The sequence below is a fragment of the Pieris rapae genome, chromosome 10 (assembly GCF_905147795.1).
Source record: "Pieris rapae chromosome 10, ilPieRapa1.1, whole genome shotgun sequence".
Classification (NCBI taxonomy): Eukaryota; Metazoa; Arthropoda; class Insecta; order Lepidoptera; family Pieridae; genus Pieris; species Pieris rapae.
This window is the reverse complement of record NC_059518.1, coordinates 1,359,809-1,503,987: the sequence shown is the minus strand read 5'-3', so window position 1 is coordinate 1,503,987 and position 144,179 is coordinate 1,359,809. Positions and strand designations below refer to the sequence as shown.

The following is a 144,179-nucleotide window of genomic DNA, read 5'->3' as shown; positions in this document are numbered from 1 at the left end:
TGTTGATTCTTTAATTTTTAATAAGTTTATGCAATTCTTGCATTTTACGTATTTTTACATGTTTTATTACTAGGGTTGCCTGGAAAAGATGACTGTTTTCAGTGATAAGGCTTAATTTTATTTGTTTCTTTATAAATGTAACGAAGTGTAAATAAAAAAAGTAATTATAATAAAACCTATCTACTATTGTAATAAATATTTACCTATTAACTATAAAACAATAAACTTATATAAACTCCTGCAATACATCCATTTATTATTTTATGAGGGTTAAGTTTCAAGACTTAGTTACTTTGGGTACCGTTCAATACACGTTCCTAGTGCTATAAAATTTTACGAGGAATCTTCCTAACCTCTGATATGAGCAGGTAAATAAACGGTATAGACTTACGTGCCCAAATGCAATAGAAAATTGTTTAAGACTTAGTAAATTTCAGGTAGATCCAGCAGTGTTGGCTTCAGCGTGCGATTCTCATACCCGAGATCGTAGGTTCGATCCCCGGCTGTGTACCAGTGGACATTCTTTCTATGTACGCATTTAACATTCGCTCCAACAGTAAAGGAAAACTTTGTTAGGAAACCGACATGTCTTAGATCCAAAACGTCAACAGCGTGAAGCACAGGGATCAACTACTTGCCTATTAGATTGAAAATTATTTTGAAACAGATTCAGAAATTTGAGGCCTAGGCCTAAGCAGGTTGTAGGGACACTGATTTTATTTTTTTTAAACATGGGGCAGACAGAGGCTATTTTGATGATAAGTGATTTCACACTTGGCCATTCTCAATGGTGAAACGCAAGTCGCGAGTGCGTTGCCAGTCTTTTAAGTAAAGTTTTAATATATATTAAGAGATAAATCACAATATTTTTTTTAACTGGTCTATTAATAAGAATTTGACAAGTCAAGTAGACTTCATTACTATAAAACCAGTTTTTGACAGTTCAAAGGTAGCCATTTTCTTATTTATACGTCTTACGAACTCAATTTGAACAATACAGGTTCGTGCTTCCGTTTAGTTTCAAGATACACAGATAGCTTATTAAGCATATTTCATACAAAACGTTTCCATACATACTTCAACACAAAACGTTACTTTTAAAACATGAGTACTATTCGATTTTATATATTGTATACAGTTTGTAATAATTAAATCATGTAAAACTATAAGTTTATTTAGAATCGAATTCGAATCCTACTACATTGAGCCTATGCAGGCAAGAATGCATTTGAATGAATGATGAATTTGAACTGGGAGTGGTTTGAAGGTATTGAATATTGTAATGAACTTTATGTCTCACTTAGTTTGTGTTTTATTTGTGAATGAATTTTTAAATTTAGAAAATGTGTATTTAAAATTACTGGAGTAGATAATAGCAAAAGCATAGCGAGACATCAGCGATGGTTGTCTGAATATGGTCTGGTGCTAATGTATTTTATTACATTTATTATAGTACAGCACATAATAAATAATGTGTTTCATACAGTATATGTTACAAGTTATCTATTCTAAACCATTACGGTGAACATAAATGTTATAAAAAATTACAATTTTACATTTTACTAGTAATTTCTTGCCTTTTGATAAGCAATACTTATACTAGCAAAACAACGGGTTAGGTAATAGACAGGCAAATAACGACGCTTTTTTTATGGATCAGTCACAGATGTTTTACCAATTATTTCCAACTACTACTAATCCTACAGCAGTACTTGAATGGATGATCTGATTCCGATCTTCGATTCTTTTCTATATTCCATTTATTTGTATGATTATTATGAACGTTGTTTCGCGTAAACATTCTCGATAAATTCTTCAAGTTGATCCAGGGATGAGCCTTTGCGACGTATGAAAATACGTTCGTGAGGCATTTCGAGAAAGATCCGTGATTCATTGTAACCCGCGCCGTAACCGCTGCATCGCTCACGTTCACTATAAATCACTCGTTCGCTCAATTAATGGATATAGCTTGTCACTACGGAAACCTTCGGCTTAATGCCGTTCCACGCATTTACTATAGTTTTACCATTTTCTGAGAGATAGATGTACGAGTAGCGGAATGGAGATTGATTTTGCTCTATTGAACGAGATTTTACGAGTTAAACTATAACAGTATTGTTTTTATACAGTATCCTGTTGATTTTTGTTCCAAAAGTTATTACTGCATTTTTCATACAAAAATCAACAAACTAAAGTTATTTAAAAATGTATTGTAACGATAATAGAATATCTGGAATAGTATTTGTTAAAATATGATTATTATGGAACATAAGATAGACAGGTATCACTTATTCCACGGCATTAAATTCGAACCTGTAGGCATCCCTACTCATCGGCAAAGAAGACAGAGGGTGTAGGCCGAGAGAAAAGGTAGGCGTAAAAAACTCTCGGCACTCTTTTAAAGAAGCAAATAATGAATGTTTCACCAGTATAATACGCGTAAAGTAACAAATTTTAGTGTGTGACCAACCAGGCTCCAGAAGATAAACCACTCCTTATATGGAAATTGTATTCGTTTTAATTCTTTTTTTTTTTATAGAACAGGGGGCAAACCGGCAGGAGGCTCACCTGATGTTAAGTGGTACCGCGCGCCCATGGACACCCTCAATGCCAGAGGGCTAAGTGCTAAGGGCCAAGTGCGTTGCCGGCCTTTTTTTTTGATTTGATTTGTTTATATCTATTATCCATATTTGCCTTGCACGAGTAATAGTAGAATCACATCATAAAATCACGTACCTTTGCAACTGGGTATGGGGCAAATATATTTTTTTTAACTAGTACTAGTGCTTGAAGAACTAACACATATATCTTCAAATTTTAGAATATGGCTTAAAGTAAGTATGTTCTTTATAATATCAGGCATATATGGAAAATGGTAGCTAACAGCTACAACTCACATATTAAAACTATGTCCATAGCATACCACAATATAAAACTTTATTTTAAAACTTATTTTTTTGTGTTTTTTTTTTGGTCCAGTTTATGCCAGATTCATTATTTTCCCCTCCACAGTAAGCCAAGTCCTTCTAGCGAATGTAGAAAAAAACTTTACGCAGCGCAGACAAAACCGCGGATGCCGATAAAGTAATAATATAAAACCAGTCCTCATACACAAATAAAATTAAAAAGCAAACTTATACTTTATTATTTAACTCCTATTAAAGGCGGCAGAGGCAATTTTGGTAAAATTCATCAAAACTTTTGATTGTATTACGTGGAGTCTACGCCTTGAGTGGTTGTTAATCTTTGCACAAAGTTTTTGTTATATTATATATACGTTATTGAATGTGTCAGCGAAAACGTGTGTTATTCATAATAACCACTTAAATTCCATACAAGTTAAAAATTACACATCAAATGATTTTCTGTTCTGCCGTATGGATATTATGCCTCTTCCTGAAGTTTCCATTTGGATCTATTCTTAGCTTCCTCCATCCACTTCTCACCAGAAATGTCGTCATCGCTTTTGCGGTCTTAGGGGAGGCCCTACCAGCTTTAGCGATTCGTTTTTTTTCTCTCATACAATATTAAATTTATATCAACTATAGTGTCTCACGCAAATAATCATTATTTTGAATAATATTTTTTTTTCAAAAAGTAATACACCAAGTTGATTTTAAAGACTCTAGTCGGAAGATTTTTTAATGCTTTGGATAAATTATTGTTAACCCTTATTGTCTCCTTCTTGGTTCTGCAATTACAATTATTTTTTTTATTTTTTTTTTTTTTTTTTTTTATAGAACAGGGGGCAAACGGGCAGGAGGCTCACCTGATGTTAAGTGATACCGCCGCCCATGGACACCCTCAATGCCAGAGGGCTCGCGAGTGCGTTGCCGGCCTTTTAAGAATTGGTACGCTCTTTTCTTGAAGGACCCTAAGTCGAATTGGCCAATATTAATATTTGCCAATTTGGCGAAAATTTTCTGATGTTCCATTTTCAAATCGAATGGAAATCAACTGTCCTTATGACATAAGACAAATAATCAAATACACGATATAATAAAACAATAAAAAAATATTCAAACTCCCCTTTTGAAATTTTTGTTCTCATCCCGCAAGCATTGAGAGATTTGGTAAACTATTTGTATTTCGAAACAAATCCTATTCCACTTTCTGACATGAATCCCAGCGTAAGCTGCGTAAACGAAAGTGTATGAATTAATACATCGCAAATTCTCTGAACCTTCCTGACACAATTGTGTGTATATGTATTCTATTTGTTTGTGTTTTTTAATCCAGTAGATGAAAGTTTGGAATTACAAATTCTGGTTGCAAGCACCTAGAACTAAATAGCGTGGTTTGAAAGTTCACCTGTGAGGCAAAATGTGTTCATAAACTAATATATGATAAATATAAAACCCATAAATTATCAAGCGAGTGGTTGCATGGAAGAAATCGCTCGAAAGCGATAAGGCTGCCAGTGGCCCACCTTTTCATTTATTTATGTTAAATTTTTATAATGCACTGTAACGAAGTGTTAGTAAATAATAAATAAATGAAATGTATAAAATCTTATTTCTGAAATAAGCCTATAAGAAGCGCATTAATCTAATTTTCAATATTTATGTGATACGTTTTTTTTAAATTTATTAATACGCTAGGTTACTAGTACTACTTAGTTAACTCATAAATAAGCACTATTTAAGCAGGTCTCCTGTACCACGCTTGGGCACCCAGCGCAGTATCCAAAGCTTCAGGTGTGTAAAAGATTGCGGAACGATGTATGATAGGGAAGAAAAGAATAGGCAACAACAAAGGCAAAAGTGGAGCGAAAAAGTACTAAACTGGTGCCCAAGGTACTCCCAAAGACAAAGAGAGAGTCAACTTATAGGGTGGATAGACCAAATAAAGAAACAGCAGGTGGTATATGACAAAGAAGATTGGCGGGATTTGGAAGAGGTCTTTGCCATAAAAGGGCACACAGATACCTAAAAGAAGATAGAAATAGAAACATCTTTAAATATAAAAGTATCTGAATTAAATGCTATTACTATTATTTAAGAAGCTATTTAGAGACTTACACATAGTTCTCCAACGATTATTAGGTCAGCCACTAACTTTAAGCATCTAATAAAACCTAACCAAACAGTTGCTTACACACAAAAACTTTTGTAGCACTCATAATCTTATAACAAAGTATTACGTTCACAAAGCCAATCTTCTAATGTTATGACCGTGTGTACGTATATAGATGCCGGGATCGTGGTCGGCTCGAGTTTAATTAATCTGGATTTGATGAGGGATTAAGTTTGTGCGACGCGTGACGGATCGAGAGATCTACTCCCGACCCGTCTACTGTGGTTTAAAACAGATTTACCTCTCATTTCACTTCTACTCAATTTGTACACACGTTCAAGGCGTAATTAGGGCGTGGTTATTACGACCATCGCAAAATATGAATAATACCATGTTTATGACATGCGTTTTGGAATGCTGGTGAGAAATATAAATAAAAAGTTTTTTTACAATAAATTTTTCAAATATAAGAGTCGTTCAACTTCGAATTTGTTCCTGTAGTAGAGTCCTGTCCTTGTAGTAGAGTCTTGGGCCGTGGGTTTCACGTGTTTAGGTGCTAATTAAACATTTATGTTAGCGCCTGGTAGATAGTACCGGTGATAACTAGAGCTGTTATTTTCCTCGCTCAACGACTAAGTATCGCTATACGGGGAGGAAATGCTGCCAGGGTTAAAGGTACACGCCGCAGGACCAAACTTTTTAATATTCTATTTATTAATTTTTAATTATTATTATTATTTAGGTTAAGAAAATTCAAAATATCTTATGTAAATTGATTTGTGTTAAGTGGTTGTCCGGAAGAAATCGCTCTTAAGTGATAAGGCCGCCAGTTGCTTTTCATTAAATTATGTTTAATATTTTTTTTCCTTTTATGTAATGCAACGAAGTGTTAATAAATAAATTTAAGTATCTGTTTTTGGCATATATGAATAACGATCGTTAGAAAAATCGCTTGCCCCATATCTCAAATTATATATAGCACTTGAACTATTCCCTAAGTTGGCATTTACTTTTTTGGTTCAGAAACAAATAATTTCTATAGCAATACTGTAAAGTTCAAGGTTGGTAAGTATAAAATACTTTTAGAAAATATACTTTCCATTCATTTCAAAGTTATTTTATGATTTACTCAATAAATCGAGTCTGCAGCAATTTAAAACCAACGAGCTATATATTTTAAATGAAAAAGTCTTAAAAGTCATTTTATAACCTACGTGGAAATGGTGCCAAAGATTTCTACAAAATACTACGATTTTCTCTGCGATTTTTATTCCGTAACATCTTAAGTAAGACGAGATTCTACGTTAATTAAACTATAACTTTCAATAATAATGTTCTCATAAATTAATTCTACAACTTGTAGAATTGGGGGGAAAATAGCTTAGGGCACGCCCAAAAAGGCAGTTATCGCATCCCATAGACCCATATTATGTATACTCTTAACACAATTGGAGGGAGTAGATTCGGCAGTTCGTCAGTTCCCAAAAGTAAATGTCCAGTGAAGCAAACTTTCTTTTAAATATTATGATGGCCTCTTATAACATGTTTAAAACATTTAATTGAAGCTATCTCGATTCAAACCATCAGTAATAATTACTTCCATACTAATGAAGCCGTGGGCAATTAACAAGGGAAAACCATCATCGAAGTTATCAATTAAGTAGTTGGTTACAGTTTGTATATAAATAATTTAAAAGTCATTAACAAAAAAAAACGATTATTTATTAATATTCAGAAATAATCAAAATTAATTTAAATTTCAAAACATGACATTCGTTAAATGAAAATCATAGTCCACCTTACCACATCCAAACGAATGCAACTAAAAGGCTCGAATAATTTTATATATTTTCTGTTGAGTTCCTTTCGCAAAACGTCAAGAAAGTTGTAGCAAAATACAAGCACTAAAGACGTAATCAATAAAACTTGCTAACGAGCAGTTGATTTTACTGCAACATTCATTGAATTGAAAATAATAATTGCTATCGAACTGCCACTTCAGTTTTTACGATGCCGTAATACTTGTTAATTGTAGAAATTGACTGTGAACTGCACTTCTATTTGCTAATAAATTGTTTTTGTTCAGTAATGCTGTCTAGACGAAAAAGATTGGGTGTAATCAGTATTGAAGAGTATGTATTCAGTGTATACGTAGCTTAAAGACGTTTTTGTAAAGAAGCAGACTAATGCACAATAAAACACTTTTCAGTTAGATAGACTCGTAGCGCCCTCGTAGTCCCCGTAGAAGGAATCTCTACCGCGTGGCTACGAGCCTGGCTTCTAAGAATGGGAAGAAGCACAACCCAGCAGCGTAGCTCAGTTTACCATGCGTTAAAGCTTGCAAGGAGAGGTTCAGAATGATGCCGTCTGGCCCGTGCTGGCTCCATCCCTTGCCCATTGCGCAAGTTCTTTGATTAGCCAAAAAATTCACCAAACTCCAACTCCGATGGTCACAAATCGCTGCAGACCATCCAAAATACCATTTTCAGCCTTAAACACGCTAGTCAAAGCGACTTCTAAGCTTAAACAGAATTAATCACAAAATAATGATAAGGCATATTTACGGATGACTATCTCCTTTATATAGATCTCTTTGTCCTAAACGTGATAGGCAGTCCCTTGTGCAGAGGCTTTATCAGCGCAAAGGAATCAGTTACCCACGTAACCCTGAAATGCGTGGCTATGGCATTCCAACGAACAGAAATCTTTTGAGCGATGAGATGGCTCCATGTAGCTAGCCCAGAAATTTTTTGAAATTCTGGAAGGAGCCATGCTGTTTTAATTCGTCAGGAACCCATGACGGACCAAATGAGCGTAGAAGTGCGAAAATTGAGTCCTCCACTATAAACATACCAAGCATTAAGTCTCATCAAGCCACAGAGTTATTACCACAGTTATTGAAATTTGAAAGGGCCTTATGTCGATTTAAACACTTTATTAGCACGTATACAATATTACCGAATCACGGCACACTGTATGTATGGCTTGCGGTGCTTACACCAACTTTAAAACGTTGTTTATTCTGTGGTAATCACGTACGTCTAGCAATGAAACTCATGCAGAAATGTATATGCCACAGACACTCGAACGAATCTTATAAGTTGAGAAATTTAAAAGCGTAATCTTTTGTGAGATACAAGTACTGTTATCTAGTAACGGATACTCATCAGAATACGAACGATCAGTATTTTATTAATGCACTGGAATCGAACTCATCAACAGTCTTACCTTGTTCAGTACACCTAGTTACTTCAACGCCATTATTACCAACTATGTTAGAAACATCAGTATGGGATTTAGAACTCTGTTTCTACAAATTTTAAAACATCTGAATTGAATCCTCAAATATTCTTGGGAAAATTCTATTAAATGAATGTTAAAGAATCTCAACGATGCGTCACTGTCAGTGTGGGAGATAGGGAAGTGATTTTAGCGGAATGCCCATAACGTGCCGTGACTTTTGATGTCCTCACGTCACCCGCATTAATATTATGAATTAGACCTTTCTATTTGTCCTCTTAAATAACTTACCAGCTTTCGTCCCCAGCTTCGTAGATTGCGTGTATTTTTACTTGATATTTTTATACAACAGGGATAAAACATGCGAAGGCTCACCTGATATCAGGTTCAGAGACATTTACTCTCATAATAAACTTATATGCTAAAGATACAATTTATGACGTGGGTCATTCAAGAGTCAAGTAGAACTTGGTTGCACTTTCATTTTCGTAGATAAGTGGAATCACTCCAAAGATGGTCTTTTAATGATAATTTAAATATTGCTCGGCTGTCTGCACTTTTTATATATTGTGGAAGTCCATTATACCGCAGCACTCCCCAACGCTCAATTTTTTTGAAACTATAATTGGTTCTATACTTAGGTAAAATTAGATAATAGTCGTCGTGAACTGCGCTTCTGAATTTGATTTTTTATACTTTTTTCGGTTTATTACGTTCAAACAGACTTCATTTCGTCTGATAATGTAAGGATATCGTGATATCTAATACATTTTGTTTTTTATATAACTTCTGGTTATGCACTTCTTGCACTCATCATTTTTTATTTATTGTTTTCTTTTCTTACTAGGGTTGCCTGGAAGAGATCGCTTATTAGCGATAAGGCCGCCCGTTGCATCCCTTGTAATTTATATATATTGTGTTATTTGTGTTTCTTTCTAGCAACGAAGTATGAATAAATAAATAAATAATACCCTTTTTTAACTAAGACTTAAATACGCGCTTAAAAAGTTTATTAAAATTTGTCGCTTTGTTTCGACCTGTAGATTAAAATATTATTTTACTGTTGAATATTACGATCGTATGACTACAGAGAAATGGCGATTAAGAACTGCTTTACAATGCAATATGAATTAGTAAATTGTAAAAAGAATTTTCTAATCTCATTTTATTTTCTCATACATTAGAAGGAAGTTAACGCTTTGAAAATGCATTTGGCAAAGAACATTGCTTAAGAATCACGAGAATATGTTCTTTAAAAGTACGATTTACCGCCTTTCCCTAAATCTTTCTCTCGAAATGACGGGGGACGTGAATAACAAACCCATTAAAGTTGCCCCGTTGGGTAATGTTACAATATCAAGGAAAAATGGACATAAAGGAATGTTTTTTGTACAGTTTCATGGACATAATATTAGGATAAATTGGTTAATTTTTGAGAAAATTCTTTCTATAAGACGCATCAGTCAACGAGATCAGATTGATATTGCCTTTTTCTATCTTCATACGCCGCTTCAACGACATGCTGTTTTTGATATGTCATTTTAAATTTCTCTTTTTTCTTTGATTATTGTTATTCTGTGTGTAAGTTTTGTTTGTAATAAATGTTATGTCCGTATGTCTGTAAATATAATAGTTGCTCTTCTTTGCTAGTTTATAGTTTATTTTTTTTTTCTTAAACAGCCTTCTGTGCCCGTCACACGAGCCATTCTAGTTTACTCGCGACAATTTTATTTCACCGTACGAGCCATTATTTTACATATAAAATTAATTATACATATAATGAAAATTTAATTAGTACACTGCCGTGGTTCGAATACAACAATGTTAAGAAGGATGTATGTACCTGTAATAGTCCCAACATAAAACATTAAATATAATTTGCAGTTACGAGTGGCAGCCCTAAGCCTCCAGGCTGTTAGGGCTGTACGTGCCGAAGAATAATTACTCAGGTTATACGCTGGGAACTCTGGTGATCTCCGCAAGGTTTGTGTACTTATTAAGTAATAGAATTACGAACTTCATCCTTTAAACGTCTTTATTCACCTCTATTTATCCTTGAGTTATTTAAACACTAAGAACGAAGGAATTCTTCAATGTTTGGCTCCTTAAAATATAAGCTTTATTTTGCAAGAAATATATGAGAATTTATCTCAAATTTTTCTTAAAAAACTAAGCTAAGCTAAACTAACTAATAAGCTGACGGAAATAATCTTTATCATCCCGCTTATATCGCAAATACGTTTTAATAAGATTCAGGGCGTGTTTTCCATAATTTATTTATAACTCGTTACATTTATGGAAAAACAAATAACATAATAAATAAAATTATAAGATTCGGGCAGCGTTATTGTTAACAAGCGATCTCTTCCAGGCAACTCTAGTAAGGGAAAAACTTTACCAACCTTAATTTAAAATAATACAATTTTTTTACTGAAAACTAAAAAGCTAATCTCTAGGATTCATGAATGCAATACAACACAGTTCAGTCAGGTTTCCGCAGAATAGGTATAATGTAGAAGAGTTTTAAAAGATGTTATTTAGATCCAATATTTAAATACTTAATCGTGTAATTTTAATGATTTGACTCATATTTGACACACGCTAAAATACAATGTTAATGGTTTTTTCAATTATTATGTATGCTATTATTAAAAAGACATTTATTTCAAATAAATACACTTTTGTTAAATCTATTTAATTTCGTTTATCCTTCTATGAAAAAGTAACAACACTAACTGATTGTTTATATGTGATTGTATATTGTTTAAAGGGGTCACATTACAAATATTAGAAACGCTTAATTCTTCCTCTTAAATCTAAAGGAGAAGCATATATTGAAAACTTTTAATTAAATTTATAGTTTACCTCACACTTACCGTTGTTATTAAAGCCATTGTATTTATATGAAGTTAATTAAGTTGCTTGTCACCAACGCAGCTTACGAGCTTTTATAAAACGTTAATTTCAACACTTTGCTACATCTCCTTTGAGCTTTTTGGAAGCGTCCACCAAAATTCGTTAGCGATCGAGTTAATACAACGCTCAAATATTTTGTTAAGGGATCTGCAAAAGGGAAACTTTTTTTATTTTATTTCAGACAACTTTACCATATTTTACGTGAAGTTTGAATGGTTTTTGATTCGCCGTCGTTCATTCACGTTCCAACGCCTAGTCTGGGCCACAGATAAAAAAATTTCTTAATAGGTAAGTGTAGCTTCTTCTGTACCTCACACGCTGCCGACTTCTTGAATTTTAGGCATTCCGAAATACTAACGATGTTTTCTTTTACCCTACGAGCAAGTGTTAAGAGAGCACATAGATAAGTCCCTTGCACTGTTAATTCACCGGAACCACTCATTTACAAATGACGTCATTGACGTCTAACGTAAAAAATTATACGATTCTTTCAGTGATTATTTTCGAAAAAGTCTAATTTAATATTTGAATTTTTTAAAATAATAATTATTTATTTATAATAATTTATACAAAATGTTATTTATTTAATTATAAGTAATCTAACAGATTATACTTATACATACTATAATACAAAATACTAAGACAATACAGAAAGCCAAAACAGATAACATAGATAAACAATTTATGTTTATTATAGCGGTAATAGTATATTCACATGTCACACATCATCACATAATTGAAATATATAATATCGATTTTTAAAAACTCTATTTAGAAGATCTTTGAATGCTTCCAACAATTTGCATTGTGTGTTCGTTTGCTTGTTTAAATTGTTAACGCGTCTTCATTTATTAGGAAACATAGTATGAACATATAAGATCGTTCACTCTATTATGTCAACTGAGTTAGTGACTCCTTTACAAAAGGTGTTGTTAAACGTAGAGTTAAATTGCATATTGCGCGAAGCCCAAAAATATCGTAAGCCTGCTAGTGGCATTGCCGACATAAATATTCGTAAGTTATGCGCATTGTGGCCCGCCGCAACCCCGCTACACAAAAACACCTCTGAAACTGAAATTTTGATTTTAAATTCTAATTTTATGATTCTTCGTATTTACATATCAGAGAGACGATGTGTTTTGGAAGCACTTATGTGTCAAGTTGTGTTATATCATAATTTTGAAATGGTTTTGAATTGCATTTATGATAAAGATTTATATGAATAATGGTATCCTAGTGTTTAGTTTCGAAACCCGACTGTGCACTGGTTTTTTGTAAATCTGTGTTAGTTGTTTTGTAAGAGACAATTTTTTTTAATAGAATAATTTGACAACGCCCATTGACACTCTCAAAGCCAGATATATACAGATATATACAATAAAAAATTGCAACGCTATTTAATATAGAAAGATAATCTAATATTATTTGTTGCTTTTTTTAATTTTATTCTTTTGTTTTTCTTTTAAATGTAACTTTGTCTTTTAATGCTTGTTTTCTGTTTTTTATATATAATTTGTTAATCTGTGTAATCTGTTTTGGCTTTGTGTATTGTTTTAGTATTTTGTATAATAATATGTATTAAGTAAGCTGTTAGATTACTTATGATTAAATAAATAATATAATATAAAAATTTCTCGTGCCACAATGTTCGTTCCCATACTCCTCCGAAACGGCTAGACCGATTCTTATGAATTTTTTATGCATAAGTAAGTCTGATAATCGGCTACTATCTTTCAACCCCCTAAATGATAAGTAACACCGAAAAAAAATTATTTTTTATTTTCATGATATAGCATAAAAAAGAACAAAACATACAACCGTTAATTTACATTTACCCTCTACGATCCCACTATTTTTTATTTGTTCGCTGAGTTTGCGCTAGAGAAAAATCACAGAAAATAAGTCTTTGGGGTAGCATAGCAAAATGTTCCATGTTGGTATGTACTAAAAGGTAGGCTAAGAAGTAGCAGTAAGTAGTTCGCGGGGGTAGCTACCCCTAGCTAATATAATAATATAATTATGAAGTCATATATGTTTTACCTCAATTCAGACCCTAAATAGATTCGCTCTAGCATCTAATGGGGACAAAATTAGAATGCTAGAGCTAACTCTGAGACTCTATGCGGCCTTCTAGGAACTACTTGAGTTTTAGTGACTCGTATTCACGCAGTCTCTGTATAACGGAGATTCTGTTGTTGGATAAAGGAGCCCCACATACTCCTACGTTCTGGTGCAGCGGTGCGTAAATGAATTCTGCATCGGTAAGAAAATCTCTTATGAAACTATATTATCCTTTTTTTTAAATCTATTTATTACTTATTGGTAGGATAAACAGTATTTTTGCGTTTCACGACTGTCAGTGCGCTATTCGTCATGAAATGCCAAATGCCTTATTCGGAACTTTTATCTTTCGAATAATTTATGTGTTGCATAGCTGTTTGGTACTTTATCCATACTTTGTGAAACAGGCCATTAGTGTTCTATAATGTGTGTCCGAGATAAATTCAATATAAAAAAAATAATTTAAAATGTATATTATATGTACATTATGTGTACATTATGTGTATATGTATAACCAGGTTAGTATTTCCATTTGCGTAGAAATACGCGAAAGAATACAGGCATTGCATTATTCGAAAGAAGAGAAAAACACAGAATAATTCATATAATCCGTGTCTTACGTAATTCCAGCAGATTACTTTCAGCGAGCTGCGTAACTAATGAAGTAACTTGTGACACGGGTCCGACCCTGAGATCGACGTAATCAAATTAATGAGAAAACTTCACTTCAATTTAGACTTCCTGTCCCAATCTTTCAGGCAACAGTCAAAAGTATGCTACGAACAGTGAGGTGACTCTAATCTGACACTGGCTAGGGAACATCGAAAGGAATCGCAAATCGTATACAGAAAATTGAACATATGAAGTGAAGAAATTTGTCTGGCCTAATTATGATTATGGGTGGAGATTTTATATTTCTTTAATTATTATATTTATAATAATTTGATAACGTATTATATGATATGTATGAAACAAATAATATAGGAATTTAATAATAATGTAAAATTCCTTTTAAGACAAATTTGGTAGAAAAATGAATTATTTTAAAAATTGCATATAAATAATCATAATACAAATAAGAGTGATATGTATATTTGTAAAAGTACTTGGCTACTAATTGTTATATATAGCTGCAACATCTCTTTAATTCAAATCAAATCAATTATATTAGTAACAACCGGCATGTATCAAAAACAATAATCGTTGACATGTGTCAGACAGAAGGCTAATCTACTTGTCTATGGAATAAAAATTATCAAAGAAATGGATGTAATGGCTCTTTTATCTCTGCCTTTTAATAAATTTAAGAAATGTATTAAAGAAAAGCTGTGTAAAAAGGCTTACTATAAAGTTATTGATTATCTAGTTGATAAAAGGGCCTGGGACTAGTGCTGGGCAGGCTGCCTCTAATTAATTTGATATATTTGTTTTAAATATTGTTTGATGATTTGCTTTTTTAAAAGAGTACCGAGAGTTTTTTACGCCGGCTTTTTCTCTCGGCCTACACCCTCTGTCTTTGCCGATGTGTAGGGATGCCTACAAGTTCGAATTGATTGACGTGGAATAAGTGATACCTAGAAGATCTTATGTTCCAAAATAAACGTATTTTATTTTTTTTTATAATCTGTTGTCCGACTATTAAGTGTTTAATCACTCGATTTTCGCAAAATCGATAGTGAATTTAAATACTGAATTTTAAAAACTAAACGATATCAATCGATGAATATGGAATCTTGCATCAATGGACATTTGCGTGCTGATACATTCCTGCTAGGACTTCAGTATTAAATCCCTAGAATGTAAACGTAAACAATTTTACAGACTTTTACACATTATTTGCATCGCTTTAGTTGACAGTACTGACTTATTGTCGCCTTTACTATTTCACACCCCTTCTTCATACAGTACAAGGAAACCCCAACTAATTCAAATTTCTCGGTCAAATACAAACTATTTACGAAAACGAAATACCCACAAATTTAGTTTACTGAAAAATGCTTAAAAATAATACAAAATCTCTTGTATCTTTTATTAATTATGTATTTGTTATTCCTAACAAATATATTGAATTTATCAATGTAAGATGCATTGATAATTTCAATATATTATTATATACATTTTTTTGTTTTTGTATAAGTAGGTAATAATTTTTTTAACTGAGTTTTATGTTTATGTTTCAATGTGTATTCCAATTTTCAAATTTGTGTATAATGTAATTGTTTTAATATTGTAAAATAAGTAGAGGTAGAAAAATTGCTAAATAAATAAATCATCACCTTTCTTTTTAATTTATTCGCTCTTTCATTTTTTATAATTTTTTTTTATGTTCCAGAAGGCAGACGAGCCCCGTCAGCCACCGCCCATAGACACTCGCACTGCCAGAAGGCTCACAAACGCGCTGCCTTTAAGAATCGGTCCGCTCTTTTTTTGAAGAACCTTAAGTCGAAGTGGTTCGGATTACTTCAGTGGGCAGCTGGTTCCACATAGTGGTGGTGCGTGGCAGAAATTGCCTTAAGAATCACTTAGTTGTGGAACGACGGACGTCAAGGTAATACGGATGGTATTTTGTATACTGCCTTAACGTCTGATGATAAAAATGATTATTAAATTCCCTTCTAATGACAAGAGTATGTTATGAAAATCAAGTAAGAAATATAAATGAGCTTTAAATATACGATAAGTATCGAAAGGTTTTAAAAGTACTTACTCGATATGACCAGCTGGAAGTAATTGAATTGTAAAGTATGAAACTCGAGCACAACTTTTTAACATAAATTCCTGAGCTTATGATACTTATAACAAAATTATAAAGTATAATATTTTCTTTTATTTCTTTTCGTTTCAGAGGAACTGTAACTTGGCTCGTTTTTTTTTGATATTATCGTACGAATAAGCGATGCAGTTCAGTTGTAGGTCGAGCTCTTATTGCTCGCTATAAGAGCTCGTAGTAGGCCCCCAGGTTGGCATCTAAAACCGTAGATGCACGACGAACCTTTTGATTGTGTGCTGACAAACGCATGATGCGTTGTATTATGTTGAATGTTAGCGCGTATTGAGCTAATGAACATGCCATAGTAGAACACAGAATCGTTTCAACTTTTTGTAGTCTAAAAATGTAATTGGAAAACACTCATACACGATATATAAAGTAAGTTGCATACATGTCAGTAAATCTTTTTAAATCATTAAGAAAATGTTAAATAAAAATAACATAAATAATTCGTTTGTATCAAAAGCGCGAGATTTATTAATTGATCGGTTCAGATGTACAGATTTCAGCATTAATAGTTTTTAAGCTTTCGCTTTCCAATGTTGTTACTTACTTTTTTACATGTTATCTAGTTACGGTAACAGTTTAATTTTAAATATAAACTCTGATGTTTACCTCGTAAGTTAATTTCCGTCGCTCGGTAACACCACGACACGTTCAATATCATAGGTAACTTTTGTCGTCAATAGCTAGTCTAAACGACATAAGTTATCAAGTGAATATGGTACTAGAAATATGTACATGCATGTAGGTACATATATATGTATATAATAAACTTACACTTATGTGAAGTACGGAAGACGCTGCTGCTCCTTCAACCTGAAGGGAGGATCCTCAACCACTTTAATCGGCCAGCCCGAAGGCCTAAGGTCAAGTATAAATCCTTTTGTCGAAATAACATTGTAAGCTTTTTCCAGGGCTTTCATAGAATTGTCAGAAGTGTAGGAACATCTACAGTCTACGTAGATGTTTCCTACAAAAAAAACTATTTATTTGAAAAGTCTAGAATTTTATTTTAAGGACACCTGATCTCTAAATATATAGAGAAATGGTGTCGTAAAGTGTAAAATAAATAATATTTTGATTAACATATTGAAAACACCATAAAAGTTTTTCTGCTGATTTGAATCTATATTTCTAAAATGTAAAGAGAAAATCCTAAAGAAGCCTAGATAGATTTAAAGTCTTTGAGCTCTCTGTTTAACAAAAGAAGTTTCTTCAATGTAAGTGAATAGAATTGTTAAAACTGTACATTTTTCTTTTATAGTGGTGTCTATTTTGGACACATTCAATAACTGTTTTCCGGCTCGAAGGACCATTGTACAGCTTGGATTGTGAAATGTAGAGTAAAATTTATATGTTTTAAATCAAGAGTATCTGTATAGCAAACTGCACTATATAACTAAATATATGAAAGGGTGGTACGGATCCCTAAGCCGTACAGACGTACCCTAACACATAAATGGTGAATATATAAATGAGTACGAGATGTCTGCATCAAGGGAGCTAAGGTGACAGACTTAACCCTACGGGTTGGATCAAAGGTTCAAGGTGGGATTATCTCAAAGCTATCAGCCAGGTCCAACGCGATAATAAAGGGCTTGAAGGAGTCGCCACATTAAGAGGATGCAAGAAATTTGAGAAAATGACACAGCAATATTCAAATCTGATTACTTGTCTTTAAATAAATATCTTAAATACTACTTACACCTATTCACACATATTAATAATACTCCTGGAAGCTGTTGAAGTATCGCTCACCTTCAACTGTTAAAATTTAGAAACACAACGTGAGCCGTGTCAGCAGTTGGTCAATGTTGTTGTCAGAATGTTGGTCAGGCTGAGTTCAGATTGACACATGACATAAATGTTATGTTCTATGCTGACCTATTACTTGCATTAAAGCTTATCTTCACAATTAGTAGAGCATGAGGGAAAATAAATGGCACTACAAAAAGTTATTTTATGCCATTTCATCGCTTTTTAGTCCATAATTCTGATTTCAGATTTCTTATGAATCCTAATGCATTATACAATTAATTCCCTAAGAGCTATCTATCATTTTCTAGATCTTTATAATGGTTTAAGTCATGTCTTGATAATGTTTGTTGAGTTATGCAAAGAAAGTACATAGAAAGTAGATACATTTTTACATGATAAGTTAAAACAACATCAGTCGGATTTTACTTTTTCGTCTCTATCTGTCAAATCTTGTTTACACTAATAAGAGACAGATAACTTTTGTTTAAATCATGTTATCGGCCCATTTTAATGGTTTACCTGGATATTTAATTTAAGGCTATTTACTATATAGATTATACTCATTTACAAATTCATTTTCATATTTCTGTTTAGGAAAATATAGTTCTACATGATGATTGTATATGTAATCTCTTTTATTTGGGATTAATGAATCAGGGACAAAAAGAAAACAGTAATAAAAAGTCGTATAAATTATTATTATATTTCACTTATAAACAGAAGTTCATACGCAAACTTTATGCTGCTTAGTCCTCCTGAAATTAAAATAAGAAATACAATTAATTTTATTTGTCATTAAAAGATGAGGCAGGGATCATCATATTATAGAGGCGTTAAAACTAGCCCCCTTATTCATAAAATCTTAATCAGCTAATGGGGTACATGAATTAACTACCATTTTTAAATTAATTAATTTAATTTTAAGTTTTATAACAATTCACGTATAATATAAAGTCGATAAAACAAATGTGAATCACATAACAAGGTTCAAAGCGCACTGACTACGTAGTACGTACCAGCCGGTTATCTGCGTTCACGTTCACGTTCGCTAACATTCGCGCGAATCATGCAAGACCGGTTTTTCTGTAGGTACGTATGAGTGTCGATGAAGTGATATCGATGTAAGTGTCGATAAAAATACAGTACATGTACAACAATGCTACAAGTTTTATTGCACTATTTTAAGTACATTATTTATAGTTTCGTCCAATTGCGATAAAAGACACGAGTACGTTATGTAAAACAGTACAATTTTTATTATAGTATTAGTATACAGTAATCCCTCCTAAACGCGTTCTCGTATAACGCGATTTCCGTCCCCAATATAACGCGTTACTTCCCCCTATAACACGGATATTTCGAAGGTATATCTCTGTAGTGTTCAATTTATTATGATTTGTCAAGTCCATAATTAGTTTAGTCATATTTAGTTTTGCGTACCATTGCACCTGTTTCAATTGTGTCGTTAATGAGGTTTTGCGACAATACTCCTACAACAAGATTTCCTATAACGTGGACCGGGTAACATTTGATTGTACATTCTGATTTTTGTTTTAGAATAAGGGGTTACTAAATAGTGCTAAGCTAATATATATTGTTTGTAATAAATAACTCACAAATTTCTTGCATGGTGTGCTGTTCTTGACGTATTTGAAGAGAGACTCCGCCATGTTGCTGGGAGTGGGAGAGGAGCAATTTTCCAAAGAACTCACAGTACATGAGGTGAAGGCTGTGAGTCTGTTACAGAAGGACTGAAAAGAAAAACAATTTCTTTTAAATTTGTAGTCCTTCAAGTATGGTGAGCAGGTGAAATATTAACAATTACTTAATAATTACAGTTTTTTTTCTTTTTTTAAAAGAGTACTGAGAGTTTTTTACCCCGGCTTTTTCTCTCGGCCTACACCTTCTGTCTTCTTTGCCGATGAGTAGGGATGCCAACATGTTCGACTTTAATGACGTGGAATAAGTGACACCATGATGATCTTATGTTCCATATAAACGTGTTTCATTTCATTTTTTTATGTTACACTTGATGCCAAAAAGAGCCATTTATTTCTTTCGAAACTTATAACTAAACACCATTTTTTTTATATAGTACAGGGGGCTAACGGGCAGAAGGCTCACTAGGTTTTACTTTTATGACTTTGTTCTTCAGGGCAAGCCATATATTTGAACATATTTACAACAATCACCACCGAACTAAACTCTAGATGATTTTATATTTGTTTAAATCAACTTAGGAAAGGATTCAAGTGATCGATGTCACTTGGACACAGTTTATTGTGCGTTACTTGTTAACTAAAGCTGTAGTTAACAAGTAACGATAGTATTTTTGTCTATACATACATCGATAGACATATGTCTGACTTCTTCTTCGGCATCAATATTTTTGCGAAGGTTCCCGACGCATGCTATGATTTCGTCTTCCTTTTCGTTGAAACAGCCGACTCCGTCCTCAGCAATGAATACTGAAATATAAGTTAATGTTGTTTAACAATTTTATTTGTTAAATTGTTTCGTACGTCTAATATCCCAACTTCATATTTACTTGACTTCTTTTTCTACTATTTCCCAATAAAATAATTATTCGGTATGTTTGAAAATTGAAAGATTACTTACAAGCAATTCTCTCTCCATCATTGTGGCAGATGAAGTCCAGGAAGCGGTCGGTAGCATTATTATCAGAATCAAGATGACCACGAACATCGGCGCTCAAGCATGGGTAGACTCCATTAAATAAGCCAGTCATGCAGGATTTGAATGCGGGTTTCTTGTCACAGTACCTGGATATTAGTAATATCTAATAGAAAATAAAAGGAGATAAAATTTATTTATTACAAATTAAAAGTTTATTTATTATTATTTCGTAACATTTATATTAAGATTATTATTTCTTAACATCAAGCAAGATGAAAAATGTAAGTTGTCCGATTCGCACACATAACCGATATGCAAACAAAAATTCACGATAATCGGTCGAGTTTCGGAGTTAAAATTCGTTTTACGGTGTTTGTTATTGAGTTAAATAACAAAGTTGAAATTATTGTTATATGTGTAAAACGAATTTTATATATAACAATAATTTCAACACCAACAAACATGAAAAAATCGATTTCTCTAGTTGTATCACATAAAAATAAAAGTTTGGTAAGAAAGTTTATGTTGTAATTGTGTATCGTGCATTGTTTCATGTTCCTCACCTTAATACTAATTATGCTAAAAACTCAGTTTTGTATCGCGCTGCCCGGACATACAATGACCACTATTTAGGCCTTGACTTGTTTAGGTTATCGCGGAATGTGGTTAAAAAGTGTATTAAGAATATCCATAGCGCAAAATCACCTACATCATGAGCACACCCCACATACACACCATCACTTACATACCCACACTTTTACACACACAACCAATTTAGGCTTAGTTAAAGAAATTAAATCAGAATTAGTTAAATGTATTAAATACTTTTTGTTTTTTTGTTCCCTTTTATAAACCTTTTTGTTGAAAAATGAATCATGTATACCTTTACGTACATTTATGTATCTTTATGTACATGTATCTTTGGCATATATAATTTATGTTAGCTGTAGGAGTACTAAATAAATAAATAAATTTAAAAATTAGCTTACTTCTTGAATACCTCATCTACAGCTCCATTGGGTCTGGCTGCTTCGATTTCGCTCTTCACCGTGTCAGGGTCGATTTGAGCCTTGATGCAGTCCACAAAAGTGTCTAAAGCAGCCTGTAATAACAAAAAAACATTATCATATCATAATTCACACAGTTTTTAAGTGGATAATACAAAAATTAAAAGTTATTAGAAACATTCATGTCCCTCACCAACTGCTGCAGTAGTTAATAGTTATTAATTTATTAATAAAAGATATTCCACCGGACACAAATAATAACATAAATCAATAGCACCTAGATATTTAGGTCTGGGCCTGAAATTTCTGTATCTGTTTCATGGTTTTTTGTCAATCAAATAGGCATGTAGGTGATCCTGTGCCGAAACAGGGGCACAAATAATATAAAAGTAAAGTAATTGCAATCCATTTAAATATAGATTAATTATTTCACTGCATGGGTTAGATCTGCCTGGACTTACCTCAGCCTCAGGAGCTTTGTCTTCTGCGCCATTTCTAACGCAGGTTCTTCTAAATGCATTCTTAAACCGGTTGCGGTCCTCCTCGTTAAAGGTGTGGCGTCCAAAGACGGCTGTAATGTTTACAAACCTACTCATAATAACATTAGACCAACCATTTACGAGTTTGCTTATCTTGCCGAAGCGTACAAAATATTTGTATGAGGGTGTGCAATTATTATTGAATCAATTACCAACTAAAATTCGTAATATTGGTGCGTTTAGTCAATTCAAAAAAGGCGTTAAAGATGCATGTTAAAGAGAAAATAGTTAACTGAAATTGAGACGGCTAATGGCAACGTGTATCTCGCGCGTATATAAACATATTAATATTAAGTTTCTCATGTTTCCAAAATTTTTTTTTATCAGAAATATATTTCTTGAAACATTAAACATCAGTTAGCATATCGTAAGAATTAATAAATACATATATAAAAAAATTATGTTTAATTTTCTAATAAAAATTTCTGTTGTTAAATTCCTTAATTATTATTTTTTTATATTGACGTGACTACAATTTTTTTAATGAGCTTTACTCTTTACTACTTAATAATATAAGATATTTATATAATCAAACGAATACAAAAGGTTAAGCTACTTACCAACAGTCAAACAGGCAACGATAAACAATTTCATAAACATTTTGTGGTAGTCAAATCACAAACACTGAAGCAAAGAACCGAATGGCCACACATTTATATTATCCGTTATCATAAAGTCACTTGAACTCTATTCTTGTAACTCCATGAAATATCACTGGGAAATACTGTTCAATAATTATTTGTTATCACTTCTCGCAAATATTGTATTTTTTGAGTCTGCTAGTTTTAAGATATTAACTTACAAGAAATATTAAAAAAAAACTTACGTCCGTCTTAGATTTCTGTATCCGTTCCATGATCATATTTTTCAAACAGGCAAGTTGGTGATCAGCGTTCTGGGCCTGACACACGTCATAGACCTTTTTCGGGTCTACCCTAAGTATAAGCGTACATAAAAAGTACATCGTTGCACAGCGGGGTTTGAACCGTCTCAGAGATGAAACACATAGATGAGAACACATAGGCCACTAGGCCGAATCTACTCCTTAATAGTGTATATTTATATAGTGTACTAGCAGTTATATTACATAGTAGTAAGCTATTCATGGAAAACTGTAGGAGAACTGATCTGAAAGGCAAAGCTTATGTGAAACGTTGGTACTTTTAACACAGCTCCATCTGTAAGAATTGTAACAAATAATAAACAAATAATTTGCAATAAAATAAAATTGCGACTATAATTAAAGATCTAAGCTATCCTATCTCTTAAGTTGGGCCAGATTGCAAACGGTGTGCAAATTTGATGGATATCGGTTCGGTAGTTTACGAGTCCATCGCGGACAAACATCGTGACAGGAGATTTATATATATTAAGATTGAAATATAATATTGCTTAGAAAGAGTCAGAATTAACTAATGCAGGCATGGTGTATGTTTAATTAATTGACTTAAACTGTTCAGAAATTTAAGTAAACTAATATGTGGTTACAGTCATATTTGTATCTGTAATATTATAATTACGGATAAAAAAAAATTCTTTGAGTTAAAAAATATTGTAAGATGCTAATTCGACCGGTAACAATATAACGGAATATGTGCAAAGATAACGTTATCTACTCGTAAGATGATTGACCATGACCCCTAAACAATTTGCGAAACATTATGAGTAACTGGGTCTTCTTATATTTCTCTAAAACAGGTAACACTGAAATATAGTCAGTTGTCTTCAAAAGCTAACATTTTCAAGATAAATCGAAATTGTCTATGGCATGTGCGCCTCAAGCTCATATAAAACACTTTAATGTTATTTAAAAAAAGTGGATGAAAAGTTGTATAATTTTAAATGTATTATTATCCCATTATTTGTATTTATGAACGCTAAGATGTATATAAAATAACATGCGAACCAAAAACTTTGTAAAATCAAAGGAAATAAATAAAATGATAATACATACTAAAGTATAACAAAACACTGTTAAATCATTCTTTATTTAAAACGTCCAATAATATTAATATAGTAAAGACGCTAATTGTCACGATAACATTATGTAAGATCAATTTGAATACAACTGTTTTTCGATTGGTTGTACATAAGTTAATTTAATGTAAGAAACGATCTTTCAGAAGTATAATTACCTGCATTTAGCTAAACTGTCTACACACTACACCTAAATTGTGTTATTAATAAAGACGTTTACTTAATCTACGTTATAGAAAAATCGGTTCTTACAATTACAAATATAAGCATTTACTCTACGTCATATTCACAGTACAAAACTCCTTAGCAAACCTTTAAAAGGCCATGAAAAGTGTGACTATTGAACTCCAGGTATTATTTATAGCAGGGTTGTCACAAAATCTTTATATTTTGTCATGTTCGATGCTTGATTTTTAAACACATATTCATTTATAGTTTCTCTGTGTCTCAAAGTGAACTAAAACTCTATATAACAAAAAAGTAATACAATGTGTTAGGAAAAATAAATTTGTGTCTAGGACAAGAAACACGTTATAAAATCTAAATAAAACTACTACACTTGTCTTACAAGGGATTTTATAATAAATCACAGCTAATCACTTATTTCTAAGCTCAAATAATACGCAGGAAAATGTTACCTCTGTGAGGTAATTATAAATGAATATTAGGAAGGAATTATATACATATTTAAGAAACAAGTCCTCGCCCTAAATCACACGATTGTTTGCTGGCTTTCGTTGCAGGCGTGTAGATCAGCTACGAAATCTCGTAGCATTTTGTCGAAAGTGTGCTACGGTAAAAAATACTTCACCCATTATTATCGCGAACGAAGTATTCATTGTTATTTTTTATTTGCTACAAAGACAATAAGAACCGTTGGTATTGTAAAGACATCTATCATTTTCAAATAATACTGTTAAGCAAGGCCTATTTTTCCAAAAAAATCTGAATACATATTATAATATTGTTGTCGACTATTGCATTCATTAGTTTTTCTTTCAGATAGGTATACCAAATCTCATCTTAGACACAGACAATATGGCGCCGTCGTCTCATCGTAAAATTTACAAGATTTAATATAAAAATAAAAATAACAAAATTTAAAAACAGAAAATTACCTTTTAGTTTATTTTCTTGCTTTTAATAAAATAAATAAATAGTATTTTTAATTCATTATATACTTTGTTATCCAAAGTATTTAATTTATAACTTTTGCCTGTTATGTCACTATCATTAGAAGTTTGCTAGAATGATAAGGAAAGTATGGTGTGTCATTATCATAATAGGTTATCGAAAATTCAACTAAAACATCTAGCTATGAAGCAAAGATAAACTCTGATCTCTAATTGACTACAACTATTACTTTTTACATCGTGTTAGATAGACAATATAACAAACTTAAAAAATACTATTTTAATACAAGTGCCTCTAACAAAAATAACCATGAATATAGCTTACAAAATATGCAGTTTGCTTAATAATGAAACGCAAGAGAACCTATGAGAAAGGTAATTTTTTGTATGACCTGCATTATTGCGAATAAAAATAGAACATATAAAGTGGTCCAAGATCGCCCCACCGGACCGACCCGGTGCCATTTTGAACAACGCATATTGAACAATTACTAGGTAATAGTTAATTTCATCAGGGTTTACGTAAAATAATAATACGTCCGGTTTATAAACATTAACGTAAAAAATGCGTGACAAAAAATGGGCACGTCCCACGTTGTATAATCAATATAAATATAAATAAAAATCTGACGCAAAATATGTCGCTATGCGCAAAAACTGATTACGGTTGGACCAATCAGAGTATTTTCTTTATTTATTCATTAACCTCTGAGTTTTATAATGGAGAGAAACATTGAAATAAAATAAAAATTAAGTTTGATTTGGTAGTTAGGTTTTAGCAACCACAAGCAATGCCAAAACTTTCCATATGCTACTGAAAAAGTAAGTCAAAAACATATTCAGGTGAAACGACATCGCGAGGGCTAATAGTTAACATAATGTTGTCAAATTTGAAAAAATATTAATGCTTACGAAATTTTACAATTCCGTTAGTCCGATTACTATCCATGATTTGTATTTACTTATAACTGAGCTGATAAAAACTGGGCACTTCCCAGCCACGTTGTTTGTCAGTTTTCAATTTTTTATATAACCTCTCGGCTTAGTTATAAGACGTGGACCTAAGATTCCGTTACCATAGAAACATTCCCTTCAGTTCACGTTTTATAAGGCCGTATAACTATAACATTATTAAAACGTGGCTTTTTCTAATATTTACCTAAACATCAGGTTTAATCGCGCGCATTTTCCATTGCTTAGAAATATTTACAATACTTTTTAGTGTTACGATTTGTTTAATAGGGCAATATTTTCTGTGAATCGTTTTTATATAACGAATAGCTTTATTTTATAAAGATGTAGACAACAAACTAAAATTACATAATTTATGAAAATATTAAATAAATAGGCGATATTATTTTCTTCGTTAATATATTGCCTTATTTAAGGAATTTAGCTTTATTTGTTAGCTCTCCGTCGCAAATATAGTTCTCAAAGATTGTTTTTTATTGATAAATTACTATTTTATTTGGGGTGTATGTTTACACACATATCCAGAATGAAGGTCACGTTAGTTTTTTATTACTTATAATATAAATTAGTATGAAATACCATATCTCTAAGGGTTACTAGAAGGTACATTAATTGTACAAACAAAATTTTTACTATATTACTATTTGGAACTGTCTAGTTATATTATGTGATAAATTAAGATTTAACCAGTAAATCATAACAGTACAACGTCAACGATTAAGACGATTTCATAGACTATAACGCACCTGAAAGACGTTTCAGATCAGATGTGTATACTACGGGAAAACATAAAACTGGTTTTACGGTAAGGTAATTTGATATCAATCACATCTTACTTGATCAAAGTAAGTATGAATAGAGTTAGTGAAAACGGAACTGTTATATCAAAAAAATTATAGAATTTTCACCTTTATATTATGACAGCATAGATTATTACAATGTGTTATTTGCTAGAAATAAGTTGTCGCTTGATTGTACAATCGACTATGTATTACGTAATTAACGTTGGCGAGATATAGAATATTCATTAATATCAATTTATTTTACGGGCCACGTCAAGAATGATTAATGTACATAAACAAATGTAATAATTCGGCTGAAATAATGTTTATGATGCTAAATTCAAATGGTAATTAACCTACTCCTATTTCATAGAAGATTATTGTTAAGCTTGAAACTGAAGTTTTACAAGCTATTTATGCCATAGGTACTTATTTACAAATTGACAAATAAAACATTATAGTTATAAGAACATACGATATTTTGTCGTGTGGCACTTATTCTACAAATATATTTTGATATCTCAAATTTACTTCAAGACATTAAGTTCCGATATTCATTGTAATGTTAAAAGCATAAAACTACTTAAAAGTGAAAAATAAGTAATTAATAAAAATCGTATTAGATACTGTCTTAGTCACCTGAAAATTAGGTCAGGTGTAGCAATTGATTAAATATATTCTGTGTTCATTTTTACAGAGATAACAGTTGACACATGACATTTATTGTCATTGGTTACAAATAATTCTCTAGGCATAGCATGTTGCCGAAAATACAGAAAAAAGTTGGCAGATATGTGATTTGACACGTGTCATTTATAGCCACTTGATTTGAAATCGCTGTCTACTGAAACTATGACAGATATGACGATTAGAAAATAATTTGAATTTCATACAAAGCTCCTGACAATCGACTCACATTCAGTATTCGGGAAATTATATTGACAATTGTATATTGAATCTTTACCAATGATTCTACTAACAAAGAATTTTTGCTATAAAAACGTCGATATTTACATTATTTAAAATTGTTGTAGAGCTTTCTGCTTATTAATAAGTGCATTTAATAATTTAATACGCGCCTTTATTGCTTTATATCGTTGATAGTCTTCCTCTCTTCCCTTCTTGTCATCTCTTTGCACTTTTCTGCTGTTCTGCACCTCGAAGTTGAACTCATATTCTTTTATCGTTCGACGTAGGACCTGCAAGTTTACAAAAATTTGATGCATCAACATCATGTTATGTTTAGCAGGCTGTTTAAGTTACGAGGAAGTTCCAGTGGACGCAAAGGAAGCCCAAAGAAATGTGGTATGTTCAATGTTCATGCTTGGCTCCTAAAGGTGTGATGTTGAATTAAAGCCCTTATAGAATCCTTGGTATATGCGATCCAAATATTTGAATCACTAACCAGGAGTGTCTATTAGCGAGTTAAATCAAACAAATTAGTTAAAAACTTACGCATTTCTGCGTTTTAGCTTCACTTAGAGCTCGTGCCAGGTCTTCTAGTCCGAGGAAATGGAGTCCCTCATTGGAGGGAGTCTCCTCACTCGTGGCCGACTTCGCTGAAGAAGTGGAGGAAGGCATCTCCTCCATTATGTCTCGACTGGGGGGTGACTGAAGGGGTGTTTCAGTCGTTTCCTATAATTTCAATACATATATTTATAAAAAAAAATATAAAAAAAATAATAATACATATATTTATTTTCGGCTTAGAAACCAAATGAAGTATAATATACAGTAACCATTTTGGGAAAATAAAATCATGAAAAATATAAATAAAAGAAAAATATAATCATTTTTGAAATCGTTACAAATATGTACCAAATCAATGGTATTTACATTATTAGTGAACATGTATACCTGTGAAGAATCAGATGGTTTCTCCTGGGAATCACTGGAACTGTCAACACTCGTAAACAGCATTGTTTCATGTTCGTGAATTGTCGCTAATTCACCATTTGTTCCCATCTGAAAGAATTGAACAGTTTTATTAGTTTATGACAATTAAATTCTTTGCATAAATCATTGCTCTTAAACCTGCCTGGAAAATATTCTCAGTCGTCCCTGTTCAATGTTTATTTGAATTGTACAATCAAGTGTTTAATAACTATAATAACTTACATTATCAGATCTAGTTTGCAGGTTTCGTTTGACAGCTCTGTATCGTTCATATAAATGTCTGGCGGCACCGCGTTCCGCAGTGTTGGCTGCCGGCCTGCCTCTAGCCGCCTCTAGGCGTAATAAGGCTCTTTGAACACACGCCTTTTCTGCTGCAAGCTGTGCTGACGTCCAAGACGACTCGGGTATGGCTGCTCTACCCGCTGCTTGGCGACAGCCTTCGATCCACTGGAATTGATCAAAATGAACCAAAATGAACTACAACTGCGTCTGTGTTTCATAATCATTTGTACTAATAAGCAAGTAGATGATCAGTCATCTGTATCTGACGATCGACTTTTGGTACAACAGCGTGCCAGTTTCCTCGCGATGTATTCCTCGAATTAAACTATTCCCACAGCGAGAAAAGTCCATACATGCACAGCTGAGATTCGAACGCATAATCATTATACTGCGTTAAATAATCTTATAAAATAAAACAAACTATAAATGTAATAAATAACAATATGCCTTATAAATAAATGACTAATATATACCACAGTGATGTAGATGGTCCGAAATTATTTCACCGCAAAGTTGGCGTCTTGCCATCAGCAAGTTGAAATTATTATGTACGTACATGCATTGCGCAAGAAACATCTTGACCTATCCTACATTTATTTATAGTTAAAATAAGGCGATGTTAAAACAAATAAAACTTTAGATGATATCTTTCTCTCTCTTGTAATTTTATATTTATGGAAAATAAATAAATCACATCTGAATTTGTTGCGGAAATCGCGTTCTATATATGCCAAGGTGACTTCAGTGAAAGTCAATAAGATGCTATTTGGCATAAGTTAAATAAATTAACCTTCATACAAAACATTATTGTGCCAAAACGTGAATTTAATGTTAAACTGAATGACGCTAAAATGTTTAAGTTTCCTCTATGAGAATATATTATAGGAATAATGAATTATGAAAAATGAACTATGAATTTAAAACGAAACATAAATTCATTGTATTATTTTTTTGTCCCTGGATTGTTCCTTTTTATAATTAAGGTGTCCCCGAAATGAACTGTGGGATGCAATATTGTCCCGTTTTCAGAAACTGCGCGAAATTTCACTAGTAGAAAATAAAAAAAACGTGAAAAAGACTTTCATTCTTATTTGAAACCGTCACCAGCTATTTTCAAACAAATTTGTTCTACTGATAAATCAAAAATATAAATATTTTGGGTATAGTTTGTGATTTGTAACTTTAAAGTAATATACTAAGTATTTCTAAACAAATAACTTTAAAAAATAAATTTTTCCCTCCCATTTATATGTATAATTATATTATTATATAGATATTTATATTAGATTGGTTTAAATAGAATTATGATTTATAACTAATATTATTATTGATGTAAAACTTTTAATATTTAAAATCTTTATTAGCGATATCTTTATTAGCCTATGCTTAAGTGCGTCTTAAATGCGTATATATAATGAAAACTCCGTCGCCTCTAAGGGATTAAATATCCTGACGATACAAGTCAGAAAGCCAAAACTGCGCATAACCTTAATAAAACACAAATCTGCCAAAACTTACCTCTTCAATGTCCCTAACAATATCCCCCATTGGCTTATCGCTTCTTAGCGCTGCGTCCAGCTTCTCATCTCTTTCCTTTTGCAATTTAGCTGCTTGAACTTTCAGCGCGTACTCTACGGGATCCGATTTGATGCAGCGCTTTTCTGCTTGCAGGCGTCGAAGCGTCTCCAGCATTCGATTGTATTGAACATCGGTCATTCGTTCGCCGGGAGATATTGCACGTCCATTTTGTGTTTCGAAGTCGTTTTCGTATTTGAAAATTGTCTTTTTTAAAACGGCGATCTAGAAAAATCGTTTTACCAATTTATTACCATAACGTCAGCGTTTTGGATCTTATGTTCAAGATAATAACTTTACCTAAATGACAAGTAAAAACCATAGCACCAGCGTGAATTTATGTGTTCTCTTTTTGTATATATTATTGTTTTGTACTGGAATATGATCAAGAAACAAAATCTAATCGTTACTAACATAGTGCTATTATTATTTAATTACATGTAGTAGGTTGCTGGAGTGTTTATATGAATAAATTCACTATAAACATAATATATTATCGTGTAATTATTCGGCGCTCTCTTCTACATTTAATCTTTATCTATAAAGTTCCATACTGAAAATAGATAGGTACTCATTTATATAATAAAAACCATATTACCTTTTTGTTAATCTTCTCCAGCCGTCTGTCAGGGCTGGCTTGCGTGCGACGAGGTGGGACGCTCCGTTCGTCGCGCCTACTAAACCCAGGTTCCTCACAATAGTAAGTCTGTGTTTGGGATGCCGGTAGGATTTCTTCATACACTTTAAACACGTTATAGCATATTTAAATATTTATTAATAAACATAAAATGTTTAAGTCAGGCATCCATTTTTAATAAACTAAACAATATGTAGTTAAGCTTTAAGAAGTACTTTGCGTTTAGAAGATGAACGAGCTATCCTTTGGGCTTTGCTATTTAACTACAGTTACTGTTTGCAGTTGGAATATTTAACAGTACATACATTCTGGTTTCTGTTGGACAACGTATTCAAAATGTGGGGGTGTTCCGCTGCGAGTGTCGTCTGGGTGATCATTTTCTTTGGGCTGCCGCGGGAGACGGGGCGCGCGCCGTCTTTTGCCGAACTGTGGTCTGCGTGCGCGAGACAGCCTTTCTGCACGGCGTTCGGACTGGAAGTGAACGAAGATCTTTAGAAAGCCAGTTTTGTTAATATACCATAACTATTAAATCCTTGGCTGTCTTGCTAACAGTTCGTAGCCAGCTTGAATATTATTTTATAAGAAATGAATTTGATTTTCATCTCAATAAAATCCAGTTATGCTTATCTGAAGACCCAACGTAGGCAGATGAAAGTAAACGATCTTTTTAAAATCATTAAATACTGAAATTATAAGGTTTTCAATTGATCCATTAAAATTAAATTAATGGAAGTTTTTTTTTTATTTTACTTCTTTTTCTGCGGGGTATTTGCGATTGGCCCTATGACTATGAGCGAATCTGTTCTGTGGTGCTGTCATGTGGAGTCGTTTCCCGTTGGAAACTCATCTTCTGTCTAGATCTTCTGCCTGTCTTCTAGCTCTGGAATATGGTGACGCTTTAGTCATCCCACATACTGTTCTATGGTGAGTTGGCGAGACAGTTCGTTCAGGTGACACTAACCGCTCTTTGTATTTAGCTGCCAGTCTTCGGATTTCCTCTTTGATTGGTCTACTAAACTAACTAAATTAGTAAAACCGCGAATGTAGCAAATTCCAACTGTAAATAATTCAAACCTACTCAAACTTCGTACAAACTTAGGGAAGTCCGCGCAAATAATGTATACGGCGAAGAGATCAACCTCATATATTGTTCCCAGAATTAATTATTTACCCGCAAATCTTAATATGACACCCCAAAATTACGAGGGTACCTTTAAAATGACTTAGAAAATTAACGAGACATTTGCATGCCCATTTTCTGTGTGGCTGCTTGCGGAGTTCTATTTTTGATCGATATAAATGTACCACTTTTAAATAAATGATTTATTATTATTATTAACCTGGAATAAGATTGCTTGGCTTCTATAGATATAATATTATATATATGGTATTAAAAATTCTCTCAGTTTGTTGTAATGTTTCAATTCATTTATAGATTATTTTTTAATTTTAAGTTTATAAGGAAGTCAAAATTTGTACTATGACGTAGGCACGTATGACTTTAGGCACCAAGGTTAAAATCTTTAATGTTTTCTGTACGTATAGTTTGTTTATAATATTTGAAGCAATAATAAACAAAAGAACAAACCCAAAAAAAAAATATTATCTGTAACTTATTCAAAAAGAAATATGCGCTGATGGACATTCTAGTATACCTCGAGTCGATTGTAATCATGAAGAGGTGGCGGCGGCGGCGGTGGTGGGAGCCGCTCTTCGCTGTGTGGTCTTCTTTCTTTGCGCTCGTGAGCACATCCAGAGTCCCGGCGCTCGCGTCGCTTGCGGGCCTCTCTTTCACACTCGGGGGCAGCCATATCCTCCCTCTCTCTCCCCTCGTGATCCTGTTCACAGCACTGCGCACGCCACCCGTTTGATATAACAATGCGACGGTCGCTCGAACGATCGGATGCTTGGCCGAAACCCTACATATGTTGATGTTGGTGTTAGTGATTCGTGACAAGCTTGACATATGCTTTATGTAATGAGAGTCTGTGGCATGATCGTTAGGTGTATAGCGTAGTACATAAACGTGTATTCAGTTGTTTGGCCTAAAGCGCGTTCTAAGTGTACTAAGCTAACCTTTACATCGCGATATTTTATAGATTAATGAAAAATAACTCTAATAAACCGTTTTAGCCAAAGCGAATATAAGCTAAATGTTGATCAAAGATGTCGTGTAAAAACTACTAATACAAAAAATACCCCAGCCTACTTAGTACCTGAATTTCCAACAGTACCATCTTGTTCTACCCTCGAAACTAAATCCCCAATTTCCAAAAGTAATCGGCCGAAATGTGTTTCTGAAAAATGATACCCAAAACTAATGTATATTGTATGGACGTGTATCGGCACTGTATGAAGCCAATTGAGTTTACCTAACTCATGCGTAATACTTACAATGCAGTATCTGGCAGCGCCCACTATGGAGTTGAGAATTCTGGAAATGTTGTCCCGGTGTCGGCTTGCCACGACTATTAAGCCCGGGCGCGGGCCAGCCGTATGATCCACAACCAATCACTACACAACCAGCCTATGATTTATCCTTTAATGTAAAACAAAATGAAAGAAACAAAACGAAACGGTAGCCCGGAAACGAACGCCGTTTTGACGGGTATACTATTTACTAATACAGATACTGTCAACCACAGCAGTCTATTTAATAATTTCACAACTCTGCCTCGTCATATCTCGGTCCCGACACATACTGGTACGACTCTTGCAGTCGATAAAGTTCGCACGGTCTCAACAAACTATGGCTGCTTCAAGAAGTGCGTTGAGACAAGCCTGTAATTTAGCATTGATAGTTCAGGAGGGTTGTAAAGAGCCTTCTAGCTCCTAATGCCTCAAGAAAATCGCTTTGGACATTCTTGATGTACGGTACTTGCTTCTAGTATAAGCTTTTCAATTCTCATCTATTGTGGTAGACATCGCGGTACTGTTTTCACTTATGGAATCTGAAACAACATTATATACATCTATGACACCAATTATCAGGATATTAATATTTTCCACCTCACCAAAAAAGATGTGATAGGTATAAGATGTTTTATCTCTCTCTGATTTTGTTTAAGTAGTAATTTGAAATGTTAAGTACTATTTGTTTCAAAATTTAAAATTCAGTTTTCTAAAGTTTTTAAATGTATTTTGTCGATTAATGTATAGTAATTTTGTTTCATATAATTATATTAATCAATAAATATATGTAATCTGTTTTGGCTTTATGTATTGTCTTAGCGTTTTGTTTTATAATATGTATATAAGCTGTAAGATTGCTTATAATTAAATTATATTTATAGTCTGTGGTTTAAAGGAATGTTTTGTAATGATTCGATATATATGTTGACAAAACAATTGTTTTATATATAAACGTCGCAAAAATGTAATTGTGTTGTTGCGACATAATAGCGTAGAAGATAAATGAGGCCGCCACAGAGAGGTAGTTTTTGCCGCGCACCACCACTTTGTGGAACCATCTGACCACTGAAGTAATTCCGAACCGACTTAGGGCGCTTTAAGATAAAAAAACCGATTCTTTAAAGGCCGACAACGCAGTGCGGCAGTATCACTTAACATCTCTGATGAGCCTCCTGCCCGTTTGCCTACTATTACATTTAAAAACAATCATATATAAAACTTATAAAGTTATTAAAAAAACGTTATTTACTGTCAAGCTTAGAAAGACTTTTTTAAATAATTTAAACTCTAATAATCTGTGGAAATCAAATCAACCTTCATAAAACCCAATAGACGTCCATAGAAAGTCTGACGGAAATAATTGTCAATACTGAACGTTGACAATTCTTTCAGAATTCTTCGTATAAATGTTGCAATAGTTTTAAGACAGAATTAATTCCATATTTAAAGAATATCTCCAATTTCTTTTGATGCACGTCGAACCACAAAATCCCATTGAATTTCTAATACCCCATTTATGAATAGTATATTGGATTTGTGTCCTGTCCTGTTACCATAGTTGTACTGTATATGGCATATGATTTTGACTTTGCTTTCATTATAATTTTTGTGAAAATATATTCAACTCATGGAAAATAACATTTAATGGAAATGCAGAATAAAATGCATATGGTTAAAAAAGTCTAAATATGATAATGATATCACAAATTGTATATATTTTGTAGTCAGAAGTTCATTTAATTAAATCGTCTACTACTTTAAAGAGGGGCTAATAATAACTTCAACATCGTGCAAATATTGAAGAAACTAATAATAATATGTTATGTAAACAGGGTGAAGATGCATTTGACCCGATTTCCCTGAGTTCGCTGATCGCTGTGGGCGTGTCTTTAGCGGAAAATCTCATACCGGAGAAAACTCTTAATTTAATTAAATATTACTATATCTCTAATGAAAAAACCAAATCACAGGTGCAAAATACAATTCAATTATTTTACTTTACGTCTATACAATAAATGATATTCAGTAACTTAGCGACACGAATTTTATATACAATTTAATCAACACATTAATTTGAATTGCTTTTTGTTTGTATATTGTAGCCTTATGCAATACCTATACACAACTGAGTATTACAATGTGAATGAATTGAAAACCTTCACAATTCGTTCATTCGACACCCTTGAAATTAGGCGGAAAAAGATCAAAGACTGTGAACGACGGAAAATGTCCTTGATATTAAAAAGCGAGACTACAATTCACACTTATAACAACGAAATTAAATAACAACTTACCGGTTGAAACAGTTATTTTAAAAGAAAATTGTAAAAGAAAACAAGGAAATGTAACACTATGGCGTCGCAGAGAAAATGGCGGCGGAAAATGACTGCTCTCTAGCGCCAAACGAGAAACACTGAAATGTTGGGCGGGCTGCGTCGTTGTTCTAGTGTCGTACTGACGGAGGGAAATATCGATAAAAATGCATTCTTGAAGGTCATTGCATGTTGTATTGTGATGTTTTAACTCGTTCAACGAGTATTTTGTTTATGAAGTAACGCGATATAGGATTTAGTTATGTATCAAATGTATCGCTTATATTTGGAATTTGGTTTTTGATATGCTTAACCTAACCTAACCTATATATATATATTATATCAAATTTTAATTAGCTATGGCGGGTGCACTTTGTAAAGTTGCTAGATTTTTTCCAAAAACAGTTCAAATGACTTTATACAATTCTTTAGTAAAATCGCATTTATTTATACAGATGTTCGCTGCAACTTGTTAACTCAACAACCCTCAGGTTCTACAAATCTTACACTCTTACTCCCACAAACGTGACATCGACTCTAAATTAATAAACAAATACACACTAGCATTAAATTTACTTTGAAGCAAACATTTAAAACTATCTATCTAGATATACGAAAAATATTAGAAGTGGAACCGATTATATATATGTGTAATATATTGTGGTATCTATATTATTATATATATATCACAATATATTATTGTGGTTAATAAGTGTATTAAGAATATCTATAGCGCAAAATCACCTGCATCATGATCACGCCCCACATACGCACCATCACGTACATACCTACCCACACTTTTAACACCATCACACAACACAACCAAATCAGGCTTTGTTAAATAAATATATTGAATACTTTTTGTTTTTTTTGTTCCCTTTTCTAAATCTAAGAACCTTTTTGTAGTAAAATGTATGATGTATTTCGTCTTTGGTTATATTTTCAGTGTATTTGTTTGTAATTACATATATAATTTATGTTAGCTGTTGGATTACGAAATAAATAAATAAATGTTTTTTCAAGTAATTGATATATGTATGTTTTGAATGAGAATAAACTTATTTAAACCTAGATTTTGTACTATTTGTTCTACGATAACAGAGTTGGACTAATAATTCCTGCTTTTTCACTAGATTAATCATGATAGTAGTAAAATAAGTTTTCTTATGTCAATAAAAAATTAACATTTTTTTAAAACATCGACAACCTATGAACAACACTAAATTCGTAAACAATGGAAGTACACGCCTTGAAGCCGGCCGGCGCAGCTAAGAGCTGAATTTTTAAGCTTTTCATGACCTTACGTTTTCTTAATAATTACCTACACAAGCGTATGGCATCGGAGATTTTTATTTAGAAAAGCGAACACATTTGCGCAACATAATTCACCAGGCGCATTTCATTGAGTCACTTATTAAACGGTGAATAAATATTTTCTACATGTTTTATTTACACTGTTAATTTTTACTACTATTTTTTTTTGTAATATAGTTTATTACATTCTTTTTATTTTTTCGTCTGAGGCGCAAACTTACTGTCGTGGTGTCTGGTAGAATTACCAGCGCTGTGAAATACGTCTGCTCCATAGCTTAACGCTGAGCCGGGGTATACTACCACAAGGCACACATTAAATACTTCAATAATTTTCATTTTAAGTGTGTAAGATCACTTATTTTTTCCAATATTTTTTTTTGTTATTTGGTTATTTCGATTGGATAGAGAAAGATGGCAAGTCTTGGAGGAGGCCTTTAACTGTTAAAAATATTTACTAACACATAGATTAAATAAGGGGATCAGGAAATAATTTAAGGCTAAAAATTAAAAAAAAATATATCATTTTATTTGTTTATTACTTTGAATGTTTCGTTAGTAATATGTTACTTCTATGTCTTTGTCGGTTATCGTAAAGAGATTTTCAAATCTTTGTATAATGAAAGCTTTTAACATTAATTACAGTCGAAATTGTTGTTCTCAAATTTTTTTCTTTAATATCGTCGATTTTATTTATGTATACTTAAATCAAATACAAACACAGGAAACAAAGATATCTATCGCCGTGTCTTATTTCCTGTTATTATGTAACGCTAACGATTATTATATAAAAGGCTATTGTTCTAATGTCTCGCAATACAAGTGTCTGGGGAACGACAATAATAGATATTCTATAATATTGACCGCCTTGATAAGCCGTGGGCTTGAACTTGTTAAAGAATGTTTTGTCTGTTAGTTTCAAACGATAACTTTATTTGGCGATTAATTGGGGTTGTTTTTTGCTTTTTTAATTTATATTTGCTATTTGATACGATTTTAGTCAGTTTGAAAAACTTTGTCTGATGAAACTGGTTGAATAAATTGATTAGATTTTGTTACGTTAACATATTCGTAGATAGTGTAGAATTCGTGTCTCCATTAAAAATAAATATATTTTTAATAACGGACACGTCTATATTTTGTTATTTCTATTGAAATTGTTGCGAAAACCTCGAGAAACTACTTTGATAAGATGTGATATTACTCAAATATAGTCTTCAATATTGTGAATTATCTTTGATAAAAATATTAAACAGTAAAACAGTTTGATACATAAATATACATCAAAATTTGATACTTACTATGTAGGTTATATATAAATATTTTTACAGACTTAGGGCCTGTTTCACAATATCCGGATAAGTTCCAAATAAGCTATTTGTTACTTATTTGTAGGAGAAACAGTATTTTTGCGTTTCACGACGGAATTTTTATCTTAATCGGAACTTTTATCTTTCGAATAATTTATGTGTTGCATAGCTAATTGGCACTTTATCCATACATTGTGAAATAGGCCCTTAACGTTTTTTGTATTTTGTAAATTCATATACTGTCACCAAATGAACGTCCGCACAGCACGACGACTTAAATAGTATAGACTATAGCAGGCTCTTTTATTTAACTTTTGGCCGTTTTACCCTCATTATTTGTGACTTTTAAAAGTATTAAATTATCAAAATAAAAGAATAATCAGTGGTGCTTTAACCTTTTTAATTTTCAATCTCACGCAAGCCGATTTCGTGATGGTGTTAGAAAGTCCATTGGTGCTCAGCCCGGAACTGAACCTATGACTTCAGGGATGAGAGTCGCACGCGGGAGCCACTGGGCCGACTGCTCTGTGTTATATAACTGGCTCTATTTTAGTATTAGTTGTTTGTCAATATAATTCAAGTAACCAGCTAAGTATTAAATATATAAATCCACGCTTAAATGCCTATGTAACATTTTTCAACTAAATCTTTCTCATTAAGAAAAATATAGGTTTTATAAATAGGTACATATTTTAGGATTTAATACATATTTTGGATTATCGGGTATCGATGTATGTAATATTAACGTTAGCCTACGTTGTTTAATAAAGAGAACAGCTGCACTGTGAAAATAAACAGTACTGATAATTTCCCGGATGTATTTTCATCATTTCGAATACAAAACATTCCAATCAAACTCTACAAATTGAAATGCTGTCAGTATACTGCCAGTCATAGTTATGTACATTATAATGTTTATGTATTAATATATATGCTATGTACCGCGGTTTTAGATACTTTATATTGCTTGTAGCTGGATGTTAAAGCCTTCCTCGATAAATTAATTTTCTAACTTGAATAAAGTTATTAAACCTATGTCTTTAAGTACATAACGATTAACTCTTTGTACATTTAAACTATAGCTGAAGCTATAACATATAAGAAATTATTTAAGATAAAAAAAAATCTAAAACGTGATAATTCGGAACTTGTCTCGAGGTGTCAAATTATTTCTCTATTAGATTTGACTAGTTCTATTTAATTTAAAAAGATAGATAGTTTTGTTAGTCACAATTAAATGCACAATTATCTGTATGGTTGACAGCTAAAGCTATTAAAAAAAAGCATCTACATAAAAACAGTTGACCATAGTTTGCCTTCAGAATGTTTATAAGCCCATTTATACAGAACTAAATTAATCTTACATTTGGTTTTCAATTTGTTCTGTAACTTCTGCCACAGGCTGCTCTTGTCCGGTTTAAGCCTACTTATCATCGACAAATTAAACTACTGATTGGTGAGCCATAAGATGCCTGGGCTAGAAAAGTTATATGCTTAGCGGTCTGAAAAACTTTGTTGCCATGATTCAGAATATGACGTCAGCAAAAGCTAGTAGGTGTGGCTACACACAAAACTAAGCAAGGTGTTGTATATCCAAAGTATTTCTACGTGAGATTGTATGAAGTGACTGGCTGCATTCGTTACTTCATATATACTCTTCCCCTTCATCCTTAGAAAAGGAGCTTCCTATCCCTTCCTCGCTCATCGATCGATGTGACCTTGGCAGTGCGGAATTTACCCCACTGGTTGTAATTTAATCTTTTTTCACATAGTTATGAATAGCATCGGTTATGTGCATATTTTAAATATATAGGTTATAAATCTTACAGGCTAAATTCAGGGGCTTTAAGTACGTACGAAATTCGTAAGTAATTCTAAAAATTGTATAGATATACACTTAGAAAAGAGCCTACGAATTCCTAAAAGTCGACAGCGTGCGTCACACACATATGGCTGATCACCTTCTTACCTATTAGATTTACAAATGGATTTATTTAGTTTTAATAACTTTCGATAATCAAACAATAATGTTAAGGATTTGTAATTTAAAAAATTATTAAAATGCAAATGGAAATGTTATATTTTATATATTTATTTTAACATTTTATGAAGATTACAGCAATTTGGTTGTTATGCCTATGAATTTTTATTTAATTATTTCCCGAGTAATAAATTCCTTCTGCAGTTAAGGTTTCATGTGAGCTGTGATATCCCAATAACTAATTTGAAATAGTTTACAATTAAATTTTATCATAGTAATTATATCTATTTAATAAAGTTTATCACGTCGTATATAATGATATATTAATAGTATATGTTACAAGCTATGTTTTCTTAAATACGTCATAATTATTGTAAACATACTTGTTACAAAAAATAAAATTACAGTAAAAGTAAACTTCTCTTCTCTATTTTCTCTCTTCTCGATTTGACTATAAGTTTTTTGCTTATTTATAAAAAAATACTAGAAAAATAGCAGTATAGGTATCGGATAGGCATTTAAGAATGTTTTTCTTTCTTATAAATTAAATAAAACTATGGGGTCCCGGAAAAACGCCAAAAAATATCCAAAGACGTCACTGATAGTGTTGAAACTGCCGTAAAACCTTAGTGGATACACCGTCTGTGACGTGAATCGAGTCTCTCATACCCCCCCCCCGTCTCTGGGTGCGGGGGAATCGTAAATGCATTTCCATTCAAATACTTATTTAACGAATGTAAACGAGAGTTTATTTACAAAACTCGTCGTTTCAAATACTATTAAGCAATTCAAGGGAAAGGAAATAAAGTTATAATTCATGTTATTCAAAATTGGCCAATAAAAATGACTTACTATAAAATATCAATTAACAATATGACCGCTATTTATTTATAATTTATAAAACCTGATGCATAAAATTATTCAAGTAAATATGACATAACAAATGTTTCATAAATAATTGATGTGTATGTGAATACTGAAGTAATTCCGATCATTGCGACTTAGGGTCCTTCAAGAATAGAGCGTATCAATTCTTAAAAGACCGAAAGTTGCGAGTGAGGCATTGTGAGTGTCCATGGGTGGCGGTATCACTTAACATTAGGGCAGCCTCCTGCCCGTTTTCTTCCAAATACATAATAATTAATAAATAAGCAAGCTATCGAGGAAAAATTAAAAAAGGAACCACAGAATAATAACTAAATCCAAATAGAAACTTAGTAAGAGCAATGATACACCAAGATACAGTAATTTGGAAGATTGTTGTAAATTATATCAATATTTTCATCGATGTTATGATAATCAAGTTGTAAGACCGAGATAGCATTATTCACTGGACCATTAAAAATAGCAGAAATAACATCCTAAACTTCGTTGTATCTGTATATATCTGTATACATTATGCGAATTCAAGAAAGATAAATTTAACCTAGACAAAAACCATTTTGTCAGTTACCTAAACCTATAGGCATTATGTGAGATTCAGGTTTACGACGATGCGTCGATAGCACAACGCATGCGCAGAACCTACTTGTAATTGAGAATTGAGACAAAGAACTACTGTAATCATAGGTCACGTCATGATGCTTCTAATGTACTTTTAGTTAACGTTTATAGGTATATCATTTATAATATATAAATCATTTAAACTGCGCAGAGTTAACGTATTTGGAATATAAGTAAGATAGGTTCTGGCCTGAGAAATACGAGCGCCAATTGTAAGTAAAAGTATACTCCTAAATCATCCTATTTTATTCTACTTAAAATAACAACTTTAAATAAAATAAATTAATAACAATAATAACTTAATTTTATTTATCTAAACGACTGATTAATTGCAATTACCCTTATCTTTTATTGCTACTAATAAAAGTACACTATTAGTAGATTGATAAATACTGATAAAGCATATATATTTTATTATAATTTTTCCTTGATATATTTTTCAGTTCACTGCAATATGCAAGAATAGTACTATAATTAGGTCTGTACTTATACAATAAAAATGTGTTTTCTACTGGAAGTGGAATGTTTTTAAATTGAAAGAAATTAACTTTCAACATTTCAATCAAGCAATTAAAACTTTAGACATAAATTAAATAACATTCGTAATGAAAATAATCAAAAAATATTATTAATAATTATAAATAATAATTCCTTATTCACAAATCAGTCTTTGCATCGTTGTAACTACTAATGTGTATTTTTCATTACACCAAAATCATTATTTTACAGAAAGAGACGAAAGAGATAGTATAAATAATGATTTGAGGCTTTAGTTATAATATTAAATAGAAATAAAACGACTAAATCTAACCAAAGGGGATTGAAACTGGATTGTATAACGACTTTGTAAATCTTCAAACAACGCAAGCAGTAAGTCTAAGAGACGGTAATTGGATAAGAAATGATAACAATAATAGAATAATGGATAGAGGATTAGTGTATGACACAACATGGAAGCCGTATACTACCAGGGCAATTGCGTTGTACAAGTTAAGCTCGTGTTGAATTTAATTTTATAACCGCCTCCGTAGATGACAGATGACTCAATTAGGACTGCGGTATAGTGATGAAATTCTAAGCTATATTAATATTTTACGAAGCAGAAGACTAAGAGGAATCTAAGAGCTTTCCTAATATAATTGGTTAGTCGTTTAAGTTAGTAGGTAAATTATATTTATGTGAGGTTGTATTTTAGTGTACCCATTTTATCCAGTTATGTTTGTCTTGGGTATGGTATTAACCGTCCTTACCTCTAACAACAAGTTAGAGGTAAGGACGGTTCCTGAAATTGAGAATATCGATAGTGATAGTAGGTATCACACTATTTTTTTAAGGTCCTAAGAGGTAAAATATATAATGCGGAAATTTTAGAGAGACTGTGTGTGCCAAATAATTACTCTGGGTGTAGTGGTTGTAATTGCTTGCAGTGCCTCCAACGCCAACAAATTTACTCAAAGAAGCACCATTTCTTGCGCACCCTTAAAATGCCGGCAACGTACTCGCGAGGACTCTGGCATTGAGAGTGCCCATGGGCGCCGATATCACTTAACATTATATGAGCCGCTTTTCTGTAAAAAAAAGTATTAGCGCGCGATCTCAGGATTGACAGTCGTATGGTTAGCCAACACAATTTGTAATATATTTTTTGTTATCTTTGTATATACAAACTTTTCGTGTGACAGTATTTATAACCAAACTCCTCCATTACGGTGGGATCGATTTTAATGATATAGGTTTTGTGTAGGTTGGTCTAAAAATAGAAGATAAAGTATTTTGTATATCCCTGTTGTTTCTAGTGGTTTAATTCTATATAGCTTTTATTTTTAAATTTATGGTTGTTTTTTGTGTTAACACTTTATTGTATTTACCTGATTTCGCTGGTCGTGCCCACATGTTTTAGGGACGACACCGCTTTTTATATTTTCGTATGTAAGTTGATGTTGACATGTGTTTGTCCTAATTTTGTGGTCCAAAAAAATCCCTAAGGTTGGCCCACCTCAATTGGTTGACATAGAACTTCATTGGATTAAGGCCCACATTGTTATAACGGGAAATGAGAGAGTGGACGCCTTAGTGGCGAAAACATTTAGGACAAAAAATGAATACGTAAAAAAAACAATTTCTCCCACACGAGTCCACTGCAGACAGCAGTCGGCGATATTGAGAAATTGATATATTTAAAAAATCCTCACATTTTTACAGCGATATGAGTACTGAGTATCTTATTTATTTATTTCTAACAAAATAAGCTACTATTACAGATTACTCTAAAGCGTATATAGAAAAACAACACAACCTTTTATGGTAAAAGATTAAAATAATTACAAAATAATAATTTGTTTAGATGGCAAAACAATTCGGGTTCAGCTAATTACTAAAACGATTTAAGCATTCAGCTACATCAACGTTGATTACACGCAAACCTATAACTTTGTAAATGTAAATTGCAATTGATAACAATATCCGAATATGCTCCGCTATATCAATCTCCAACGAACAAATTCGATTAGGAATCGTTTGAGTAACGTCGATTGGAACTCAGCCAGACATCCTATGACTATATATTCATTTAATAAGGAAACATAATAGACAACACAAATACAAGATATAAACAAATACAAGTTGTAATTATAGCAATGTCCTTGGATTATTTCTCAGGTAAAATAAATAAAAACTAAAATTAAAATAAATACAATAGAAAAGGTAAACAGTCATTTAGAGTACATAAATTATAACGATTTTAAAAGGCGCTTGTTACAGTACAGAAACCTATCGAACAATACCGATATTAGAACAGTAGGTAAATTTATTAATTTACAAAAAACACAATTCAGTCTAAATATAACTATCGAAAAAAATAGAAATTAATTAGGAAAACAAAACAACAACAACAACTACAATTAAAAAATATTAAAGACACTAACAAATAATATAACTTTTGTCAGAACGATTCCTGAACGAAATATATAGGTATTTCGTTCATTACTTTTCAAAAGGTTAGTCCGAGTTGTCGACTCATTAAATCTATTGTATAAGCAAAGACACTTGGCTGGATCATAAAAGTTTATTAAGATCAAGGAGTTCAGAAGTCGTCAGCTTTCTGTGAATATTAAGTGTGAAGAAAGTGCGTGATCCTATTTCACCATGCCTCCTGCTGATGGAGGATCTTTTTAATTGTCGATGTAAATGTCGATACATTTTCATGACCTATGCTTTTGCGACTATGTAAAGTTAGTAATTCTTTTTTGGGAAAAGGGATAGTCTTCTTTAATAAAATCCCAGAGGCTCTTTTATCTCTGACTTTTAATAAATTTAAGAAATGTATTAAAGAAAAGCTGTGTAAAAAGGCTTACTATAAAGTTATTGATTATCTAGTTTTTTTTTTATAGAACAGGGGGCAAACGGGCAGGAGGCTCACCTGATGTTAAGTGATACCGCCGCCCATGGACACCCTCAATGCCAGAGGGCTCGCGAGTGCGTTGCCGGCCTTTTAAGAATTGGTACGCTCTTTTCTTGAAGGACCCTAAGTCGAATTGGTTCGGAAGTTTGATAAAAGGGCCTGGGAGGCTACCTCTAATTAATTTGATATATTTGTTTTAAATATTGTTTGATGATTTGCTTTTTTAAAAGAGTACCGAGAGTTTTTTACGCCGGCTTTTTCTCTCGGCCTACACCCTCTGTCTTTGCCGATGAGTAGGGATGCCTACAAGTTCTAATTGATTGACGTGGAATAAGTGATACCTAGATGATCTTATGTTCCAAAATAAACGTATTTTATTTTATTTTATTAAAAATTTGCACTGACTTCCACAACATTAATACTGCACTAGTTTTTTGACATTTATTTTTAATCATCTATACACTATAAAGAAGCCGTACATTAATAATTAGTCGTAATTCCTCATTTCTACCTGAGAAATTCCATCCAATCACCTGTACCACTCATAAATGACGGCACACTGCTTATAGTTATTTTCTGATATAGTAACAACCTTCTAAGCGTTATTCACGTTGGTTCATTTCACAGGGGTAATTTTTTCCATGTGCTTGTAGACCAGAACTTATTTGTGTGACATAAGTGGCTTATGAAAAATGATTAAATTTTAATTACTCAAGCTCATATACAAACGAGTTTTATATAAAAATATATCACGTAAATTAAAGAATTACAAAAATAATTTTAAAAAAATCATAACAATTTACTTTTATAACTCATTATAATGAAACCAACTAAATGTATTACGTTTGTTCATATAACAATAATTGAACGTACTTATAGACAATGCATAGGCCGTATTAATTGGATTCACCCACTCGTAGACACAAACTATATGTATACGGTAAAATACAAATTCTATAAAAATAGTTTTAAAGAAAATTTGGCGCTATTATCTATTATTTATTTATATAATATTAGGTCAGGTTTCTATACAGAAGATAGATATTCTGTAGGAAAATTTAAGATTTACTATTTTGCCAAATAGCGTTCTTCTGAAAGGGACAAATGGAACTATCTTGGGTATCTACACATTTGTCTCAAGAGCGTAAACGATATTTAAATTTACAGGTGTTTGGCTTTTAATTTATTCATAAATATCTTAAACAAAATTTAATTAAAAGGTACTTAATTTATGTGTTGCATAGCTATTTGGCACTTTATCCATACATTGTGAAACAGGCCCTAAATGTTTAAAATTACCATTGGCGGTATCTACGAAAGTCAGTAATAAATTCACCAACTTTACACTAATTTAAACAACTCTAAAGAAATGCTTAACAAAATGACATTTTAATAGTTCATGATTTTTTTGACGGAATTAATATAAGAATCAACATTCAAGTAATAAACTAGTTTGTATAAAAGATCACTTACCAATTCGCATATGAACGGCGCAATAAGATGCAATGGCGATCAATGCAGTGACCTAGTTCCAGGTCAAACCCCGCGCGTCTTCACCCGGACCTCTCCTCCTATTCTACAGGTGAGGTAGGTTAAGGCTGCATTAATAAAACTATATAGTATACCAATAATATGCGACTTCATTGGTCATATGCCTATAATTGAATTTCATTTGCGTCCTTTATATGTATTGTATGGCTCAACATGTACCACGTAATATACAGCATGCACAATTAATGACGGTAACGCACTCGCGAGCCCTCTGTCATTGAGTGTCCATGGGCAATATAACTTACCGACGTAGGCTTCCTGCCTTTTTGTTCAATACATACATAAAACAAGTGCAATACTATAAACTTCTATATGAAAATATTGCTGTTATTTATACTTACGACCTAATAATAACACTTAGGATCTGTTTCACAATATCCGGATAATTCCAAATAAGATATTTATTACTTATTGGTAAGATAAACAGTATTTTTGCGTTTACGACTGTCAGATAGCGCTATTAGTCATCAAAGGCGAAGTATCTTATTTGGAACTTTATATTTCGAATAATTTATGTGTTGCATAGCTATTTGGTACTTTATCCATACATTGTGAAATAGGCCCTTAATATACAAAGCTGTTGTTTACTTCAAATCTATATGATTGGAAAACTGTATAAGTAGGAATCAAAACATTTTTCAATACTTAATCGAAACGCTGTGTACCAGTAGATTTTATTATCTACATGCGCACTTAGATGACGAAAAACTCGGTTCGGAGAACTATAAAACTATAGAAATCGGTTGATCAGTTTCTCGTCTTTGTAAAGAAAATAAAATAAATACAGAAAATCAAGACCACTATCCATAGACTAAAAATATGTAGAGTGACACTAGTAAACATAAAAGTTTAATAAGTGTGTCAAAAATAAGTTCATATTTATATCAAAAAAGTATTTATTAAGTACACACTTGGGAATTTATTTCTTAAAAGTAATATCGTCTAAATGTAGACCCTCGCGTTCGCGGCACTCATTTAATCAAACAATAAAATTAGGTACATACGACGAGAGGGCAGATGGAGTCAGTGACGGATGCCATTTCATGACGGATATTTTTTTCAATTACTTCCAGAAAAGTCGGCTAACTGGCGTAGACTTTAGATTTAAGATAACACTTTAGTTTTGAATTTCGTCCACGAAGTACTCGTCTAACATTTTCACATAACGCAAGCTAAAGAAAAGTAAACTTTATTTTAAGACATCTGTACAATATAACGTAGATGAATCGCGTTTAAAATAAAGGTAAATAAAAAAACAGATTATTAATATGTTTTTATTTCTTCCACCAAATAGCTATTTTTTTACGTACATATATTACATAATAATTAATTATAAGAGCTACTTAAAGATGAGTAGGGGATACTCGCCGTATTCTTATAATAATTGTTATATTGATAGGTATCACGCAAAAATATATTATTTATTTATTTATCCTTTATTGCCTTATACAAAAACACACATAACAAAAATAAAAAAAAAACAGTTACAAAAGATATAAGGCAAAGGGCGGCCTTATCGCTTACAAGCGATTTCTTCCAGGCAACCCTAATGAGAAACAACGTTAAAGAACAAAAAGGGTAGAGTACAAAAAATAAAAAACAATTAACAAAAGAAACAAAAAAACTTAAAACAAGCGTTACTATAAGTAACTAATTGAATATAAAACAAAATCAAAGAAAAAATAGTAATAATAAAAAATAAAAATAGTAATAATAAAAAATAATTATAGACAAAAATTTAAAAGCCAATAAAAAGGTTAACCTATAAAAATTAAAATATATAGGCAGAGCTACGGGACTCCGAAATATGGTCAAATTTACGAAGTCCAAAAATGAATCTGATGCAAACATTTTGTAAGCGCTCTATTATACTTATCAAGCTGCAACTCAGTTAAATTAGGATAACATACATCAGCATAATCAAAAATAGAAAGTAAAAGAGAGTGAGCAAGAGAAATTTTAGTTGAGATAGGCAAAAATTGCGTAACCTATTAAGCGCGTGAGAAGAAAAAATCCTCATGCTCAGTTCATTTATTTGGGGCTGCCAAGACAGCAACATTATTCTATAATTATTCAAGAATATTTCGTTTAGTATAATAACCTACAACAGTAATTCTGTATAATAAATTGTCGTGTAAGTTACTGGCGAAGAACAAAACCTATCAATTTGTTTCGGCGCCTTTTGACGTAATGGCGGCCATCTCAACATTATGAAAGCATTCAAGCAAGAATTTATCAGCCATTTTAAGTATTTGTTATTCCTAAATAGATTCAACAAGTAACAACTGGATTTGGGAAATATCAATTAAGATCAATCAGCTCAACCGGGACAATGCAATATAATTTATACTATATTATTTATTTATTTATACTTGTTACATTTGCGTTAAACACAAAACAAAATAAGTTGTTTTGATAAACTAGGAATTTTAACATTAATTATACATTATACAGAAGTAGTAACATGTGCATCTTGTAACACAATCGAGTGGGTAACCAATGAAACGTTCTTCGGAACTCCAAAATTACTCAAATTTATAAAGTCCAAATATGAATCTGATGAATATATTTTGTGCTCCAAATTATCATCGTGCAGTTCAATTACATCTGGATAACACATCGGCGTAATCGATTATACATATTTATGATAACTGTCGATAAGTGGCATAAAAGATATTATCATCTTAAAAATTAATATATTACTTAGTAACTGTTTATCATAATATATGTATGAGTCATAAACATTGGAAACACTTTTGATAAGCATTCATACACACTCCTTTTATATATTTATACTGGATTAGAGAGTTAGGCTGAAAAGATTCCTAAAGTAACTTATAAACAACATTAAGGGCGTGTTTCACAATATATAAAGTGCCAAATAGCTATGCCACACATAAATAATTTGAAAGATAAAAGTTCCGAATAAGATACTTCGCATTTCATAACGAATAGCGCTATCTGTCAGATGACAGTCGTGAAACGCAAAAATACTGTTTATCCTACAATTAAGTAATAAATAGCTTATTTGGAACTCATACGAATATTTACCTAGTTTGGAAACCAGTCTCCCAATACTGTCACAACTTTATTATTAATTATTTTTGTAAATGTTATATGGGAGAAAAATAAATAAATTATTATTAAAAATTATTATTATTATTACATTGTGAAACAGACCTTAAATCTACATAAATTAAGACTCATTAGTCTTTCCTATCAAATAATGAATTTCTTCACTATTCCTTCCTTTCATCACTTGGGTTTAAAAAAACATAATATATTTTTCTCTAATTATTGATTGTTTCGGCACCATGGTTGTGGATTATTATATCTCCCAGAAACCGGATACATATCAAGACATTTAAACCAACTTCAAAAATCATAGAATATTGTATTCCTGTGGAAAGATTATGCAATACGATTTTACAGTACTTAATGTTAATATTTCTAAAGTTCCGGAAAAATATAGTATCGCGATTGTATGACCCGTTGTTAAAAGGGATGTTAATTGGTAATATTATTGAGGCTAAGTTGACAAAACACACATTATCTAGTTGATAAAAGGGACTAGTTCCAGACAGACTACTTCTAATAAATTCCGCGCAATTTTAAAAAAAATAAGTTATGTCTTATGATTTGCTTTTATAAAGAGTACCGAGAGTTTTTTACGCCGGCTTTATCTACAGATTCACATTTAATCAAAGTCAAAAATAATTTATTCATATAGGTAACATAATGTACACTTATGAACGTCAAAAAAAAGAGAAATATATAATATATGAATCTAATTTTACATTTACTACCAGTTTTAATGAGGTGGAATAAGTGATACCTGTTCCATAATAAACATCTTTATTTATATAATGTATTAATATCAACCCTTATTACATTTATTTAAAAGGAATAACGTTAATTGAGAGGTCAAATCTGATTTCATGACCTTCACGAGTTCAATGACCCCAACGAATACCTTATACTTTAATAAAAAATATTTCCTTTACAGATCTATCACTAAATAATAAAATTACGCATTTTTATATATATTTTAATACAACATTTAAGAGTCACCGTCTTACAAGGGCGGTTTCATACTGTGTTTAATAACCAGCTAATAACGATGTCTGCTGGGATATATGTTTGGGTTTTGTACGTTTGGATTTGACTGTTGCACGGGATAACCTTGAGTGATGCTTCCAGGTTTTGCCTGCAAAATAACGTTATAGATAAAACATATCCACAGTTAATATATTAGTCAATATATTATCGTTGTGTTTGTGCGTATTGTGATCTATCAGTTAAATGTGCCTCATATTTTCCGTAGTTTGTTACAACATTAAGGGCTTGTTTCACAATGTCCGGATAAGTTCCAAATAAGCTATTTGTTACTTATTTGTAGGATAAACAGAATTTTTGTGTTTCACGACTGTCAGATAGCGCTATTTGTCATGAAATGCCAAGTATCTTATTCGGAACTTTTATCTTTCGAATAATTTATGTATTGCATAGCTATTTGGCACTTTATCCAAACAGGCCCTTAATTAACTGGCAAGTTAATGGTTAGGCCATTTTTACGAGAGTCATTATTTTACAGAAATAAAAACGGTAACAATTCGGAAAACACCATTAAAGTTGTTGTTTGCCGATACCATATTGACAGTTTGAAGAGTTTAAATTAAATTTAAATAAACAGTGAACAGTCAACAGGCTAGGCAAGTAATGAAACGTCATCGATCCAATCATTTGCCTAGCTGTTTCATCAACTGGCTGAACATCTTTCAGGCCGTTAGTTAAACGGCGCCTTTTAGTTAAAAGGCTAGACTGTTAATTGAACAGCTAATTTAGTTGGCTGCGACTTATATGCTTTAAAACTATGTTTAGTGAAATAAGATAATTTAATGTCTTTTGTATGAAAAATCGAGGGTTGTAATAAAATTTACCTGTATTGTGTTGTGTTGCGATTGATGTATGGCCAGATGACGGGACACGGGCGGTTGCGCATAAACTACTCCACTACTAACTGCCGGATGATGGGCTTCACTCAACCCTATTAATACTTGTGGAGCCTAAAAATATAATGGTAAGGTTATTCCCACGGCATGAAGCAGTACTGCTTTATATAAGGCAAGTATTCATTTAATATTTTATTTCGATTTGGCAGAGTTCTTGTCAGTTCTTCTTGCTCTACGCCCTTGAGTTGGGAACTGATAGTAAATGTAAATTTAAAATAAATCTAACATCGTTTTTGTTCACTTTCATAAGTGTACTTGGTTACCTATATGAATTAAGTTATTTTTTTAAAATAAATATTGTTTTTATGTATCTATTGATAAATTGGTTATAGTTGTAATCAAATAGGCGAGGCCAGCTGTTATAGGCCCGCAAACGATTCCATACGAAAAAAACACTTGGTCAGCCAATTTTCATTGTGAACTTATTAAAAACAGTATTTTTCATAACTTAAAGTCAGTTAAATTAAAAAAACACAGTCGCTTCTTTTAGGGTAAGATTTAAAGGCAGACAGCGGGAACCATACTGCTCACTTTTTTTAGATTTCTGTATCTGATATTTTGATATATTTTTTATCTTAAAAGGAAAGTAAAAAAAAATATCTTACACATTATAGTGAAAAAAGGTGGGTTATCAGCCTCTTGTGCCTGACACATGCCGGCGATTTCTAGGTCTTTCCATCCTTGTGTGTCTGTGCCCACGATTCTAACGGGTTTTTGGGGTTAAAGACGCATGCTCAAGCCTACACTGTTTTTCAGCGCTAAGGTGACAACCTCCACATTTACTTAATTTTCTAGTCACCACTAGGAAAAGATGGCTGAATAAATTGTCTCGTAGCCTACCTGCTGATCCTTCTTAGGCTCCGGATGTTGCTGCCCCTCCCTATTCTTCAGCATATCCATATAAAGCTGCGACTGGGGCGCCGGCGCATACATCAGATTCGAATGATGTGGGGTATGGGGCGTGTGTGGAGTGTGAGGAGTATGCGCATGATGAGCATACAGCAGAGGCGGTGGACGCTCAGTGACCACGCCCACAACGCTTGTCGGCATCGCGTAGTACCCCCCAGATGAAACACCGGAACCACTGACGTTTGACGCATATTGAGATGTTTCTATAGACCAAATGTTTTATGCTTATACGTAGATGATATTTGAGAAGTATAGACAATAAACGGATTTACGAAACATGAAATTTTTACAACAGGATTTTAATTAACTGGAAGGGCAGGACACACAATAAATACACACACATAATTGAGTAAATAAGCCAATAAACTAAGTTTTATATGTTATGAGTCATCAGACAGTCATCGTGACCAACAAATTCGTTACATACAAGCCATCATGATTTGCATTTCTAAAAAAATTATCAATATCGGCAAAACCAGTTATCTTCAATCGTACAAGGCGACATATCAGAGGAATATCATATCACGTAATTCTACGTGTAGATACGGTAAAAACAAACAAGTAAAAAACACCTTACGTAAAATTTTAAATGTACTATCTCTTTTCAACACAGCGTCATTATAATTTGAGTGAAAGATACGAAAGTTATTTTAGTTAAGTGCAGACTGATTTAGAACTAGATTTATGTAACGGGGGTAAACGGACAGGAGCATCACTTCATGGCCCACTATTGCGTTACCGGCCTTTTAAAAATTGTTACTGGCGCACTGATGTTGTTTAGCAATTATTAAGTTATATGACATTGTGTATAATGATTTAAACACAATGTTTTATCAAGAACTGTTTATGAATGTGGGTTGATGGGGTGGTTAGAATTCCATTTTAGTTTGGTTAAATGAAAGCACAACAATGATTGACTGTTAGTATAGTTAAATTATTATTAAAACCACAAAAAAATAGTTTTTCAATGAAAGTTTTCAAAATTAGGTCTAAAGTCCCACAAGAAAGGTGGATATTATTTATAGGATTATATTAAGAAAATTCTCGAGGCATATTAGATATTAGGTGCTACAAACGAAGGGTTACAAGAAGGGTACTATAGGTACTACAGGAAATGTAAGTTAATATAAATGATGAAAAAGATAACGAAAACACATGCACAAGCGTAATATGACACCTAGTGACAACTCACTGTTCCACAAAACCGCTCGAGCCATTTGGCGGCCCATTCGACCATCCTCAACTTCTGCAAAAGATTTTTTTAAACATATATACCTAATAATAGATGACTCGGTGAACTTCGTATCATCTACATATGCATCAGACCTAACTGCAGCTATGAAACAGGAAAATTTATCGACTTATTGACAATCAAATGATATTTCTTTACTTCTGGAGACATCAAAAGTTTCACAGCTACGAACAGTTTGTATTCAAAAATTTTCTTTTGTTTCTCAAAAGTTCAAATTTTCCCTTGCATTCCACTATTCCAAGATCAAAATTAGCCAAATCGGTCCAGCCAGTCTTGAGTTATCGAGGCAAACAAACATAAATATTTATGTATATAGAAATACATTCCTTTTCTCCTTTCAAAGCGAAACACTTCTATTCGCTGCGCTATGATCCTTCCGCGAAATATAATGAATATTAATTTACTTTAAATTGTATTTCTTGAGATTTTGCAAAACACAAATTAAAAAAAATCTGTATATGAAAAGAAAAAAACAGTTTTGGCGTAGATATTACGACCATTCCAGAACTATTTACTTATGCAGCAAATATTTCAATACAAATTCCAAACATCTTTCACTACCTTATTATCATTTTTTTTATAATATATTTAATATTGATTTGACTGAAGGAGCTATTCTCAGGAACTAGGAATATTACATAGTATACAGAAAGACATACAATCGAATCAACTTGTTAACAGACTTTGGAAGTCTTAAAAACAAGCATTTATTAAAATCAATTTAAATACTGAGCAAAACAAATTCGCAAGTTTTAAATTTCCACATCATTGTACTTACTATGATCGGAGTAGACTGTGTGCTGTTTCATAGCCGGCTGGTGTAACCGATGGGCATATAAGGCGTATGTGGGTGAGGGCGACCTCTGCCGCTTGACACCAGACTGTATAGGACCACGTACAATAGTTTGCTGTTGTGGAAACAATTTGTACTTTGAGTACGCTTTCTTGAACAAAGAGAAACAACCTTTGAACTCCGTGTTTGTAACTACCACAACACCGAGAAAGGGAAACCAGCTTTGAGAATTGGTATGAGTGGCTTTCAGTAAAAATAATATCTTGAAATATGAATTGAATAAAGCATCGTCCGGCTCGAAGGACCAATGTTTTGCTTGCTAGCCAATAAAGTGAAAAATATGTATTTACATTTTACCTGTGCATGTGCCAGTAAATCAATTCAAGATTTTCTTTTAAAAATGTTTCCTGATCAATTTTAAAGAAATCTTTTTCTGGTATTTTTATACTTCACAAAACTAGTTGGTATTTTTATTTTGTATATGTTTTAATTGTATTTTTTTTGCAACATTAATGTTTATCAACATTGTCATATATTTTAGATAACTGTTTTATCTTGTAACATATACCTTAGATATATTTTTATTGAATGATGTGGTAAACATAGTAATAGTAATAGTAGTAATAGCCTTTATTTCCAAAAAACTTTAAAATTAGGGGACAATAAAACGTCATTCACTTAAGTTTTGGTTTGTCCACCGTTGGACATAGGCCTCCTCCTTCCGGTTCCACTCGCGTCTGTCGCGGGCCAGGCGCGGCCAGGTAACCCCGGCGACTGCGATGATGTCATCTGCCCAGCGTCGGCGTGGGCGCCCCTGCGGCCGGCTCGTGCCGCGCGGGTACCAGTGCAGCACTCTCTCGCTCCATCTGTTGTCACTTGTTCTTGCTGTGTGCCCTGCCCAACGCCATTTCAGGCGGCACACCATTTTTGCCGCGTCTATTATTTTTGTTCTTTGTCGTATCGCTGTACTCTTTACCCTGTTTCTGAGACTTAAGCCTAACATACTTCTTTCGGCTGATCGTTGAAATATTTGAATTTTCTTTATTAATTCAACTGTGATAGGCCATGATTGGCAGCCGTACAACAGTGTAGGTGTCACAACTGAGTCCATCACTTTTTTCTTCAGTGATAGACTCATTTGTGACTTAAAAATATGCTTGTGTGACCAATATGAAATCCAGGCTTTTTTAATTCTTCTCTCTACCTCCTCTATATAATGGCTTTTAAACGAAATATTTTGGCCAAGGTAGACATACTGGTCGACGTATTCTATATTTCTATTGTTGACGGTTATACTATATTTTATGCCATTTGTCATTATACATGTTTTTTCAGGGTTCATTTCCAGCCCACACTCTTTACTTATGTCTTCTAGGGTACGCAGCATGTATTGTAAGTCTTCATGCCTTTCAGTTATTAGAACAATATCATCTGCGAATCGAAGATGGCTTAAATTTTCGCCATTGATATTTACTCCTAACCCTGACCAATCCAGCTTTCTGAAGATAAATTCCAGAAGTGCGATGAATAAGTTTGGCGACACGGGATCGCCCTGCCGAACACCCCTTTTCAGTGGAAACATGTTACCTTTCTTCTCCAACTTCACTGTGGCTTTACTTCTTTGGTATATCTTTTCTAATAAGTTAACATATTTATTTTGTATTCCTTGTTCTCGTAAAGCTAACCAGAGTTTGTTATGTAAGATTGTGTCAAAGGCTTTGGAGTAGTCCACATAGGCTATATATACTGTCTTTTTGTACTCCATGTATTTTTCAATGACTTGTCTAAGTGTGAATATATGATCTAGAGTTGAGTATTTACTTCTAAAACCAGCTTGCTCTCTTGGTTGTTGGAACTCTAGCTCCATCTTCATTCTGGTAAGGATGATATTTGTAAAAAGTTTGTAAGTGGATTGCAATAAACTTATAGGTCGGTAGTTATTGATGTTCATTGGGTCTCCCTTTTTATATAGTAATGTTATTACAGATGTTTCCCACTGTTTAGGTATTTTTTCTTGTTTTAAAATTTCATTGAGTAGTTCCGTGAGAGGTGATGTTAAAGGTTCTACTATTGCTTTAAGTATATCATTAGTTATGTAATCATCTCCAGGGCTTTTTGCAGATTTAAGTTTCATAATGGCATGCCTGATTTCACTTTCCAGTAGCAAAGGGGTTTCTTCATTTTTATAACTTTCTAATATACCATTATTGCTAATATCTAGTGGTTGATTTTGCAAACTGTACAGTTCTTTGTAGAAATTAGTGGCTATATTTAGTATATTATCTCTGTTTGTTATTGTTGCGTTTGTACGACTTTTTAGTGTTTGTACCCATTGTTTCGTATTATTTATGCGTTTGTTTCCTCGTTTAACTGATAGATTTTTATCTATTTCTTCTTCTAATATTTTGAGTTGATAATATTCTTTATTTCTTTTTATATTTTTTCTAATTTTTCCATACAGATGCTTAAGACGCTTCTTTTCACTTTCTGATTTGGTAGGTTTATTTTTTAGTTCAGTTCTTTCACTTATCATATCTCTTATTTTTTCAGTTATAATATAGTTATTTCTCTTTATCCCTGGTATTGTTGGTAACTTTTCGACACTGGTTTTAATTTGATGTATAATATTATTATATTGTTCTTGTATATTCTTAGATTTTTCAATGTGTTGAACCGAAAAAATATTCTTAAGTGTTTCTTGTTCTAGTGGGTTCAGTCCTGATTGTCTGCCTTTAAAGTGTTTTCTACTTTTAATTTTTGCTGAAATTTTCACTGTTGCGCGAACCATACGGTGGTCTGTTGGGTGGGTGGTATTAATTATATCTATATTTTCGACGGTATGATGATAGGGTCTTTTAATAATAAAAAAGTCTATTTCATTTGCGGTTCGAGTATCTGGTGATAACCATGTCCATTTATTTTTGGTGTTTTTCTTGAAATAAGAGTTCACAATAAACAGTTGTTTTTCTAAACAAAAGTCAATAAGTCGTTTGCCTCGCTCGCTTCTCTTACCGTGTCCCCATAAACCCATAACCAACTTTTCATCTGGAGTGGCTCGGCCTATTTGTGCGTTAAAATCTCCAAGCACAATTGTGTATGGCAGAGAATTTACTAGTGCATTATTTAAGCTATCATAAAAAATATCTATGTCTTCTTGGCTTGACTTCGCTGTGGGGGCATAGACTTGAATTATGTTAATCTTATAATTATTAAAGGACATTTCAAGTTTTGCTACTCTGTCTGATAGAACCTCGAAATCTACAATATTTGATTTCAACTCCTTTTTAACCATAAATCCTACACCATTTCTTCCACTTTTCTTTCCGGTGTATAAAAAGATGTAGTCTTCGTATTCAATAATGTGTGTTCCCTCTTTTCTTATATCAGAGAGACCAAGAATATCCCACTTTATGGTTTGCAGAGCATGTTCTAGTTCCTCTTGACGGCCGTTGCCTACGAGCGACCTTACATTCATTGTACAAATTCGTGTGCCTTGAATAAGGCGAGAGTGTTTTTCTATTTTTTGGGTGGAGGGTGGTGGTCTACTGCCCCCACGGGGACCAGCCGTATTGGGGGAGATTGTTCTTATTATTTTATTTGTTTTCTGGGTACCAACACATGGTTGCTATGATCTTTTATCAGAGGAAGTAGGTTTAGAAAGAGAGTTCGATCTGGCCCTCATCATGTCAAAAGCATTTGTTCGGTTAGTTTTAGACGAAAGAAGTGCCTGTTGTTTTTTTGGTTGAGCCATATGTTCAGTTTGTGGAGAAGCTGATAGTTCTCTCTTCCTTTTGTCTGTGTTAGAAACATTTTCCTTGACTATAAGTTGGTCGTATTTTAAATATGCAATCTTGCCATTCTTTAGTTCTTCTATTAATTTTAATTTCAATAATTTTCTTTTTTCTAACACTTCTTTGGAAAAGTCTTCAGAAATAAACAATTGCTTGAACTTTCTCTTATTTTTTAAGATTTCCTGTTTCTTCCAACTATAAACGAAGGATATTAAAATGGGCCTTGGTTTTCCTTCCTGTTTCGTCGGTTTTCCGATACGGTATATTTTATTTACCTCTGTTTTTTCGAGTGTTATATTTAAATCCGCCAGACATTGCCTTTGGACATTCTGCAATAACTCGGTACTACTACATTCCTCTTCTTTCAAGTTAAAAATGACTAAATTGTTTTCCTTTTTTTCTCTTCTTAAATATTCGACTTCGTTTTCTAAGGTTGCGACTTTTAATTTTAGGTTTTCATTTTCTGCTAAGATAGGTTTTAATTTCTCATCAATTCTATTTATTATTTTGTTAGTTAACGATTCTTCCAATTTTGTATTTTGTTCCTTCATTTCAATTCTCATTTTCTCAAACAACAATTGAAATTGGTCTTCCATTGTTGTTTAGTGGTAAAAATAATAAAATAAAATAAAATAAAAGTAAACGTCGTTTCGTAGGTATGAAAGCGGCAGGATTCGATCCGGAAGCCTCAATGTGTTCGATGTTCCCAACGACTCGTCGCAAGTGCCAATCGACTAATTACTTAACTCGCAAATAAATCGTATATAACACATATGATATTGTGATTTATTTAAAACAGTGCTTAGGATTTTAGATTAAAGTACTTGATTTGCACAAGACACTCTTAAAAGTCACTTCACTACACTTCGTCAGTTTTTTGCAGCATTTGTAATTTTTAACCATAACCGAACGAGAAATATCCAACGCGGTATGGCGGATAGCAAATTGTTTGATCACGGCTAACTAAACACTATTTAATGCACTGTAATAATTGTTCACATTTGCTGTGTAAAAATGTTGCTTAAAATATCATAGTTCCCGTTTTTTTAACCTTTTTTACGCACCGATTCTATTTTAATTTTAAATAAATATACAGAGCTAATGTTAACTGTGCCGCGGTACCCTCATTATCTCTGGTAAACATAAATAAATAAATAAACTCGGATCACTTAGCCGTACAGTAACCTACCCTACAGTACAGTTACCTAGTACCCTAGTTAACATTCAAGTTGTGTGCACCAAAAGCAACCCAATCTTAAGTCGACAATATTTATGCGATTCATTGTCGATATAGATATAGATTTGTGTTATAAAATTATCGAAAACAAATCTATATTGTGATTATAAGTACTTGTGTAATTAGTAAGTCCTTGGTTTTATAAAAAACAAAATTATCACGAATGCGCAGACACACCCACCAATGAAAACAACAATTATTAACTTCGGGAAAAACTGAAATGCATTAAAAATTTAAAAAAAATCGCTGAAATAACTAGCTTTATATGTATGATGTTTCTTCTAGCTCATCATCAACTGTCTGTTAAAGTCAGCTGAAACATGACACGGAAAACAATCTGAGCGCCATGGTCAGCAAGGAAACAGCTGGAGAGGACTGTTTCCAACGGTTTCTGTACAGCGTCTCTCTCATCAGTACATGTACAGTTTTGAGAACGATGAGTCTTTAACTCGATTGGCCCATTTGGTAGGTTAATAACCATCTTTGTTTCTCATCGCCTCTGCTCTATGGCCGAAATACGAGATGATTCGTTGTCGTAATATGGCGAGTCCGTATGCGGAGTTGGATCAAGATGTATCAATCGCAAGTTTTGGAGATTCTTTGGACGAAGAGATGTAGCATAGCATTAATCTTTATAATCTTCTTGTATATTTTTGAAAATTACGGTGACCATTCATACCAATTCCAACTATACATAGACATCGACAAACAAATATAATGTTCATAGTAAAATAAAAACAATAAAAGCAGTTTAACATCAAGACAATATAAATTTGATACCTTTAACTCCTTCACACAAAAATGTTGAACTGTAAACTTATTAAACAATATATAGATTTTTATATAATCAAATTCAAATTTGGAATTCGTTTGTTCGCTTAAACTAATAGTAACTATTTTTAAATATGATTATTCAAATGAACAGGTTCTACTTTCAAAAAAAATCAATATTGTATATTAACTGGGCCCATAGAAACAAATTCCTTCTATTGCTTATGGCATGACGTCATTGAAGATCTCTTTATAAGAATAGTAAACCCTAAACATTTTATATTGAAACGTAAAATACCTTATTAAGCATATGAGAATTGAGATGAGGTGGTCGGCCTTGAGGCGGTGGCTCCCCTTGACCCTGAGACGATGGCATTGGAAACATCGGCATTTGTATATTACCCATTGGCATTTTCATTGGTTGCATTTCACTGAAAAAGTATATAAATAGATTTTCTAATATAACATTATTTTATAACGCAACTAGCAATGTCCTACGGTTCCAATCGCGTTGATATATACGACTAAAGATATCAAATCAAATCAAAATATCTTTATTCATATAGGTAAACTTGTACACTTATGAACGTCAAGAAAAACAAATTAAATTAATCGTAAATTTACATTTACAACCAGTTCGCAAGTCAAGGGCGTAGAGCGGGTAGGAAGAACTGGCAAGAAACTTTCCGCCACTCTTTTCAATCGCCAAGTTTTTAATACAAATTGTTTGAACTGGAGCAAATCAATCCCAAGGATTAGGATCATTTAAGTATTCGTCACATTTATAAAAGGCTTTATTAATTAATTTACTTTTAACAATAATTTTGTTATCGTAACAGTTTTATTTTACCTAGTTTCCTAAGTTTTTCATGACTTTTTTTTTTAATTATTAGATACACACATCCATAATCAATATACAGATTTTACTTTACAATAAGTTTTATCTAATACATTTTAAATTCGTAACATGATAAGTAAAACGTTTTATTTTTTTGTGGGAATCCTCGAAAATGCATTTTGTTTTCAAGCATAGACAATATGTGGGTAACATGTGTAAAAAAAATAATTACTGTTGAAGTAATCAAAGAAATAAGAAAATCAAAGACCCCTCTCTCCCCCATAGTGCTTACGTAATACTTGAAGTTTGAACGGCCCCTTAGAGTTTAGACCAACCAACGTATAATGTCGAACATTAGTAAATTTAAAATTACTTTATAGATATTGAAAAATTATTGATTTCAAGTAGATGATTAAATATTTTTTCTAATCAGTTCAGGAGATTTTTAGCTTACTTATTTTATATATTGTTAAAAGTAAAAACAAAAATTCAAAATGCAGAAATTTCTTCTATAATATTATAGAAGAGATTTATGTATTTGTTAAACATCTGTGTCTTAGAACTTGCCTATACACAATTTGACGTAGTTTAGTTTTGTGGCAGGAAAATAATTTTAAGTTATGGAGTTCCGACTCGGGATAGCCCAACAAATAATTGCCAACATAAAAATGGGTTTTTTGTTCTATCATCAATCCACAGCGCATGCAGATTTTTAAGGACATTTTTCACACCTTGTTATAGTTTTCTTAGAAATTTATTTATTGAAAATAAAATAAGCCAGCCTATGTCAGTCAGTTAAGATTTCTAATTCAGTCCAGTAGTTTTTGTGTGAAAACATTACAAACATACATACAAAAAAGTTTCCTCTTTATAATATAAGTGTACATATAAGAATATATTAAAACTTGTCTGAATGATTATCCTTTTTTACATTTATATCATAAATCAAGATTTGTTTTTCATCTAGATAACCTAGTAAGAAAGCTTATATACATGACGGAAGAAAACTATCACATAAGACATTACATATAAAATATCTGTAATAATTAATATTATAATGTTATAGAAAAGAAACAACTTTACATCTCCTTTACTCACTTTGCTTCCTTCTGTTGCTGTCGCTTTCTAACCTCATCCTCATTCAGTACTCGCTTCAACTGCATGAACAGTTGTTGTTTCTCTTTTTCTAGTTGTTTTAACTTTTGTTCAAGTTGTTCGATTTGCTCCTTTGTTTCCTCTAAAAATCAAAAATGTAATTGTAGTCATTGGTTTGACTTCGCAATTTTATTTACTATCTTATATATAAAATTCTTGTGTCACGGGGTTAGTAACCGAACTCCTCCGAAACGGCTCGACCGATTCTCATGAAATTTTGTGTGCGTATTGGGTAGGTCTGAGAATCGAACAACATCTACTTTTCATCCCCCTAAATGTTAAGGGTGGTCCATCCCTAAATTTTTTTATTTATTTTTTAGACAAAATTTTTCGTTTTTATTTTTTTACGATACACCATACAAAAATACATACACCCCTCTACAATCATCCCTTATGTTTTTTTTGTTAATTATAAACTTAAATTTTTTGGCACAAAAACATGGCAAAACAACATTTGCCGGATCAGCTAGTTATGTATATAATAATACTGCATGTGCAGATTTATTAAGAAATATTTGGCATCATATCACCAAATGATGTGACCTGAGTGATGTAATCAATGATAGATTGGTAAAACACAAAGGGAATGTATATGTATAGGCCTATTTTAGTGCAAATATAATTAAAAGTGAAATGGCTTTATACACAATTACATAATCTAACAACATAACTGGCTACTGGCACAACTCATAATGATATAGCCATGGTGAAGCAGTCATTGAATTGTGCATCACACTATTATTCAAGTTTATAATTTACATAGAACACATTATTTATTTATTTTATTGAAAAGGGGAACAGAAAAAAACAACAAAAGCAAGATAAATACATAATAGTTAAGATATTTTTTGAGAAATGTTTATTAAATTGGCCAATCAAAGATATAATTTTTATTTGAAAAATTACAAAATATTATTAAAAAAGAATAGTTGGTATAGAGTACCCATATTTATAACAGTTAAAAATTTACAAACATAACATTTATTATAACTTACTGAGATGCCCTTTATCCTGTATGTTATTAAAGGTAATAATAGAAAACGCCTCTATATGGTGCAAGTGTTGTCAAATCTTAGTGTCATTAAATAATGACAATTGAAAAAAAAAACTGTTAAAATCTTAAATATTGACTGAAATGTATGCATAAATTTTATTAAATTTAGAAGTAAAATACTACATACCATGTAGTGAAAATATTAAGTATTTATAAAGAATATTATATTTAAACCTAGTACTTTAATAGTTGAACTATATGATAAAACCAAGTAAGATACAAGATTGGAAGTAAGTTTTTAACATCTGAAAAAATTAAATTGTTCTTATGACTGCTTCCTGACTATTACTTACCAAGTGTCATAACATCTTGTCGTTCTCTAGCCTCCCGCTCTTTCCTAAGTCTCTCCTCCTCCACTTCGGCTTCATATTCTGATAATAGTAAATAAAAAATTGTATAATACTAACCACTACCTGCAGCTTCAGAAAAATATAATAATATTTATTACTTAAAATTAAAGCAGTTTACAGACTCATGTTGAAAAACAAGTTTCATTTAATATCATTGAAATAAACTAGGCATCAATAGCTTAAAATAAGAACCTTCTTTTTTTCTTTGTCTCTCTCGTATAATGTAGCGTTTGAGAGCATTCCACATCTTCTGATCGCCCTCATTTTGTTCTTCAGCAGTTGTTGAAGTAACTGCTGGCATTTTCAAGGACGTAGTCTCCAGGACTGGAGTTATTTTGAATTAGTATGTAAAAATATTCTTTAATTAAACAACACTAAAAGTTAGCGCAGATATTTTCTGTCAAATTGGAGGTTTACAACAAGCTAACAGTATTTTTATTTTTGCTCATCGCAAATGATAAGTTTAATAACAATTTCCAATATATTGCATAGACTACCACAGATTACTAACTATATAATGGGCTACATTAAAATTTACATTCTACAGGTAAATGAGTCTGTAGGAAAACAATGCAAATGCCACAGACTTCAATACATCAATATATTTTATGTGTATTTTTAATATTTTTTTAACACCTCGATACATTAAGAAACCCCGTCAGCTATTAAAAAAAACATCTAAACGACATATTATAATAAATCTTCAAAAAAAAATAAAGACATGTTAATAATAATTTTATTCTGGATAAAAACAACTTGTATTAAATATTGTGCATATAATTGTCAGAATAGTTAAATATAAAACTTATGATTAATTAATAACATAAAATATCCTAAATATCCTAATTAATACTTAAATACATACTACTGACATCATAACATAAACTTATAGCACATCGATTTGAATATAATATATATACTTCTAGACCTATAGTAGAAAACACTTAACAACAACAAGCTGTCAAAATTCAAGAAGTCGAACGACTCCAATGGACAGCCTATATTATATTTTGAATTTTTTTAAACTTAGTTATTCTTACATTTACTAGCACAATTATGTTAAGATCACATTAATGGAAATCTAAGTCAAGGTGTCCAAGTGCATTATCTCTGTAAACTGCAACCAAATTTTCAATGCCTTGCTATTAAATACTTGAAAGTAAATCATATCCAACACGATTAATAACTTTATTGATAATTTTATCGGTTTTAATTATTTTTCATTGCAATACTCCATAAGTAAATCATGGATGGACCTTCAAGACCAAGGAAGAAGCTTAAAGTGGTAAGTTTTTAATGTTGTTAATATCAATGCTTCTATATTATTGTAATCTTTTTTGTTTGAGTATCATGTAAAATGAGGTCATTTATATTAAGTTGCTTACTTTTCCTTTTTAAGTTTAAAATAAATAATTTACTCAAATTTCACTTGCATTAAAAACAATATAACTAACATACTGTAAATACTAGACAAGGAATGCTTAATATTAGAATGAAGGAAAGTTCTTATTCAGGTAAGTACTAAACTAATACTGGATATACAGCTTTACCTTTATACTTTTATTACTGAATGAATGGCCAGTTTTATAATATTTTCTTTTTTTATTATCTAAGTCATATCATGTTTTTTTACACATTTTATCATTTCTGTAGTCTCTGATTATTATAATAGTGTGATAAGTTACAACTGATTAGATTTATCAATGGTTTCATTTATTGATGTTCCAAATTAAATTATTCATGTAGGTATAATTATGCAATTGCTTTAAGATAAAGGTTTTTAAAGTCTGAACTCATATTTCCACTAAAAAAATAGTAATTCTTTGCCTCTTTATTATAAGGGTTTGATGTTCTTTGAATTTTGTTTCTTAGAACCTAATACAATATAATTCAGCAGGAACCTTTGATTTCAGACTATATCACCAATTTGTTGTTCTTTACATTGTAAAACGTTTTGACTGTACTCTATTGTAATATTCATAAAAATTATATGTTTTTAACATAATTAACACACAATAAATAGATTTGTATGTTTGATAATGATACAAAATATGTTACATCACCCTATGAATAATAATATATTTATTCAGTATGAATTGTATAAATAATTGTTGTCCATTCTCATAGTAAAACATAACTTATATCAATACACAAAAAGATAATACTCAGTCATTTCAATTATTAATACAGTAAACAACTCGCTATTTTAGAATATTATTGTATATTCATAATAAAGCAATGTGTAAAAAATTACCTGAAGTAAAAGTACGAAAAAGAAACATTGTTTTCCCGCTCTTAAATGCATTAGATCACTATGTAGTAATTGTTAAATTCATAAAACCAATTCTAGTCTATATTGGAATAATGACTTTATTTTTTTAGAATTAGTAATTAGTTCATATAAATTTTTAGATGTAATGTAACAACATGGGGGCTGTTCAAGTATTACCTAATCACTATAGGCAGGAGTTAATTTTCTCTTCTTTCTTTTCTATTGAGGGCTCTTATTTTTTATGACGTAAGGGGGGGTTAGGGGGATTTAGATGGTGATTACATCAGAAGGTTTTTTAGGGATTTACAATTTCACTCATATGGTATTATGGGTACCATTTAAGGGTTTTGCAAACTTTTACAGACTAGGGGGAAAGGAGATAGATGTAGTAAATCTGCTTACGTAATACTTTGAACAGCCCCTTGACTTGATTGAAAAAAAATTAATAATAAAAAAATAGATTTCGATACGTGGACAATTGATTCGTGTACCTTATCAATAAAAATTATCGATGTCTGAAAAATTCTATTTAAATTCCACCATCGCAAGTGGGGGAGAGTCACAATCGAGTATCATTCAAGCTAGTATTATTTGTAACAGCGCGTGCGCTGCCGTATTTTTAAAAAGTTGAATTTTGGCGGGAATTATTTAAATTTTAAAATATTATAAAAATGAGTTTAGAACAAAGAAACAAGAAGGTGGCTGAGCATTTTGAAAAATATAACATCGGAGCATGGGGAGGTGCAGCTTTAAGACCGGTGTGTATTTTATTATTTATTTTTTATATTGTGAAACGAAAGTGTTGAAGTTTCGATATGTGAATGATGTTTACGATACAACTACTAGAGTGAGCGACTCCACTTTCACTTTGTTTATTTCCTCAAGATTGTAGCAAACTGGATAATATTTACTTTCTATTATAGAGGAAATAATAAATAGAAAAAGCGGGTTCTAATTATTTATAATACTAGTATTTAATTTAGAAAACATCCGGCGTTCGAATTTTATTCATAATATCTTCCTTAGACAACTCAATTGGCGTTGTCTTTAATAATAATATAGCCTTTATATTTTGAAACTATGTGATCTGTGATGATTAATATATTTTCACCACAGTCTAACTCGAGTTCGGTGTGCCTCTTGGCAAAGGCATCCTCTAACCCATTCTACTGTTCCCTATCCATTGCGACTCTTCTCTAATAGCTAATTTGAATTCGTCCTCCCATCTTTTGCGTTGTCGGCTGCTTCTTCTTTTTTCTTTTTCTCTTTCTTGTTTTCTAGGGTACGTAATGGTACCCGGAAATGCGCACGCATATGACCCGTCCAACTCCATTTCTATTGTTAGGACTCAAACTTATAATTTTTATACTTGAATTAAAAAAGAATTCATTTTAACTTTAAAGTCAAAGTCAAATCTTTATTGCTTTCCTTATGTTCATACTCTACAGGTGACATGTTATTATTTTGTTTAATCTTATACATTATTTGTTTTTTATATTTGCTTAATGTCTTCGTATTATAATAGAGTCCCAAAGGCATACAGTCTTATACAATGAAAGAACTATTGTTGTATAGTCTATTCTCTAATGTCCGGAATGAATAATACATATATATATTTTTTAATTTCGCCTTTATACGATTTTTAGTCTACCTTTTTAGTAGCCTCACCCGTAAAATGGACAAATTTACTATTCTACCCCAAAAGTAACCTAGTATTAACTAAAAATATATCTTTGAAAATAAAATATATTTTTAACGTTTTTATCTCCATAAAAACCTCAAGGTATCATAAATATATGAATCTATTTTGTCTTTACCTATTAATCTCAGATAATTTAACACACGCCGAACAATGTCTTTGTTATGAGACTTGTGATTCGCTTATTCTGGAGAATTTTATTAAAACAATATTGTTGTATATCTTACAATTCATGTAATAATTTTGATACCAGCTTAATGGCTTGATACCGAGACAAAATAATAATTATCTATGACCATAGATGCAATGTATGTTAATTACATGCGTAATGCTTGCAATGCCGATGCTATTTCTATTTTAAAACAAATTCTTGATTAGTACTAGGTTTCGTAGTGTTTCTTCTGCTATCTTATATCTGAAGTTGTGTGTATATATTTCGTTGTAACATAAACGTTTACGATACCCACATATATATGTCGCAGCATACAAGCTTAATTAGCCGTTCAATTAACATCCTAGCCTTTTAACTAAACGGCGTCGATTAACTAGCGGCCTTAAAGATGTTCAGCGAGTTTATCAAACAGCTAGACATATATTTTTAACTATGTCAGAAATCGTCGATAACATGTATCTCAATCTAATCGTATCAGAGCGAATGTTCTGCCTTATTTGATAATAAGCTTCATCAAGGGCATTGTGCCTACGTAATAGCTGTAATTTTAGTGCATGCAATGTATCAGTCTTTTGTACTTAACCTAGTTGTTACAACAAATTTAACCTTATATAACAACAACCCCACAACACAGAGGCGATTATTTAGACACACTCATTGTATGATGATAGATTAATGTATAAAAAGGTTTGTTAATGGTTAGAATAAAATCTTACATTTAGAAACAACTAATGTGCACCGTTTAATAGGCAGACACAGCATGCTTTCTAAGTAACTATTATTTCTTACAAACTATAAATGTGAATTAAACGGCACATAAATGTTAAGGGCCTGTTTCACAATGTATGGATAAAGTACCAAATAGCTATGCAACACATAAATTATTCAAAAGATAAGAGTTCCAAATAAGATACTTATTCTTCTACTTCGCGTTTCTGTTTATCCTACCAATAAGTACTAAATAGCTTATTTGGAACTTATCCGGACATTGTGAAACAGACCCTTAATCTTACAAATATATGGATATAGTTCTGCGTAGCTCTAGGAGTGCAGGAAAAGGGTCAGTTTTTGGGCAAACGACCTCTTGCTTTTGATCGCAAAAGATTGCTTTTTTAAATGTACATATATGAATAAACATTTATTTTAATAAAATAAATACTATGAGTAATCGTCCATGTTGCTCTTGATCTTGTACATATGCATGAATATTGCCTGTATCAATGGGAAAATATCTTATAGTCGGAGATCCAACCCTAAATCGTCCTGCACCGAGGTGATTAATGAACGAAACATATTTTAAATGAAATTTACAATATTAAAAAATAAATAAACAATGGGTTCGCTGAAAAAATCCTGGACAGGCTGTATTAAATTATTAATTAAAAAATGATTTTTTATTGAAAATTGTACTGATGAGATTAATAAGAAAATCTTATACCAGCTGAAAGTATGAGACTTGCAGAATGTGCTATTGTTAGGTTCTTTATTTTTTTCCTGGACGGACGCAAGGTTCACAGGTATACACAGGTATATTAATAGTAGGTTTTTACACTGAAATGATTAATCAATAAATTTTATATCAATGTGAGCGCTGTTTTATTGCAAACACGTTGATATAAGGTTCACTGCAAAAATGTTGGTCTTAAGTGCGGTTCGCGAATTTTGAAAATTTGAATTTTAGTCCGGCTGGGAACGGCCGACAAAGAAGTCCGAGCTGAGTATCTCATGGGACAGAAAAAGATGCAACAATAATGCACGGGTGTTATCAAGCGTGTTCGTTTGTTTTTTTTTTTTAATGGAATCGGCACGGGTGTTATCAAATGAACAAGCTTCCGTCCTGCACTTCAGGCGATTGACCCCCCCGCGACGGCCCAAGCCGAGATTCGAGTCTCACAGGAGACGCCCTTGCGCGAGTCGCGGGAACCCCACCCATTCAGGCTGAGCTAAGCTCGCCAAACAGCCCGTGCTGAGCTGTAAAGGCCCTTAAGGCCATCAGCGAGATTCCATTAAAAAAAAAATCAAACGAACACGCTTGATAACACCCGTGCATTATTGTTGCATCTTTTTCTGTCCCATGAGATACTCAGCTCGGACTTCTTTGTCGGCCTGTTCCCAGCCGGACTAAAATTCAAATTTTCAAAATTCGCGAACCGCACTTAAGACCAACATTTTTGCAGTGAACCTTATATCAACGTGTTTGCAATAAAACAGCGCTCACATTGATATAAAATTTATTGATTAATCATTTCAGTGTAAAAACCTACTATTAATATACCTGTGTATACCTGTGAACCTTGTGTCCGTCCAGGAAAAAAATAAAGAACCTAACAATAGCACATTCTGCAAGTCTCATACTTTCAGCTGGTATAAGATTTTCTTATTAATCTCATCAGTACAATTTTCAATAAAAAATCATTTTTTAATTAATAATTTAATACAGCCTGTCCAGGATTTTTTCAGAGAACCCATTGTTTATTTATTTTTTAATATTGTAAATTTCATTTAAAATATGTTTCGTTCATTAATCACCTCGGTGCAGGACGATTTAGGGCTGGATCTTAGACCATTACATATAAGAGATAAGTTAGGTAAGAAATATTTATTACAATAAAACCTTTGTAGATAAATACCATGATATTGCCAGTTATGTGTAGTTTGAGCGTGTTATTAAATATAATTGTAACAATATTTGCGTCGAAAACGAAAAGATGTTTCCTATAGTAAAATTACGTAAATTACTGTTTAATTGAATGTAAAGTATATTATCAAATTAGTTTTACAACTTTTTTTAGCTTAATATAAACTGATTAATAATTAATTGACACATCAAATAAATTTATTGAAAAATTCTGTAAATGAATGGATGGTGTTTTCAATTTAATCCTTAATGATTCTAGCAACTTTCGCTCTCATAATAGATGGTTTAATATGAATAAATTTAAATAGTTAATTTAATCACAAAGCGATCTCTCGAAAATAAACAAAACTAGAAATATTAAAGAGCGAGACTACAGAAAATAGTTATTAATCTAAACGTTTTACAAATCAACTGTATTGTATCTGGGGTTTAAGTATTTAATAGATTAAACATTAATTATAATAGCTAATTTGTTAATAAAGCAGTATTGGCTTAGTGACTTCAGAGTGCGATATACCTGAGGCCGTAGGTTCGATCCCTAGTTATGGACCAATACCAATGGACTTTTACTATGCGCAAATATTCGCTCGAACGTTGAAGGAAATAATAGTGAGGGTGCTTTCCTTTGATCCAAGAAGTCGATGACGTGTGTCAGCAACAGTAGGCAGATCACCTACTTGCCTATTAGATGTACAAATGATCATAAAACAGATACAGAAATCTAACGCCCAGACCTAGAAAGATTGTAGCGCCACTGATCTATTCATTTATATTGTTAATAAAAGATATCGCTTAATACAAGTAAAAATGGGTGTATAAAATTCAAACAAATAATTTAATCGATTTGATATCAGAAAATCAATTGATTTTTTATTGATAGAACATAGTTACGGAAGGGGAAGGCAGGTATAACCTTTGTGCAAGGACAGATATGATTGTTGTTCAGTCAGATGAAAAATTGCATTTCGGTTATTGCAACACAATTAGTTACGCCGATTATAGAGTTAAGAGTTCCTAGTTTAGAATCACTATGGAACAATTATGTTGAATTGTTATTTTAATATTAAGCCTTCAAATATTTTTATTATCAGATACTTTACACAACTGCAAAGGTAAGATTGCGAAAAGGCACATGGGCTACGATGTCTGATCGTTTTTGGCTAGGATCGTTTATACATAGGATGTATATAAAAGGAAACATCGATTCCTGTATGTCAAATTCCAATAGGTTTTTGACAAACGGCTGTCAGACTTAGCGCCACGTTTGTTGAGGGTGTTTAGCGTTCGACTTAATTATCGACTGTGAACCGTAGTTTAATATTTATACCGTATCTCCGTAGTAAAATTAATATAAACATTTTGAAAATAAAGCCTAGTTTTGTGAGTAATGTTCTGCTAGTGGCGTGATCTCGGAACATTTTGACACACAAACGGGCAGGGGCTCATCTGAGGCGCCCATGGACACTCGCAAGTGCATTGCCGGCCTTTTAAAAATGGTTACGATCTTCTCTCATGGAATTAGTTCGGAAATACTACTGTAGTTGGTTCCACATAGTGGTGGTGCTCGGCAAAAACTGCATTAGAAGGCTCTCAGTTGTAGAACAGCGGACGTCTAGGTGATACGGGTAGAATTTCGTATTGGACTGGGACCTCAGATGATGGAACAACGTTTTACTTGCGTAGATTTCTCATCTAGAAACAAATATCTGGGTTCAAATACTTTTAAAGTACTTATATTTCATTGTAAAACCTGCATGCAGGAGTGTGTATTATTTTAGCTGTGACTTTATTTATATATTTCTTCTTTATTTATTCTAACTATAATTAAAATGATAACAACAAGTCTAACAATGGGAAGTAATCGTTAATGATACATTTATGATTAGATATCTATGTTATATAATGTTCAACCTAATCTTTCGTCTTTTTCTGTTAAATTGTGATTAGGTTACGATGAAAGAGAGGAATGAGTTTATTAAGGACTTTATTACGTATCGATACATCTCAATTGTGACTGCATTTTATCTGATTGTAATGTCGTTTATTGTTATTTATCTTGCCGATACGATGTTAAAATATATTGTTATATCGTTATCTTAAGTACACATTGAAAATCCTATAATACGAGTTGCAAAAACAACATTTAATATACGAAAATTATTATAGATGTCTGCAATATAAGCGGAATTTTTTTTATTAATTACGTCATCACATTAGAGACCTCAAAAGTAACAGTTTTTCTCCACTATTTAATGGATTTTATGGACCTTCCTCTTCAATCAGTATCTATTAAAACCGCATCAAAATTCGTTGCGTAGTTTTAAAGTTTTAAGCATACATAGGGACAGAGGAAGCGACTTTGTTTTATACTATGCAGTGATAAGAATTTGAATAAATTTTTAAAAGCGAATTTACTATTTATTATTTAGCCTTTACCAAACGGGTAGGAGGCTCCCTTTTCTATAATAAAAAATAGTTGCTTCGGCGTGCGAAAATTTTACGATGCGCGCGCACCGTGACACAAAATTAACATAATGAAGTTAGGTCTAGGTGGCATGGAAATCGATAACTACATATATATAACTTAACCAATTTTTTATAAATGTTCAACTGCTTTTACAAGCCCCAAATTGTAATGATAATATTTTTTTTCAGTGCGCCCAAGTAGCGACTAATGTTGTGGAACAAAAACACCAAGTGTCAAGGATAAAGAGGAGTAAGGCGTTCGGCAGCAAAGCATTCAGAGGCAGCACAGTTTGGTTCACAGGACTCAGTGGAGCCGGAAAGACCAGTATTGCCTTTGCATTGGAGGCGTACCTTGTTTCTAAAGGTAACTTTGTTATTATTCTCTATGCCCCGCGTTCTCTTTTCGACTTGAAAATTCTGAAAAGGTTGTATATCGGTGCATATTTGGTATTCTATATTGCGTCGTCCGTAGAGCAATTTATATTATTTAAAAATCGAAGCATTTTATTTGTAGGCTCTTTTTATTTTAGTGATTAGTTTTCAATTAAAATAATTGTAACATTAACTTCTTTATTACATAATTTTCGGCTTTCGATATTTTCTAGGTTTTGGCGTGTTAATTCAGTAATTTTTCACAATAAAAATACGCGATTTCTATACAATTCGTTAGGAAAATTAGAAGACTTACCAATGTTATCACCATCAATGCCGTACAGCCCTTGTGTGCCCTAGTTTCCGCCAACAACTTCGCAGTCTATCTCGTACTTCTTGCGTCTTCGAAAACCTTTTTTCGACAACTCTATGACACCAATGCGGCCTCGGTCTACCAGGGTTTTCTCTTGCCATCAGGTTGTGTTTAGTAAGAACCTGCGGGGACTGTGATCCGCCTTTTTACTTACTATTGTCTTTCTTTCTTTATTAAGCCTAATATGATACATATAATGATTATTATGATATAACCATTTCATAGATAATTTATGTTCGATCAACAGACGAACATATAACTTCTGGTCCCAATATCGAACAGTGTCGCCAGAGTGAGATTCAGAAACAAATCAGTCTGATTACCGTATGTCAAAAATAAGTAGATGTAGAAAAGAGAAAGAAGAAACAATTGTTATAGATATTGCTAACAGGAGTTTCTAATACAAAGTTTATAGAAAATAGATTAGTACACTTTAATAATTCGGAATATAATATGTGCATTTCAGTAATATACATAATACATACTAGCAAGCCTGAAATCGTAGATTGTGATATATCTTCTCTATTAATGAATGGACTAAAAGATACTTTTCTTAAATGTGCATTTATTGAAACTCTTCATCGTTATATTGTGCAGTTTAGGTTTAGCGTTGACCTTTATTGAACCTTTTTTGTGTTATTTAAATTTTAATGTATCCTGTTTCAAAGGGATAAACCTGTCTTATACGCGTTTGTCAGCAGGAAATCAACAATGTTTTTAATGCATTTTTGCACTTAGCTTGCGAAAGGTATCACAAAAAGATAAACTCTTTTTGGGGATATTTTTATGCCAGGTAGATTCACAATGTCTTTGTGATTACAATTAGGTTCATTTCCTTCAATTAAAAGCAAAATATTTATTCAAGATAACTTAATGTACAGATATTAATGTCATTAATGCTTCTTAATTTACATTTACTGCCAGTACCCAAATGCCTAGAACGGATGAGAAGTACTAGAAAATGTTCTTCACTTTTTTGTTCGCCATTTTTTAGTAAACTAAAACAGTTGATTTTTGTAATACAATCAGAGAAGGAAACCAAACGTTTAAAGCCATCAGCCCCCTATGCTTGTTGTTGGAAGATAGACAACCCAATGCATGGCCACCCATAGGCCCCTTACGCATATTGTAAGAAGATAGACAACCCAACCCATGGTCACCGATAGCGCCCCTAGGCACATTGTAGTAAGAGAAACAACTCAACTTATCGTCACCTATAACCCCCTAGGCATATTTTAGGGAGAGAGATAACGTATGAACGCCTCTGCCCTCTATGTATAGATTCTGTAACTGTATTTTACAGATGTGTCACAGTGTAACAATGATTACAGGAATCCCAGCTTACGGTCTCGATGGCGACAATGTGCGTACAGGGCTCAACAAGAATCTGGGTTTCAGCAAGGAAGACAGAGAAGAGAATATTAGACGTGTCTCCGAAGTCGCCAAGTTATTTGCGGACAGTGGAGTCGTTTGCCTGTGCAGTTTCGTATCCCCATTCGCTGAGGTAACCGAAAATAATTTGTGATTTATTGTATATGTATGACTCACAGATATACCATGTATTATGTTAGTTATATCATGGAAGTGACCCTACCAAGCGGCGCTGACAACTTTTTCATACCCAAATAAAAGTATACAAATTTCCAAGTAAAAGACGTAATAAAAACATTCAGTGATATTTTAGAATCGCACTAACTTTAATTGTATAGATTTTAAAAACATGTTCCGACACGACCGAAGAAAATGTATTCTATTTTTTAAAAACAAAAGAGAATCGATTGCTTTTTTATTATAGAATCTGGGCTATGCCTGCCAGTTTTTATCTTTCCAAGAAGAATGTATTGCCATAATGATGGCATACATCTTTAGACGAAATTCTTATGAAATAAAGAGAAACCATGTCTACTTTGCAAACCTAACTTATCATTAAATGATTATTTAACATTAAGCTATTCTCTGTTTTAAATACATTTCTGGGAAATGTTTTGTGTTAACCTACGTTACTCGGGGAAAATAATTGTGTGAGAATATTTTGATATGTGCAGTCGTTTTTGTGTTCATTCGTTACATTTTTTGTTCTTTGTAATATGTATAATTACGTATATCCGACGAATTGTATAAACAAAAATTTAATATATGTAATTAAAAATGTAGGGCATTGTTCGTATAATTTATCTTATAGGTACTTATAATTGCTAATATCAAAAGTCAATGAACCGTAAACAGATTTAAGGATGCTCGTTATGATTAAGACAATTAAAAAACAATTTTTTTCGGTAAGTATTACTTGGACTGTCATTTTCTCCGTCTACTTCCTTCTACCTCCCTATGTGACGCGCCGTAACCTTTGTCTGTACCCAGTAGAAAAACGCTTGGTTTTTAACCAGCCAATGACTCATTTTACCTAAAAGTTATTAATTATGTCGTGTAAAGTATGGGAAAGTCGAAAATAATATTAACAATAATGCATAATTCATTGATTGATTGCCCCGCATCGTAACGTTTTATCCCCCCCACAAATTCGTTACATAATACTGAAAGTCTCCCTTACATTTTTCTATATGCATAAGTGTTCTTATTGTAATATTCAATTCACAGGACAGAGAAATAGCGCGTCGTATCCACACGGATTCTGGTCTGCCATTCTTCGAAGTGTTCATCGACACACCGTTGGAAGTGTGCGAGCAACGTGATGTTAAAGGCCTGTACAAGAAGGCCCGAGACGGACAGATTAAGGTACCTAAACTATACAATTATAAGCCTGATTTATTGTTTAAACAATTAAAAAAATATACATTATACACGCACTAATAAATTTTAAATAAATGATTTAAAGTTTACAATCATGACTTTTGGAATCGTATCTATCTATATATTCTCGACTTGTTTAATCTCGGAGTATTAAGAATATCGCGAGCCCTCTGCCATTGTGAGTGCCCATGGGCGGCGGTATCACTTAACATCAGATGAGCCTTCTGCCCGTTTGTCCCCTGTTCTATAAAAAAAACCAGAACGCTAAATAACCTGCATCACACACACAAACACACTCATACATACCCTCACACCATCGCATAACATAGCTGAATTAAGGATTGATTTTATATTTTATTAGCTATTAGCTATATTTCCTAACAAACGGAAATGTTACCAAAAATTACAATTATTAGCAAAACAACAAACTAGGTATCTGATAGGCACTTAACAATGATTATTCAATTGATTAGCTCACTACAGAATATCAAACTTTTTTTTTATTGAAGAGTACTTTTTCCTTTTAAGTTTATTATCTATTCCAACCATGGCTATATCCTTGTATTTGTTATATATAATTTAACTTGGGAGTACGAAATAACATTAATTTCATAAATACTTTCAGGGTTTCACAGGAATAACACAAGAGTATGAAAGGCCCGACCAGCCTGAGCTGGTCATTGAAACAGTGGGTCGCTCCATCGAAGAGTCCACTATGGAAGTCATAAAACTTTTGGAATCACAGGTTTGCTGATAAATATGTGTTTATTTGTTTATATTACAAATGTTTTTGGGAACTAAGTTATTTAAAAGATAGCGTTGATGTAGTTTATTTTAATTTATTCATTTGTGATTTTTATTAATTAACTAGTATTCATATACATTATACATATACAATTTGTTGCTAAAAAATAAATGTATTTTTCCTACGGCAACTGATGTGAAAGTGCCGCCCATGGACAATCACATTGCCAAGGCTCGCAAGTGCGTTGCCGGCCTTTAAAGAATTGGTACGATCTTTTCTCGAAGGAAGTGAAATTAGTTTGGAAATACTTCTGCAACTGGTTCCACATAGTGGTGGTGCGCGGCATAAACTGCCTCAACAAGCTTTCAGTTTTGGAATCACGGAAATCAAATTTATTATGAAGGTCGGGCCACTCGACGTCGACTTGCGTATGACATGAGAAATCTAGAAACAAATATCTGGGTTCAAGTACTTTTGAAGTACACTTCATTGTAAAACCTGCAGGCATGTGTGTGTATTATTTTAGCCACGAGTAAAAAGATTCTAACCATAATTAAAATTATAACAACATGCTTTAACAGTATATATATATATTTAATAAACATTAAATATATTTCAGGGTATAATACCACACTATGAAAGCGTGTCTGGAGTGAACGAGTTGTTTATTTATGGGAACCGGCTAAGCAGTGCCATCGAAGAGGCCGCAAGACTTCCCCAAATAAACATCACTAAGTTGGACCTGGAGTGGGTACAGGTAAATAAGAAATTTGTGACGTAACGCCAAATATATAGGTAACACAATGTACATGCTATTGCATAGATTTGAGCGCGGGAATCAAGAAATTTCGTAACGAAACCAACAACATAACACACGATGACGTAATATAGGTGCGGCCAATACGCGTTAAAGCGAGACAGAACGCATACTGCGTCTCACATATCTCTGACGAGATCTTGAATTCTCATTTATTGTTCGTTAATTTTCTTTTCAGGTTTTATCTGAAGGCTGGGCATATCCGTTGAAAGGATTCATGAGGGAGACAGAGTATTTACAGGTGAGTTGACAGATATTAGGTTCGTTGACCTCGTACTTCTTGAATGTGATTTTTATACTAGCCAAACAATTATATGAAAAGGGTAAAAATTTTACGGATGAAACGTCACGAAGACGTGCAGCGTTTTGTAGAAGAAAAGAGAGACCGATTGAGAGAGAGTGAGAAAGCGAGGTGTATTCGCTTAGTTATGTATTAAAACTTTAGATGGCAATTCTGTTTATTATCATTAGCACATATAAAGTGTTTAAACAGTGTGAATATAGATATACAGTTACATGGAGTGATCATATACTGGGTACATGATCATCTATTGGGGCTTTTGCCTTAGTAATAATTAATTTTTCAATTATACAAAGTTTACGATAAATGCTTGATTTTAAAACGTTCATAGTGAAACGAATGAATTATTTTTAGTGTTAAAACTTAATAACCTAAAAGTCTTGGATTCCACTGTAAAATGATTTCTGCTTTGTGACTTTTGTAATTTGTATTTAATCAATAATTGTTTTTTATGGTCGGCAATTCAGAAACGTGAAAAAATTTATTAACCTTAATTAATTAATTATTTTTCAGGCCCTCCACTCAAATTGCCTCACCTTATCCGATGGTACCATCGTAAACCAATCGGTACCGGTGGTGTTGCCAATTACAACAGAAGACAAAGAGCGTCTGACCGGCTCTTCGGCAATTTCCCTAGTATACGATGGCAAGACCGTTGCCATTATTAGGGAACCTGAATTCTACCCGCACAGGCAAAAGGAGAGGTGCGCCCGGCAATTTGGAATATATCACACTGGTCACCCATACATTCAGGTAAATATAATCCTTTTATTACCCTAGATTTTTTTGATCCATTTTTTAAGAATTTCATTTTTTGACATGTCAGTGATGGCAAACCTTTTTGGCCGGACACATTTTTCAATTTTAATAAGAGTTTAAATATCTCAGTCTATACATGCATTTAATTTGTTAGTGAATCTATTCGTCCGTTATCCGTTTTTCATTACAAACAGTAAAAAACGCACAAGTATAGATAAGATTTTATTTTTTCAAAAGGTTTCCTGGAATTAGTAGGCATGCCAGCAAATAAATAAAATACAGTAATATAACTTTATTCGATGATTATGAATTTATATTGGAATATGAATATGATTGGTCGTGATATTGAAAAGTCACTTGAGCATGTAAGCATTTCATTGTTTATTACCCACAAATGGAAAAAATCCCCTTTTTGGTGGAGAACTTTTTTACTAGCAACACTTATTAAATGTCAGAATTCTAAGGAATGAAAAATAAGAGCATAGAGTATGAGCCTAGTGGCTTCAACCGGAGCTTACCCTATACCCGAAAACTCTACAGTGTTTGTCAGGCACAGGAGGCTGATCACGTACTTGCCAAATGACAAATGATCATGAAACAGATGCAGAAATATGAGGCCTAGACCTAAAAAGATTGTAGTGCCACTGATTTAATGTGTGATAATAATTAATAAATTGCTTTAGATGATCTCTGAATCTGGTGATTGGCTTGTCGGTGGTAATTTGGAGGTGTTTGAGCGTGTTCGTTGGAATGACGGACTGGACGCATTCCGTCTAACGCCTAACGAGCTCCGGGAGAAGTTCAAGGAACTCGGTGCTGATGCTGTATTCGCCTTCCAGGTAAGGAATTTTAATTCACAGATAGAGGCAGGAAGTCAGTCAAAAATGTCTGATATTAATTATATTAGGCGTTATTGTGTAATCCATTAAAGCAGAACGCTTGATTGCCGGCGATTTTTTTTTTATTGATTGGTAGACAATACATATAGAAAATATCTATATGTATTTTTTTTTAGTATAAATCGTATTGTATTGTATCGTAACTTATTTTGTAGGAAAAAAATAATAATTAAAAGATTTTTTAATTACGTTATCTGTCTTATAGATTTTATTGGAAACTATTTCATATTAAAAGCGACAAAATGAATGGTGTGATAATGGTTCAAGGAGACTAGTTCAATAATAAAAACATAATTATTTCATATAATTTATGGTCAAGGAATGTCGTAAATATATATCTTCATTATAAAAAAGTTTAATTATGAAATGATGTTTCAGCTCCGCAATCCAATCCACAATGGCCACGCCCTGTTGATGCAAGACACTCAGCGTCAGCTCGTCGAGAGAGGATTCAAGAAGCCAGTTCTGTTACTGCATCCGTTGGGTAAGATTTTTATGAATTAATAAAAATATTTTTAATTCTACTTAATATTTCGTAAAACGAGATTTAATTCACTATAATTAATTCAATGTGTGTTGTTCAATGAGATAAACATTTCATTTTTTTTATATTTTCAAGTGAAGTTTTTAAAGATATACAATATATATTTTTTAAATGGTGAAATATAGGTTTTAAAGAATTTTTTTTAAATATTGATATGCAATTTTTAAGATTTCTTTTTTTTCAAATATTTAAATGAAATTTTTAAAGATATTTTTTTTATATTGAAATGAACTTTTAAAAGTTTTTTTTTATATTAATATTGTTTATAGGTGGTTGGACAAAAGACGATGATGTCCCACTAGAAGTCCGCATCAACCAACATAAGGCTGTATTGAATGAGGGCGTTCTAGACCCCAACTTCACCGTACTAGCAATTTTCCCATCACCCATGATGTATGCTGGCCCCACTGAGGTATAATTAACATGAAAATCATTTTAAAACTTTTGTATGTATTTATTGCTTAATGGGCAAGTAGGCGTGTTCAGGGCAACGGATTTCACTTTTAATCAGAATTGTCTGAAATAAATCAGTGGTGCTACAACGTTTTTAGGTCTGAGCCTCAGATTTCTGTATGTTTCATATCATTTGTCAACCGATAGGCGAGTTGGTGATCAGCCTCCTGTGCCTGACACACGTTGAATTTTTATGTAAATCAAGCCGATTTCCTCAACAATTCCGAGACAATTTTGCGTCCCACAATTCATTTCGGGGACACTGGGTCTTGTAATTGGGAAAAGGGTTAGTCTCGTTCAAAATTGACATGTACATTGTAATATCTGTATATCTTTATTAGGTACAATGGCACGCCAAGTGCAGAATGAACGCGGGGGCGAACCACTACATAGTGGGTCGTGACCCAGCCGGTCTGCCCCACCCTGATGGCGGTGGCGATCTCTACGACGCCAGGCACGGGGGCATGGTGCTTAAGATGGCACCTGGACTTAACCATCTCGAGGTGAGCACCAATTTTAAAGTTTGAAACGGTATCGCTATGTTACGGCAATAGATGGCGTTGATTGCAGTTTTAAACTGTATTCAAAATAAGGTATATAATTGTACATATGATTTTTTTATCATGTTTATTAGTGACATACTGAGTTTAAAATATATTTAATGTTACTGTATTTTTTAGATTATTCCATTCCGTGTAGCGGCCTACGACGCATCAGCTGGTAAAATGGCGTTCTTTGACCCCACAAGGAAAGAGGACTTCGACTTTATTTCTGGGACAAGGATGAGAGGTATTATAGAATCCTTCAATGTCAATTCTTCTGGTGTCAAAATTTGACTTTGACATATAGTCATATGTCAAAATTCAACGTTGATATGGCTGTATGGACTAAAGTCCTTTGCCTTTCCCATTAGGGATAAGTTAATATCATCAAATTGAAATGTGCCCTAAATTGTGACGACTTCTAAAAAAATTCAAATGTCAGCCCCTTTGGGGCATCATGCTTCTGTAACTCAAAATTAGTGTCGCCGGGAATCGAACCCAAAAGACTCATATTACAAGTGAAAATGACACAACTGTGTAGTAAAATACTTGATGAATTAATTGTATTCCAGGTCTAGCCAGATCCGGTAAGGAACCACCCAAAGGCTTCATGGCGCCATCGGCCTGGAAGATTCTGTCGGAATATTACCAGTCATTAAAGGCGAAAATGGACACAAACTGATTTTAAGATATGGACACAAAGCGGTTATTTATTCTTGCAAAGTTTTATTTATGACATTCCTTTATTTATTTGTGTAGTTTTACACATTCCGTTTTATCGAATATATTCAAATTTATAAAGATTATGTAATGTTATGTTGTAAGAGAATTTTATTGTATAACATAATTATGGTGCTTCAAATCTAAAGATTTATTTAATATATAATAAATACAGTAAAGTGTGTTCTTTTTAATCCCTACGTTAACATTTTATTGAAATACTGGAATAATGCTTAAAACTATGATCATGAGACTCAAGACTGGATTATGGAAGGGCAACCAGGACTACTGCCTCTGGGCCTTCACAAAAGATGGGCAGAAAAGAAAAGACTTTAAAATTCTGACTAGTAAATAATTTATGATTTCAATTTTTTCGCGATTTTACCTACGGTATCTTTTATAAATATGATTTATTTGTTCTTTAATATTAAGAGATATCATTTCAATGGACTAAAATTGGATTAGTTTATTTGGAAAATAATTTGCCCCTAGCATGGATCGTGAATTTGTGGGGCTCTAGGTTATTAGGGGGCCTTTTATAGACGCACACGCGAAAAAATACACCGACCTAAATCAAGATAGGGAATTCCCCGTCCCTTTCCATAGACACACATCGCACATGGGTTGTTAATTTGTTGGTTCTCAGGTATTTTATGATTGGATTTTGTAAAATTGTGGATATATTTAGATCAAAATATCGCCTATTGTTTTGATTGGGGACTGGGACTATTATGATAAAATAATTGTAGATATCAGTTCAAAATAATTAAACAATCAAATTATTGAAGTTTTCTAATAACTTATTATTATTAGAAAAACAGGAATTATACAGACATCTGAGGGTTCAGAATTACCTATAGCGCTCCTCGTTTATAAACGAATTCTGTTTATTTATCTTTTTATTGTCATATTAAAACAGCAATTTAAGTCAACAATGTAAGACCATTGATTTAGTTCCTATAGATAGAAAACGTTTCAATAATATCTTGGACATAACAAAACTAATTTGTTATAAGACTTCCCTCATAGCCATCGCCTATAAAATCAATCTAAAGTTTGGCCTCTACTACAAAGGTTCCAGTGTTTTAGTTTCCTTAATTTAAATTATTTTTTACGTATTTCATCCATGTGATTGTTGTGAACATCAAAAAGTATGTTAAAAGATCAATTTCATACTTAAATTCATATATTTCGGTAACAAATCCAAAGACTGGGTGTAATAGCATTGCTTAGCGATATTTTCTATCCATTTTTCTCGAAATATTAAAACTCGAACCAGAATTATTTATCAACCGAAATTAAACATATACGAAATTGACCTTTATCATTTTAGCATTTAAATTTATCATTGTTTTCGTTGACATGCGATAATACGCTTAACAATTACGTAATAAGGGTTAAATAATTAATTGTTATGTCGGCGGACGGCGATATCAGTTCATTAGGAGTTGTGTATGAGAAAAGTCGTGTTATGGCTCTCCGATTGTGTGTTAAACGGATTTTAAATGCAAATAATAAACGATGCATGTCACATTACCCAATAGATGAACATATCTTTGGATTAAGTGATGAACAACAACAGGTAACGTGGTAATTTTTTATATTTTTAACCGAACTTGGAACATATTTTCCATTTGACCTTATTCAAAAAAGAGCGGTTTGAAGTTTGAATCGTCGTTGATCATGGCTTGGATGTATTTTGCCTTGATCCCTTGCGTAAATATGTGGCGTCTCCCTGCATCTCCTTTATTTTTCTTGGAGATTGTTCAGAGGAGTTGTTTGGACCTGCAGCTGAGTTTCATTATCGGACGTCAAGGCAGAGTACAAAATACTATCCGTATCACCTCGACGTCCGTCGTTTCACAACTGAACGTTTTTTTAAACACTTTCTTGCTGTGCACCACCTCTATGTGGAACCAGTTGCACATTGCACACTGCAGTATTCCCTAACCAATTCGTCTTAGAGTCCTTCAAGAAGAGATCTCAGTTCTTAAAAGGCTGGATACTTCTGAGCTCTCTGGCAATGTAAGTGTCCTTGGGCGGCGTTATCACTTATCATCAGGTGAGCGTATGTTACACAAAAACATGAGAACATATATGAGACGCACTTACATTGATTCGTAGAACATATAAACCTATGTTGTTGTTTTAACAGCGCTCATTGCAATGTTCATATTTTAACAACTTGAAATTTTGTTATACATATTTAAATTAAATAATCATCATAATACATCTGTTCATTTATAGCTAAGGCAAGTGGTATTTGACTTTGCACAAAAAGAATTAGCACCTAAAGCGGCTGAGATTGATAAGGAAAATAATTTTAAAGAACTAAGAGAGTTCTGGAAAAAACTTGGCAGCCTTGGTTTACTTGGTAAGTATTCATTACAATCGTTGCGGTGCTTAATATTATATCAATCTAGACTACATATATCTAACATTAACCTGTTATTCTGTCTTTTATATGGAATAGTAGACAACCGGGCGCATCTGATGATCAGAGATGCCGCCGTCCATGGACACTCAATGCCAGATGGCTCGCGAGTGCGTTACCGGCCTTTGAACATATAGGAACTTTCTTCTACTATAATGGTACATAACGACAAAACTACAGTAAATCAAACACACCAAACAAACTGAAATATATTTTCAATAATTAAATATTAAGTAAGTTAGCGAGAAGCACAGCGCCATAGGTAGGTTTGGAGCATCGGGGCATCAAAGGAGTGGTGGCCTCTGGCCACAAATTATTTCCAAATAAAATAAACAATTTTATTTAGTTGAGTTTTTTTATTAATAATTTATTGTAAAACCAAGTAGATTCTCTCAGTAATTAACATAAGAATATATAAAACTAGCGACCCGCCCCGGTTTTGCACGGTTGCAATGCTGATACTAAATACACTACAGAAAATCTGTGAACGTTGTATATAAAAATTTGGGTTACCCATAAGAGATAGACATATACCATCACGGACTTTTCTGTAGACCTTTTCAATGTGTACAATACTTAGTGCATTATTTTGATAAAACTCGTAGGGTTCGGCCTGCGTTTGCAATGTAAGCGGAAAAAATGTAATTATTTACGACATCACATTAGAAACCTCAAAAATAACAGTACTTCTCCACTATTTAATGGATGATATTATACATATAAACCTTCCTCTTGAATCACTCTATCTATTAAAAAAACGCATCAAAATCCGTTACGTAGTTTCAAAGATTTAAACATACAAAGGGACATAGGGACAGAGAAAGCGACTTTGTTTTATAATATGTAGTGAAGAAATTAATATTGCATTTTTATCTTTACTAACCAAATATAGGTAAGTACTTTGGAATATTTTCATTCACTTTACGGTAGTGGAAACATATCGATCGATAAACGGGAAGATATTATTATCCCATGTGAACGAATATTTAAAATTTTTGTAGTTATAATTATATTATTAGAGAATAGTTCTGGTATACTTTTTTAGGAGAATGCATTTTTATTAATGATTTAAAATTTATAGGTATAACTGCAAACCCTGATTATGGAGGGACAGGCGGAAAATATTCTGATCATTGTCTAATCATGGAAGAGTTATCGAGGTTGGTTTAATATCAGTATTTTTGTAATATTCGTTCATAAATATAATAACAGTTAAACTACACTAAACAGTACTAGTTCTACGAGGAAGTATCTATCTCAGGACTACGAGGTAGGTACTAATAAATTTACTGTAATTTAATGTAAATTTCTACATCAATACCGTCACCATACCGTAGAGAAGAAAAGAATAGACAATATGAAGAATACAGCTTTAGAAAAAACAACTAAAGTAACAGATTTCTCAATAAAAATAAATGAACTAAAGTGGAAAGGGGCGGGGTACATGGCAAGAGGAACAGAAAAGTGGAGCAAAAAGATACTAAACTTGTGCTCAAGTGTACAGCAAACGAAAAAAGGGAGATCTTAGAAGGTGGAAAGACCAAATTCAGGAAAAGAAATTTAAGAGGACATTGCTACACACAACAAACGAAGATTGAAATAGAAACGTGTTCAAATATTAATGTATCTGAATTAAATGCTATTACTAGATATTTTTACTATTATATATCTAAATAGCGTAATTCAATAATTATCAGTTAACGATTCAATGATCATTCTAGGTCAGTATTAGACATGTGCCTAATATCCTATTCCAATTACTCGCACAAACGAATCTAGAACCTCTAGTCTTAGCTTTGTCATGGACAACAATGGTGTGCTAAAATACAATAGTTAATTACATTATTTGTACTTGAAATTGTGTATATTTTATCTAAATCCTCAGAGCGAGCGGAGGGATCGCGTTATCGTACGGAGCACACTCCAATCTGTGCGTCAATCAAATAAACAGAAATGGAACGCATGAACAGAAGAGCAAATATTTACCCAAGGTAAACTATTACATATATTTTTATTCAAATCAGTGTAAATTATATAATTATCTAGTACGATCCAGTAGACAATTAAATGCTAATTTATATGTATAAAAACCGTATGGAATACGGAAGACTGGACGGACGTGAGTCAAACTTAGCGCAGTCTCTATACTAAGTCTGTATTCTTGCGTCAAAATCCCAGTTCCATAGACTTGGTTCAGCCAAGATGATTGATTTTAACACATAACCGTGAGTGACATTTTTAGTTTATTCAATGTAATTTTTAAACACGAATAAAACAGAGTTTACTCAGTTAAACCATATTAAATAAATAGTCTTAAACAACCAATCAAATTCAGCATAACTATTCTTACTTTTTTGGCAAACTAAATAGTTCCCCTTATGTGTTCAACTTATGTACGAAATAATGTATAATTATCTAATCTGATCTGTCATTTAACATGTTTATTTTCTACAGTGGGTAGCTTAAAATATGTATGATCGAACTTAAAAAAACGGAGACTATCAAACTTTTTTGGTAGAATCGATACTTAACGCTAAGACTATAATCGGACTAATGAATAAATCACACGAAATTATTTATTTTCAGTTATGTTCAGGTGAACATATGGGCGCGTTGGCTATGTCTGAGCCAGGAGCCGGTAGTGACGTAGTATCAATGAAGTTGCGAGCGGAGAAAAAGGGCGATTATTATGTTTTAAATGGAAACAAATTTTGGATAACAAATGGACCTGATGCTGACGTCTTAGTGGTAAGAGTTATGAAGGATGGTGTACTGTTCCTTTCGAAAGGCCAAGAAATATATACAACTTGTATAAATTATATCCTATGTATTAGCCGCCGGAATTACTACGAGAGCGCGTTTCGGAGTCATTGTAGGCGTCGCTACAAAGTTTCCATTTTTGGTCATATATTGTACCAAATATTGCCGCGATGCTAGCTTTAGATTTTAGAAATTATTTTTTCGTTCAGGTAAAAAAATGTCAACTTATGAACATAAAAAAACAAATATGCAGTTTTACATTTACTGCCAGTTCTCTAATCAAGGGCGTAGAACGGAAGAGAAGACTGGCAATAAACTCTCCGCCACTCTTTTTGATCTCAAAGTTTTTTGTTTTACCCAATGTTTGTAAGGAGCTGCAAGCACTTCACCATGTTCCACATAGTTGTTTCGCTAAATAATTAATAAAATAAATTAAAACAAAGATTTGGCTATTTAATGGCTATATAATGGCTATTTATCAGATGGAGAGTGAAAGATAATGAAATTGGAGCACGTACTTACATTCTCGTGGTAACAACACGTAAATAAAATAACACTTAAACAAATATTATACTTTCGTAGTTTAGTGGAGCCTAATAAAGATTTTATAATGAAAATGATATTAATTATTTACCATATACAATAAATCAGTAAAAAAAGCTGAAATCTATAAACTAACTATAAGCACTTATATTAAAAATAATATTCTAGGTATATGCCAAAACAGAATTTAACGCGAAGCCACAACACGGAATCACTGCCTTTATAATTGAAAAAGGCTTCCCTGGATTCTCGACAGCGCAGAAATTAGACAAATTAGGAATGAGAGGGTCCAATACAGGAGAATTGGTTTTTGAAGATTGTAAGGTTTGTATATGCTTTTCATCTTTGTAGCGGTTTTTATTATTTTATTCCATTGTTACTTAAATGCTTAGGGGGTCTAATAAAAAAAAATACCTACATTGATTAATCTATTGATATTACCTACGCACTATTGCGTACGCAACTAAAAAATAAAGATAATAATAATATTATTATCAACATAATAATATTATTAACCGTTTACCGCATAATAATATTATGCGGTAAACGGTTATAGTTTTAAGACGATTTTTGATGGCTGAAGCTCTCGAAGAAAAGACTCTTTTCTGAAGGGTAGCTCGTCAGAACATAACCCACTATATCCAGAACAAACGGGAATAAGCCGATATAAAAGACTAGGACAGCCTATTGTAGATCAGCAACAACTCAGATCAGTTAATAGAGTAAATTTAATATAGGTAACTAGTGAAAGAGACGGTCTGGCCTGGTCTGTAATCTGTATTATAGAGTGAAGACGATGGTGATGGTTGTTTCTCGGAGCGACACTTTAAGGCCTAATCTATCTGGATGGCCGCTAAAACAAGTATTTGGGAACTTGGGTTGTAAATGAGTGGAATCTTGACCAGGATAATAGGTATCCCATTGAAATTGAGAATAATTCAAGAATTGAGGGAGTTCAGTAGAGTTGTTAGGACTAATAATTGTAGCTGAGTTTCATTATCGGACGTCAAGGCAGAATACAAAATACAACCCGTACCCGTGCTTCCTTCGTAATAATTGGACCCAGAAGGTCTATAACGAGAACGTTCTTGATAGAGTTGGTGTGTGGAGAAAATTAATGTAGAATATCAAGAAACGGAAAGTTGCGCATTCCATCCATTCCACTCCACGGTAAAATCCAGGGTAAATTCATGCGTATTGTTAGGAAGTGGACGGGTTGTGTACCTAAGTTAAATCTCTTAGTAAGCGATTACCCTTACTTCGGAAGCAGTTTGTACCTCAGCTATGGAATCGGTTTTTCTCTCTATTTACAGTTGCTGCTTACTTGTACGCTGAACTACCTACATTGTAAGGAAATTGGCACTACTTACCTATAGCATAGTAAAATGTTTTCTATTGTCATTGTTAACCACTTCTTCAAATAGTTTAATATATATGTATGTATTTTAGGTTCCAGCTGAAAACGTACTAGGCGAAGTAAATAAAGGTGTCTATGTACTAATGTCTGGTTTGGATTTAGAAAGGTTAGTTCTTGCCGGTGGACCGGTGGGTCTTATGCAATCTGCTATTGATACTGCATTCCATTACGCGCACACTAGAAAACAATTTGGAAAGAATATAGGAGAATTTCAACTTCTACAGGTATATCGACTATTAAAGTTTCTATGTTATAATAATAAAAGCAACCAAACAAAATTAATTCTAAATCGATAACATTTTTATTTTATTCCAAATCCAGCGTCAAAATAGGGACACAATATTTAATAGGTTTGCGATAATCACGCATTTAAATATAATTTATTTCGAATTAAAATTTGCTTATCAGTAGGAGGCCGTTCAAGTACGACTTAGCAGATTTACTGCAATTTATCCCCCCCTCCCTCTTGTCAGCAAAAAAAATCAAACCTCTCAAACATAAAACGAGTAGTATAGATATAAATGTATGAATTTTTTAGGAATATAATCGAAAATTTATTTTCAAGTATAGACATTGTGTAGATTATTACTTAATGTACAGTCAGTTACAAAGGTTCACTTTTTCCCAAATCCAAATCATATTGAATTGATTGATTGTGATTGAACCCGGGACAAACTTAGTTCTCAGCGTCTAAAATTACTGAGTAAAATTAAAATTCACTATTTTTATATCTATGAAAAAAGAAGTTTGAGTTTACATTTTCTTTAATATCTTAACGATAAAAAGTAATACATAAATTTAATTTTCAGGGGAAAATGGCTGATATGTATACAACGTTAAGTGCCACTCGATGTTATCTTTACAACGTGGCTAAAGCCTGCGACGAAGGCCATGTAAATAGCAAGGACTGCGCAGGAGTTATTTTATACAGCGCGGAGAAGGCTACACAAATAGCATTAGACGCTATACAGATATTAGGTATTACATTTTTACATAATTGAATTCATTTGGCCGATATTTTCCAATATGCTATCAATTACACTAAAAATATATGCAAGTACCTACAAAAAGGTTCAAAAATTTATAAAATGGAAATGTCTATGGACTCTGGCTTGTGGAAAGTGAATTTATAAATACATATGCAGTAAAAATCATTGTCAATTAACTATTCACTTTAACAACTGAATCGTGTTTCAGGGGGCAACGGTTACATTAATGATTACCCCACTGGCAGAATACTCAGAGATGCAAAACTGTATGAAATTGGTGCTGGTACATCTGAAATTAGAAGAATGCTAATAGGACGAGCATTAAATGCTGAATATAAATAAAAATGTATACTTAAGAATAAATATATTTTAAATGTTTTTTCTGCTTTTTTATGGGTTACAATGTAAATGAAAACATTCTAGACTTTGTCAAACTTAAATGACTAGGTTATTTCTTAGAGGTAAGCCTTCATAAATTAATTACCTATTTGGGCTTTATATATTTTTGTAGAAAAAAGAACCGATGTTAAAAATAATTTTTATATAAGTTGCAACAAATTGTGAGCTCCAATCGCTTGATTTAACATAAAACTCACGAAAATATGTCAATCTGTTTGCAACTCTGTAATACATACTATTTAACAAGTCTTTCCATATAACAACAACTCTCCAAGAAAATGGACAATTCCTTCAGTGTCACTATATAGAGTTTACACTGTATTTTCATGTTACAAACAAAAATGGATGTGCTATGTCCACCAAAAGCTGACTGAAAAACTAATAGAAAGTGACTCAACAAAGTGCCACCATTTTGGTGGTATGAACAACATTTGTCCAGGTTTTAATACACAAAAATAGGGTTTAGCATTTTGGTATTTGGGATACTGATTCAAATCAGGTTCCCTAGGATCTACTCTTGCTGTATTGTCAAGAAGTTCACTTTCATAAGGATATAAATTTTCTGAGTCCTTGGGAGAAAATAGGTAAATTCTTTTTTCACCTACAACTTGAGCCAGCAAATTTTTGGTTGGATCATGATGCAAAGGAGACACAGTACCTTTTGGTCCATACCATGCCATAATATTGACATTATCATCTGTTTCTGCAAAACTACAATATTCGGGCTCTATTATATCTTCATGTAGTTCTGGAATTTGTGCAAACAATGGATACTGAGCTAGATAACCTGTTGGACCCTTATTTTGGTAAATATATGTTTCAATAAATTCTTTCATAGTTATAAGTTTTTGTGTCCACTCAGAGTCAGTATATTCCTTGCCAATCTCTATAGAAATGGTTCGCAAACCAGCTAGTTTTATGAAATAATTGCTGTCAGTCCACTTTGACAAAGCTGGCCAGTGAGTCATACATTCTTCTAAAATTACAGGCTTCTCTTGCATAATATAGTCTGTATAAAATCTTTCCATACTAGGACATTTAATTAAATCTATATTAATAACACCTTCAGGGATTACTGTACGGCTTATACTGTCTTTACAGTTTAATTTATCATTTTCAATAGAAATGTCATTTTGTGAAATAAATGGATTTAATATTGAGGCACACTTTTGTAGTAATTGTGGTTCATTAGGAATTAAACTTCCAAACATAATTCCAAAGTCAATTGTTTCGAATAAATCCTTTATAACTGAATCAGTAAGTTCAGAATGATTGTCTAGAAGTGCTATCAGTTTAAGGTAGGTTGCTATAGTTATTGTTTGCCTTAAAAATAATCTCACATCTTTCCAGTTGCCTATGTTAATACTTTCATACATATAATCAATCACACCTTGTATTATAACAATCGAATCTCTAGATTTTAATGATTTACCTTGAAGAAAACTTTCTAATACAGAGTAAGAAGCCTGATCCAATTCTGAGACACAATCTAGGGAAGAAATTACTTTTGGCATAAAAGCAAATATCATTTCTCGAATTTCTAAACATTTAGACATTGTTAGAAAAGGAATGATCCGACACTGGACGTAGACTTTAAATGTTTATTAAAATATACTATGACTAAGATTAAAAGTCATAATTTAAATTCTTGTAATGACAATAATATCAATAAAATATGTAAAATTTATAGGAATTGGGACTTTAAACTTAATGATTACCTTTTGGCATTTTTGGTACTAAACTTAGAAGTCTCAGAACTGTCAAAATCATAGTATGTAATACTATCGTCCGCGTCGTGTAGCAAATTTAAGTTCATCCTGCCCGCTACACCCATTTTATGGTCTGTGGATAATCACATGACTTCAATCAAGATTCAAGAGATCTGTCAACCCGGGCATGTAATATGAAATATCAGCTGTCGAGTGTCATGAATTCTTATTTTTATTTACAATGTTAGGGTTTTCATAGATGGAAATAACTTAAGTTTTGAGATTTTTAAAACGTATTTCTCATAATGAAGAAGTATAAACCTATAGAAGAAGATGTTGTGAAGTGTAGCGTGTGACGTAATGGCTTTATTAGAAAAGATCTTTGTTACAAGATATCGAAAACAAAACAATGACAATCAGAACTTACGAAGCAGGTAAGAGACCTACATTACATTTATTATGTTCTTTTGGGTTTGTGTAATTGCGCACATAACAACACATTGTCAATCTTCGTCTATGGCTTCACAAATATTTTCTTATAATGACAACCAATCCATTCAGCGTCAGATTCTACAATAGCCTGCGATTCACACTTCACGGTTGGCGAGTGGTCGGAAAGGCAGAAAACATGTGATAAGTGTGGTTAGTGCGGGGGGGACGTGTGGGCGAGAGCTCGTTCAGTGATCACGTCAGTCGTCATAGCGGAAGGGGGACGGTCGCTTCTCAATCAATGTTTACTTATTATTTACACGCGAGCCAGTACGATAGCACATTCCATACAATTCGGCCGATTACCTATTGTCACCTCTTTATCGGAGTGCATTTATAGTGAAACTCCTATTGCATTTCCTGTATAAATGCATGTGTGTATCTATAGTACTTGTATTTAAAACTAGGAAACAGCTGTGAGATTATTGTAAACGACTATGTATTAAGATGATATTGAGGTAATTTAACTGGTTTAATCACAAATTTTGCTATTTTAAAACTGACCAATAAACTGGCTATACTCCCTACACTCACTTAAGTGTTGTAATAGGTAGATTCTAGATTTGAAATCTTATTTGGAGCATATTACAAGAAGTAGAACATAGATATTGCACATGCCTTAAAATAAAACCAATATAACATAGGATTTGCTATATGAAAGCATAATATGAATAACTTTTTGTTTACAATTGAATTATATGGTAAATATTAAATACTGCAACACGGAAATGTAGGTTTAAAGCATGTGACTTGTATTGCAAGAGAAAGTTAAGTTGTATACTTATATGCTTTGAATGTACTTTCTTCATACTTAAAATGAAAAACAGAAGTTAATGCTTTACTTATGATTTATACATTATTGTATTAGTTATTATTTCTTGCTATATAAAAAAATATTTTTATTGTTGCTAGGCCTACTTGTGTAAAGTGAAGTACTTTTATAGTGGTGGTGTAAAAATGAGTGTTTTTTTAATAGATCTTGTGAAGGAGCTATAGAGCAAGTGCGTTTACTGCTATATAAAGAGTGTGAAAAGAGAGGGAAAAAAGTATTATTTGATTCATCAACAATAGAGAAATTATCAGCGAATAAAAATGACAAACCTGAAAGTGGCACTATTCCCTGCATTTTGGAAGTGTCAGAGGGCCACACATATTTGGTAAGTAATTTTTATTAAAATATATGAAATAATTAAAACCTGAGATTTTCAGTGTCGACAACCCATAATTCTTTTTGAGAAATGGATTTTCAATGCTTAATTTTGTAACAAATATGAATCTGTCAGTTTAATATTTTAATTACTGATTTTTTTAATGTAGTTTTTAATATGTCCCTGAGAAATAACAGATTATATTTAACTGAAATAAATATATTATTATTGTAATGAAATCCTCCTAGTTGGGATTTTGAATTTGATAAAAATTAGCTAGCTAGCATTGGAAACATCTTAATATATATAAATCTCGTGTCACAATGATTGTCCTCAATGGACTCCTAAACCACTTAACCAATTATAATAAAATTCGCACACCATGTGCAGTTCGATCCAACTTGAGAGATAGGATAGTTTAAATCTCAAATTATAGTCGCAATTTTAATTTGTTGCAAATTATTTGTTTATTATTTGATACAATTCTAGCAGATGGCGCTGCGTTAAACGTACAAACGTTTCACATAAGCACTTGAATACTTTACTACTATGTCTTGAAACAGAAACCTTAGCCACAGCAAAGCTGGGCCGAGTCTGCTAGTAGTTTAAAATAATCTTATATATAAAATTCTCGTGTCGCGGTGTTTGTGCTTAAACTCCTCCGAAACGGCTTGACCGATTCTCATGAAATTTTGTAAGCATATTGGGTATATCTGAGGATCGGACAACATCTAGTTTTCATCTCCCTAAATGTTAAGGGTAGTCCACCCCTAAATATACATTTTTTTAATTTTTAGGTAAATTTTTACTTTTTTATCAACTGTATCAACAGCATTAAAAATTACATACAACCCTAAATTTTCAACCCTTTACGATCAACCCATATATTTTATTATAAATGATATACATGGCAAAACGACGTATGCCAGGTCAGCTAGTATTATTAATAGAAATCTAACATATTTTTTTTTTGAAATCCGTAAAGGTTATACCTAATTTAATCATAGTTTTCAACATTATTTATTAGTTAAATTAATTTAAAAAATATATAGTTAGGCAGAATGCCAATGCAATAATATCAACAAGACATGAATCCCATCTCTTTACAAACACTAGCAGTTCTATTAGATCTTCTATTGTGTAATCAGCCATTATTATTCTATGTACATGTAATCTTCAATCTGTGTGAACTCAGTAGAGAACAAATGTTCATATTTTTTTTAAATTAAGAATAATTTTAATTTTAATTGTTTTAGTCTGTGGAGATCGTATTAACTGTTACAGCATAAAAATAACATACAATTGATCGTCACGAGACTCAATTCACAGTTTATTCGCACTACTCGTGTCTATATTTAGACCACTTTAGATGTTAGTCTTTTTGATTACAACGTAAATACTTGGTACTGTAATTTTAGCTTCATTCATATTAATGAATGTGGCTCGCTAAGCTAAAGTAGTGTGTACTGATGCTTAGGAATTTATTACTTTTAATTGATGACTTCATATTTTTAAGACTAAATGAACCTTGACCTAATTTTAAATTATTGTCGAAATTTTTACGTCAATCACGGAAATATTATGAAAATGTGTCGGATGTATAAGGTAAGGGACATCCAACAGTAATACAATAGAATAGTATTTGCATATTAAATAGATAAAAATAAAATAAATATATAAACATTTGGGATTATTTAAAATTTAAATGATCCTATAAGCAATAGAGATTGATTTCCTCCAGATCAAATTTTATCGCCGCTCTACCTTACAAACAATTTGTATGGCTCAAAAAAGAGTGGCGGAGAGTTTCTTGCCAGTTCTTGTTCGCGCTACGCCCTTGACTTGCGAACTGGTAGGAAATGTAAATTTAGAATCAATTTTATAAATTTTCTGTTGACGTCCATAAGTGTACTTGGTTACGTATTGTTATCATGAGTTTGATATTTAATTAAGGCTATTTCATATAGAGCTGAAGGATGAATCGTATTCAAGAGCTAGACTATTCGTAGACTTGCCTAAAACATTAAACCACTTAGTAGGCCTAACCTAATAGACACGCCGTTTTCCCGATTATAAACCGGCTTTTAATAATTCACCTCGACTCACGTGATGCGTGTTTGAAACGGTGAACTGTGATATTTTATGCGGCTTCTAAGGTTAACGTAATGTCCGCATTTATTATTGGCTTAGCGGGACTTTCTAATTATAACGTTGATTATTTGTCTCAGTGTCACGCTAATCTGTGGTTGAAGAAAATAAGTACCATTGATAATATTCATAGGCTGTGGTAGTTACTGTTATAGCCGTAATCACGTTTGCCCAATTTTGAAAAAAGAACAAGTAGAATTTGTCCCGAACAATTGCAATGGCGTCGCTACGATAACATAAATATAATTATAACAATATATATACATCGGCACACATAAAAGGTATTAATATATTAGTCTCTTCCACAGAGTTTTTTATTTGACTTATTGAAAACTGTCCAGTGACAACAATTGATGAAATATTTTGTTAAATTAAGGAAGCACAATTTGATTTCTGGAAAAATTGTTTCGGTTTTCACAGGTTGACCTTTGCGAGTTGAGGGCTAGCAATGTAAATTCTAATACATTAAATTACCCTTTATAAATGAAAACTGACAGTATTGATCTGTCTCTTTTCATCACAGCTTTAATGAAATTCGGTAGAAAGAGACGAAAGCGTACTTATATTAACATAGTGCAATTAGACTGATTTCGTTTTATTAATAAAGCGGTATTGTTTTGAAGTGGATCTACACTCTTCTTTATTCTATATATTCATGATGCGTAAGATGATTTTTAGTCTATTTTATTTTATTATCATTCAGTTACTTGTAATTTTTTGTTGATTTGCTTATGCACTTTAGTGTTTCTTTTTTTAGTTATGATTAGGGTGGAAAACATGGAAAAGATCGGTTGTTAGCATTAAGATCGCCCGATGCATGCCTAAGAATTTATGTTACTTGTGTTTATTTGTATATACAGCATTTAGAAACATAACAACGTGAGAAAAATAGCATATAAACAACACTGCATCGTTTGCAAATTGTTTGAAAGTTAAACGACCAGAGTTAACGATCTCTTTTAAGGTCAAGGGAACTTGTTAATCAAAGTTCGAGATTTCTATCAATGACATCATTCGATATAATAGTATTTGTTAATGTAATATTCATTTTTTATGTATGAGCTTTAATGTATGTGAAAGATTAAGTAACAAGTTTTTACTAAAAGAAACAAAATAATATTTTTATTATCAATTTTAAAAAAGGCATTGTTTAGTGCCTTTCTCATGCCTAAGCTGCTGTCTTGCTGGTTTTTTTTCCTGTATATATATATATATTAACGTTTTATGTTTACATGTAACGTTTACGTTTAACTTAATTGCCATACATTTTGAATAAAAGAGACATTTAACGTACATATAGTATTATGTATGATGTGGTAAACTTGAATAAATAAAACACCACAATTATAAATCACTGCTAAACATAGGCATAGAACTTAGACAGTCAGTTACGCAAACTATTTGGTAATACGCGAAACTAAGTACTGTTGCTTAGGATGGGACAACCACGACATAACACAAATCCAGTATTAAAATTATATTGTAAATTATGATGCTTTTAAATAGTTTTTGTGATTTAACAATCATTCGAGAAGGTATTACAGTAACCGGTATAGCACAGTAAATTGGTTCCGGCATAGGATACGCGTTGTAAGAGTATACTCGCATAAGGCTTGTATCATACAACGCGTTATATATGAAGACTCACGATTAACTTTACTCGTTAAAGGAGATTAAAATCGAACATTAAGAAAAAAAACATGTTATGAACGTGCGTAAAAATCATGATAAATATCACAGTACAGAAATATTACGTGTGAAATCCCCGCGTTATATGGGGGATTAACTATCCCTGTTATATGACGGACTAAAATCGCGTAATCTGAAAATATGTTATAGGGGGTAACTGTATACAATGTACACTTATGAACCTCAAAAAAAAATTTTTTTTTGGCGTTTGTAAGTGTACATTATGTTACATACATTAATAAATATTGAATTTGAATTGATATTGCCAAGATCAAAAACTCTTATCGATATCCCTGTATAAGTAAATCAGATAATATATTTGTGTTTTGTCTCTGAAATATATGGATTAAAATTTAATTTTTCCCTTTTAGTATAAAGGCCCAGCAAGTGATGCGGGCGTACTCGGTGAGATGATGTTCGGAGCTGTGGCCATGAACTGCAAGAGTGTCTCATTGAAAATTCACATCATGGATGACCCTAAAAGGTGTGTATTACATAATTTATAAATTTGCTCTGCACAATGTAACATTGTCTAACTAAAGACTAATAAGTAATTTAAAACTTACCTAATTTACATAAAAGGATATTTAATATGTGTCCAATAACACTACTTACTTACTTAATACACTCTCTATTAAGGGAAGACACTGTTCTTACTGGCCCTTATTTACGATTCTGCGATACGAAAGGCATAATAGTTATTACGTTAGAGAAATAATTATCTCTTATAGGTTTTTTGGCGAGCGGTGTTAGCCTAGTGGCTACAGCGTGCGGCTGTCTTCCCTGAGGTCGTAGGTTCGATCCCCGGCTGTGCACCAATGGGCTTTCCATCTATGCACACTTTATACACGGTGAAGGAAAACATCGTGAGGATCTTGCCTTATATCATAAAGTCGCCGGCGTCAGACACAGGTGGCTGATACTTGCCTATTAGATTAACAAATGATCGTGAAAGAGACAGAAATCTGAGGCCCAGAACTAAAAAAGTTGTAGCGTCACTGATTTATTTTGTTATAGATTTTTTAACTAGCAGATTTAAACTTGTTGATTGTGTTCGTAACAAAGAATAAAGCTATGATATAAGGCTATTATTACATTGGCATATCAATTTTCGATTATTTCTTCGCTGTCGACAAAACTAATGCCAAACGGGCATTGTGCAAACTCATTATATTTCAAATTTCATTCAATTTGAAACAGTAGTTTAAGAGTTATAACTAGTCAAAGTGTATTTTCTTGTTACTTGTTATATATTACATAAACAGCGAACATAAATATACAATAAAATAGATATGTATTTTATTTATCACTTTCGAATCGATGCCTTTACTAATCAAGGCTTATAATTAAGACGTTCTTAGATGTATATCGACGTAAAATATTAAACACGCACACTAACTAGAGTTGGACAAAACCAGATAACGTTAGAATTACGCAATAACGTGTAATTGAGACAATATTTTATCATTGAATAGTGCGAATAAAATTTATATGTTAATTAAGAAAATGATTTTTATGTATTGATTTTTTTGCGTATTACAAAGCTTTAGAAATCACAGTGCCACAAACTTTCTTGGTCGGTAAAAACGTCGTAGTCGTCGATATTAGTATTGCCAGTAAATAAAAATTACCCATTTTAAGGGGAATAATTTGAAGTCATGCAGGCTAACGTAATAATTTATTAAAATGTCTAATTAAACCTATGTATACTAGTATCTAGAAAATACAGTTCTAGGCTTAAATAAATATGACACAACTGATATGATTGCCTTATATCTTTTAAAACTGTTTTTTTTATTTTTGTTGTGTGTTTTTGTACAAGGCGATACAGGATAAATAAATAAAAATAAATATGACAAATTTTGTTTTATTAATATTCTATCTCTCTTCTATTAATATAATATCTTCGAAGATACCAATACCGTTTGCTAATCAAAACTTTGCCATTGTTATTACTAATGGAAGGAGTAAAAATATAATAATATATTTCGGTTGTATTTTTATTAGATTTTGGTTATAGTACGCATCAAGAAATTACAGAAAATAAACAATGTCGTTCTGACAATACAAAATGGCGACGATTGTACGAATTTCAGCCGCCGGCCAAGAAAAGTGTGGCTATATTTAGATAAAAAAAAAAGTTTATTTTGCAACATAAGATCATCTTGGTATCACTTATTCCACGTCAATCAATTCGAACCTGATTTATTAATTAGCAGTTACAAAAAAAAAACATTTTTCACAAAGGCATTGACTTGTCTCTTTCAGTGAAAATGTGTTTATTATGTGATGAAAAGAGACAAATCATCTCTCAGGCCTCATACACTAGAAGTAAGTTATCAAGTAATTTTCAATGCGATATCATATTTTTTTTACGTAAGAAACTTTTCCGTCAGACAGCCGGCCTAATTTTAGTCTCCTAGACTCATGCTGATCTTTCATTCCCTTTTAAAGGGATTAATATACGGTAATATTTCAATTGTATACGGTTTTATTTATTAATTGCAATTTCATACTTTAGAGCTCATCAAATAATTACTTACTACTATATAATTGATACTATATATACTTTCCATATATCGCCGACGCTCGACATATTTATATATTCCCAGAGTGGGTTATTTATATTATTTTTCGATATTATCGTCAATAAATAAATATCAAATTGTAATGTGTATACAAAGTACTTATTACTTTATAGATACACAATTGGTACTTGCAGGAAACCAAAGTCATTAATAGATTGTCTTCACTATACGTAATAATATTATCCTTCAAATGCTTATCGTATTGCAGTGGTTTGACCTTATAATAATTATTATTAATTGATTAGTAGATTAATAATTTTTATAAATATCAACAGATTTCTATTTTAGTTTACGTACTTTTACGATACATTCATAGCGTGTCTATTAATACTGTGATGATTTTGAATTTATATATATATATATATATATATATAAATTATAAAATATATATTTTTTATTATTATATATTATATATAAAATTCAAATACGCGCATTATGGAAAAATGATGAGAATATCTTTTTCGATTCGCGCGCACTCCGTCACAAAAAACCAACACCTTGAAGTTAGCTATAGTCAACATTATCCTAGATAAAAAAACAAAAAAGATATGTCTTGTGAACTCTTGTGAACTCAGCTAGTGTACAAACAAATTGGTAGTTTTTTCTACACACGTATAATACGGCGAAAGATAAAAAAATTTGAAAAGATTTTTTTCAAAATTAGCTAAAGATACCTATATTGTTACGCCAAAGAAGCATAATTTCTAACGAGAGTAAATAAGTACACACACGGTTTTTTTTATAAATCACCTTAATTTTAAAAACTTATTGAGGTAATATAATTTAAATGCCAATGGCAATGTTTTTTTAAATGCGGGACAAGAGACAAGCGAGCAGGAGGCTTACCTGATATTAAGTAATACCGCCCATGGATTGCCAGAAGGCTCGCAAGTGTTGCCAAAGTTGTCTTAAAGGACCCTTAGTCGAATTGGTTCGGAAATAGTTCACTGGGCAGCTGGCTTCATACTGGCTAAAAACGATAATGTTCTAGACCTTAAAAATTTATAGATATTTTCGTCTCAATATTTCACTGAAGGATTTCCGAACCAATTCGACTTACGGTCCTTAAGAAAAGAGCGTAGAAATTCTTGTGCCAGCAACGCATCACCATCTGTAGTTAAATATTTTTATATACCGACACAATGTGAAAGGAAAATTGTGCAAGAAGCACGTGATGTCGTTTCACGAACGTTACAAATTATGATTAAGAATTGTCCTTCGAATTGAGCTTCGTACTTCGTTTACGGCTCCTTGTACTACCCTCTATTCATTTCCTTTTATTTATATGAAAGGGGGCAAACGAGCCTACGGGACGCCCAAAAAGGCAGTCGTGGGTGTGTGTGGGTGTCTATGCTTAGCTATAAATTTATTTTCTAATACTACTTTAAGCAAGTACTTGTTATATATATATACATCTAATGAGTGACTATGAATGTAAGATATTACAACAAATTTAAGGCTAAAAGATTACCTCGGTCATCTATTAATCACTCAGCACCTAGCTAAAATTGTCTTCGGCATTACGAGTATACATTGTACAATGTTGTGTATAAAAAATTAATACGCATGAATCTTCTTTTATTGTAGACTATCTTTTGCTAAGTCGTTTATATAAAATAATGGTACAGTAATATACAGATTAATGTGTACATTAAGGACTCGAACTCATAGTCGTAAAGAGTTAAAGCTTACATAAGCGGAATATCTAACCTCAAGTTTAAATAGGTTTTGCTGACTCTACTTGCTGACAAGCCCTTTACTTACTGTCAGTCTTTAACAAATCATTTTGACAATTTATTATCTTTTACTTGCACGAATATTTATTTCCTTTCTATTTTTACAGTAACATAAATAGAAAACTTTTGAATATAGAAGTTAAACTAAAAACATAAAATAAACAAAGTAAGAAAATATAAAAACCTAAACCTTTTTTATAAATAAATAATGCAATGTTTGTGAATTTAGCGAGTATGCAAATAAATATATAATAAAAGTAGAACATATATAGAAATACATACATACATTACATGCACATTACAAACATTTGAATGTTAATAAAATAGTATCCGTCAAATGTAAAATTTCTGTTTTTAGGCTGATGTGTACAAAGATATTCTGTGTACCAACAACAAGGAAAACAAGTCGTGGCAAGTCGGATATAAATGGAAATATAAGTGATATAAATTCTTCTTTGCCATTAAATGTACCAACGAAGGAAGGGTCCTTGAGCTTCTCAATTGATCGTGGTGATTCAGGTCAGTTGCATTAAAAATAATCTATATACACGTCTCATCAATTAACGACAATACGAAATCCGTTAACCAGAAATTCAAATAAATTACGCACCATGTAATGACCCCCACGTCTTTCTTTTCTATCGGGGGTCCTTATTTTTGATGACTTGGGGGTTGGAGGGATTTTGATTGTGATTACGTCAGGGGGCATAATACTATTTACGGGCTTCGCCAACTTTTGCTCACAAGCGGGATAGATGTAGTAAATCTGTTTACGTAGTAATTGAATGGCTAAAAATGTTGTAGTCATGCTAACCGGGCCATTTTCATACGTATACAGTTATGTTTTGCGTTTTGAGTGCTTTTCGATCGTTTTATAAATTCGCGTTAATAAACGAATTTAAATATAATTTTACCAATAGATAGCCACGTTATCTTTGAGTGACATAGGCTATATATTCACCAGTAAACTAAAGCCCTTACTGATAGTTGAATAAGCAAAGAAATTCGAAGAAAAAACGGTTGAACTAAAACGTTTCTTAGTGTTAATAAGAGATCGATGATTGAGTTCTAGAGATAAATTGTAGAGCTGGATAATGCCTACAAAGGCAGTGACAAATGTAAAATTTTTATATGCAAAAACAAGTCAACCTCAATCAAGTCAACGCCACGGAAATGAATGCGGTTTTACAATCTAGAATTATTCATGAATAAGATTTAGGTTAAATTTTCAAGGTTTGCGAAGTATCACCGTCACCCGTCGTTCTTAATATAGTGATTAATGTATTTCCTTATTACATTAACTTAATACAATAGAAAACTTATTAATACAAATTTAAACTAAGAACATAAGTATATCAATAAAAAGAAAATCTATACCTTTTATTTACTGTACAAATTATTAATAATGCAATCATTGCGATTTTGAGTGCATAACTTAATAGATATACTATACTTTAAGATGTTCATAGTGTAGCTATGGGATCGGATAGAAAATACCGTAGATCAAGTGTTTATTTCTTGATAACTAATCATGTTCTGAAACTGTCTGAGAAAATGTTTCGGCCTACTGAAAACTAAGGTAACATTCTGCAAATTAGAATTTTCTACCAGGTTTAGACTCACCTGAAAGAATCAGAAATCTTATTTCAGCCTACTGAAAGGTTCTTTAAGTAGTGGAAAAATCTAGAAACATTGCAGTTTTCTCGTAAAATAAAATATCTATTAAAAAGTATTTTCCTTATTTAAACAGATCTTATAATTTTTTCCGCCTACGTAAGAGCTTATTTATAGATCCCGGCGAAACAGTGGGCGTACATTTAGCGACTGCAATGACGCAGAAAGCTCCTTTGTAGATTTTGGAACTTTAAACACTTGAATTAAAATAATATATTTATAAGTAATCCTACAGTTACACAAACTGATAACATTGTTAAACAAAATTACGAAACAGACAGTCAATTATGTACATGAATAAATAAAAAAATTAAAGTTTACATTAAACAATCTACAGCTTAATATTTTAACTAATGAACTGAATTGGTACTGCTAACTAAAGTCAAAGTCTTCCCGCTTCTTAAAATATTAAATGGTATGGTGAAAAATGTTGTCCAAACAGAAACATTAACAGTCCTTTGCTCCAAACCCCATTAGGCAACTATTAACATGTAGGTCGCGGTATTTAGTTTTACTTGTGGTTACTGTTTGATAATTAACGTCAGACCACGCTTATTGTTTAACACATTAAACGATTAATGTAATTAATGCTATGTCAAAACTTATGAACAGTGTAAGCTTAAGTCAGAAAGCGAAACTTATCCCTTAGGTCGTAGATTCGATGTGCGCGTGTTAATCTCAGATTGAAAAGCAACGGATAGAATGCAATCTCTTCGGTCGACGGTGTGTGTCAGACACACTGATCACATACTCGCCTATTCGATTATACAACAGTCTACCAACTTACCGTTACTTTGTTTTGAGGGCTCTTAAATCTTGATGTGGTTTAAGCTTTCATTTTGTTTGTTTATTACTGTTATTTTTATCTTTTAGATTTAGTTTTTTCATTTAAATTTAAGTGTATTATTCTTTGTTTTATTTATAACATTACGAAAAAAACTGTATACCACAACCCTGGTTACGAGGTCACTTTTCGTTAGGAATTTCCAAGAGTAATACCTATGTTTTTGCTTGGTTGACCGTTTCGAGTCTGTTGTGTCTACCTGCATTTTTGTTACTGTATTTGTTTTGTGAAATTTTGTATAGGTACCTTCTGTGCGTTCTAGTAATAATTATTTAGTCTTGTAATGTTTTTCTCAGTAAGCGAATTTTTTAATTCATATGAGAAATAAAGTTATTCTAACCGTAATATTACTACAATATACACATCATGTATAATAATGCTTTTTAAACAAATTTAATTAACCTAACTGTATTCCTAAAGGATAACATGTATGAAATGCTGTCTTGGACTATATAACATTAAAGAAAACCAATTTGGTTTGATATATTTTTGCGTAGTTTTTGCCCTACACCGGCAACGGAAGCTCAATATTACTTTTGGTGAAAGAATTTTACTCTCAATTCAGCATTTGTGTTTATCTATTACAGACAAATCTAATAATTCTTATAGATTATATATAATTATTTATCAATTAACGTTTACATAATATAATAAAATAAACAGTTTATGTTACATACTATCTAACTATCTGTGTATGACAATTTAGGTAAACATAAATGGTACAAAAAATACAATAAAAATAATAAAATAAAAATACCAGAATTTTTTGCAAAGCAGTAAGAAACTAAAATTACCAGCTAAACAGCGGATTAAGTTTGAGATAGGCACTTTACGATGCTTTCTTTAAAACCGAATATATCCAGCTTCTGATAACAACTATTTAAATCGTAAAAGTCGCGAAGAGCGAAGATTTCAAAAGAGAGAGGCCTGAACTTCTTGGTTGGTTTTTGCAGAAGGAAATTAGAAAATCCTTACAAAACAATTTGTATTCACAGGTTTCTATGGCGATCAGTCTTCATACAGCACAATGGGGTCGAACATAGATTTCTATCCCGTAATGGAAAATTGGGATGAAAACCAAGAATATTCGTTTTCATGTAAGTATCTTTTACAATCTATCTAAGCCCTTGTATATATAGAATTAAACTGTGGCTGACTCTGGTTTTCATATCCAAACTACGAGTCGTAAATTCTACGCAGTGATTTTATTGCATCATATATGCTAATTAGGGCATCGAAACTCGGTTCAATTCTGAAAACCCGGGTTTTCGGGTCTAAGAGTAATCAAAACCCGGGTAGACCGGTTTTTTCGAGCATTTCGATCTTTTGGCCTCAATCAATTGTAAGCATTCATGGACCCGTGAATGCGTATGAGACCTAGATTTCGAAAACTGCTATCCCTTGCAAAATTTGGTGAATGTAAAGTGATCCCTATATATCTTCTATTTTTCATAGATGTCCATTCATCGAATGATATCGAAAACTTCTTTTCATCTGACAGTATAATTTTTATCTCGTTTATTATTTCTAGCTTCCTTTTATCAAAGTCTTTGAGAATTATGTGGCGAACGGTATCAGCAGTAGTTGGTAATTTGTTTCCGGTCTTTTCAGAAAGGTACTTTAAATCTTGTGATTTTGAGAACGTTCTAAGAGAAATTCCATCAGCTGCAGCCATATGAGACACCATAACCTGCATACTTGGGTTGGCATCAGTCTCAAATGGCGCCGGTATTCATCACCCGCGCAACGATACACCCTCCCCTCTCAACTGCTCCACAGTTCACCCCTCTCATGTCCTGAGATGGACGCGCATTTAACTTGCATGTCTTGTTTATGGGTAGGAACGTAGCAAGGAAGCTACTTTTTGTGTCATAAATAATAATTTATAAAGCGAATTTTTATTCAATTTACTTATTATTGCATTCAAAGTGCTTTAAACTTAATAAACAACAAAAACAAAAGTATAAAAAAAAACCCGAAAAACCCGAAAACCCGAGTTTTAAAAATTGAAATCCGGTTTTTTTTGTAATCCTCAGAACCGGGAAAACCCGGGTTTTTACGGCCCGGGTAAACCCGGGCTCGATGCCCTAATGCTAATAGATGATATGATATAAGATCTGAAAGTAAGATGACACATTTATTTGATTAACTAAAAACGTCAAAAGCTTTACTCATGGATATTAAACACCGATTTTCAGTGAGCTCATACTATCAGCGTCAGCAAAAAAAATTGTTTAAAAATTTAAATATCGCAAGAAGTACGAAATAGATTCCGATGGCGAAATATTCTCGATTCTAATGCCAATAAGGGGTCTGTATAGCCGTTGATCATATACTCAGAGGCGTCCTGTGCTTGTGGGATGAATGTAAAATGAATGAGGAGACGACCTTATCGATTCTGATGAGTCAATAGCATCTCTTGACACGCGTTGACAAGCAACACGATACGTTAATTTCGTCTGTATACCAAATAACTTTATTATCACAGAAGTCTAAATCTACACCGAGTTTATTGTATAAATAGTCGTGTAATTTCCCAGCATCCAGCTTGCTCAGCTCAAGTGTTAGCTTGCGCAGGCGCACGTCACAAAGTCTAGCGACGCGATTTGATCTCTCTACGTCACTACGGATGCCCACCATTTCCACGATTTCCACTGATTCACAGGTAAGCGATTTCTATAGTTTTATTTTCCTAGATTAACCGCTGTCTTTGTCTTTCCACCTCTCTATTATCTATCTCTCTCTATAGCACTCTTTCTTTGGCTATATAATATGTGTCTATCCCTCTGGATTTTTTCATCTAGTGAAGTATTGGTCGTACTAATCGTGTTCGAGTTTTGAGCTTAACAATATATTTTGCGATTAATTTTTATTTACATACATATTTTTTTTATATTTGATGTTGCCATGCCATGTTGCCAATTTAAATAAATTTAAAATGAAATGTAGTGTTATTTTCGCTATTGAAAGGAAACGCGTTGCTATAGAAACTGATAATCTCCGTTGCCATGACAACGAGTACTTCGATATAACTATGATTACTAACCATATTTGAAAGAAAACGCGTCGCTATAGAAGTAAGAATTATTCTTTTTCATGGCAATAAGTGTTCGGTTATCACGATAGTTACTAGCCCTATTTCAAAGGAAACGCATTGCATATCTCGAATTCTCTGCTGAAAGAAATATTCCGTTACTTTGACGATTACCGAAATTACAAATGCAGACACGATTTATTTACTTAACAGGCTTTTATTTATCTACTATCGAAGCACTCGTGATTTATCACATGAATGACCGTACATTCTCAGTCATGTGATGTTCTTATCGCTATAAATTATTTACTTTTGTAATTGCGATAATTTAATTGTTAACAATTCTGTCAATATGCAATTTACGTTGCGAATTCTATTAATGGAATTTTTTTTTAAAGTCCTCGCTTGTGCTACAGTCATTGATGTAGGTCCATACAGTGATCGAGTGGAAACCGAAAGACCGTAAAACCGTCGACGGTGTGCGTCAGGCACAGAAAGTGAATCTTGACTTATCTATTGTATTGTCTTTTATTTACATAGCTTTTACACATTTAAAGAAAACACTTTTTTAAGGTGACTGAAGACAATTTTTTTTTGTCTTCAGTTCAGACCATGCACGCTGAATAAATTCGGATAAATTTAAAATAATTATAAGTTTACAGTAAAAATACATAGAATCAATCCGGTAAAAAAGTGTTTTCTTGAATTGTCTATTATTACTGGACAGGTCTGAGGCTGAGATAATTCAAATATGTTAACAAATTTGGCGTGTTATTCAAATATTTAATGTTTATTTTGATAACAACCGACACAGAAAATAATTGGCTTTTAGATTAGTTATCGCGGTCGGTACCTATTAAAATCGTTTCGTGATGGATTAATATTGATGTTAATTATACACAGGCAAGGCGATGCTTTCCTTCCCCATACGAGCGAATGTTAAATGCGCCCATGAACAGAAAGTCCGTTGTCCAAAATGTATCTAAATGTTAATGGTAAATTGTTAGGTATATTAATAACCTATTGCAGGACTAAAAGAAAATACCCAAATATGTTTACGTTTTTCGTTAATGCATTTTGATTTTATTGGATAGCAATGTGTTTGCTGTGGGTTTGCCAAGTGCGTTGTCCGGCTTTAAGGTACACTTTTGAATGTCGGCCCCTTAGTCCTGGTTCCATAAAATGGTGGGCGGTTAGAAGTGTCTTGCACGCTCTGTCCTGGAACGCAAGACGTCGAGGTGGAAGAGGTGGAAAAGGATTTAGTTTTGACGTCTGATGAAGTAATTTTGCTCAGGAGTTCTTCGGAACACAGTCCTTGATATATGTTTAAAGATGCAGAGAGAGCATACCATACATATACAATAAATATATTATATTCTCTACATATAAGACAAAATGATATAAAAAGGCTCAATTTTTTTTGTTTAATTTATTTATTTATAAGTAATCTTACAGCTTATACTTACCTAAACATATTATCAGACAAATCACTAAGATAATACAAAAAAGCCAAAAACAGATTACATAGATAAACAATACATGTATATGAAACAGAATACAAGCAAGTAGATTAAAAGATACAAAAAAACGAGAGAAAACTGAAATTTAGGGCCTGTTTCACAATGTCCGGATAAGTTCCAAATAAGCTATTTGTTACTTATATTTTGTAGGATAAACAGTATTTTTGCGTTTCACGACTGTCAGATAGCGCTATTTGTCATTAAATGCCAAGTATCTTATTCGGAACTTTTATCTTTCGAATAATTTATGTGTTGCATAGCTATTTGGCACTTTATCCATACATTGTGAAACAGGCCCTTAATATTTGAAACGTGGACCTCCCCGGACCATTTAAGATGAGAAGTTTAATATTTTCACAGGTATACACCAATAGTTCAAGTGGGACGAATGAGAACCTGGCTTTGTGTCCGCCACCTAAAAGACGGAAACTGGGCCTCGCGTTGTTGATCACAGTATCTCAGACTGCTGATGTGTAAGTAATGTAAATAAACGAAATGTCTTATTATGATTCATATCTTGCCGAAGCCGCGTACAAATTATTTTAAGAAGTCCATTAGGTATGAGGCTGTGCAATTATTTAAATTTGGGGAAGGGGTGAGTTTTTAAGGTAAAAAAAAAAACGTTTTATCTCGATTTTCGGAAAAACTAAAAGTCCTTTGGAAAAAAAGTGAAATACCAAAGTTCTAGATAAAAAAAAAAAACTAAAACATCCGCATTTACATTTTTTTTCACATTACATCAAAATTTATGATTTTTTTTATTGATATTATTTATAAAGGCTTTTACCGTGGTATACTGCTGGATAATCGTTTCATGAATATATACGCAAGTATCAAACATAAAAACAAATAAAATATAAAAATATAGACAAAACGGCCGTATCTTAATAAATATGATATAGTAAATTACTTAAGAGCCGTATCAGTATTTAGGTGTACGTGTACTGTCAATTTATTTATTTATTTAATTATAAGTAATCTAACAGCTACTTAATACACATTATTATACAAAATACAAATACAATACACAAAGCCAAAACAGGTTACACAGATTAAATAAAAAACAGAAAACAAGAATTAAAAGACAAAGTTACATTTAAAAGAAAAACAAAAGAATAAAATTAAAAACTGCAAAATTAAAAAAAAGCAACAAATAATACTAAGAATTTATTAATAAACTTAAAAAAAAACTACTACTTAAAAAAATCGGAGTCTTCCCGCTTCTCCAAGTACTTCTTGACATCTCTCTTTTTGTGGTAATTTGTGCGTTGAATCTGGCTTTGCCCCAATTTTTCTTACTCTGTCTGTCGGTATTCGAAAGAACTATCATGTCTAGCACGTCGTAGGGTTATTTAATGTCGAGACCTGGTGACCAGTGAATCTCGCATCTGGAAATTCAATACATTTTTGTCACACATATCTACCCCTTATTATTTAATTGTTATTACAGTTTTTATGTTTGATATATATATATATATATATATACATATAATTTAATATTATTATATATAATTATATATATTATTTAAACCCTTATACTTTAATAATTGTTATATATTGTTAAAATTAAATAATTAAAAGCCATCAAAAATGATTCTCTAAAAAATTATAATCGAAATAAATATATACAATAATCTTTAAATACTTTGAAGCCATACTTCGATTCATCGTGGGCGTGGCGAGAAATATATTTATGAATGAGTAGGTATGTACCAAAGACGTCACAAGACATGTGACTGTGAGTCAAGCGCTGTTTACAATATATATAAGCGTGTGAAAAGTAGGAATTTGTGGATTTATTAATAGTAGGTCCGATTGTGACGCTGGCCGCTGCTAAGTGATTTGTCACGAGGTGTTATCATATGCAATTTTTAAAAGTCTGATACTTTTGTTGCGTATGAACGTGTATTTAGTCTGTGCAATTTCAACGGATACTGCATTGAAGATTAACTATTTTCCTTTGCTGAAGGTCTATACAAGATTCTACTTACTGTAAAAGACTTTTCGTCAAAGAACGTATGTTAATTACGCACTCGTATATTCTCATTAGTTATGATAACTACTTGAATTTCCTTTGCTATAAATACAAAAGTAAATTAGTAAGTTTAAATTGCGTTTATACTATACTATACTAGTTTACAGAATATCCTAAATCAACGAGAATTTATCATAATATGTCTTAACTTTTTTATTAAATTCTCACGACGAATTTGAAACCATATAAAATAAACTTGACTTCGGTTTCCGGCCTTTTGAGAATTATTCACCAATTAAGGTGTGTATAATAAGTATGATTTTTCTTTAAGGGACGTAATTCGACGCTGTGTGGAGCATTCAAACCAGCTCCAATCCTTGGTGTGCCGACTGCGGCTGGCTACTTTTAGGGCTGGATCTGGGAACAAATTCGTTTCGACATTGTATAAGGCCACTGAAGACGCCGCGAGATGGTAAGATATATTAACAAACTATCCAAATGTTATTTTGCTATTTACAGTAATAATATCGCTATACTAAAATTAGGGTTTGGGGTGGAAGGAGGAAATTAAGGGTAACGGTAAAGGTAAATAAAATTAAAAAAATACTGTTTACAATGGGTTTAAAATAAGTTTCGACTTATCCAAAAGTAACAAAAATTGTTAAGCCACTGTGAAAAAGTTTTTACAAACACTGGTAGATCTTTCTATTTTGTATAATTTTAAATTAGGCCTAAATTTTGTATAATTTATATGAATTATAACCTGAAATTCTCTTCCTATGTATCATTAAATTCCTCAAAAGAAAACAATTCCATTTTCTCATTAAAATTTTTTGTTTAGGAATACATATACATAATTTACAAATGTAATCTATAATGCTAGATATCAATTATTGAGATGGAAAGGGCCAAAATATTTATTTAAAATTAACATGCTAATTCTGAAATGCGTTTTATTAAACAAAACTTTTACAATTATTAGAAAATATCTAATGTTCTATATATAAAGTAATAATAAAAAAAACCAAACAATAAATTTTGAAACAAAACGAAATTCGATTTCCAAGTGTGAGGGGACTATGAATATCTCTCTCTACCTCTGGCCAACATCTCTGGTCCACAAAAAATGGTCCGCTTTTGCATTATTAGTGCGCAATAGAAGTCAAAGAAATAAACAATTCAAATTCAATCCAGATCAGCCTACACACGTATGACTTCCTGTCGTATGATTATAAAGCGATACGAAACCGGCAACGTGCCATGTTTCGTGAAATGACGGAAGTATATAATTAATCATACAGATTCATTCATTTGAATACAATTTCAATGTACACACAGGAAAGCAATTGATAACATCTATTAGCTGTATGCAACTGGCGTATAAGCGATCTAAGCAACCTGTGATAAGATAAACAAAAGAAAAAATGTATTGATTTTTTAAGAAGATTCTTTAACGGACATCGTCCGCAATAATTAACCGCTCTCCAATGAAGGAGTGAATGAAGTGAATGAGTGACATTTCTGAGTTCTGCACTAGACAATTTGGAGTGAAAGTAGAAGATTGAAGGGGCAACTTCAATCTTAAAGAGTATAAGAAGTGTTTACGCGGCAGATAAACAACAAACTGACTTAACATCAGGTGGGATTGTGATGACTCTCCAATTACCGACAGCAGTCTCCGAAATTTCTCTTGGTTGTCAATCTAAACTGTTGTTCCACTCTCCGTCCACTCACGGGTATTCCGTAGCCTAGACATTTTGCGCCTTTCAGGATAGCCTTAACATGTAATTTTTTCCATAATTATGGGTGGCCAATGCCGATTTCGGATTAAAGGACTGAAAGTAAACGAATTTAGTTAGGAGATAATGTTTTTTACAGAAGAACTTCAATAGAAATCTACGTGTCCCATTTACAAAATATACTTTGTACATTGGTGTTTTAAAACTTAGTCCACGTAGATAGTAAAAGATATTAGTTTTAAAACATAGACTTTTACATTAAAAGGTTTCAATGTACTTTCAGGTTGTCGGATCTAATGTATGGTGTACGATTGCAGCCACTATGGTCAAATCAGGTTACCAGTGACCCGAGGCAGTCAAATAAAATCGCTGAGAGCATTATGTCAGATCTCTGTTCGGTGATCGCCTTTGGAGACACGAAGAACACTAATTTGTAAGTATTTGTTAAGTGAATCTATAATAATATCATTTATATATTGTACACTTTTACACGTCACAAAAATAATATGCTTTGAAACTTACATTTACTGCTGTAAATTCAAAAGCCTAGAATGGACGGGAACTGTTAATAATTCTTCTTTTTTCCAATTTATTTGTGGTTGCAGCACATTATGGATACGTTTCTAATTATTAACTAAAATATTTATATGTAACTTGACTGATAACATTACATAACTCATGGTATAATTAAACTATATCTTTCCTATATCCAATTTCGATTGAGCAAGCTAAGTTGTGTTGGTCTTTAATAAGGATTCAGTCATGTATAGCACCACTTAATCCTCTGAACCTAACATGGACTCAGACAATAACGAATTACAATTTTTACTGAATTGTTTATAAGTTTGTCGATGAACACTTCCTATGTTTTATTCGTCATTGATTTGTATTTAATTTATAAATACACAGACAGATATCGCAATCTGTACGATTGCCTTTAATTATCGCATTTCGTTGATTTTTTTTTTATATTTCAATAGCTCTAGAAAATGTGTTTAGGAAATTATTAATTCCATAAAAAACTTTACAAATACATTATTTCATTATTTCATAATTTAAAAATGTATGATATACACGGTTTTAAAATTTTAATTTTACACTCATTCCACCAACCACTTTACTTGTCTGGCTGGATGAGCTGCCCGACTCCTTACGATTGGCTACTTCTCTATCATCTTTTAAAATTCTTCTGTTTAAACAATCTTAACCTTATCCTTTCCTGATCAATCGTGACTTGTGTAATTCTTGTGTTTCTTTATCTTTTGTATGTCATCGCTATTCAATATTCATGAATCTGTAAGACTAGCTTTTTTAGTTGTTAGTTTATTATTTTTTTTATCACTTTAGATTAAGGTTTTACATTTTTTGATATAAAATTTGGTTCTGCAGTTCTTGCACACACATCATATTTCTTTTTTTAGTTTCGTTTTGTTTTGTTCTCTTACTAGGGTTGCCTGGGAGAGATCGCTTATTAACGCCCGTTGCATCCTTTGTTATGTTTGTGTATTGTGTTACTATTATTTGTCTAGTGTCTATAAGAGAACTGTGTTTCTTTCTTTATCTCAACTCACGTGAGAAGTCTGCTTGTACGTGACAGGATTTATGGTATCATAAAACGAGTCGTAAAGTGTAAAGCTTTTAAATAGAATGATCATAAATTTTCAGAAACAACGTTTATTTTTAAAGAGTTTACACAATTAATATATATTACGAGACGCTAAGACCTTAATACTTTTGGGAATTTTGGCAATAGTTATGATGGGTAAAATATAAAGATTGATCATGATCAAATCTAAGCTGTATATTATTAGTTTTTGTCATGATTGGAAATTAAACGGCCATTATTATTATGGGTATATGGGAACATTTTTTTTCGCACAGTTAATACGTTTTTCTTTGTTTCAATATTTGTAAAGATTAAGTATTGATAAAATATTTTAATATCTTATCTTAATTTGTATTTAAGTCATATACATATATAATGTACGTGAGTATTTTGTTTATTTCGTATAGCAATTATATCTTTACTGTTTTATTGTGTGTATTATATATCGCGATAGTAATATTGAAGTAAATCGTTCATACAAAATAGATTGTGCTCACAGCCAAAAATATAACGCCTGCCAAAACTATGACCAATTGAAAGAAAGTAGCAAATAAGTTATGCAACTAATGCTTCATGCCAGGAAAATATCACTTTGTATATTCTAAAAATGTATCGTGCGCAGGTGATAAAAATAGCGCATGTTGTCGTTAAACGGTGACGTCGTTTTATAGTCTTTGAATCACATGATTAGTCCAGTAACGTTCGAAGTTGAAGATTTGTTTGTCGTAAATGCTTACCTAAAAAAATTAAAAGACCCAGTAGTTCTGATATGTAATCTGATATGTGGCTGATTGTATTAGATTGAGCTAATGACCTGGCCTCAGATTTCTTCATCTGTTTATTTTTTATTTTCCTAGAAGGCAAGCCTTTTAGCCTAACTAGCCTTTTTTGTGTTTCCCTTCACCGTATGGATGCCAATGGATTTTTCTTCTTCTAAGACCTTTCGTCTTAGAAGAAGAAAAATCCATTGGCATTGGATTCGAACCTGCGACCTGAAGAACGCCACTAGGTTTAAAACTTAAAAATAACCTCTAAATCTATATATATAAAAGAAAGTCGTGTTAGTTACACCACTTATAACTCAAGAACGAAAGAACAGATTTGAGTGAAAATTGGTATGGAGGTAGCTTAGAGCCAGGAGACGGACATAGGATACTTTTTATCCCGTTCGACAGCGTTCCCGTGGGACTTGACATGAAACGTCAGTCACTATAAAAAGTGGTATAACAAATAAGAATCAGACTTGGAATAATAAAACGCAAATGATAGCTATGTAATTGACGTATAATGACAGCTATGTAATGACGTATATATGACAATTTGATATTTGTAAGAAATCAATATTCAAAATATTTCTATTAAATAAATACGTTTAATTATTTTTACAATTTACAATTTAATTATAATGATAGTGCTATTGCCCATTCGTATAAACAGTGAAGAGAACTATAAAACTCGGTATGGTCGTATGTATACAGTTCATCCAAAGAATGATGAATGTTTCTATTTGTTGTTGTTGTCGAATGACGCATTTAATCGAGTAAAGGAAGTTTATGATACTTTAATGAAGGCAAACGATGATGAAAATGGTGGTTTATATTTCCTAGATGCCCTTGGTGGAACTGGCAAGACATTCCTCATGTCATTAGTTTTAGCAACTGTTCGGGCGAGATCCAACATAGCGGTTGCAGTTGCTTCTTCTGAAATAGCAGCCACATTGTTAGAAGGATGCCGTACGGCTCATTCAGAATTAAAATTACCGTTAAATCTTCAAACTATTGGAGAACCAACGTGTAATATTGCAAAACACTCAGCAATGGCCAAAGTTTTAGCGGCATCGAAAATCATCATCTGGGACGAATGCACAATGGCGCATAAACGTGCATTGGAAGCACTTAACCGAACATTAAAAGATTTACGCAATGAATCGAGATGTTTTGGAGGAGCAATGATTTTACTGTCTGGCGATTTCCGCCAAATACTGCCAGTAATTCCAAGATCTACGGCTGTCGACGAAATAAACGCTTGCCTCAAATCGTCAAATCTATGGCGCTATGTGACGAAACTGCAGCTGACAACAAACATGAGAGTTACATTGCTTACTGATAAAAAAGAAGAAAGATGTAGATGACCTGAACTACATAATGGTATGCGTTTGGTGGTTAGAAAATTGAAGAACAATGTAATTTACGCTACGATAATGATAGGAAAATTCAAAGGTGAGGAAGTTCTTATTCCGAGGATCCCGATGATCCCAACCGATATGCCGTTTGAATTTAAAAGACTTCAATTTCCGATACGTCTTGCATTTGCCATGACCATCAACAAATCACAAGGCCAATCCTTAAAAGTTTGTGGTTTAAATCTAGAACATTCATGTTTTTCCCATGGTCAATTATACGTGGCATGTTCACGGGTCGGAAGACCATCAGCGTTGTTTGTTTTTGCGCCTGATAATAAAACAAAAAATGAAAAAATGTGTATCACAAGGTACTTAAGTGAAGAGCAACCTATGTACTAAAATACAGAAATAATAATGAATGATTAATGTAGGTATTTAATTTTTTTGTATTTTTTCCAATAAAAAAACCCAAACTGCTTATTTATTGCCATTAAGGCGGAACAAAGTTCGCCGGGTCAGCTAGTTCTGTTATATTTTTTGTTGAAATTGGTGTTAATAAAATAATTTAACATGTCATTGATAAATAAGAGAAAATCCTATACTATTTACAACCGATTCGAATTGAGAACATGTATAGTTTGATGCAATTTTCGTAAAAATAAAAAATACGTTGCATAATTTATTTCGGGTTTCTTCGAGGAGTCCATAAACTTTACACCCAATGTTGTTGTCATGTAGAACCTACTTACATCATAACCAGATAATATGCTGATAGTAATAAATCCTACGATTTTTTTATTTATTAATAGCTATAGTTAATATGGCTAGGTACAGGTAGGCCTAAACGTATTCAAGGAAGAGCGATTCGAATCTTTAACGACTAGTCACTTTCCGTGCGGCTTGTAGTTGCGTATATATGTAAGGTCTCTCTGCCTCTTCTACAATGGAAAGCGTTCAGATTTTTACTATCTAAATCTATATTGGTCCGTCATGAAAAGGCAGGGCAGAGGCCTACGAGGCTCGAACGTACGTTACCGGCCTTTTTTTAATGACGATAAATATGACGTTACGACATCTGGAGTCCAGACTAACATGTCCTCTTTTCGATAAAAAAACTTTGGCACATAAAAATTAACATTTTGTATTGATCGTCATACAATTTTATTAGTATTTTTATCACCTTCATGTTAACGCCTTGTCCAAATACTATATAATAAATGTTAATGCTTTGGCTATTTTTTGACACAAATATGTACGTATATTATCACTTCTTTCCTTTCCAGTGCATTCTTCTATCGTTTTATGGACAATAGTTATTTAGAGATGCCGTCAGAAATTTGTGTCATAGCTGTAGTATGAGGTTTAAACTCTTTGGTCTGATTTTTAAAAATTGTTTTAACTTTTGATACAAATATGGGATACGAAGTTAGGTCATCTTATAAATATGTATATTCTTCACCAAATTGAAATTTCCGAAGTGCAAGATCATCTTATTCAGATCCTCATAATTGGAATACAAACGAATAAAAAAATTAAAAACGCAGGTATAGATTAGGTATAGATTTCGGTGAATAATGAAAATCTTTTTTTCAATAATTTAATTCAATTTAACGATGTATAATGTCAGCTGTCAAAATATAAGGGAAGCTTCACCGTGTTTACGTAGTTTTAATCTCGAGCAATTAATTTTTGACAGCCTCAGTTTTAGCAGCATTGGGCATCAGCCAATACGCGTTTACGATTAATGAGCTATCAGTAAAAAGGAAATTTTTGCACTTGGCCGGTTCGATAATTACAGGGAAGTGTGAATGTATAATTATGTTTGGTTCAGTATTTTTAGTTTCTGAATCGTCAACGCACTTAGATCACGTAAACATACGCAAATATACATAATAAATCAGTGGCGCTTATGACCTTTTTAGCTCTAGGTCTCAGATTCCTGTATTTATTTCATTTCATTTGTCAACCTAATACTTGCCTACTAGATTGACAAATAATCAGCCTCCTGTGCCTGACACACGCCGTTTACTTTGTATCTAATGCAAACCGGTTTCCTCACGATATTTTCTTTCACCGTTTGAGCGAATTTCAAATAGTTATATATATAGAAAGCCTATTTGCGAACCTACGACCTTAGGGATGAGAGTCGCACACTAAAGCCACTAGGATAAGTCACGAAAATATGTATATCAATTTAAAAACATCACCTGGGAAGACGATATAAAAGAGATAGCGGGGATAGCGAACATGGAAGACAAGTGGAAGTATTTGTACCGATCAAATATTAACATAAACTTATTATAATCCTTATAGTACTCGAAAACAGGCTATTTTTATTTTTAGTCGATAAATTTGCGTACATGTATGTGCACGTGATCGTTGATAATCTACGTCCACCAAAATACTGTGTGTAATTAAAATATACCTACTTGGGCAGTAGTACTGCAGCAGTTTTCGCATAATATTTTTTTTTTTTCAGTTTCATCAGCACCTTACTAACGCACGTGCTAACACATCATCTCGGCTGGGTGACTACAGTGAGCCCTTACGATGCTGTCGATCCCACAAAACTTTCCAAATGGGATTCCAAAAGACCGTATAACGCGTTATGGGCACAATTAGGAGACCTCTGTGGAAGCATTGGCTTCCCCCCTCGAACTGCAAGGACTATTGTGGCGGGTTCTACAAACACACAGTTTATCAATAGACTCTTAAGTGTTCTTACTTACTTCGTGAGATGCGGTGATGTGAAACGAAACGATTTTCTATATCAAGACTGTGAACAAAGTTGTAAAGTTACGTTAGTTGACTCTCGGACTTTTGAAACCGAAGTTTCAAGTAAAGTGCGTTGTGTGAATGATAATGATGAAAACTTAGCAGTGAAAACAACAAGCGATAGTCGGTTGGGTGTCACAGATGGTCTTAAAAAATCTACAACACTCACTAATTTAAGTCAAAAGCTCTCTAACCCAGAAACCAGTACAAAGAATGAGGCGGGCCATATGCGAAGAAATCCATCAATCATGATCGCTTTGGGTGGGTCGACAGATTCGAGTCAAAAATCTTCGTTAACAGAGGAAAGTGAACTCGAAAAGAAAGTCGTTTTTGTGCTAGGAGACGATGAAAAATTAGTAGGCTTGAAGAATAAATCGGTTGACGGGAAGAGTGTGAAGAGATCGTCCAAAGTGCACAACGAACCAGTCAATGTAGACCTTCCAGACAAATTGAATTGTGATCTAAGTTGCGAGAAGAAACCACAAGACGGTTCATCCAAATGCTGCAGCCTAACACTTGAACATTCCAAACCCATTAAACATTCCGGTTTTAAGTTTGAGTTCGATAAGTATCCTCAAATCGTGACCAACTACATGAAGAGCAAGAACTTGGAGATTTTAGATAGACATTATATAGGCAAGCCGGGAAACCTGAAGTTGGACAATTTCCAGTTTGACCCTACAATAATCCCGCCCATACAGGAAGAGAGATGCGAGACTTGCTACAAGTGCCAGATGATGGAATCTGTACTGCAGACACCCACTAACGCCTCTGAAATGGAGTACATGAACGATATGCCCCGACAGGAACCCCAATACGCAAAGGAAACGGTCACACAGGAGAGTCAGCGAGAGATGTCCCCAAAAACATTTGTTCGGAAAAGAAAAGAAAACACTGTCATTATAAACGTTAAGCAAAACGAAGAAGCACAGAAGGAATCAAGAAGCCAGGAAAACGCGAGCTTAACATTGCCTAACACAAAGGAATCTCCACAAAGCAAACTGCAGACCAGATTGATTTCTGCGAAGGTTCCACGTGCAAAAAAAGAAAGAGTGGATGTGAGACAAGTCATAGAGTTCCCACTTCCTGTTATAAATTTAGTGAACAAACTGAACACTGGTTTTGATGTGTCCCTTCTTGGTGGAGTCACAGATCATTATGTACCTGATTTAGTTTTACAAGGTGAGTTATGCTTAAACATTTCTGTTAGCTGTTTTTTCAGTGTTGTCCAGTGGCGTAAGAGGCTTTAATCTGGCGCGAGATTATTGTATCTGTTTCAAGATTGATTTTTCTTAATTGGGAAGTAGGTCAGATCAGTGTTGAGTCCCTAATACACAAATATCAAATCTCTAAATTAAGATGTCGCTAAGAATAAATCACATTTAATATAAAAACAATTTGGTTACTTTCTTAAGGAGTGCTCGGCCAAAAATGTTTGTATCTCTCACATGTCAGAAATGGATAGCTGTCAGAATTCTACGGAATTAAAAATCTAAGTATAGATTATAAATATATTTGACATATTTTTTTAAGACCTATCAATGTTTGACTTAACTTTGAATTTCCAATAATGACATTTTGGAAAAACGCGCGAAAATACAAAATTACTACAATCACCCCTTCACTGGCCCACGCTTATCGCATTAACGCAAATGTTATATGACCTGATCATTCTAGAGAACTACCTGTCTTTGGTTGGTGGTCTGAAAGCTGTCCTTCTTTTTACCTTTAAACCACTAAGCATTTATCACCTTTGGTTTTACAGGGACTCTAGCGAATCCCAAAGTCTGGGAAGCTGAATTGCGGAGGGACCTAGACCTGACTTTGTACCTGAATAAGACTTTAGACTCGCCGATGCAAGCGGTGGCTATAGTCGGTGATACTAACAATTGGTATGTAATATTTTATTTGTAGCGTTATTAAGCATCTTTGTTATCCATTTATAAGCATCTTGAATAGTAATTGTTTTATTTAAGTATAGTATTTGTGTTTTATATTCTTTAAGCGGTCTTAAACCTTTCTTTAGATCTGGTACCTACTGCTGGTTCCAATGATAGCATCTTTGTGATGTAAACCGCTTTTGTTTTTGCCGGCAACGCACTTGCGAATCTTCTGGCAAGTGATTGTCCATGGGTAGCGGTATCACTCAATATCAAGTGAGCCTCCTATTACATAAAAAAAATTGACCAATGTAAGAAAAATACAGAAATCCAGTAGCGCCATTATCCTCGAAAAAATCCTTAAAAGCCTTAGATTTTTGCCATCCGCCATCTTGGATGAGAATTGATGAACGGGTCATGTCTATTCTTGAGTCTCAAGTCATGCCGGTTTCACAATGTTTTTCTTCCCCGTATGTGAATGTTAATTGCGCACATAAGTACATTGCTGTACAACTTGGGTTTAACCTTACGACATAAGCGATGAACGTCGCAAGCTGAATCTACTAGGCAAACTGGCATTTGAGGTCTTATCAATTTTTTTTTTCCAGGGAAGTGCGTATATTAGGTAGGGATTGTGGTTGCGGAGGTTTATCACCACTGGTGGGCGGAATGTTGGATGCGATACCCGCAATGCGCATGGCAAGGGTACCCGCACATCAGGTAATTAATATAAGTATATGACTTTTTATATATTATCTACTATTATTGATTTTATTTGACCAATATATCTTTACACTGCACTTTCTGAAGTAAAAAAAATATATATTTTGTCATGGACTAAAAAAATATATGACTTCATGCCCATTGTTTTATTAAAAAAACAAATTCAATGATATGGTTAATTTTATATTTGCACTATTAACACATATACAACCTTATTTAAATGCATCATGGATATGGTTTCTTATGTCCTTTTACTCTATATATAGTGACAATAACAATGTGAATTTGACTTTTAATTTTTAATTTTGAAGGAATTTTTTTCATATCAAATAATGACTATCGTACAAATGGCCTATACATTAGCCAACCAGTTTATTTAATGTTCTATCACACGTTGTGGCTGAATACCTCACAGGCCGCTAGTTAAACGGCTAGGCTATTAATTCAACGGCTGATTAAGCTAGGCGTGAAACGATATTTTATTCATAATTTTTCTTTAAATATCGTGCATTAATAGCATTAATAATAAATCGTTAATATCAACGCTGTACGCACGTCCTTAGTGACATTAATTATGTTTTGTTTTTCCAGTGTCTCCTCTTCCTTGAGAGTAAACTTCGGGAATTCTGTGTTTTGTCCAAAACCCTCGCAGATATGCTGATGTCGACCGACTTTTGTGACATCAGTACTCTCACCAGATCACTCAACATTGATGTTAATGATGTACCGTTATTGTTGGCTGTGGCGAGTACGCATACGCCACAAGTGGCTACGCGATATGGAATCACGTATAGGTAGTTGGCTCATGGCTTGAAATTGAATTGAAACATAAACGTGTTTATGACGCGGTAATTAAGAAAATCAACTTGAAACTAATTTCAAGAGCTGTCAATAATTTTGATTTGACAGTTTCAAGAATTGATTGATTGAGCTGAGATACGAATGAGGCTTAGTGAATTAGGTCCTGGGTTCGATTACCATGAGATTTCGGATAAAGCTTAAAATTATTACTGCAACGAACGTGTAATGTGCGCCCCATCGGTTTTTTGGGTAGATGATATTTAAAAGTAGTGGCTTAAAAAGTCGTAGCACAAATTCACAATTTGTATATAATGAAAGCATTTTCTCTTTAGTATTAAGATTATGTAATCTGTGATTTCTTCAGCATAATGAGATATTTTTTATCTGTGGTAATACTGGTCATAGTATAGACGTATGTGCAATATTGGTGAACAATACTCAAAATTTGGTGCGTAATCAAAATTTATATATTTATTATTACATATTTATATACATATATAAAATATATTGAGAGATTTTCTGTTAGTCGGTTACACAATCTTAAATGTATGTTAAATTATTTGATACTATTTCATTTTGGTCTATATGTAGTATTTATAGGGATTTTTCGTTCTTGCAAACCAATGATTGTTATTAGAAATTAAATATATATATAAAATCTATCAATTGTAAAAAAATATAGAATAAGAAATTTAAAATATTTTATCTGTATTAGCAGCGAGCATAGATTATTAACATAGAATGGAACTGAAGGTGACGTAAACAAGAACGAGATGGCGCTTACTTGATTATCGAATAGAAAAAAATATTATATTTAGTCACAAATTTAACTAATTATACATTTAAAGTCCTAACTTATCTAACCATTTCAAATACAAAGGCTTATGTCTTGGACTTTCAGTTCCATCAATAAGCTTCTCGGCAAGTAAGTTGCCAAGAATTAGCGCTGTAGCCTCTTCTATATTTAATTTATGAAAACTAATCTTCATATTTGATCAGTATATTTTCAATGTTTTCAAAAAATTTTGGTCATAAGTCAAAATTAAAAATAAAATGGCGCAATTTCTATAGACTATGACATATTTTACTTTTATGCCGCGATGATTGACAGTTGACATTAGTAAATGTACTTTTATCTCAAATTTAAAAAAAATAAGACAAAATACGTAATTATCTAGTTTTTAATTATTGAAATACTTATTATATAATTCTTATAGATTTATCTCGCAAAATCTTGTCAAGTTATGTGCCGAGACAGTACAGCCATCTTTCAACTTCTCTTTCCTGATTTCTTCTCTCTCACAAAAATCTTTAAGATATTTATACTATTACAAATGTTTAAGCTAGTCTAGTAAATCACCGTCTATTCACAAAAACCCTAAATGAAAATTATGTGATGTAATAATTTTTATACTTAGTTATTGAATAAATTATTTTTCTTATTAAAATTTTGTTTATTTTCGTCGAGTACCTACACAAACATAATGGTAAGTTCTTCGATCTTTTTAGCTATGATTCTATTTTGTGCTTTGTACTTCCCAAAGTATTTATCCAGTGTACTAAAACAGTGATATTATTCTGAAATTTAAAAGTTAGGGCTAACTTCACTAGCGTAAAAAATATTTAAGGAGAAGGACGGATGTCTTAGGCAATGGGGAGATAGCCAATAGGGAAATGATATAGCAGACGCACACGATCAATTTAAAATCAGTATTCTTGCCTCTGTATCTCTCTTGTATATATTTATCATAAAATTAATAGTAAGATATCACTTAACATCAGACGAGCCTCCTGATAAAGTTGCAGTGCCGATTTATTTTTATGTAAATATTGTTACAAAGAACGAAACGTTGGTAGAGTTACATAATTTTTAAATGATCATGCTAAATTGTGTAAAATTATGTTCATGTATTTTTGTCCATCACGTATTTTAATACAATTGTCTTATGTCTTATTATAATTAAGAACTGTTCTTATATACAAAAAAGTATAGTGGCGCAGCAAGGGGGGGGGGCAGCGGGGGAGGTCCCAGCCGAGCTGATTCCCGCCTGATGTTGTCATGGGAGATTTTATACTCGCGATCTATTAATAAATGATCCACGTACTTTATCATATAAAATTTATCCCGCACTGGAAGTAAAGTAAATAGTATAAAGTTTAAGAAAACGTTATATTATTAATTTCCTAAAATCTATTAATTTTTTGATACGTGTTTTATTTAAAAACAAAAGGTATAAATTGGAAGACGCAAATTAAAAAAAATTAAATTGCATGGCGTATGCAAAAAATCTTGGAGCGCCGTAGATAAGTGATGTCTGCATAAGAACAAAGAAATTACGGCATTTAGTCGAAAGCTAAGCTAAAATTAGGAACATAGTGTAACACTATGTTTTATTGTCTACTTAGCATGAAAATAATATATATTTTTGAAATGAAAACTTCTTTAGGGGCGTTGTAATTTTTTTGAAATGGGTAAAAAAATGTTAAACTCGGGTTTTACGTGACCTGATCGAAAATTCGTAAGACGGATGGAGAGTAGACAGCTGGAGCGGCGTATTTAATGTTATATAAATTGTCATGTTTGTGTATGATAGCGCAATAAATAAATATTGTATTCTACCACATAAATGATAGTACTTTTATACTGATAATTAAAGCGATTCGTGCAAAATTATTCTAATCTAACCTAACCTAACCTAACCATTCTATAATATCAAAAATGCACAACGTTAATATTTAAGTTTTCACTTTTTTTTTAACCTCGATTTCGAGATCTTTTAATTTGTCAACAAGATGATACGAATTGTTGTATACATTTTCTTAAGTATAATAATTATTTATTTATTTTTCTCCCTTATAACATTTACAACAATAAACTTCTGCTGGCACTCCCGGAGTGCAACCCGTCTTTAGTATGTGACATTAATATTTGTAACAGTAATAGTAATTTTATCTATCTTTATAAATGAATTGTTGTTCGTTTGTCTCGTTGAAACTCGAGAATGTCTGGACCGAATTATGATCCTTAAATATTTGTGTGTGTGACTTAGCCATGGTAGTAAACATAAATAACACGTAAATCCTAAAAACGGTAACTCAATATACCAATAAATACTGTTCATAGCTGTGTAAATGTATTTTTATTCTTAGAAATAAATAATTATCACTGTGTTGTCATATTTTTATAGATGCGCTATATAAATTTGTTTGTTGAATACATACTTTGGTGTGTTTTAAAAATGTTGTATTAACCGAAATCTATGGAGGTGGTACGAAGTTCACAGGGTCTTGTAGTTCCTTTTAAATATCAGAGTAAGTATTCATATTGAAGATTATCATTTATGGTATAGATTTTGATAAGGCTTATAAGCTTTACCATAAAGTATAGATTTTAATGAGAATAAATGTAATATTTAATGAAATATTTTTAAAAAATTCGCTATCATAAGTATTTTTTGGAAATTATTCATCGCTACATATTACTTTTCTCTAGCTCTAAACGTAGGTAAAATGCATCACAAACGACATGCAATTTCCTTTCAGTTCAATAACATTTTACGTTGAACGTAACGATAAGTGCTTCGGTCTAGGAATAAAAGGTAATTCATGAACGTTCTGTCAGATACGGCTTATCTTTAGCCTGCCTTAGATTAAATTATTTTAAATGTATCACTTGTATGTTCACTGTATAAAAATTAAAGAGCATACAAACCTTTTTTCTGGCCACGATAGGTGCGACCCGATCTGAAGATTAATTATATAGTATATTAATGATATATATCTATAATTATTATAAATCCTGGGGTCCAGGTTTTGCATGTTTGGTCATTTCCTTTATTAGGAAACCCTTTTTACTCGTGGCTACAAAATTTATAATGGCGTAAGGAGTTTATATATCGGCCTTCTAGTTTTTGTTTCTATTCGTAATAAACATACATTATATTGTATAAATTTGAAGAAACATAAGAATTTATTAGCAGATCAATACACCAGAAATGTTGTTTATAAAATAGTATTATTCAAAGATGCTGTATGAAGAACAGCGTAGTTTATCATCTTACCAATACAAAAACACTTCCATATACAATTTTATTAATAACTTTTGACTTTGACTTTGTCACACCTTGTTCTGGGTCCTGAAAAATCAAAAACTCTATATCATTTTAGGTCACTTAAAATCAAGGTGCAGTATAAACTGGGCATTCTATTAAAATATTTAAATATGCTGCTTAATATAAAACGTGAATGTAAGCTTAATTAACTTGGATTAAGCTACATAATTATCTTTTGCCGTCATACCCTTTTCACACGACCTGTGGGGTCCTGAAGAATTATAGCGAGTGCAAATTAATTACAAAATTAATGCTTACTTTTTATTTTTCATTCTTTTACCGGGCAAGTATATTAGAGATAGAGGTGGGGGTGTCTATGATTCATATTTGGTGTTTACGTCACCAGTAATTTTGTACTGTATATTATATTAACAAACACATTGTCTATGGTTAAAAACGACTTGCATTTTCTAGGATTCCTACAACAAATTGATACGTCTTGGTACTTTATTTTTTGAGAGCTTTACTTGCTTTTGCTGGCAAGAGAAAGTAGGGGGAAATTGCTGCAAATCTGCTTAAGTAATACTTCTACGGGCAAAATACTTGTTAAATTAAAAAAAATAGGTAAGAAATAGTTTCGTGATTGTGATGAGCTTGATTTCCATTCAATCTACAATTTTTGTCAGAAAAAATATTTTGTATAATTGTATTTTCTACTTATTCCTGTAAATATACAAATAAACACATAATGGCGAGAAAAGAATTAATACGCAGTTTTGCTATTGAGCGGGTACTTCAGTTATTCATATTTTATCCTATAAAAATGCGCCGTTTAGAAAAAAGGTCAAGAATTATTAAAGAACAAAATTATGAGTCATTACTTCGTAGACATTATTAAAACCAGCAAGCCATATTTTGAACAGTGACGTTAGTATATAAATTAAGGGCCTTTATGTTAATTAAATTCCTTTTTTCACAAAATAATCCAATTTTACTATTGATTAGTTCATGGCGTGAAAGAAGCAAAATCAATGTTTTATTAATAAACATAAAGTTAATTTCTATTGTGGGAAGCTGTTCGAGCCATTTATTCAACAATATTTATTAAACATTAATATGTTTTACTAAATTTACATTGTTGCTCCATAAATATATGTGTGGCGAGAGTAATCTATAATTATTTAGTGCTCGGAGAAATCCATCATGTATAGACGACACATCAGCACGACAAATAGAACTCGGTATGTTAGTTCATTGTTCAACTCTACTCCAGCCGAAGCCCCAAGGCTCTAGGAAGGCTCCGTAATCTCGTCCTATAGCTTCTGTTTCGTCACTGCTTGTCGCCGCTTTATTAAATCTTCATAAATTCAACCTGCAAGCCATGAAGAAGGATTTAATTTTAAATAATGTTTGCTTTAAATTTATTTATGTAAATGTACTTTACGAGAAAATTGCGTTTGCGAATGTTTTATTAAAAACTTCAACCCAAGCTTTTTAATGGTCTGAATCCCAAATGGATGGATTGTAAAGAAATTAAAAAAATAATGGGCCCATAAGTTATATTTACAATAATTAAAATGTAATAATAATTAAATTATCAGAATTTGAGATATTGTATTAAAACAACAAAATTTACCACCTAAAATGGATCCTTGGACGACTTACTGAAAAACATGCAGGACCAGATGGTGTAACTCGTGTTTATAGTTTAAAAACGGTAATAATGTTGTTTTGTTATACATATATGTGTGTTTTGTTATATCAGACCAGAGGTTCAGGTGAATATTTTTATAAATATTTTGGTTAATCGATATATGTGGGAAACTAATTATGATAAAGAGTATGCTTACTGCTTAGGGTCATAAATATAAATTAGAACAAGGAATTATAAGTTTATAATTATACTAGCGACCCGCCCCGGCTTCGCACGGCTGCAATGCTGATACTAAATACACTACAGAAAATCTGTGAACGTTGTATATAAAAATATGGGTAACCCATAAGAGATAGACATCCTTATACCATCACCATCACGGACTTTTCTTTAGACCTTTTCAATGTGTACTATACTTAGTGCATTATTTTGATAAAACTCGTAGGGTTCAGCCTGCGTTTGCAATGTAAGCGGAAAAAATGTAATTATTTACGACATAACATTAGAAACCTCAAAAATAACAGTACTTTTCCACTATTTAATGGATGTTATTATACATATAAACCTTCCTCTTGAATCACTCTATCTATTAAAAAAAAACGCATCAAAATCCGTTGCGTAGTTTCAAAGATTTAAGCATACAAAGGGACATAGGGACAGAGAAAGCGACTTTGTTTTATAATATGTAGTGATTGAAATCTATGATTTCAGGAGGCAAATTTTTGTGAAGTCCGACAGATGATTAAAACCTCTTACGAAGTATGTACCTACTCCAAACAATTCGAAACGAAATTTGTTTTAAAAATAACTTTATAAAGTATTCAATGATAAATTTATACCGACTGAGCATTAAAAACGTGACAAAACTTCCTTTATTCCCATGATTAAAGTAACTGAGTATTATAAGAATAGCGACACCATTTTATAGAAGGTTTTAAAATGTACGAGCGAATTCCCCCGAAGGCTCTCTGTAATGAGGGCCGCGATGTGGCGGCCTACTTTTCATGCATTTATGAATTTATGCTCACAAAAGCAAATTCTAATCAGCGAGAGGTTATATACCTCAAATATATTATCAAACTTTTGGTAGATTTATTTTACCGTTATAACATAGGATTACTACATTGTATTATATTTAATTTTGTCATTAGATTTTTTTTAGACCGGGGGCAAAAGGGGCTGGAGTCTCATCTGATGTTAAGTGGACACTCTTAATTCCAGAGGAATCACGTGAATGTTGCCGGTCTTTTAAGATCAAGTACGCTTTCTTTGAAGGACCCTAAGTCGAATTGGTTCGGAAACACTTCAGTGGGCAGCTGGTTCCATAAAATGATGGTGCGCGGCAACAGCCTTGAAAAACGCTCCACCTCAGTCTATCATATTAGTCAAAGATTTGACAAATGTAAGTATGGCGAAGAATTCTTCTCCATCGCCCTATGCCCAAAACCGCTAGAAGAATATAATCCAGTCAAATTACTCTTTCTTCTTTCTTTCCGCCATTGGTTTTACATAGGGCTATCACAACTATTTTCTACTAAAAGTTCTGTGTATACTTGAGTGCAACGTACAATTTCCATTTAAACGCTAATGATACTTAGATCTACATTTCTACCTCTGTTCCAATTCCAGACACATTGAGGGCAGCATAGGCACGAACTCAGTGTTTTATCCTGAACCAATAATACTGCTCAGAATTCTTGCTCAAACGATAATTAATTACTTCAACTCCGTCAAGCAGATATAACGTAGACGAATAGTATACAAAATAAGAAATATTCAGCCATAGCCGTGACAAATCGCTGTTTCTCCGTGACCCACGAGGATCATTATTCTTGATTGCTCTCATCCCCTGCTTCGTTACCTCTGCCTCAATTAGTTTATATTTCAAAGGCAATTGCTGCAATTTTTCATATAAGACCCCATTAACATGCGTATTATAAATATATTTATGCTTTGTTAAATTCAATATTATCAATTTGACAGAATTATCACAGAATACTATTATTGTAGATTAAGAGCAGGCTAGAACATCGCTAATAAAAGCTGAAAGTTTCTCTGTGCGACTATCAGTAAAGGTGTATTAAATAGTTTAAAATTACAAATATCCATTATCCGACTCTTTACAGTTGCTACCCCCTACGCTGTCATAAATTATAACTATAATTTTTTGTCATTTAAAGAAAAATCTTATGTCTTGAAGTCCATTTTTCGAAGCATATATAACATGTTTAGACCTAACTAATGCTAACAAAACTGTTCACAGATAATAAACAAAATATGAAAAAAAATTAAAGTATTTGACGGTTACATTTGCAGATTACATTTAATGCTGGCAGCATTTCTTCGCTGCATTGCGATTCACGTTGTGTAATAAATCTATAATATCCGTACATTCAACGATAATGTATTGGTATATCTATAAAGCTTCGTTTTTCATAAATAGTATTGTATTCCTATTCATTAAATATGTTTTCGATTAATTACTTTTATTTTTAAGATTACCGGCCATTATAAGCGGTAATCAGAAATTGTAAAATACTTCTGGTCTTGTTAATTCTTGATATAAGAAAATATACTCATATGAATATCAACGAAAAGTTCTAACACTTCTAACACATTCGAAAAACAGGAGAAAGCTTTTAGCCGCGTCACCCAGATGGATTGAGTAATGGAGGCACCAAATTGTAATATAGGAGCTCGATAGTTTATTTTAAAAGTACCAGAGGGTGGTTATTAGTTATAGTTATTCTAAGTTGTATAGGTTACATGTTTTATTTATCAATTATTAATTTTAATTATTGTTATGTAGGTTAAGAATATTATAATGCTGTTTATAAATAAATAGTAAAAGGTTGTGTACAATTTTATTACGTTTAAATAACATAATGTTTTGTTAACATAGAAATAGAACTCTTAGTTGTAATATAATACAATAAGAAGGTAGGAAATAGAACACAAAACCAAAGGATCTGCCTTTTAATAAAGAGTGTAAGTTGTGTTATTGAACATTTTCTTATGTTAAACCAGCTTGACCCGGCTAAATTTGTTTTGCCTAAGTGTCTAATAAGATCGCGGTAACTTTAGTTAAATTTCATTAAGGATTTTATTAAGGTATTAATGCAACTTTTTTTTTTGTTAATACATATATGTTTTATTGTTTGCCATTGCGAAAGAATTGGAGCTTTACACATTAGTCCTCTTTTCTCTAGAGTCAATATTACGATACTGCATGTTAAAGCAATTTCTGAGAACATTTTTTGATGAGGTAAAACATGTCTTTGATCAAGATTAAAGCCTGGTTATGCATCTCCTCATTCACCTCAAAATCGGAATTTCTTGAACTCACACGAATTTGATATAAAATGATGTGTAATTTTGTCAACAGCACATGATGAGTGCATTCGTAAAATGTATTTATATATGATAACTTAATTTATTACTTATTCTGCTATTCGAAGAAATTAGTCCAGCCGATCTTGAAGTATAAGTGGTGTAACTAATACGACTTTGTTTTATATATTTAGATATCCTTATTAGTCAATTAGGCTAGACGTAATGTTCCATGATGTCTTAGTAAAGGCACATGTAAAAAACATCAAAAGCAAGTAGTACTCTTAAATATTTTCGTATTATCTAAGCTCTCACTGTTTGATGACCAGTTTGTAATGAATAAATTGTTCCTTTCTTTAAAATATAATATAACATTGATTTAGCCATAACAAGGCCAAACTTTATTTTTACACCTTACGAAAATATCTTCTAATACCAAGCATAGTCTAAGCCAAGTCGCACTTACATACAAACTGACTAAAGCCTTACAAAAGTTAGTTTGTGAAGAAAGAAGCTATTTTGGATGTCATTGATCCCTTGGATGACGACGGGCTTTGGTATAGGATGCTAATGTGGAGCCATGTTTCACCTCCCTCGGGCAAGCAATAAGCTGCGGCTTCCGCAGAGCAGGCGGAAAACAAACGGATCAAATATATGAGTCTCTCTTTCAACTTCGATTTTGTTTCCTTTGGAGTAGCGGCTCTTGGGTCGAGGGGTTGAAGTGCCCAGGCGCTAATTGAAGATTTAAGTTGGTGCCTGGTAGTACTGGTGACCAGAGCTGATTCTTTCCTCGCTCAACGAATAAGTATCGCACGACAGCGAGGAAATGCTGCCAGCGTTAAAAGTACACCATAGGGGCCAAATTGATTAAATTTGTTGTTTTTTTTTAATGATTTTTATTATTACTTATGTGAAGAATATTGTATATTTTATTTTTGAAAGACAAATAATATCTATAAAACAAAGCATAAGTCATCCAACAATGCTCCGAAAATTAGTTCGTTGTCTATGCCACGTATTCAAAAGGTATCTAAACATTTAAAATTAATCTGAGTTATTTCTAAACCTATATAAAACTTTTCTGGAAGCTACCGAGTGAATTATAAATTTAGTTCAGTTTAGTTTACGACCAGACTGCAATCAATTCCTGTGTGATCAAAGCTAGTTCAAGTGTTCAGTCGTTTGAAAAATTGTTAATTATCGTAGATAAGTTCAAAGACATGTTGGTCATAATAAAAATTTCCAGCAAATTTGTGTTTTTATTATTAAACAAAGCAGTTTACTATTAAATTTGACTGATTAGATCGCTTTCCGATTCTGAAGAATTTTATTACAAGTTATTTGCGTGATTTGCAATTTATAATATAGAAAACAATAATAAAAATCAGTACATTTTTATCTTACGTGTATCTCACAATTCAAATCAAGAAATAAATATACATACTTCCTTTCCATTCAAAATGTATATACTATTTAATATTATATCATATTATATCTTACGATTGGCCTTTTTTTAATATTATAATTTTTCTTAATTTAGATATGCACTATACCATTTGTATTTTATTCAGGAAGAGATAGCTTGTTAGCGATAAGGCTACACATTGTCTCCATAATATTATTTCTAACTGTAATTAGAGACAGCTCTAAAAAAATGACATTCACTTAAACATTAATGATACATTAAATACGAAATAACATTTATAAAAGTTTAGCAACCCTAAAACTTAAATATCAACACACAATACATAAGGAATGTTGTAGATACTTAGTTGTGAAGTTCGTATGGGTAAATGGGTATGCAGTTCACTCCAAACGCTTGCACATCACTTGACCCAATTACCACAACGCCAAGTGGCTTTATTGGGTAAGGTAAATAACGAACTTTGATAATAATTTAGCGTTCTAAGTTTAAGTCAACTTTGCGGTTACTTGACGAGTGATTACTTAAAGCATTAACCTGGCACGTGACTCTCAACCCTAATATTGTGCGCTCTATGTTGCACCAATTAAGTTTTCAATACACAACCAATACTTGTTCATAAAAAGACCAATAGTTTTGGGATCACTGTTTTTTGTCCACTAACCCTTTCGACCGTTCTACATTACAGAAATACATAGATTACCCTTACAGACTATGCCAATACTATAATGTCGAGAAACATTAAATAAAATATAATAATGTATGTCGAAATAGTCCCAGACATCAAGTAAAATACGAGATACAGTAATATAATATCAGATATAAATAATTTAACCAATTAAAGGGGGTAGATCATTTTACAACTCAGGTAAGAAATATCTTCTGAAACCTTAAATAATTGTTATACTACATTTAACCATTAATAAAGTGGACACTAACTAGCAGTGAGAGAGAAAGAGGTGACAGTTGGTTAAGACTGCGGTCCATGCACCCACCTCGACGTAATCAGAAACAATGGGTTTTCTTTTAGAGGAATCTCAAAATAAAAAAGCTGGCAGCGCACTGGAAATTTGTATGGCTGTTTGTGTGGCTATGCGTGTTTGTATCAATTAACATCAGCTGTGCCTTCTGCCTGTTTGTTAATAAAGAAAATATAGTGTATATGTTACAGATATATCTTACATGAAATTCCACCAATTTTAATATATTCTCCTTTATACCATAGATATTTTAACTGCAAAATCCAATTATGAGCACAAACATTTTCTTCATGCTCATCTAACTAATTACAATGCTATCAAAAATAGTACCGAGAGTTTTTTACGCCGGCTTTTTCTCTCGGCCAACACCCTCTGTCTTCTTTACCGATGAGTAGGGATACCAACAGGCTCGAATTTAATGACGTGGAATAAGTGATACCATCATGATCTTATGTTCCAAAATAAACGTATTTTTTTTAACGAACTATAACTGGCTTTAAAACGCCTTACTAAAAATTATTATTAACAATTATAAACCGATAAAGTGAACCGTACCGTAGGCGCAGGACCTGCTTTCCCTCTGACCGAGTTTCCGCGTGATCGAACATTTATTAGGAGAGATTAACGATTTGAAAGGGTCTAAGTTGCAGAGATTGAAAATCTTATTACTGCACCATTCCTCGGCCTGTAATAGGATTCTTTTGTGGTCTTATAAATCGATTTGGACAGGGAATGGGCAACCGTTTTTTGGGAAATAATCCTGATACAATATTGGTTTCTATTGGAGCAATTTCTTATATTGGTTTTTATTTTTAAGTACACACATATACTGACCTTAACAGTTTTTGGGGGCAGATTTTCGGGATAATTTTTGTAGGTAATCAGCATAGAAGAAATCGCTGATCTTTAAGTTAAAACATTTTCCATCAGTATTCTAGTCTATATTGCGACTGATAAACCATAGTCATAGCCAACCATACCAGTAAACGTCTTAACTACAAAACTGGCCCAGCTGCTATTTCACATATCTACCACCATATCATACTACTATATATCTACTAAACGGGTGGACGCGTAGATATCTATGGGCGACGGGGTATCATCAAATAAGCGTATAGCCCGTCTAGTAAGTAATAAAGAGATGTTTAATTAGGGGTAATAAATAAAATATTAATGGGTGATAGGTTGTCTAAACGTTGGTTGTGGTGGTGAATGATATATGATAGATTGTCTAAATATATTTAAAGCGTTGCTGTGGGTTTTTGGTACAAAAAGTCATGTCAACCACTGCCATTCGATCCAATACTTTGTAATTCACAACACACAATTCGTTAGATCCCAATTTTTTATCAAAAAAACTAGACAAATAATTTTCGGCAGGTCAATCGCAATCAACCGCAACCCATTCAGAACATTTTCGTTAAAGCGAAATTATGGCTAATAATCCAAAATACGAAACTAGAAACTCTAACAGAGAAACCTATTTTTTTTTAAGTATATCATTTTTATTTTATTACAAAACATTGAATTCTGTGAATTCGAAAAGTCATAGTATGTAGACGACTTTGCCAACAAACGTGGTAATTAGAATTTTATTATAATATAAATCTAAATTTGCGGCCCTACAACCTTTTTAGGTCTGTTTCACGATATCAATCTAATAGGTAGATGATTAGCCTTCTATGCCTGACACACGCCGTCGACTTTCATGGGTCTAAGGCAAGCCGGTTTCACTCCGTTTCCTTCACCGTTCGAGTGCGATGATAAATGCGCACATAGATATAAACTCCATTGTTGCACAGCCGGGGATCGAACCTACGACCTTAGGGATCGCACGTTGAAGCCACTTGACAAATACTGCTGCATTTTATTATATGCAAATCCAAATGTACAAAGCGTAATAAAGCCATTACTCTGGAGACGGATTACGAAAATTGAACTTTCGCCATCCTGTATAAGATTTCGACCCGGTTCTACTTCACTCGGAAATTACATCCCTTCGTAAAAAGGAAATAACATTTTGATGCGAAGACGATGTGTAATTTTCTTTCTCCTTCCTTTAAGGATTTATAAAACAAAATTATCTGGTTGGTAATAAAGTGTATGGGTAACTTTAGTTATATTGTTAATTTGAATAGAGAGTGTTATATATAATAAATACTATATAACGTATACTTTAATAAAATGCAATTTAAATGATCGTAAATTGAGGATTTCTTTTGTTGTAAAAGAGTGACGGTTTATTGCCAGTTCTTCTTTTCCGTTCTACGGCCTTTATTTGAGAACTGGCAATAAATGTAAAATTAGAAGCATTTTATGTATATTTATTTATTCAAAAGATTCACAGCACAATACAGTAATAGATGTATATATATATAACATTGTGGGCCAATTACAAATCTTCACAAATAGTTCTTTTATATATATATATATATAACAAGAAGGTAAACATTTCAAACATTTTTAGTGTAAAACAAAAAAAAGGAAAAGAAAAACAGAATTTAATTTTTTATAATAATAATATTACAGATATAAATATAATTGTAGTTAATTCTAAATAATATACCTAATAACTAACCGTAAAATTTAATAATTGAAATATATTATTAATAGGAGTCCCTTTAGGCAAGGTTGCGAAGATACTGGCAGCGTTCCCCCTTTAAATAGCTAATGTATATTTAATTTTTTTCTGACATTCATAAGTGTACATTGTGTTCATAACACACAATTATTAAAATGAATAAATTGTTTTTGAGGTCACGAAATAGTTTTTTATAATTTTTCGTAGTAATTAAACGCGAAATATAGCTGGATCGAAACTAAAACCAAATTTAGCTGAAAAATTGATAGCACAATAAATTTCGCTAAGTGGAACCCGAGAAACACGCATGGTTATAAAAACCTTAAAATATCCTAAAACATAAGAAAATAAATTTAATATCAGCATTGTTCCCAAATCAAAGTCCAGTATAATACGACCCAAATCATGCTCCAATTCATGTCGTTTGTGATAAATTAATTCAAAGCGCTATAATATTCGACCGTGAAATTAGTTGAACAAAAGTTATGAGTCAAAAGTGGACCCGCAATTTTGAGATCATTTAGATATATTGTCCCTTACATTTTAGAACTAACATATGCCTGTGTACGAATATTGTGCTGACTTTACGTTTAATGTTCTGCATTTAGCTTGTTTTTTTATGAAGACATAAAGACGAGCAAGTACGGTAATCTAACTCAAGCGAATACAATTCGGTAATGTATCTTAAGTAATTACAAGTGTGGTAATGTAACTTAAGCGATACATTCATTTGTCTGTCGCATTATTTAATTCCAAAAATATTTATTTCTGTCGAATGTCTTTTGGCTTTTGTTTTGTTTTTGAAAATGCAAGCTTGTGCTCCATATATAAGGCTAAGCAGCGAGCATGAAACCACTACCATTTTCTTTAGTGTAAGGGGGAGCTTTGAAGGTTTCCTTTAAGCTCCAAAACTTCTTCCAAGTTGTGGTGTTGTAGCGCTACAGTTCTTTGTCGGTGTATATATGTGGTATTATTATTGACCCTTGAACAGTTTTTAATTTATACATCTAGCAATACTGACCAATTATAAACCAAACATATTTAACAGTTTTGAACTAATTCGAATTTGATGTTATTAATTTATAGCGACATTCGACATTCATAATAGTAACTGAAGCAGTTATACAAGCCATCAAAAAGTATGTTAATATGTTTATCTATTAATATAGGCAAATGAAATTATCAAACGCTTAAATTATATATTATGGCTGCCATTGCTTCGACATATATAATTTAAATATAAGAAATATATGGCGGCACCTTCTTGTCCCTTAAAAAGTGCGATATATACCTATCAACTTTGATAACGTTTACCTAACCAAAAACTGAAGCTTACACTCAACCCCAATTTCATAACAAACTTCTAATGGCTTTCCACCATTAGACGCAGTGACAAAGCAGAAATGAATAAAGTCCCTAATGGCAGATACATACAGGTTTCCCTGTCAGTGTTTCTAGTTTCATGTTTTATATTAATAATCACATGCTTTTAGAAATTCTGAAGTGCTTTTCAGTTGTATTTGATTTCAACCATGATTGTCAACCTTCTAGGGATTGTCTTCTTCTTCTAAGGGATTTTTTATTCATTAAAAATTGGGTTCTAACGAGTTTATGTTGTCAGTTACATAGTATGAAAATAGTAGAGGCTGACTTGCTGTTTTGTAAGTATCTCAACATATATTTTGCCTGATAACTTGTTACAAAACTTATTCTTTAGTTTATTTAATTATTTTTTTTGTAATATGCACTTCTTGCAGTTTACCCATCATATTTCTTTATTTACTTTTTTCCTTACTAGAGTTGCCTGGATAAGATCGCTTGTTAGCGATATGGGCGCCCGTTGCATCCTTTATAATTTTTATGTATATTATTTGTATTTATATAATCTAAAAAAGTGTAAATAAATAAATAGTCTATCGCTATACGGTATGAAAAGCTTCCGTCGTGACAATATATTGATTTCAGGTTGCTTCTTACTAAATGAATTACTTTTTTTTATCAATTAATAAACGATCCTGAGTATAGATAAATGAATGACAATATACAATTAGATTAAAAGGCAACAATTGTTGAATTGTTGGTGTATTTTATTTGTGCCCTACAGAGGTAATCAATTGAGTTTATTTCTGACAGCTACAAAGCTCGCCATGTCTCGTTATGGATGTCATATTGAGTGGGCGAGGCGGGCAGTAGGTTGACAATGAAGTGGATTAAAAACGGATACCATATCGTGTCATAAAAACACGGAGAATTTCTATTTTTAAGTTTTGATTTGATTATCACTGTATTGGATGGCGGCTGCTTTGCTGGGAGACGCGTCCTGCTTTGATTCCTGCAAGTCTTTTGACGTAACATATACTTTAATTTGCCTTTGTTAGATAGTTTTTGTTATGAAATTCACTCGAAAAAAATTTTTTTTTATTGATTACGAAGCAAGTCAGTTGGAACCAACCTTCGCCAGGTCAGGTTAACAAATGTAATGGTATTGGAGTTTTGATGGTGAACGCTTACGCCTAATACGCATTATTAACGCACCATGCGTGCGTGTAATAGCAATAATATTGCTTTTTATCCTGATAATAAGGTATTCACAATATCAAGTTTTATTTGAATGATTTTAAGTAATAAACGCGCCACGTGAATTCTCCATCTTGTTTCTGAATATTTCATCCCATCGCTTATGTGGTTGTTCTCTACCCGCTTTCCATGAGATGGACCATACTGTCACATTCTTGGCCAATTTCTCCTTAGCTCTTATACCTATCCCAGACACTTCCTCGACAGCATAGTTGTTCTCCACAGGTTTCATCGATGATAAGTAAACGTGTTTGACAAAATCCTGCAAATCACAACAATGTGGTTACCCTATGCGTGACACTCCATCATATTTTGTTTGCTGATCCATCGCTTATAGACGTCAAATTTCGAGGCCCGCCCGGTTCCTTCTTATTGTTAGAAATATTACCAATTTTCTGACGCGTTGGAAAACATCGTATTTTATTCACGTTGACAATTAGGTTGTGAGGGAAAATTGCGTTTCACTTTCCTTAGTATGTATCTTAAATTAAAAGGCGTGCCATCGAAAATAGAAATTGATCAGTATATTGCTCAGCTTTTGAGAATTGTATGTGTGTACTTTTATTTTAGTATATACATTAAATAAGATCATCCTAGCTGTTTCAAGTTTTTCAAATTTAAAATTGTAATTTAAATGTACTTGCTACAGGTTGCTACAGGTATACGTAAGCCGAAGCATTTAATATTAAATAATAAAAAATAAAGAAATAATAAGAAAGTAGCATTTTTTAAGCCATAAGTTTTAATTATTTATTATACAAGTTATGAATGAATGTATGAAAAAATACTAATTAAGTCTTTAGGAGTTGTGTTGTTCCATTTGAAAACACCGTAGCTCATTTTTTCAGACACTATCGATTTCAGAGGGCTCTTGAGTGCGTCGCCGGCCTTTTATTATTTTTGGTATTGTAGTCAATAACTGTGTATAAATATTTAATCTATGTTTTATATAATAAATGGGCAGTCATAGTCGATACGTTATTGTTTTACCTAAAATATTGGACTTTATCAGAATTAAGAAAATAGAAAACTTATTTATTACTCCGAAATTTGGATAGTATAAAACCCCAAATGTTACAATACACGGTATAATTTTACTAAAACATTAAATGTCAGGGTACATTAATTAGATTTGTATCAAGATGGATGGACAAAGGATTGCTTCAGCAAAATTCAACGCATCTGAAAGACGGGAGCTGTCATATAAAATTAATTTCAATTTTAGCTTGAACATTTTCAAGGTATAATTAATATTTGAATACCTCTCACTCAATCTCTCTTATTAGTATATTATTTCTAACATTTAAAAATATAACACGAAAATTGAGATAAATAAATATCAATTTTAATCAATTTCCATACATGAATGTATGTTAATCTTTATTTTAATAATAAATTTACCCCAGATTGCATCTGATGTTTAATTTATAGACAAGAAAGCTTTCTTTTTTTGATAGATGTCGGTCTAGTATTTAATATATACCGGATTCCTTATGATACCTTTTCCGTAAAAAAGTGTTATTTTCAATGACGCACAGTCGTGATTCGAACTCATGATCCTTTTCCATTTAGAAGCACACTTAAGTCACTACGTTTCTTAAAAAAGTTTTTCAATATTTAATCAAATTTCGCTTCACATATAAGTTATTTACATAACAAATTAATTATATATACTAAATGTATATTGTTTTTATATGTATAAATCATATTATTCATGCGTGATTAATATTTAAAGCCATTAAACTGTTTTTAGAATTCATAATTTAAAAAAAAGGACATCTTATCGTCAATTTAGTAACAATTCTCTCGTTTTTGCAAAGCTTTTAAATAATCAAAGCTCAATTTTGCTGTAATTGGACGGAAGAAAATTAAAATTACACAAAATTATAGCCCTCATTAGTAAGGGAATAATGGAGAGAAACGGCCATTTCTATCCCGGGTTATTCGAGATTTTCACCTTGAAGAAGGATAAATTCTTTTTTATGTGATTACTTCTCTACTGGGGAAGGGTCACTGGATTATGAACACACCTTACGCACAATTGTAGGTGTGACCTAATATGTCGTTACACATTACACTCACACACTAACATGCAAACACACACTCACTCATGCACATATATACACATAACGTAAATCTGCTAATATTATAATGAATAATTTCAAATTCATTGTGCGAGCAGCAATTATTTTTATATACAAAAGTTTTATTAAAACCAAAGCTGAACTATAATATCCCCCTTCCCCCGTTCCTCTTTAAACCCTAGCCTGGAGTCATTAGTAAGGTCACCTTCTAGTGCTTGATTTGACCTAATCACAGAACCTGAAACTGTTCTATTAGTTAGTGCCTAAGTGGTGTCATAGCATTCTGATTCCTGGTGAAACAGGTAAGGAATTTCTCCCATTGGGCTAAGGTGATTACATCGTTCTAAAATATAGAAAAATTAGGTCTGGGCCTCAGATTTCTGTATCTGTTTCATGATCATTTGTCAATCTAATAGTTATGTCGGTGATCAGCCTCTATTGCCTGACGCACGCCGTCGGCAAGCCGGTTTCCTCACCATGTTTTCCTTCACTGTTCCAGCGAATGTTAATTGAGAAAGAAAGTCGATTGGTGCACAGACATGACAGTCAAGTTAAAGCTACAAGTTTATCAATTATCTCTAGGTAAAATGCGATAAACAAATCTATTGCATTATACATTTGAACTCTGCTGATGGTCAGTACCAAATCGTTTTACAAAATAGCGTTAGTTGCCTGTAAAGGAAAACCAATATTCTTAGTCAAGAGGTATTAAGTTTCAAGCTCACAAAACACACTTTGACGCCTTAGAGTAAATTTGATACGGAATACTGAGAGTTTACTGACAACGTCAATTCTCAATAAAATATATTAATTAATAATAATTATGCGTAACGCATTGTCGACTTTTGTGTCTAAGGCAGGTTCAGATTTGCTCACGATTCAAGCTTTTTCTGTACAAGAAGAAAAATTAAGAATATATCGCTGCACAATACTTGGTATGTTTTAAGAACTTAACATTACAGAAAACGAAAAAATGTTTCATTCCGTCAATGTTCATTAAGAATTATTCAGTATTTTTGTCCGTAGTTTTGAAGTAAGGACTTATTTATGTTATTAATGAATAAGTCTTAAATTTTTGCTTATACCATTTAAATGACAAGAGTCTTAGAATAAAAAAAAGTTTTTTATATACGAGGTTATCATTCTACAGTGACGATAATAGATATAGAGAATTTATTTTTTTCTGCACTAAGCGCTCTGAATAAGGGTTCCTCGCTTCAATAAACAGAATGGATAGAATGTGCAATCGACTGCAGGGACCAAACAATCTTGATACTTTGGGATCGCCCATCTGATAACAGAAACAAAATTCTATTATCATAGGTCCTTTAACTGTGTTTCGTAATTCTTTTGTAATATTTAATTTTTGTAAATTTATTATCAAATCGTTAGTTCTAATTTGTATATCTTGTTTTATTTTTAATTTCTGTGTGGCCTAGTGCAGCTATACAAATGATAGCCCTAAAATAATTAAAAATGTATACATGAGAGTCAAAATCGAGTTGAGAGTGTAAAAGAAATACTAAATATACGTAAAGTTGTAAAACTTGTTTTTGAGTTCGTCAAAGACCTCCTCATTAAAATTAATATCGTTTTAATGAGTTCCAAAGCAAATTAAAAAAATGAAATCCGGTAGCGATACAACCTTAGATTTCTTTTTCTCGATCATTTCTAATCAGCAATTGGCCTTCTGTGTTTTGGTTATAATTGGGTCCCAGAAGAAGGTATCTTTATGTTTTCACATAGAAGCCATCGGTACACAGCCGATATATAAACAAAACCAGAAAACTTAAAAACTAAACCTTTTTATAACCAATTATAAATTACAATTGTATTATTTCTAATTGGTTGGTAAAAATTTCTAAAACTAAATATATTCGCCTCACATTATAAGAGCTTCCTCCTTATATAAATTATGATAAAACGCAACTGTCTATATATTTCTGATACATATAAATTACTAAACATTATGTATGCCTAAGCTTATATTTCAAAGCCTTCATTAAGTAGATGCCTATAAATAACGTATACAAGTTACTGAACTAATCAGAGACGAACATTGCGAGTTGAGAATTCAGAACAATTGTGCA

The 144,179-nt window shown here is 32.5% G+C and overlaps 7 protein-coding genes and 1 long non-coding RNA gene across 14 annotated transcripts; 4 read left to right on the top strand and 4 right to left on the bottom strand.

Annotated features, from left to right (window-relative positions):
* The first annotated feature begins 7,014 nt into the window (after positions 1-7,014).
* LOC123689501 lies at positions 7,015-11,412 on the top strand. Its single transcript, XR_006750461.1, has 3 exons — positions 7,015-7,148; positions 10,141-10,239; positions 11,354-11,412. It is a non-coding gene; the product is annotated as an uncharacterized LOC123689501 (long non-coding RNA).
* A 7,036-nt stretch (positions 11,413-18,448) lies between these two features.
* On the bottom strand, positions 18,449-22,635 carry LOC110999073 (27 kDa hemolymph protein). The gene is made up of 7 exons (XM_022267962.2): positions 22,508-22,635; positions 21,870-21,979; positions 21,391-21,503; positions 20,384-20,547; positions 20,111-20,232; positions 19,381-19,515; positions 18,449-18,519 (listed from the first exon to the last, which is right to left on the bottom strand). Exons 1-7 carry the CDS (start codon positions 22,545-22,547, stop codon positions 18,511-18,513), a joined length of 693 nt encoding a protein of 230 aa, XP_022123654.2. The 5' UTR covers positions 22,548-22,635; the 3' UTR covers positions 18,449-18,510.
* Positions 22,636-22,772: 137 nt separating this feature from the next.
* Positions 22,773-36,037, bottom strand: LOC110999072 (protein FAM13A). Of its 3 annotated transcripts, none has more exons than XM_022267961.2 (12): positions 35,908-36,037; positions 33,596-34,152; positions 33,418-33,498; positions 32,857-33,120; positions 31,507-31,672; positions 31,163-31,305; positions 30,508-30,789; positions 28,930-29,154; positions 28,669-28,776; positions 28,267-28,446; positions 27,891-28,010; positions 22,773-23,125 (listed from the first exon to the last, which is right to left on the bottom strand). In XM_022267961.2, the coding sequence occupies exons 3-12, from the start codon at positions 33,436-33,438 to the stop codon at positions 23,111-23,113; spliced, it is 1,524 nt and encodes a 507-aa protein (XP_022123653.2). In that variant the 5' UTR covers positions 33,439-33,498; positions 33,596-34,152; positions 35,908-36,037; the 3' UTR covers positions 22,773-23,110. The 3 variants fall into 3 exon arrangements, with proteins under 3 accessions (XP_022123653.2, XP_022123652.2, XP_045485728.1); XM_022267960.2 differs by lacking the exon at positions 22,773-23,125 and adding an exon at positions 23,920-24,714; XM_045629772.1 differs by lacking the exon at positions 22,773-23,125 and having other exon boundaries at positions 23,920-28,010.
* Positions 36,038-50,819: 14,782 nt separating this feature from the next.
* LOC110998128 (MADS-box MEF2 type transcription factor MIG1) lies at positions 50,820-64,648 on the bottom strand. 2 transcript variants are annotated; one of them, XM_022266593.2, is made up of 9 exons: positions 64,336-64,648; positions 64,087-64,164; positions 62,683-62,821; positions 61,045-61,177; positions 54,933-55,098; positions 54,095-54,148; positions 52,834-53,105; positions 51,922-52,047; positions 50,820-51,188 (listed from the first exon to the last, which is right to left on the bottom strand). In XM_022266593.2, the coding sequence occupies exons 1-9, from the start codon at positions 64,442-64,444 to the stop codon at positions 51,093-51,095; spliced, it is 1,173 nt and encodes a 390-aa protein (XP_022122285.1). In that variant the 5' UTR covers positions 64,445-64,648; the 3' UTR covers positions 50,820-51,092. The 2 variants fall into 2 exon arrangements, with proteins under 2 accessions (XP_022122285.1, XP_022122294.1); XM_022266602.2 differs by having other exon boundaries at positions 54,933-55,062; positions 64,336-64,647.
* Positions 64,649-65,155: 507 nt separating this feature from the next.
* On the top strand, positions 65,156-82,820 carry LOC110997477 (bifunctional 3'-phosphoadenosine 5'-phosphosulfate synthase). 2 transcript variants are annotated; one of them, XM_022265660.2, is made up of 14 exons: positions 65,156-65,428; positions 73,580-73,754; positions 75,467-75,639; positions 76,734-76,871; positions 77,512-77,631; positions 78,251-78,388; positions 78,627-78,689; positions 79,263-79,502; positions 80,192-80,347; positions 80,786-80,891; positions 81,221-81,363; positions 81,746-81,907; positions 82,085-82,193; positions 82,519-82,820. In XM_022265660.2, exons 1-14 carry the CDS (start codon positions 65,390-65,392, stop codon positions 82,626-82,628), a joined length of 1,872 nt encoding a protein of 623 aa, XP_022121352.2. In that variant the 5' UTR covers positions 65,156-65,389; the 3' UTR covers positions 82,629-82,820. The 2 variants fall into 2 exon arrangements, with proteins under 2 accessions (XP_022121352.2, XP_022121344.2); XM_022265652.2 differs by lacking the exon at positions 65,156-65,428 and adding an exon at positions 66,983-67,173.
* A 1,277-nt stretch (positions 82,821-84,097) lies between these two features.
* LOC110997917 (isovaleryl-CoA dehydrogenase, mitochondrial) lies at positions 84,098-91,187 on the top strand. The gene is made up of 9 exons (XM_022266298.2): positions 84,098-84,248; positions 84,914-85,040; positions 86,182-86,260; positions 86,986-87,091; positions 87,687-87,848; positions 88,572-88,727; positions 89,853-90,044; positions 90,630-90,798; positions 91,018-91,187. The coding sequence occupies exons 1-9, from the start codon at positions 84,138-84,140 to the stop codon at positions 91,149-91,151; spliced, it is 1,236 nt and encodes a 411-aa protein (XP_022121990.2). The 5' UTR covers positions 84,098-84,137; the 3' UTR covers positions 91,152-91,187.
* Positions 91,188-91,417: 230 nt separating this feature from the next.
* LOC110997923 (lysine-specific demethylase 8) lies at positions 91,418-93,483 on the bottom strand. Its single transcript, XM_022266312.2, has 2 exons — positions 93,365-93,483; positions 91,418-93,050 (listed from the first exon to the last, which is right to left on the bottom strand). The coding sequence occupies exon 2, from the start codon at positions 92,762-92,764 to the stop codon at positions 91,559-91,561; it is 1,206 nt and encodes a 401-aa protein (XP_022122004.2). The 5' UTR covers positions 92,765-93,050; positions 93,365-93,483; the 3' UTR covers positions 91,418-91,558.
* LOC110997899 (folliculin-interacting protein 2) lies at positions 93,072-124,856 on the top strand. 3 transcript variants are annotated; one of them, XM_045629863.1, is made up of 13 exons: positions 93,072-93,351; positions 94,383-94,563; positions 98,763-98,875; positions 103,074-103,234; positions 106,229-106,330; positions 107,774-107,898; positions 110,148-110,260; positions 112,094-112,234; positions 113,785-113,934; positions 119,709-121,186; positions 121,770-121,896; positions 122,493-122,604; positions 123,199-124,856. In XM_045629863.1, the coding sequence occupies exons 1-13, from the start codon at positions 93,278-93,280 to the stop codon at positions 123,403-123,405; spliced, it is 3,084 nt and encodes a 1,027-aa protein (XP_045485819.1). In that variant the 5' UTR covers positions 93,072-93,277; the 3' UTR covers positions 123,406-124,856. The 3 variants fall into 3 exon arrangements, with proteins under 3 accessions (XP_045485819.1, XP_045485820.1, XP_045485821.1); XM_045629864.1 differs by lacking the exon at positions 93,072-93,351 and adding an exon at positions 93,663-93,864; XM_045629865.1 differs by lacking the exons at positions 93,072-93,351; positions 103,074-103,234.
* The last annotated feature ends 19,323 nt before the right edge of the window (positions 124,857-144,179 follow it).

What these genes read in the sequence shown, in the direction of transcription:
- LOC110999073 (XM_022267962.2), bottom strand. Translation starts at nt 22,547, where the DNA reads ATGTTTATGAAATTGTTTATCGTTGCCTGTTTGACTGTTG. An exon ending in CGTTGCCTGTTTGACTGTTG is followed by an intron (nt 21,980 to 22,507) that starts GTAAGTAGCTTA and finishes TAAACATTACAG; the next exon opens with CCGTCTTTGGACGCCACACC. An exon ending in ACAAAGCTCCTGAGGCTGAG is followed by an intron (nt 21,504 to 21,869) that starts GTAAGTCCAGGC and finishes TTGTTATTACAG; the next exon opens with GCTGCTTTAGACACTTTTGT.
- LOC110999072 (XM_022267960.2), bottom strand. Translation starts at nt 33,438, where the DNA reads ATGGTACTGTTGGAAATTCAG. An exon ending in TGGAGAAGATTAACAAAAAG is followed by an intron (nt 30,790 to 31,162) that starts GTAATATGGTTT and finishes CGATTTTTCTAG; the next exon opens with ATCGCCGTTTTAAAAAAGAC. An exon ending in AACCATCTGATTCTTCACAG is followed by an intron (nt 28,447 to 28,668) that starts GTATACATGTTC and finishes TTGAAATTATAG; the next exon opens with GAAACGACTGAAACACCCCT.
- LOC110998128 (XM_022266593.2), bottom strand. Translation starts at nt 64,444, where the DNA reads ATGCCAGCAGTTACTTCAACAACTGCTGAAGAACAAAATGAGGGCGAT. An exon ending in GAGACAAAGAAAAAAAGAAG is followed by an intron (nt 64,165 to 64,335) that starts GTTCTTATTTTA and finishes TACTATTATCAG; the next exon opens with AATATGAAGCCGAAGTGGAG. An exon ending in ACAAGATGTTATGACACTTG is followed by an intron (nt 62,822 to 64,086) that starts GTAAGTAATAGT and finishes TTTGATTTTTAG; the next exon opens with AGGAAACAAAGGAGCAAATC.
- LOC110997477 (XM_022265652.2), top strand. Translation starts at nt 67,087, where the DNA reads ATGAGTTTAGAACAAAGAAACAAGAAGGTGGCTGAGCATTTTGAAAAA. An exon ending in GAGGTGCAGCTTTAAGACCG is followed by an intron (nt 67,174 to 73,579) that starts GTGTGTATTTTA and finishes ATTTTTTTTCAG; the next exon opens with TGCGCCCAAGTAGCGACTAA. An exon ending in TTCTGGGACAAGGATGAGAG is followed by an intron (nt 82,194 to 82,518) that starts GTATTATAGAAT and finishes ATTGTATTCCAG; the next exon opens with GTCTAGCCAGATCCGGTAAG.
- LOC110997917 (XM_022266298.2), top strand. Translation starts at nt 84,138, where the DNA reads ATGGCTCTCCGATTGTGTGTTAAACGGATTTTAAATGCAAATAATAAA. An exon ending in TAAGTGATGAACAACAACAG is followed by an intron (nt 84,249 to 84,913) that starts GTAACGTGGTAA and finishes GTTCATTTATAG; the next exon opens with CTAAGGCAAGTGGTATTTGA. An exon ending in CTGATGCTGACGTCTTAGTG is followed by an intron (nt 87,849 to 88,571) that starts GTAAGAGTTATG and finishes ATAATATTCTAG; the next exon opens with GTATATGCCAAAACAGAATT.
- LOC110997923 (XM_022266312.2), bottom strand. Translation starts at nt 92,764, where the DNA reads ATGTCTAAATGTTTAGAAATTCGAGAAATGATATTTGCTTTTATGCCA.
- LOC110997899 (XM_045629863.1), top strand. Translation starts at nt 93,278, where the DNA reads ATGGCTTTATTAGAAAAGATCTTTGTTACAAGATATCGAAAACAAAAC. An exon ending in ATCATGGATGACCCTAAAAG is followed by an intron (nt 98,876 to 103,073) that starts GTGTGTATTACA and finishes TTCTGTTTTTAG; the next exon opens with GCTGATGTGTACAAAGATAT. An exon ending in GTCGGTGATACTAACAATTG is followed by an intron (nt 121,897 to 122,492) that starts GTATGTAATATT and finishes TTTTTTTTCCAG; the next exon opens with GGAAGTGCGTATATTAGGTA.